The 144179-nt window shown below is 42.8% G+C and overlaps 2 protein-coding genes, 2 non-coding genes and 1 pseudogene across 5 annotated transcripts in view; 2 read left to right on the top strand and 3 right to left on the bottom strand.

Moving 5' to 3' along the window:
• The window catches only part of LOC115149800 (low-density lipoprotein receptor-related protein 1), a 170711-nt gene extending 162343 nt beyond the window's left edge, over positions 1-8368 (bottom strand). Inside the window, exon 1 of the mRNA XM_029692627.1 lies at positions 7806-8368. Coding sequence (XP_029548487.1) covers positions 7806-7902 — 97 coding nt within the window. The 5' untranslated portion in view covers positions 7903-8368. The remainder of the gene's footprint in view (positions 1-7805) is intronic.
• A 52961-nt stretch (positions 8369-61329) lies between these two features.
• Positions 61330-126380, top strand: LOC115150494 (RNA-binding motif, single-stranded-interacting protein 2). Of its 2 annotated transcripts, none has more exons than XM_029693856.1 (14): positions 61330-61532; positions 84420-84583; positions 91219-91277; positions 91675-91766; positions 98626-98783; positions 102025-102104; positions 108837-108946; positions 119370-119413; positions 119687-119780; positions 120036-120086; positions 120441-120551; positions 120790-120870; positions 121041-121128; positions 122246-126380. In XM_029693856.1, exons 1-13 carry the CDS (start codon positions 61461-61463, stop codon positions 121119-121121), a joined length of 1197 nt encoding a protein of 398 aa, XP_029549716.1. In that variant the 5' UTR covers positions 61330-61460; the 3' UTR covers positions 121122-121128; positions 122246-126380. The 2 variants fall into 2 exon arrangements, with proteins under 2 accessions (XP_029549716.1, XP_029549715.1); XM_029693855.1 differs by having other exon boundaries at positions 61331-61532; positions 84417-84583.
• trnal-cag (transfer RNA leucine (anticodon CAG)) lies at positions 86409-86491 on the top strand. Its single transcript has one exon. It is a non-coding gene; the product is annotated as a tRNA-Leu (tRNA).
• On the bottom strand, positions 92253-92307 carry LOC115151213 (U7 small nuclear RNA). The gene has a single exon (XR_003867231.1). It is a non-coding gene; the product is annotated as a U7 small nuclear RNA (small nuclear RNA).
• Positions 126381-129028: 2648 nt separating the features above from the next.
• LOC115150493 (protein lifeguard 2-like) lies at positions 129029-135968 on the bottom strand (annotated as a pseudogene).
• Positions 135969-144179: the final 8211 nt, after the last annotated feature.

Raw genomic sequence — 144179 nt, 5'->3', positions numbered from 1 at the left:
GGACCACATTTACTCCACACACAGATGCGTACAAAGCTCTCCCTCACCCTCAATTTGGCAAATCTGACCATAATTCTATCCTCCTGATTCCTGCTTACAAGCAAAAATTAAAGCAGGAAGCCCCAGTGACTAGATCAATAAAAAAAGTAGTCAGATGAAGCAGATGCTAACCTACAGCAGACTGGAATATGTTCCGGGATTCCTCCGATGGCATTGAGGAGTACATCACAGTCATTGGCTTCATCAATAAGTGCATTGGTGATGTCGTCCCCACAGTGACCATACGTACATACCCCAACCAGAAGCCATGGATTACAGGCAACATCGGCCCTGAGCTAAAGGCTAGAGCTGCGGCTTTCAAAGAGCGGGACTCTAACCTGGAAGCTTATAAGAAATCTCGCTACGCCCTCCAACGAACCATCAAACAGGCAAAGCATCAATACAGGACTAAGATCGAATTGTACTACACCGGCTCTCACTCTCGTCGGATGTGGCAGGGCTTGCAAACCATTACAGACTACAAAGGGAAGCACAGCCGAGAGTTGCACAGTGGCACAAGCCTACCAGACGAGCCAAACTACTTCATGCTCTCTTCGAGGCAAATAACATTGAAACATGCATGAGAGCATCAGCTGTTCTGGACGACTGTGTGATCACGCTCTCCACAGTCGATGTGAGTAAGACCTTTAAACAGGTCAACATTCACAAGGCCGCAGGGTCAGGCGGATTACCAGGACGTGTAATGTGAGCATGCGCTGACCAACTAGCAAGTGTCTTCACTGACATTTTCAACCTCTCTCTGCCCGAGTCTGTAATACCAACATGTTTTAAGCAGACCGCCATAGTGCCTGTGCACAAGAACACTAAGGTAACCTGCCTAAATGACTACCGACCCGTAGCACTCAAGCCTGTAGCCATGAAATGCTTTGAAAGGCTGGTCATAGCTCACATAAACACCATTATCCCAAAAACCCCAGACCCACTTCAATTTGCATACCCCCCAACAGATTCACAGATGATGCAATCTCTATTGCACTCCACACTGCCCTTTCTCACCTGGGCAAAAGGAACACCTATGTGAGAATGCTATTCATTGACTACAGCTCAGAGTTCAACACCATAGTGCCCACAGACCTCATCAATAAGCTAAGGACCCCGGGACTAAACACATCCCTCTCCAACTGGATCCTGGACTTCCTGACGGGCCGCCCCCAGGTGGTAAGGGTAGGTAACAACATCCTCCACACTGATCCTCAACACAGGGGACCCTCAGCGGTGCGTGCTCAGTCCCCTCTTGTACTCCTTGTTTACTCATGACTGCACGGCCAGGCACGACTCCAAAACCTTCATTAAGTTTGCCGATGACACAACAGTGGTAGGCCTGATCACCGACAACGACGTGACAGCCTATAGGGAGGTGGTCAGAGACCTGGCCATGTGGTGCCATGACAGCAACCTCTCCCTCAATGTGATCAAGATAAAGGAGATGATTGTGGACTACAGGAAAAGTAGGACAGAGCATGCCCCCATTCTCATCGACGGGGCTGCAGTGGAGCAGGTTGAGAGCTTCAAGTTCCTTAGTGTCCACATCACCAACAAACTAACATGGTCCAAGCACACCATGACAGTTGTGAAGAGGGCACGGCAAAAACCTATTCCCCCTCAGGAGACTGAAAAGATTTGCCGTGGGTCCTCAAAAGGTTCTACAGCTGCACCATCGAGAGCATCCTGACTGGTCACTTCACTGCCTGGTATGGGAACTGCTCAGCCTCCGTCCGCAAGACAATACAGAGGGTAGTGTGAATGGCCCAGTACATCACATTGCTACTCTCTGTTGTTATCATCTATGCATAGTCACTTGAATAACCCTACCTACATGTGCATAATACCTCAACTAACCGGTGCCCCCACACACTGACTCTGTACCGGTACCCCCCTGTATATAGTCTCGCTATTGTTATTTTACTGCTGCTCTTTAATTACTTGTTACTTTTATTTCTTATTCTTATCCGTATTTTTTAAAACTGCATTGTTGGTTAGGGGCTCGTAAGTAAGCATTTCACTTTAAGGTCGACACCTGTTGTATTCGGCGCATGTGACTAATAACATTTGATTTTGATCTGCCATACCGTGACGAGATCCTGAGACGCAATGTCGTGCACTTCATCCGCCGCCATCACCTCATGTTTCAGCATGATAATGCACGGTCCAATGTCGCAAGGATCTGTACACAATTCCTGGAAGCTGAAAATGTCCCAGTTTTTTTTCATGGCCTTCATACTCAGACATGTCACCCATTGAGCAAGTTTGGGATCGACGTTTACGACAGCGTGTTCCAGTTCCTGCCAATATCCAGCAACTTTGCACAGCTATTGAAGAGTGGGACAACATTCCACAGGCCACAATCAACAGCCTGATCAACTTTATGTGAAGGAGATGTGTCACGCTGCATGAGACAAATGGTCACACCAGATACTGACTGGTTCTGATCCACACCCACCTTTTTTTAATGGTATCTATGGCCAACATATGCTCATCTGTATTCCCAGTGATGTGAAATCCACATTAATTATTTTTCTTTTTTTCCCATATGAACTCTAACTCAGTAAAATTGTTGCATGTTGCGTTTATTTTTGTTCAGTGTAATAGGAGTGCTCATATGCTTTATACCGTAATCCTGATAGTTATTTCCATTATGGGGCGATGTCACCCATCCCTTGTAAGTGGTGCCACGTGTATGAAATTTTATTCAATAAAGTGAATATGTCCCACATCCCAGGCCCACATCCCAGACCCTATTCCAGTCCACCTAGGCGGGTGGCGGTGGCATGCAAGTCCTGAGCTAGTGTGCCTAACTTGGCTGACTTAGGTAAATAGCCAGGCAGCACCATGTTAACTGAGGGTTGAGTGCATTGAGTCAACTTGGACAAGAGCATGGTATTGGAGCAGAGAGGCAGGACTAGGGAGTGGAGAAAGAGAGTTGAGGCAAGAATGGGAGAAAGCGGAACTCTCCTTTAGCCAGTACAGTCAATGTTAAGTTTTAAGACTTTCACCCATTTTCCACGTTCATGGTTCCTCTCATCCGTCTATGCAAATAATTCCTCCTTCCTCATCTTGACTGTCAGCACCAAGAACAACTGAGAATTCCATCTGGAGTGAGTGAGGGGTAACCATCCCGCTCACCCCACACATCCCATCCCCACCACTCCACATACTTCCCAGATGAATGACCTTTCTCTATCCAGATGTTCCTTAGAGAGTCGGGGTTGGGTGGGGTGAGGGGGAAGGGCCCTCTGTTTCATATGGTCTCTCTTCCCCTTCAAACCCCTTTTGGCTCTGGGGATGTCAACAAGCTTGTGATGTCAATTTAACACCTCTGCAGTGAAGAAATGCCCCAAATTGGGGCTTCAATTGAGTGTCCATTTTCTTAACCTCTCTTGGGAAGGGGGCAGTATTTTCACGGCCGGATGAAAAACGTACCCAAATTAAACGGCCTACTACTCGGGCCCAGGAACTAGAATATGCATATTATTAGTAAACACTCAAGTTTCTAAAACTGTTTGAATGATGTCTGAGTATAACAGAACTCATATGGCAGGCAAAAACCTGAGAAAAATCCAACCAGGAAGTGGGAAATCTGGTGCTTGTAGGCAATAACTTGAAAAGACTATCTAACACACAGTGACTTAGGGTTCATTTTGCACTTCCTAAGGCTTCCACTAGATGTCAACAGTCTTTAGAACCTTGTTTCAGGCTTTTGCCGTGAACAGAGAGCAAACAAGAAGGCCAGGAAGTTGGTGACTCAGAAAAGGACATGGATTTTGTGGCGTGCGCTCACGTGATGAGGTAGCTGTGTTCCAAAACGTTTTTCAAGACATTGGAATCGTCCGGTTGGAATATTATTGAAGTTATGTTAAAAAGGTCCTAAAGATTGATGCTATACAACGTTTGACATGTTTCAACGAATGTAAATATAACTTTTTTTTAACTTTGTCGTGAAATTTTCAGCGTGCTTCCTACATTTGGAGTAGCTTACTGAACGCGCAAACAACAAGGAGGTATTTGGACATAAATTATGGACTTTATCTAACAAAACAACATTTATTGTGGACCTGGGATCCCTGGAAGTGCCTTCTGATGAAGATCAAAGGTAAGTGAATATTTATAATGCTATTTATGATTTTAGATGACTCCAAAATGGCGGATATCTGTATTGCCTGGTGTATGTTTCGGAGCGCCGTACTCAGATTGCAAAGTGTGCATTCCCCATTAAGTTTTAAAAAAATCTGTCACAGCGGTTGCATAAAGGAGATGGTAATCTATAATTCTTTGAATAACAGTTTAATATTTTATCAACGTTTATGATGAGTATTTTTGTAAATTGTATTGGAGGCAAAATATTTTCTGAACATCACGCGCCAATGTAAAATGCTGTTTTTGGATATAAATATGAACTTTATCGAACAAAACATACATGTATTGTCTAACATTGAGTCCTAGGAGTGTCATCTGATGAAGATCGTCAAAGGTTAGAGCTTAATTTTAGCTGAATTTCTGGTATTTGTGACCCCTCTCCTGCTTGGAAAATGGCTGTGTGGTTTTTCTTGTGTTGTACCTGTCCTAACATATAACTTTATGCTTTCGCCGTAAAGCCTTTTGAAATCGGACAATGTGGTTACATTAAGGAGAAATGTACCTTGAAAATGGTGTAAAATAGTCGTATGTTTGAGAACATTGAATTATGACATTTTGTTGTTTTGAATTTGGCGCTCTGATTTTTTCACTGGCTGTTGAATAGTGTGAACCGTGGGTGGGACGGTAGTCTTCATGAAGAGAAATGCATGATTTGAAGAGGCATGTAGACCTATATCCCCAGTATTGTCAATTTATAATCCATCACCAACTAAATTACTTAGATTGCAATTATGAGTCCCAGATGATAATTCCTAAATGTTTTCCAGACAAACCCAACATCTGTGATTAGCAGTTCTTTAGAATAGATAATGAGTACCTAAATTATGAAGGGGAGCTTTTAGGGCATACAGAACATTCTAGGGTACCAACAATGCATTACCCTGAACAAAAATAACTTATGTTTAGCAGTGCTGGGACAAAAAGTGCAACTGGCTAACTCAAGAATCATTCTTAAAGTCTGACACCTCGTTGAACACGCCCTTTCCTGTATTACCAAACACACGGAGGCGTGCACGGGTAATTGTTTCCAGAAGTTCCAGATTTAGGGCCACGGAAGTGTACGCTAGTAATTTGGGGTGTCCAATTCAAGGTTGGGAGACGCTTTAATGTATAAAACAAAGTTATGGGCAGCACAGAAGGCCTGTGCAACACTGGAGCCATCCCGACTTCGGGCAATTGCAAACTCCTTCAGCTTATACACTGCTCAAAAAATAAAGGGAACACTTAAACAACACAATGTAACTCCAAGTCAATCACACTTCTGTGAAATCAAACTGTCCACTTAGGAAGCAACACTGATTGACAATACATTTCACATGCTGTTGTGCTAATGGAATAGACAACAGGTGGAAATTATAGGCAATTAGCAAGACACCCCCAATAAAGGACTGGTTCTGCAGGTGGTGACCACAGACCACTTCTCAGTTCCTATGCTTCCTGGCTGATGTTTTGGTCACTTTTGAATGCTGGCGGTGCTTTCACTCTAGTGGTAGCATGAGACGGAGTCTACAACCCACACAAGTGGCTCAGGTAGTGCAGCTCATCTAGGATGGCACATCAATGCGAGCTGTGGCAAGAAGGTTTGCTGTGTCTGTCAGCGTAGTGTCCAGAGCATGGAGGCGCTACCAGGAGACAGGCCAGTACATCAGGAGATGTGGAGGAGGCCGTAGGAGGGCAACAACCCAGCAGCAGGACCGCTACCTCCGCCTTTGTACAAGGAGGAGCAGGAGGAGCACTGCCAGAGCCCTGCAAAATGACCTCCAGCAGGCCACAAATGTGCATGTGTCTGCTCAAACGGTCAGAAACAGACTCCATGAGGGTGGTATGAGGGCCCGACGTCCACAGGTGGGGGTTGTGCTTACAGCCCAACACCGTGCAGGACGTTTGGCATTTGCCAGAGAACACCAAGATTGGCAAATTCGCCACTGGCGCCCTGTGCTCTTCACAGATGAAAGCAGGTTCACACTGAGCACATGTGACAGACGTGACAGTCTGGAGACACCGTGGAGAACGTTCTGCTGCCTGCAACATCCTCCAGCATGACCGGTTTGGCAGTGGGTCAGTCATGGTGTGGGGTGGCATTTCTTTGGGGGGCCGCACAGCCCTCCATGTGCTCGCCAGAGGTAGCCTGACTGCCATTAGGTACCGAGATGAGATCCTCAGACCCTTTGTGAGACCATATGCTGGTGCGGTTGGCCCTGGGTTCCTCCTAATGCAAGACAATGCTAGACCTCATGTGGCTGGAGTGTGTCAGCAGTTCCTGCAAGACCTGAATCCAATTGAGCACATCTGGGACATCATGTCTCGCTCCATCCACCAACGCCACATTGCACCACAGACTGTCCAGGAGTTGGCAGATGCTTTAGTCCAGGTCTGGGAGGACATCCCTCAGGAGACCATCTGCCACCTCATCAGGAGCATGCCCAGGCGTTGTAGGGAGGTCATACAGGCACGTGGAGGCCACACACACTACTGAGCCTCATTTTGACTTGTTTTAAGGACATTACATCAAAGTTGGATCAGCCTGTAGTGTGGTTTTCCACTTTAATTTTGAGTGTGACTCCAAATCCAGACCTCCATGGGTTGATAAATTGGATTTCCATTGATTAGTTTTGTGTGATTTTGTTGTCAGCACATTCAACTATGTAAAGAAAAAAGTATTTAAGATTATTTCATTCATTCAGATCTAGGATGTGTTATTTTAGTGTTCCCTTTATTTTTTTTAGCAGTGTATATTGTTTTAAAGTTGGTTAGCCTTCCAGAAGGCCTCATGCTTATCACCCTCATCAGCATGTTGCATTGAATGAAGAGAGACCGGATGAGGAGTTGTGGCTTGGAATACAGAGGCTTTAAGCCTGTACGCTTTCTTTAGGAAAGCGGCTGCGTTGGTGTTTCTGGTGAAAATAAACTACTGAGCAGACTCATGAAATAAGCAGGCCTTGCAGTTTAAAGAATTACACAATACAGGCTACATGAAATTGAGTAAAGAAAACTGGTAGGCTACAGGTATTTCATGAGATGTAGCCTATTTAACGACAATCAATGCAGTACTAATTTGATATTGATAAGGAGTTGAAAGTGGACGCCAGTAAGCAGTTGCAACATAGTAGCCTCAACCCTCACCTTCATGTCGTATGGCAAAATTAACGGCTACTTAATGACTGATTACATTTTGTCTGTAACCAAAGACCAAGCTACATGAATGCAAATGTGGCAATGTATTGCATCGTTTTCTGTGAGGAATATCACAGAATGTAACATTCGCAACAAAATAACTCGATTATTCAACGGAGTTGTGGCAATTGATAACAGATGTTCATTCCAATGGCTGGTAGGCTACACAAATAAGTGACTTTCCTTGCTGCTCACCTCACACCTCCACAGCGTGTCTGTTGATTGAAAACTAAATTGCCACAGCCTAACCACTTGAGCGCAAATGTGCATTCCATGTAGCAATGCACCGGGCAAACATTCGGCTATTTGCAATAATAATAATGTCTGCCTAAGTGACTCAAACGGTCTTTTCTGAAAGTGGTTCAAGAAAAGGCAGTAAGGACAGGCGCGTAAAAGACAATTAGTTATGGTGATATTTGCAAATCAGTGCTGCTTACCGTCGATAGCTCTGGCTGGAACGATTACTTCCAAACTGTGCAAGAATCCCCAAAAAAACAACCCAAGCACCAGCGTGTTTGCTGTGGCGCGCAACATTGTTTTTTAAAAATATTCCAAACAAGATAAACGAAATTAAACTCATACACCACAGCTTTTAAGTCCTATCAAGCGGGAGTTCGCAGGCAGTCCACAAAATGTTGCCGTACTCTTGCGATGCTCTTCTGATATGCGCTTTCTGATGCGCAACGGAGCTGCAAGGAGAATAAAAACGGTGTATTCTCTCAGAACTAAAGCCAAGGCTTCTCAAGCACCTGGAATGCTACGGATTCATTTGATACATGGATACCATGTCACCTAGCTAGTTGGAATTATCTGTTAGTTTTGCTGCACATGAAGACAAGGGAGAGACGGCGCCTATGTGCCCAAACCATAAGAGGGTGTCATTTTCTTTGTTCTCCGTGACAGCCGGCGATACAGTTCTGACAGCCACTGCAGGGGGGAGAAAAAAAAAGTAATAACAATTTGTCGTTCCCCAACACCACCACCTCTGTTGCTGGTGGTAACACAGATTGAGTCGCAAGTGAGCCTCAACCCGTTAAACGGGCTGATGTTTGTGACGTCGGCACACCAATTGCTGGCCACATCTCTGTCCACGAGCATTCAGCGTGCTAATCGACCATTGGCCAAATACTTTTCGGTGACAATTTCCACGAATCAAACTAGAGGGCGATGAGTGTATGTTTATCATGGTGGCATCGATTTTCAGATGTCTCAAATGGATATAATATGTTTTCATTAAAATGCAAGTGGCATAATCAACTCTTCCAAAAGCTGTTCCCGATGCCAAGTTTTTCCACAGAATCCCCTGAAATATAGGGGAAATCATTCAATTGAAATACATTAATTAGGCCCTAATCTATGGATTTCACATGACTGGGTAGGGGTGCAGCCATGGGAGGGCCTTGGAGGGCATAGGCCCACCCACTTGGGAGCCAGGCCCAGCCATTCTCCCCACAAAAGGGCTTTATTACATACATAAATACTCGAGACATCTGTGGCATTGTGTTGTGTGACAGAACTGCAGTTTAAAGGGGCTTTTCATTGTCCCCAGCACAAGGTGCACCTGTGTAAAGATCATGCTGTTTAATCAGCTTCTTGATATACTACACCTGTCAGTTGGATTAACTATTTTTGCTAAGGAGAAATGCTCATTAACAGGGAAGTAAACAAATGTGTGCACAACATTTTGAAAAAATAAGCTTTTTGAGTGTATGGAACATTTCTGGGACTTTTTATTTAAGCTCATGAAACATGGGACCAACACTTTACATGTTGCATTTATATATTTTTTCAGTATAGATAGGCCTACAGTGGCACGGCAACCTTGATTTGTTTGTGTGATAGCAGAGAAACACATTTATGAAAACATTACATAATTTTGTTCTATTTATGTTTGGATAAAGGTGCATATTTCAGAAGTGTTAACATAGTCACATTTCCAGATGTATAATTTATTGGCACTGTTTTCAGGACTATCTAAAAAGTAGACAACTTTCATTCTGGGATGGGGGCTAAAGCATCCCACAATACATTGAAAATGAACTGTGAACAGTGTTGAGCAGTACATGCTCAAAATTGCATACCCTAGCACAATGTTTATGTATGTACACGGAGGAAGATTAATAGCCTAAGATGGCTACTCACCAGAGGTATATTTTAAAAGCTCAGTCCCATTTTCGGAGAAAAGCCTTCCCCCCTGGTCCTCTGCCCATCTCTAAGAGAGGGTTTTATAATCCACACAAGGCCCAGGTCCCAGCCCAAGACGCATAAATCACCAGAAAGCAACAGGAGAGTTCAGCTGTGTTCTACTTTCTGACATCTGTTGGCTTGAGCTAGTATACACTGACTGCCCAGATCAGCTTGGGGGAAGGAGATATTTCCACTCCAACTAGACTGCATTTAGGGAAAAGGCTGATTTTTAAAGGCATAAAACCAACAACAAAATGATTTTGCCTTGCTTTATGGTTTCACATTTTAGGAATACCAGAGTGAGGGGAGTTATATCTATACTGTATTCATTTTCCACATGAAAGGGCACTGTAGGCAGGCTATAATAATAATCATAATCATAATACAAATATATAATAAACATTATGGTCTGCATGAGGAAAATGTGTCAATTTAGGAGATACGACTGTACTTGGATTTCTATTGTTTTTAAGTAATGGTCAATTGCATTGGGGCCTGTCTGCATGGGATTGTGGTCTGACATGAGTGAACCCTCACAACATGTGCTGTTGCTCAGATTGAGAAATAATGGCACCCGAGACAAACAATCAGCAATTGAAAGTAGTCGGACTGCCAAGCAAAAGAGACCAATTACTGGCAACTTTTGGGGGTAATTATCACAACACCTTATAGACTGGAAATGCTTACACTGCCTGCATGGCACTCGAAACCCATCAGGGTGGTTGTGAAACAAGACAAAGGACCAAGAACAACAAAAGCCAAGCCATCTGAAATAGGTTCAAGTTACTATTGCATTAGATTTCTCAACAGAGTGGGAGAGACCTTGGAATAAGAGTTTCATTGTCAGCATCAATCAGTAAGAGATGTTATGCCATTTTAACAAGTGTTCATGTTATATTTGATGAGCCCTTTGACGAGTCACTGTAATATTCTGAGGATTTAGTTGATACCTGCAAAATGTGAAAGACCATGAGACTGGCTCAATTAAGGGCCTTACCCCCTAATTGGCTTTCACAACTACACAATTGAGTAAGAGGTGCTAAAACTGTCTGGCTTGCTCTAAAAACACATTGACATTGTTTACCAAGCTCATGTGAACTAGCTAAAATGTAGGAAGCGCCTTAGCTAACTACCCAACCGAAACCCCCTCAGCCGCTTGGGTCCCCCTGAGTCTAACCCTTGCACTTGTCTTTTCTTACTAGCAATGATTTTACTGATAGCTGCTTTATTTGAAGAACGTTTTACTTACTATGACTGTGATAAGATGGTTGTCCTACCTAGTTCATTTAAGATGAATACAATAACTGTAAGTCACTCTGGACAAAAATGTCTGCTACATGACAAGAATATTACAATATAAAATGTAAAACAAAAGTAGAATTAATTATAGTCTTTCAGCTCACTTTCCTACTGTGCAACCCCCTCTCTTTACATGTACTGTATGTGTGTATGTGTGTGTGTGTGTATGTGAGAGAATGTCTCTCTCTTTGTCCCTCTCCCTCTCCATGTCTGTCTCTCCCCCCTCTCTCCACCAGGCTGTAGCTGTCTCTCTATCTCAGTAGATGGATAAACCCTAATAAGCATGCGGAGGCAGCCAATGTCTCTCTCAAAAGCTTTTAGTCTTCTGACAACCTGTCACACACACACACACACACACACACACACACACACACACACACACACACACACACACACACACACACACACACACACACACACACACACACACACACACACACACACACACACACACAAAATTAAATTGCCAGGGCAGTGTGTCACTCTAATAGGTTAATTAAATGGACATCTTGCTTGACCCCTGTCGTCCTCCTCTGTTTGTCTGTTTTTCTCTCTCTTTTCGCTGTCTTCACATGAGTTGAATGACAATTTATTCTCTAGGGGAGGAAGCAGCAAGCTGGTGAGAGGGTTTATGGGATACTTTGAAAGGTACCTGTGTTGATCTTGAAAACCCATCTGCCGGTGTGGTTAAACAGTGGTTAACACGATGGTCTCCTTTAGTTGTCTAATTAGTAATCTAAATACTGATAAAAAAAAGCACAGGTAATGAAATAGTTCTGCTGATTTGATATGTGTTTATATTATTGCATTGTTATATTGTACATTCTAACTCCGGAAACAGAGAGAGGTAACGTATCAGAGTACAGTGGAGGCTCCTCAGGGGAGGAAGAATGAAATTCAGAAAAATGTAAATAAGTTACCCCTTTTAGATAAAACTATATTAAACATATTCACATGCCACAAAAAAAATTATTAAAACACACTGTTTTGCAATGAAGGTCTATAGTAGCATCAACAGCACTCTGTAGGGTAGCACCGTAGTGTAGCCGGAGAACAGTTAGTTTCCATCCTCATCTGGGTACATTCACTTCAATACAAAACCTAGGAGGCTGGTGGTTCTCACCCCCTTTCATAGACTTACACAGTAATTATGACAGCTTCCGGAGGACATCCTCCAATCTATCAGAGCTCTTGCAGCATGAACTGACACGTTGTTCACCCAATCAAAGGATCAGAGAATGAATCTAGTACTGAAAGCATAAGCTACAGCTTGCAGTGCAGTGCATAAAATATGGTGTATAGTTGACTTTCACTTTCACTTACTTAGCTATTGAATGCAGCTACCGTTAGCTAGTTAAGCCTAATCAAACACTCAGCTCAAACAAAGAGGGATACTATGTTAGCTAGCTGGCTATGGCTATCCAACACTGGAACTCTTCCAAGTCAAGGTAAGCTTTTGGTTTTATTAATTTATTGCCACAGGGGCTCGCCGGTGTAACTGCTAAATTCCTTGCTGACTGTACACTGTACTGCATGATTGTAGCAGGTTTTCTAAGGCGTTAGTTATAGTAGCAATGTTGACTATGATGTTATGATATGGTGACAATGATGTAGGCTGTTTGTAGCGGTTATGATATGAAAGTTTAACTTGGAAAGGTTTTTTCGACTGGTCACAGACAGCTGATGCACTGATGTCCACAAACAAAGAGAAAAGGTGAGAGGAGGAGAGCATGTAGGTGCGAGAATAAATTATCCATTGATCAAAGGGATCATGCTGTATGCACTGCATGTGGCTGCTATGAAAGTGAGCTGTGTTTGCGTGTGATCAGGGGTATATTCAATCCGCCGACTCTGTTGAAAAACATTTCTTAAACGGAAGCAAACGGATCTAAATGGGGATAAACATACCTATATTTGTCCAGTAGAATCTCTCGTTGGATAAATGATTACACCCTAGATCAGCTAGATCCAGGCAAGAGTGTGCAAGGTGGTATTGAATGTGTCAATGTCTGTCACCTTGACTCCTGAAATTTCTCTCGACCTGAGCACCTAGCGTATGTTGGAAACTTTAATTCATATGCTAGTTTGCAGCAACTTCATGCTGGGTATAGGGACAATTCTAGTATCATGTAGTAGCCTAAACCTATGATGTTACATTGAGCTGGGTGAATGGAATATGAATGATAGTCTTCCAATATGCTGTAATAGAAATAAGGCCACGCTCATAATTTTTTTTATCGTACTCCCTCATCTAAAACAGCACCGACCGCGATTGATAGGTTGAGCCCAAAGCTTCAGCCATGCATTAACAGTAACATGTGGCACAAGTCTGACCTCTAGTGGCTATGATGAAATGGCATACACTAACGAGCGGTAGAACAGTTGTCCTTTGTGATTTTGAGAAAGAAAATATTTTACAATGTAGCGCGGCTATTTACAGGAAATATGTCAGCACACTGTTGATAAATTGTTTGTATTCATGCATATCTATTTATAATGCTTCCAATGTTCTTGGTCAACAGCCACATGTCCGTACACGTATATTTTATTATTTCTTATTGTTGTTGCATAGTTGAGAAGGAACATGTGTATCATGTACATGCAATTAATAAACATGTGAAACTTGAAACATAACACACCGTTTTTTTCCCATTTATTTTCAAATGAGCAACATATCCAACCAGATGTTTATAGAACATTTCCATGAATGATGAACAACTTTCTATGACATTTTAGGATTCAGGAATAGGCTATGGTAGGATATGAAGCTTAGATCATTCATTTAAAGATGAAGATATCCTACACTATTGTAGCCCACAGATACAGTGCCTTCATAAAGTATTCATACCCCTTGACTTATTACACGTTTTGTTATTACAGTCTGAATTCAAAATGGATTAAACTGATTTTTTTTTCTCACCCATCTACACACAATATCGATAATTTTACATTTACATTTTAGTCATTTAGCAGACACTCTTATCCAGAGAGACTTACAGTAGTGGATGCATAAATTTTTTTCCCGTACTGGTCCCCCGTATGAACCATAATGACCATAATGACAAAATGGAAACATGTTCAGAAATATTAGCACATTTATTGAAAATTAAATACAGATATCTAATTTACATACAATACCAGTCAAAAGTTTGGACACAACTATTCATTCAAGTATTTATTTATTTATTTTTTTACATTTTTTACATTGTAAAATAATAGTGAAGACATCACAACTATGAAATAACACATATGGAATCATGTAGTAACCAAAAACATGTTAAACAAATCAAAATAGATTTTAGATTTTAGATTCTTCAAAGTAGCCACCCTTTGCCATGATGACAGCATTGCGTACTCTCGGCATTCTCTCAACCAGATTCACCTGAAATGCTGTTCCAACAGTCTTGAAGGAGTTCCCACATATGCTGAACACTTGTTGGCTGCTTTTCCTTCACTCTGCGGTCCAACTCACACCAAACCATCTCAATTGGATTGAGGTCGGATGATTGTGGAGGCCAGGTCATCTGATGCAGCCCTCCATCACTCTCCTTCTTGGTCAAATAGCCCTTACACAGCCTGGAGGTGTGTTGGGTCATTGTCCTGTTGAAAAACAAATGATACTCCCACTAAGCGCAAACCAGATGGGATGGTGTATCGCTGCAGAATGCTATGGTAGCCATGCTGGTCAAGTGTGCCTTGAATTCTAAATAAATCACGACAGTGTCACCAGCAAAACAACCCGACACCGTCACCTCTCCTCCTCCATGCTTCAAGGTGGGAACCACAAATGCAGAGATCATTTGTTCACCAACTCTGTGTCTCACAAAGACACGGTGGTTGGAACAAAAAAACTCACATTTGGACTGATCTCACCGGTCTAATCAAATCAAATCAAATGTTATTAGTCACAAGCACCGAATAGAACAGGTGTAGTCCTTACAGTGAAACGCTTACTTACGAGCCCCTTACCAACAATGCGGTTTTAAAAAATACGGATAAGAATAGGGAATAAAAGTAACAAGTAATTAAAGAGCAGCAGTAAAATAACAATAGCAAGACTATATACAGGGGGGTACGGGTACAGAGTCAATGTGCGGGGGCACCGGTTAGTTGAGGTAATATGTACATGTTAATGTCTAATGGGTACAAAGTCTAATGTCTAATATCCATTGCTCGTGTTTCTTGGCACAAGCAAGTCTCTTCTTCTTGTTGGTGTCCTTTATAGTTGTTTCTTTGCAGCAATTCGACCATGAAGGTCTGATTCACTCAGTCTCCTCTGAAAATTTGATGTTGAGATGTGTCTGTTACTTGAACTCTTTGAAGCATTTATTTGGGCTGCAAATTCTGAGGCTGGTAACTCTAATGAACTTATCCTGTGCAGCAGAGGTAACTCTGGGTCTTTCTTTCCTGTGGCGGCACTCCTGAAAGCCAGTTTCATCATAGAGCTTGATGGTTTTTATGACTGCACTTGATGAAACTTTCAAAGTTCTTGAAATTTTCCGAATTAACTGACCTTCATGTTTTAAAGTAATGATGGACCGTTGTTTCTCTTTGCTTATTTGAGCTGTTCTTGCTATAATATGGACTTGGTCTTTTACCAAATAGGGCTATCTTCTGTATACCACCTTGTCACAACACAACTGATTGGCTCAAACGCATTAAGAAGGAAAGAAATAGGCCTCCCGTGTGGCGCAGTGGTCTAAGGCACTGCATCGCAGTGCTAGCTGTGCCACCAGAGATTCTTGGTTCGAGCCCAGGCTCTGTTGCAGCCGGCTGCAACCTGGAGGCCCATGGGGTGGTGCACAATTGGCCCAGTGTTGTCTGGGTTAGGGAGGGTTTGGTCGGCAGGGATATCCTTGTCTCATGGTGCACTAGCGACTCCTGTGGTGGGCGCAGTGCACGCTGACCTGGTCACCAGCTGTACAGTGCCTCCTCTGACACATTGGTGCAGCTGGCTTCTGGGATGGATGTGCATTGTGTCAAGAAGCAGTGCGGCTTGGTTGGGTTGTGTTTTGGAGGACGCATGGCTCTCGACCTTCACCTCTCTCGAGTCCGTATGGGAGTTGCAGCGATGAGACTGTAACTACCAATTGGATCCCATGAAATTGGGGTGAAGGAAAGAAATTGCACAAATTAACTTTTAACAAGGCACACCTGCTAATTGAAATGCATTTCAGGTGACTACCTCACGAAGCTGGTTGAGAGAATACCAAGCTGTCATCAAGGCAAAATGAATTTCAAATACAAAATATATTTTGATTTGTTTAACACTTTTTTGGTCACTACATGATTCCATATGTGGTATTTCATAGATTTGATGTCTTCACTATTATTTTACAATGTAGAAAATGTAATTTTTTTTTGTAAAAATAAAGAAAAACTCTTGAATGAGTAGGTGTGTCCAAACCTTTGATTGGTACTGAGTCAATACTTTGTAAAAGCCCCCTTGGCAGCGATTACAGCTGTGAGTCTTTCTGGGTAAGTCTCTAACAGCTTTCCACACCTGGATTGTGCAACATTTGCCCATTATTCTTTTTGAAATTATTCAAGCTTTGTCAAATTGGTTGTTGATCATTGCTAGACAACCAAGTCTTGCCATAGAATTTCAAGAAGATTTACATCAAAACTGTAACTTGGCCACTCAGGAACATTCACTGTCTTCTTGGTAAGTAACTCCAGTGTAGATTTGGCCTTGTGCTTTAGGTTATTGTCCTGCTGAATGGTGAATTCCTCTCCCAGTGTCTGGTGGAAAGAAGACTGAACCAGGTTTTCCTCTAGGATTTTGCCTGCTCTTTTTTATGCTGAAAAACTCCCCAGTCTTTAATGATTACAGGCATACCCATAACATGATGCAGCGACCACTATACTTGAAAATATGGAGAGTGGTACTCAGTAATGTGTTGTATTGGATTTGCCCAAAACATACAGTGCCTTGCAAAAGTATTCACCCCCTTGGCGCTTTTCCTATTTTGTTGCATTACAACCTGTAATTTAAATAGATTTTTATTTGGATTTCATGTAATGGACACATACAAAATAGTCCAAATTGGTGAAGTGAAATGAAAAAAATTACTTGTTTCAAATATATATTTTTTTAAACGGAAAGGTAGTGAGTGCATGTGTATTCACCCCCTTTGCTATGAAGCCCCTGAACAAGATCTGGGGCAATCAATTACCTTCAGAAGTCACATAATTAGTTAAATAAAGTCCACCTGTGTGCAATCTAAGTGTCACATGTACATACATCTGTTTTGAAAGGCCCCAGAGTCTGCAACACCACTAAGCAAGGGGCACCACCAAGAAAGCGGCACTATGAAGACCAAGGAGCTCTCCAAACAGGTCAGGGACAAAGTTGTGGTGAAGTACAGATCAGGGTTGGGTTATAAAAAAATATCCATAACTTTGAACATCCCACGGAGCACCATTAAATCCATCAATTAAAAAATGGAAAGAATATGTCACCACAACAAACCTGCCAAGAGAGGGCCGCCCACCAAAACTCACGAACCAGGCAAGAAGGGCATTAATCAGAGAGGCAACAAAGAGACCAAAGATTACCTTGAAGGAGCTGCAAAGCTCCACAGTGGAGATTGGAGTATCTGTCCATAGGACCACTTTAAGCCGTACACTCCACAGGGCTGGGCTTTACGGAAGAGTTGCCATAAAAAAATAAGCAAACATGTTTGGTGTTCACAAAAAGGCATGTGGGAGACTCCCCAAACATATGGAAGAAGGTACTCCAGTCAGATAAGACTAAAATGTAGCTTTTTGGCCATCAAGGAAAACGCTATGTGTGGCGCAAACCCAAGATCTCTCATCACCCCGAGAACACCATCTCCACAGGGAAGTATGTTGGTGGCAGCATCATGCTGTGGGGATGTTTTTCATGGGCAGGGACTGGTAAACTGTTCAAGATGGAAGTAATGATCGATGGTGCTAAATACAGGGAAATTCTTGAGGGAAACCTGTTTCAGTAATCCAGAGATTTGAGACTGGGACGGAGGTTCCCCTTCCAGCAGGACAATGACCCTAAGCATACTGCTAAAGCAACACTTGAGTGGTTTAAGGGGAAACATTTAAATGTCTTGGAATGGCCTAGTCAAAGCCCAGACCTCAATCCAAATGAGAATCTGTGGTATGACTTAAAGATTACTGTACACCAGCGGAACCCATCCAACTTGAAGGAGCTGGAGCAGTTTTTCTTTGAAGAATGGGGTAAAATCCTAGTGGCTAGATGTGCCAAGCTTATAGAGACATACCCCAAGAGACTTGCAGCTGTAATTGCTGCAAAAGGTGACTCTACAAAGTACTGACTTTGGGGGGGTGAATAGTTATGCACGCTCAAGTTTTCTGTTTTTTGTCTTATTTCTTGTTTGTTTCACAATGGAAAATATTTTGCATCTTCAAAGTGGTAGGCATGTTGTGTAAATCAAATGATACAAACACCCCAAAAATCTATTTTAATTCCAGGGTATAAGGCAACAAAATAGGAAAAATGCCATGGGGGGTGAATACTTTTGCAAGCCACTGTAACACCTTGAATTGAGGCCAAAACGTTTACTGCTTTGCCACATTTTTTGCAGTATTACTTTAGTGCCTTGTTGCAAACAGGATGCATGTTTTGGAATATTTTTATTTTGTACAGGCTTCCTTCTTTTCACTCTGTCATTTAGGTTAGTATTGTGGAGTACCTACAATGTTGTTAATTCATCCTCGGTTTTCTCCTATCACAGCCATTAAACACAGCCATTAACAGCTATTAACTATTTTAAAGTCACCATTGGCCTCATGGTGAAATCCTTGAACGGTTTCCTTCCTCTACGTCAACTGAGTTAGCAAGGACGCCTGTATCTTTGTTTGTGACTAGGTGTATTGATAGACCATCCAAAGTGTAGTTATTAACTTCATCATGTTCAAATGGATATTCAATGACTGCTTTTAAAAAATGTGTACCCATCTACCAATAGGTGTCCTTCTTTGCGAGGCATTGGAAAACCTCCCTGGTCTTAGTGGTTGAATCTGTGTTTGAAATTCACTGCTCGTTAAGCACATTTTTACTCCTGAACTTATTTAGGCTTGCCATGACAAAGGGGTTGAATACTTATTGACTCAAGACATTTAATCTTTTCACATTAATTAATTTGTAAAAATTTTGAAAAACATAATTCCACTTTGTCATTATGGGGTAACTTCCTTGGTGATGCCTCAGCTTTGTTCAAAACACTTTTCTTCTTCTCATTCCAAACGATGAGAGCGATAGGGAGAGGAATAAAAAGAGGGAGGTCATGGAAAAACTGCAATTAAACCGAGCGGAGACGAAAACATCCTTGTCATTGAAGGCTAACACTGCATTCTATTCTCCCTTGAGGACATCGCTGGAGGAACACAAGGTCACCACGAAACCTCATAGAATGTCATCTGTCCTCCCTTTCCCTTTCCTCACCACCGTATTTATCCAGCTCACAGTTTCCTGGCGGTTCTGAGGGAACACGGGGTGTGTTTTTTTGTCCAGGTGCAGCACAATAGTCCTAGAAGCCAAAGTGACCTGGGCAATGTAACTCGGGCCGTAGCTGTGTTATCATTGTTGTGGTTGTTAATGTTATGACACTTTTGCTATCTTAATGTTGCTGTAGCTGTCTGTTACTGGCTTTATCCTATTTCATTTGTGTTCTTGGCTCTTTCTCAATTCATCTTTCCTTGATTCCTAGCATTCTCTCTCCACGCCTTCTGCTCAAAAGACATTGAAGAAGTACATCAGAGGGGAAGGACCTTGAAACTTCCAATACGTTTGAGAGGGAGGTGAGTAGACGTGGAGACCGGAGGCGAAGAATCCTGGACAAATACGGATTGAGACTGAATGGGAGTCCCATGCAGAATATGGTCACCCTGACCTTCCCTATACCCCTCTGGACTACCACTTCCTCCTCTTCCTGTCTCCGTCTGTGAAGGCTTCCTAGATTAAACCACTTCAAACACAGCCTTTGTTCAGAGTCACTTCCAAACAGAATATCACTCTGTTCTTCCTTCTGCTTTTCTGGGCCTGATACTTTGGGCACCATAGCTAGTTGCTACATTGGAGTGTTTTGGCAGGAACTTGAGGGCGTAATCTGCTGTTGTTACTTGGTTTCCAAGAGTTGAGTGTCTGATAGCCCACATAGCAGCAGTAACTGACGACATGTACGTGTTAATCTATCAAATGTAGCAGCCTGGTCCAAGCAGGCTCCCCCTACTAGGAACTTTGGATCAACTTCCTAAAATGAAATCAAAACAGACACAGAGACATCATTTGAGGGAGAATGACGAAAAGTAAGGAGTTACAAGAAAATACACTATGCGTATTAATGGGCACACTCGCACGTACACACCCGCCGCACGCGCTCCCCCCACCACACACACACACACACACACACACACACACACACACACACACACACACACACACACACACACACACACACACACACACACACACACACACACACACACACACACACACACACACACACAGTCCATCTACTGAACTGAACTTCCCCATCCAACAGTCTATTCTACTGACCTCAAGATGGCGCCATCTTCCCGGCATTTGTCACACTCGCTCCACAAACCAAGAGTCAACAGAAAAGTGATTCAAACTGGACGTTCTGTCCATTCAGAGAAACAATCAACAAATCAAGCAATTTTTTTCTCCACTCTGACAAGGCACCTTACAGTTGCTTTTCCCAACTTTTTCACAAAGAACTCAGTGAAAGGCACGTTCCATCCCTTCACTCTCATGGGAGCTGTGAGCTTGAAACGGTGCTTTACTCTAAACTCTGAATGCGCAAGTCTGGCAGGCATGTGGTGTAAGACACACACACACACACACACACACACACACACACACACACACACACACACACACACACACACACTGGGGTCATGTTGCAGCTGGTCATTATGTCCACTTACAATCATCCTTTTTTCTCTAGAGGAAAAATAATATTCCACCTCTGACATTCCCCCCTGAAGAAGACACAGGTCCTCTGACATTCCCCCCTGAAGAAGACACAGGTCCTCTGACATTCCCCCCTGAAGAAGACACAGGTCCTCTGACATTCCCCCCTGAAGAAGACACAGGTCTTCTGACATTCCCCCCTGAAGAAGACACAGGTCCTCTGACATTCCCCCCTGAAGAAGACACAGGTCCTCTGACATTCCCCCCTGAAGAAGACACAGGTCATCTGACATTCCCCCCTGAAGAAGACACAGGTCCTCTGACATTCCCCCCTGAAGAAGACACAGGTCCTCTGACATTCCCCCCTGAAGAAGACACAGGTCCTCTGACATTCCCCCCTGAAGAAGACACAGGTCCTCTGACATTCCCCCCTGAAGAAGACACAGGTCCTCTGAATTCCCCCCTGAAGAAGACACAGGTCCTCTGACATTCCCCTCTGAAGAAGACACAGGTCCTCTGACATTCCCCTCTGAAGAAGACACAGGTCCTCTGACATTCCCCTCTGAAGAAGACACAGGTCCTCTGACATTCCCCCCTGAAGAAGACACAGGTTGATTTTTGGGAAGACCAGGTGACTGTTGGTCTTATTTAGGTTTCAGAAGGGACCGTACTTACGGATACATGTTGTATTACAGGGCATCAAGCCCCTATTATTAACATCAAAGGAAGTGGCTCGACCCATTTCATCCTTCTGCCTGCTTAACACCTGATTCTAATGTCAGACAGTTGGAATGTTGGATGCTAAGTTTGTTTAAACACATCCTGTAGAACTGCATCCCAGACCAGCATACTGACCTGCACTGCATATATTGCTAGAATTCACATGACAATGAGAACCTTGTGTTGTTTTTGCAGCCATACTAGTTTGCACTGATATAAAGCAATGGACATCGTGGGACAAAGAAGTGGTAGTAGTGGTAGTAGTAGTGATAGTAGTGGTAGTGGTAGTAGTGTGTTGGTCATTACTGAGACGTGGTTAAGAAAGAGTGTTTTGAATACTGATGTTAACCTTTCTGGTTATAACCTTTTTCGGCAAGACAGATCTTCCAAAGGTGGGGGAGTGGCAATCTTTACCAAGGATCACCTTCAGTGCTCGGTTGTCTCTACCAAGTCTGTCCCCAAACAATTTGATTTGCTGGTTTTAAGCATTAAACTTTCAAATAGCTCTTTGTTGACTGTTCCTGGGTGCTATCGTCCTCCATCAGCACCGGCCTGTACCCTACCTGCCCTAAGCTCTCTCCTGGTCCCTTACACTAAGTCTGAATTTGTCCTGCTAGGTTACCTAGACTGGACCTACTTAAACCACCTGTCCAAGTCCTAAAGCAATGGGGCTAAATCTTTCTCAGATTATTACCAATCCCACAAGGTATGACTTCAAACACCAAGAAAAGGCTACTCTCCTCGATGTTATCCTCACAAATAATTCTGATAGGTATCAGTCTGGTGTTTTCTGTAATGACCTTAGTGATCACTGTATTACAGCCTGTGTTCGCAATGGCTGCTCAGTAAAATGACCTGTCCTGATTTGTCATAGATGCTTGCTAAAAAACTTTAAAGAGCAAGCATTCCTTCATGACCTGGCCTCTGTAAATTGGTAGAGAATCAGCTTGATCCCCTCTGTCGAAGACGCTTGGACCTTCTTTTTTGATATTTTCAGTGATATTGTTAACAAACATGCCCCCATAAAGAAAATTAGAATTAAAAACAGCCCTTGGTTCGACCGTGATCTTGCAGAGTTACTCCACCTCAAGAATTGCGTTTGGCGAAAGACTCGGCACACGCAAACTCAGGCTGACTAGCTCTCATTCAGGCAAATGAGAAATAAGTGCACTCAGGCTATCCGGAAGGCCAAAGTTAGTTACTTTAAGGAGCAGTTCTCTCTCTGTGGGTCTAACCTCAAGAAGTTTAGGAAAACGTTTAAAGACCTGGAGAATAAACCCTCCTACTCACAGCTGCCCATGTCCCTTAATGTTGATGATGCGGTTGTTACTGACAAGAAGCACATGGCAGAGCTTTTTAATCACCACTTCATTAAGTCAGGATTCCTATTTGACTCCTTGTCCAACATTTCCTCATCTCCCACCCCTTCTAAAGCGACTATCCCCGATGCTCCTCCCTCTTTTTCCCCTGCCCCGCTACAAAGTTTCTCCCTGCAGGTGGTCACTGAGTTCGAGGTGCTAAAGAAGCTCCTTAAACTTGACCTCAAAAAAACATCTGCCCCTATAATCGCCAAGCCTATATCTGACCATTTTAACCTGTCTCTCCTCTCTGGGGAGGTTCCCATTGCTTGGAAGGCAGCCACGGTTCATCCTTTATTTAAAGGGGGAGGTCAAGCTGATCGTAATTGTTATAGGCCTATTTCTATTTTGCCCTGTTTATCAAAAGTGTTGGAAAAACTTGTCAATAAATTAACTGACTGGCTTTCTTGATGTCTATAGAATTCTCTCTGGTATGAAATCTGGTTTCCGCTCAGGTTATGGACGAGTCACTGCAACCTTAAAGGTCCTCAATGATGTCACCATTACCCTTGATTCTAAGCAATGTTGTTCTGCTATTTTTATTGACTTGGCCAAAGCTTTTGATACGGTAGACCATTCCATTTTTGTGGGCCGGCTAAGGAGTATTGGTGTCTCTGAGGGGTCTTTGGCCTGGTTTGCTAACTACCTCTCTCAAAGAGTGCCATGTATAAAGTCAGAACATCTGCTGTCTCAGCCATTGCCTGTCACCAAGGGTGTACCCAAAGGCTCGATCCTAGGCCCCACGCTCTTCTCAACAACATAACACAGGCAGTAGGAAGCTCTCTCATCCATTTATATGCGGATTAAGCAGTCTTATACTCAGCTGGCCCCTCCTCGGATTGTGTGTTAAACACTCTACAACAAAGCTTTCTTGGTGTCCAACAAGCTGTCTCTGCCCTTAACCTTGTTCTGAACACCTCTAAAACAAAGAATGCCCTTCTCCCCACAGGTGTGATTAATACTTATGAGGGTTTAGAGCTTGAGGTAGTCACCTTACACAAGTACTTGGGAGTATGGCTAGACAGTACACTGTCCTTCTCTCAGCACATATCAAAGCTGCAGGCTAAAGTTAAATCTAGACTTGGATTCCTCTATTGTAATCGCTCCTCTTTCATCCCAGCTTCCAAACTAATCCTGATTCAGATGACCGTACTACCGATGCTAGATTGCGGAGACATAATTTAGAGATCAGCAGGTAAGGGTGATCTCGAACGACTAGATGTTCTTTACAATTCGGCCATTAGATTTGCCACCAATGTTCCTTATAGGACACATCACTGCACTCTATACTCTTCGGTAAACTGGCCATCTTTGTATACCCGTCGCAAGACCCAATGGTTGATGCTTATTTATAAAACCCTCTTAGGCTTCACTCCCCCCTATATGAGATATCTACTGCAGCCCTCATCCTCCACATACAAAACTCGTTCTGCCAGTCACATTCTGTTAAAGGTTCCCAAAGCACATACATCCCTTGGTCGCTCGTCTTTTCAGTTCGCTGTAGCTAGCGACTGGAACGAGCTGCAACAAACACTCAAACTAGACAGTTTTATCTCAATCTCTTCATTAAAAGACTCAATCATGGACACTCTTACTGACAGTTGTGGCTGCTTCGTGTGAAGTATTGTTGTCTCTGCCTTCTTGCCCTTTGTGCTGTTGTCTGTGTGCCCAATAATGTTTGTACTCTGTTTTGTGCTGCTGCCATGTTGTGTTGCTACCATGTTGTTGTCATGTTGTGTTGCTACCATGCTGTGTTGTCATGTGTTGCTGCCATGCTATGTTGTTGTCTTAGGTCTCTCTTTATGTAGTGTTGTGGTGTCTCTCTTGTTGTGATGTGTGTTTTGTCCTATAATTTTATTTAATGTATTTTTATTTTTAATCCCAGCCCCCGTCCTCGCAGGAGGCCTTTTGTCGTTTGTTAGGCCGTCATTGTAAATACGAATTTGTTCTTAACTGACTTGCCTAGTTAAATAAAAAAAATACTAAATAAAAAAGTGGTAGTAGTAGTTGTAGTGGTAGTAGTAGTAGTAGTGGTAGTATTAGTAGTAGTGGTAGTGATAGTAGTTGTATTAGTGGTGGTAGTGGTAGTAGTTGTAGTAGTAATAGCAGTGGTAGCAGTGGTAGTAGTGATGGTAGTAGTAATGTTAGTAGTGGTAGTAGTAGTAGTGGTAGCAGTGGTAGTAGAAGTGGTATTTGTAGTAGTATTGGTGGTATCTATTCTTTACTATCTACTGCATCTTAGCCGCTCTGTCACTGCTCATCCATATATTTTATACTTATATATTCTCATCCAGTTCCTTTACTCGATTGTGTGTATTAGTTTTGTTGTGGAATTTGTTAAACATTAGGTTTTGTTGTGGAATTGTTAGATATTACCTGTTTGATACTGCTTCACTGTCAGATCTAGAAGCATAAGCATTTCGCTACACTCGCAATAACATCTGCTATCCATGTGTATGTGACCAAAAAATGTAATTTTATTTTATTTGAGTGGTGGTAGTAGTGGTGGTGGTAGCAGTAGTAGTAGTGGTAGTAGTGGTAATAGTAGGGGTAGTAATGGTGGTAGTAGTAGGAGTGGTAGTAGTAATAATGGTAGTAGTAGTAGTAGAGGTAGTAGTAGTAGTGGTAGTAGTGGTAATAGTAGGGGTAGTAATGGTGGTAGTAGTAGGAGTGGTAGTAGTAATAATGGTAGTAGTAGTAGTAGTGGTAGTAGTAGTAGTGGTAGTAGTGGTAATAGTAGGGGTAGTAATGGTGGTAGTAGTAGGAGTGGTAGTAGTAATAATGGTAGTAGTAGTAGTAGTGGTAGTAGTGGTAATAGTAGGGGTAGTATTGGTAATTGTAGTAGTAGTGGTAGTAGTGGTAATAATAGGGGTAGTAATGGTAGTAGTAGTAGTGGTAGTAGTGGTAATAGTAGGGGTAGTAATGGTAGTAGTAGGAGTGGTAGTAGTAATAATGGTAGTAGTAGTAGTGGTAGTAGTGGTAATAGTAGGGGTAGTAATGGTAGTAGTAGGAGTGGTAGTAGTAATAATGGTAGTAGTGGTAGTAGTGGTAATAGTAGTAGTAGGAGTGGTAGTAGTAATAGTGGTAGTAGTGGTGGTAGTGGTAGTAGTGGTAATAGTAGTAGTAGGAGTGGTAGTAGTAATAGTGGTAGTAGTGGTGGTAGTGGTAGTAGTGGTAGTAGTGATAATAGAAGAGTGGTAGTAGTAGTAATAGTGGTGGTAGTGGTGGTAGTAGTAGGGGTAGTAATGGTAGTAGTAGGAGTGGTAGTAGTAATAATGGTAGTAGTAGTAATAGTGGTAGTAGTGGTAATAGTAGTAGTAGGAGTGGTAGTAGTAATAGTGGTAGTAGTGGTAGTAGTGATAATAGAAGAGTGGTAGTAGTAGTAATAGTGGTGGTAGTAGTGGTAGTAGTAGTAGTAGTAGTAGTAGTAGTGATAATAGTAGTAGTAGTAGTGATAATAGTAGTGGAAGTAGTAATAGTGGTAGTAGTGATAATAGTAGTGGTAGTAGTGATAATAGTAGTAGTGGTAGTAGTGATAATAGTAGTGGTAGTAGTAGTAGTAGTAGTAGTGGTAGTAGTGATAATTGTAGTGGTAGTAGTGATAATAGTAGTGGTAGTAGTAGCAGTAGTGGTAGTAGTGATAGTAGTAGTGGTAGTAGTAGTGGTAGTTGTGGTAGTAGTGATAATAGTAGTAGTAATAGTAGGAGTGGTAGTAGTAATAGTGGTAGTAGTGGTAGCCGTCTGCCATGGTGGGGATGTAGCTCATTGGGTGATTAGGCTACTATCTGGTGTTATACGGTACGGTTGGATCAGTGCTCGCTGCTTGCTCTGTTGTTTGTTGACACCATCTCCATGGGTACAGGGCTCAGCTGGAAATCTGGCGTGCGTCAGTGTGAGCCGCGAAGATTCAGTCCTGGGACGTAGGGCCATGTGGGTGGAACCGGGACAGGACATGCAGGTCTTCATTACACTCTTAGAAAAAAGGTGCTATCTAGAACCGAAAAAGTTTATTCGGCTGTCCCGATAGGAGAATCCTTTGAAGAACTCTTTTTGGTTCCAGAAAGAACCCCTTTTGGTTCCAGGTAGAACCCTTTCCCAAGAGGGTCCTTTATAAATGGAACCCAAAAGAGTTCTACCTGGAACTAAAAAGGGTTCTACTTGGAACTTAAAAGGGTTCTCCTATGGAACAGCCGAAGAAGCCTTTTGGAACACTTTGTTTTCTAAGAGTGCACTCAGCAACACCACCCCTTATTCTCTCCCACAGTGTGTGAGTTGGTGGGTGTGAGTGTGTGTTTGACATCCGTCTAGTCTAATGGCATCAGTTGACGCAGCAGCTAATGAGTGATGGTGTACCATAATGATGTTAAAAATGCCATGTCTATATTCATTGGTGGTTATTCAACCAAACACAACGGAAGAGAGTGTGTCATTGTTTAGTATTGTGATGTTCCTGAGCTGTTGCAGTCAGTGACAGGTGTAAGGACAGGCAGCCATGCAACATGGGAGGCAAACCATTTTATATTTGTGTTGGGGCTGAGAGGCTGGCCACCCTCAAGACTGAGACAGGCACATCTGTAGACAATCCAACTTCAGAGCAGAGCAGGCTTAGCAGGACCAGCTGTGGAACGCAGGGAGGTGAAGATAAGACTGAGGAGAGGAGAAGATGGGAGAAGAGGAGGGGAGAGGAGGGGAGTGAAGAGAAGTGGAGGGGAGAGGAGGGGAAGAGAACAGCATAGAATAGAACAGCATAGAACAGAACAGAACGTTCAAGGGAAAAAAACTGAACTAGAAAATAATTTGAGAGAATGTTGTAAGGGGAGACACATACAGTACGTCATCACATTTTCACTCCAAAACTATTCATTTGCTCTTCCACCTCTACAGAGCTGTTTCAAATTATAAGTTCTGACATTAAATGCCTCACACATAGCATTTTCGAGTTACAGTAAGGGTGTTGCAACTACAATGTGAGCAGGAATCCTCCCTCTCTCTCTCTCTCTCTCTCTCTCTCTCTCTCTCTCTCTCTCTCTCTCTCCCCCCCATGATGCAACAGAGAAAATATCCACTACCTCCTCCTCCTTCAAGCAATACAAATGACCTCAGGCTTTCATAGAGGAAAGGTAAACACAACAGCCACAGACAGGCCTGCACAACAGGACAGAGAAGCTTGGAGGGGATGTCAAAAACTACTCAAATACCAAGCAACACAGGCAAATGAATGACAGACAGGCCACATTATACACTGCAAATATATTCATATAAAATCAGTAATTCAATAATGTGAGTGTTCCCTGTTGAAGGTGGCAGGTAGACTAGCGGTTAAGTGTGTTGGACCAGTAACCAAAGGGTCGCTGGTTTGAATCACCAAGCCAGTAAGGTGGAGAAATCTGCCTTTCTGCCCTTGAGCAAGGCAGTATGAACATCTGCTCCTCGGGCGCTGATGATGTCGATTAAGGCAGCCCCCTTGCACTTCTCTGATTCAGAGAGGTTGGGTTAAATGGTCTGAACTGGTTGACACCCTTGATAAAGATGAGCAATAATTAAGATCATTTAAATACTCAGCTATATTGCATGCTTAAAAACATGAGGAAATTATATTATTTAATACTATTAGTATTAACGATCATACCCCCAAGGCATGCTAACCTCTCACCATTACTAATAACAAGGGATGTTAGCATGTAGAGAGGATAGCATGTCTTGGGGGTATGATCTTTGACCCTCTGTGACCCTCATTATTCACGATTCTGTCACGCCCTGACCAGGTGAACTCTTCTATTTTGGTCAGGGTGTGGCATTTCTATAGTTTATTTTCTATGTTTTTGGTATAGCCTTGCTTTGGGGCGTATTTCTATGTTGGGTTCTGTCGATTCCCAATCAGAGACAGCTGTCGCTAGTTGCCTCTGATTGGGGAATCATATTTAAGTTCCTTTTCCCCCCACGATGTTTGTGGGTTGTTGTCTCTTTGATTTTGAGCAGCTAACGTATCGGTATTTTCTTGATTTTGTGTACGTGTTTATTTCGGTGTAAAAGAATAAACATGTGTTCGCTCCCAGCTGCGTTTTGGTCCGCTTCCTCGTCACCAGGCGACGATCGTTACAGAACAACCCACCAAACCAGGACCAAGCAGCAGAGGAACGAGGAGTTGAGGAAACTCGAGAGGCCTCCCCAAGAATTTTTTTTGGGGGGGCACAAGGGGAGTTTTGCGGGGCAAGTTTGGAGCCCCAGGCCAAATCCCCGGACTGTTTCTCGGAGGCCAGTTAATGGACAGGGCTTATGCTTCGGGGTAATGGGTGTTATGGCGAGGCCAAGTGTTTTTAGGCCAGTACGCGCTATACCAGCGCCCCGCAGTTACCAGGGGGTAGTAGGCATTCAGCCAGAAAGGGCGATGCCAGGGTTAAGCTCGAGACCGCCAGTAAGCCTCCATGGTCCTATATATCCGGTACCAGGCACCACGCACCAGGCTTCAAGTGCGTGAACCCAGCCTCGCCAGTCAACAGTCGTCAGAGCTGCCCGCCAGTCAACAGTCGTCGGAGCTGCCCGCCAGTCAACAGTCGTCGGAGCTGCCCGCCAGTCAACAGTCGTCGGAGCTGCCCGCCAGTCAACAGTCGTCGGAGCTGCCCGCCAGTCAACAGTCGCCGGAGTGGCCAGACTGCGCTGAACTGCCGGAGTGGCCAGACTGCGCTGAACTGCCGGAGTGGCCAGACTGCGCTGAACTGCCGGAGTGGCAGACTGCGCTGAACTGCCGGAGGGGCCAGACTGCGCTGAACTGCCGGAGTGGCCAGACTGCCCAGACTGTCCCGAGCTGCCAGACGTCCCCAGTCCAGTCCGGCCCGTCCCTGCTCCCCGCACCAGGTTAGTGGTGCGTGTCCCCAGTCCTGTCCGGCCCATCCCTGCTCCCCGCACCAAGCCAGTGGTGCGTGTCCCCAGTCCAGTCCGGCCCGTCCCTGCTCCCCGCACCAAGCCAGTGGTGCGTGTCCCCAGTCCAGTCCGGCCCGTCCCTGCTCCCCGCACCAGGTTAGTGGTGCGTGTCCCCAGTCCTGTCCGGCCCATTCCTGCTCCCCGCACCAAGCCAGTGGTGCGTGTCCCCAGTCCAGTCCGGCCCGTCCCTGCTCCCCGCACCAAGCCAGTGGTGCGTGTCCCCAGTCCAGTCCGGCCCGTCCCTGCTCCCCGCACCAGGTTAGTGGTGCGTGTCCACAGTCCTGTCCGGCCCATCCCGGCTCCCCGCACCAAGCTGGTGGTGCGTGTCCCCAGTCCAGTCCGGCCCGTCCCTGCTCCCCGCACCAGGTTGGTGGTGCGTGTCCCCAGGCCAGTCCGGCCCGTCCCTGCTCCCCGCACCAGGTTGGTGGTGCGTGTCCCCGGTCCTGTCCGGCCCGTCCCTGTTCCCCGCACCAGGCCCACGGCGCGTGTCCACAGTCCGGCACGGCCTGTGTCCGGTCCACCGGTGACCAGTCCTGTTCCGGTCGGCGGCTCCGCTCCGGAGCCTGAGCATGCCGCTCCACCGTGGTCCAGTCCTGGCCAGAGGGGTAGGGCTAGGGTGGAGGCAGGGGGAGAAACACGCCCGGGGCCAGAGCCTCCACCGAGGGTGAGGCGCCCACCCGGGTCCCCCCCCTAATAGACTTTAGGTTGGTGCGCCGGGAGTACGCACCGTTGGAGGGGGGGTACTGTCACGCCCTGACCAGGTGAACTCTTCTATTTTGGTCAGGGTGTGGCATTTCTATAGTTTATTTTCTATGTTTTTGGTATAGCCTTGCTTTGGGGCGTATTTCTATGTTGGGTTCTGTCGATTCCCAATCAGAGACAGCTGTCGCTAGTTGCCTCTGATTGGGGAATCATATTTAAGTTCCTTTTCCCCCCACGATGTTTGTGGGTTGTTGTCTCTTTGATTTTGAGCAGCTAATGTATCGGTATTTTCTTGATTTTGTGTACGTGTTTATTTCGGTGTAAAAGAATAAACATGTGTTCGCTCCCAGCTGCGTTTTGGTCCGCTTCCTCGTCACCAGGCGACGATCGTTACAGATTCATTCAGGATTATCTGTAATCATGGTTGCATTTACATTAGCATTTACATTAATGTAGAAGTGTTTAGAAACATTCTATTCTTAATAAAAGTCACTCCAAAATTACACAATACATTATTTACCATTCATTTCTATTGGGAACAACATAATCTACATGCTGTTTCACTGGGGATCTTTCTCAGTGTACGCATTGAAGTGATATTCTAGTTAAACTTTTACTAGTAATAGTTCAGACCCAAATAGGTTTCTGGTATTTCAATACCTCTTGGTTGTGTGTGCAGATTTGTAGTTAGCCTTAGATGACAGTGAACTTGACTTTACGCTGATTTTGCTCACCATTAAAGGACTGTACGTTATTTATAACAAGGGATACCTGGAGAAAATCGGACCTCTGAAATGGAAATGTAAACCCGACCCTCCCTGAACCCCTGAATGCTTGTAAAAACAAGTGACCCTCCCCATACACAAAATAATAAAGCATAAAGTGGATAACAGAGATAACATGCCTACCGTTTACCCTCACTCCTAGGACAGACCAGAGCCTTATATATGCATTTTTATAAGTATTCGTTTTGTAAGTATTACATGGCAAAGTAGCCAGAACATTGTGGATTCGCAGACCACCACGGACAAGGGGGGCGGGTGAAACGATATCCATTAAAATAAAAGCACTGCATGAAACTATCTTATTTCCTTTTGAGAAAAAAATACCTTTTATAAACACATTTCATGCAATTCTACATCATTTTACATGACTGGAGACAAGCAGAATCTTTATTAATACCACGATGGAGCATGAAAACGAATGAGCGCATGCTGTAGCACCAGAGATGTTTTAATCTCTCGTCCTTGCCTCGGTGGATATCGCGCCTCATAGTATCGCCGCTCCGCTCTTGCTGCCTCGATCTCCTCCTTCGGACGGTGATACTCCCCAGCCTGCCTCCAGGGTCCTTTGCCATCCAGGATTTCCTCCCACGTCCACGACTCCCGCTGCTCCATACCACGCTGCTTGGTCCTTTGTTGGTGGGTGATTCTGTCAGGGCTTCCAGAAGGATCGGACCAATACGCAGCGTGAGCGTAGTTCCACATCTTTTATTCAGTCGTGAAACTAATGCAATAAACAATAAACTTGAAATACAAAAACAAGACAGCCGTGACGCAGAGCAGGCATAGACTACTCACAAAATTAATCACCCACAAAACACCAGTGGGACAAACATTAACTTAAATATGGCCTCCAATTAGAGACAACGACAACCGGCTGCCTCTAATTGGAGGGCATGCCAAACAAAAACTAATCTAGAAATACAAAACTAGAAACTAAACATAGAAATACAAAAACGGACAAACACCCCCTGTCACGCCCTGACCTACTCTACCATAGAAAATATCAACTTACTATGGTCAGGATGTGACACTATGCTTTTAGCCATTTTCTTTAACAAAAGCCACAGTACCCTCACATACCTTCTCAATTCGAGCCCTGGTTTTAACTTAACACACCAAGCTCTTCACTGACACTGAGATATTTAAGGAATGCATGGTGACTGAAGGAATTGGCTGACAAAATCTATGGATAGTAGACTATAATTTCATCTGTCAAACAGGTAGGTCTACCTCTTATTTCTTGAATAGGAAGAAATAGGCTCCAACAAAAAGCCCTCTTGTTGTTAGTTGCCTAAAGTCAAATTAAAATGAAGACTGTTAAAATGAACTAGGCCTTCTCGATTAGCCTTCTTTCAGCACCCATGCGTTGTCCATCTCCGCGGCTGCTCATAGTAATCTAAGTTATGTAAATGTCTCGAATATGGCTTATTTTGAGGTCAATAACTCTGATAAATAGCTTCATTGTAACGCCCTGGCCATAGAGAGGGGTTTTTTGTTCTTTATTTTGGTTAGGCCAGGGTGTTACATTGGGTGGGCGTTCTATGTTCTGTTTCTATGTGTTTGTATTTCTTTGTTTTGGGCCGTGTGTGTGTGGCTCCCAAATCAGGCACAGCTGAAGTTCGTTGTTGTTGATTGGGAGTCACACATAAGTGCATGTTTTTCCATTGGGGTTTTGTGGGTAATTGTTTTTGTCATTGTGTTTTACCTGACAGGACTGTTCGGCTGTCAGTTTCCTTGTTTTGTTTGAATAGTGTTACGGCAATAATGAAATATGTTGAACACTAACTCCGCTGCGTTTTGGTCCACTCTCTCTCACGGCAGTCGTCACATTCATTATGGGCATCAAAACATATTGCTTTGATTAAAATCAATTATAGAAGTAGCAAGCTTACCTCCGGTCCTCCTTATCTTCGCGCTCTCCCTCTCAAACTGAACAGGACATCATTAGGCCGAGTCTGTGCGCACAGATATTGATTTTTTTTAAACAAATAAAAAAGTATTTTCGGAAGAAGCCTTTAACTCACCTCCTGAAGTGTTACTGTACACAGCACAGTCATTGATTAGGCAGTACAAAAGGATTTACATCAGCCACTGTACACAGCACAGTCATTGATTAGGCAGTACAAAAGGATTTACATCAGCAAGAGCAGGGCAGGCCGGGGCTCATGATTGAGAACACCTATCCATTGCAGTGTATAATGCAGTGTAGCCTAGTTTTATATACACCATCCCAGCAGCGCAAAAACCTGGGCAGGAAGTACATTTTCTTAAAAATCTAACTTTGCCCTGTGCTTCTCCGAGCATGCTCTTCATATAGCCTAGGCCTATAGCCTATAGTATAGGCAATGGATAATATTATTGAGACCACACTAGGCACACTTGATAATGCCCTAGTGTGGGACATCATAGGGCACACATCGAGATACTATAATAAGCAACTCATTCTCAAACCCTGAGCAATATGACATTTAATCGATTACAAATTAACTACATGACCCTCCCTTGGACTAAATTAAAAATACTAAACCCTTCCCCTGACAAAAAATGTAAAAAGCATGACCCTCCCCCATTTTCCTCTGGGTAACAACATTTAACATTTACATTTAAGTCATTTAGCAGACGCTCTTATCCAGAGCGACTTACAAATTGGTGCATTCACCTTAAGATATCCAGTGGAACAACCACTTTACAATAGTGCATCTAAATCTTTCTAACATTCCCTAACTCCTAAATAAGATAATGAGTTGCATCATTATTTGGAATTATAATCAGCCCCTCCGTAGTTTGTGCTCCCCCTCCCATTCCTCCCTCATTCCCTCCCTCCCCTCCCTACCTCCACTAGCCTCAGAGCCAGATGGATTATCTCATCAGTCAAGTCTCCCAGACCTCTATGCCTGCTCTGTGTATCCCACCAATACTCTATCCCCAGCCAATGAGAAAGCAGTCAGAATTCTTCACTGAAAAAAGTTAATGACCTCATCAGCCCCACTCTCTATTTATCTACACTTTGTAAAGGACTCATACAGGAAACAGCAAATCTAGCCCAGGCACAAAAACCTCTTAAAACAGTGCTTCAAAGAAATACATTGCATAAGGGTTTGGCAGGAGTTTGGGAATGTAGTCCATAACAATAGAGATAGCTGGAGTCCTTTCCACAGAGAGAGAGAGAGAGGAGAGAGGAGAGAGAGAGAGAGAGGAGAGAGAGAGGAGAGAGAGAGAGAGGAGAGAGAGAGAGAGAGAGAGAGAGAGAGAGAGAGAGAGAGAGAGAGAGAGAGAGAGAGAGAGAGAGAGAGAGAGAGAGAGAGAGAGAGAGAGAGAGAGAGAGAGATGAGAGAGAGAGAGAGAGAGAGGCGACGGAGAGAGAGACGGAGAGGGGGCGACGGAGAGAGAGACGGAGAGGGGGCGACGGAGAGAGAGACGGAGAGAGAGACGGAGAGGGGGCGACGGAGAGAGAGACGGAGAGGGGGCGACGGAGAGAGAGACGGAGAGGGGGCGACGGAGAGAGAGTCGGAGAGGGGGGCGACGGAGAGAGAGACGGAGAGAGAGACGGAGAGGGGGCGACAGTGAGAGAGACGGAGGGGGGCGACGGAAAGAGAGACGGAGAGGGAGCGACGGAGAGAGAGACGGAGAGGGGCGACGGAGAGAGAGACGGAGGGGGGCGACGGAAAGAGAGACGGAGAGGGAGCGACGGAGAGAGAGACGGAGAGGGGGCGACAGTGAGAGATAGGTGGGCGACGGAGAGAGACTAGGGGGAGAGAGACTAAGGGGAGAGAGAGAGAGAAGTCCTTAAATTTAATTGAGAGAGAATCCAGAGACAGGAACAAGATCTTCTTATCAGTGCGTGGTTGTCACATCTCTCCCTCCCTCTCTTTCTCTCGCATTCTCAATTCAATTATGTTTACATTGCCAAAGCTAGTGAATTAAACAATAAACAAAAGTGAGAAGAAACTAATTTAACAACATAAACAAAAAATATTAGAAATTAACAGCAAACATTTGACTCAAAAAGGTTTCAAAAGATAAAGACATTGCAAGTGTTATATTATCAGCTATGTCCTGTGTTTTAGCAATGTGCAAATAGTTGTAGTAGGAATAGTAGGGAAGATAAATAAACAGATAAGTATTGGTGGTATTTACAATGTTGTTTCTGCTCCACTGGTTGCCCTTTTCTCATGGCTACGGGCCACACATCTTGATGCTATGATTGCACATTGTGGTATTTTGCTTTACAGATATGTGAGTTTATCAATGTTGGATTTGTTTTCAAATTCGTTGTGGGTTTGTGTGATCTGTGGGAAATATGTGTCTCTAATGTGGTCATACATTTGGCTGGAGGTTAGGAAGCGCAACTCAGTTTCCACCTCATTTTGTGGACAGTGGGCACATATCCTATCTTCCCTTGAGAGCCAGGTCTGCCTATGGTGACCTCTCTCAATAGCACGGCTATGCTGACCGATTCTGTACATTTTCTTAATTTTGGGTCAGTCACAGTGGCCAGGTATTCTGCCACTGTGTACTCTCTGTTGACGACCAGATAGCGTAACAATTTGCTCTGTTTCTTGGTTGATTTTTTCCAGTGTGTCGAATAGTTATCTTTTTGTTTTCTCATAATTTTCTTGGGTCTACTTGTGTTGCTAGCCTGGGGCTCTGTGGAGTCTTTTTGTCTTAGTGAACAGAGCCCCAGAACCAGCTGGCTGTTGTGGTGGAATGTGTGGGCATCACTTCCTTTTAGGTAGTTGTAGAATAGAACATCTCTTTTCTGGATGTTGATAACTACCAGGTATAGTCATAATTCTGCTCTGCATGCATTGTTTGGAGTTTTGTGTTGTACACAAAGTATATTTTTGCAGATTTCTGCATGCAGTCTCAATTGGGTGTTTGTCCCATTTTGTGAATTATTGGTGGTGAGTGGACCCCAGACCTCACAAACATAGAGGGCAATGGCTTCTATAATGGATTGAAGTATTTTTAGCCAGATCCTAATTGGGATGTGGAGTTTTATGTTCCTTTTGATGGCATAGAAGGCCCTTTTTGCCTTGTCTCTTAGATCGTTCACAGCCTTGTGGAAGTTACCTGTGGTGTTGATGTTTAGGCCGAGGTAGGTATTATTCTTTGTGTGCTCTAGGGCAACAGTGTCTAGGTAGAATTTGTATTTGTTTTCCTGGCAACTGGACCTTTTTTGGAACACCATTATTTTTGTCTTACTGAGATTCACTGTCAGGCCCCAAGTCTGACAGAATTCATGCGGAAGATCGAAGTGCTGCTATAGGCCCTCCTTGGTTGGGGACAGAAACACCAGATCATCAGTAAACAGTAGACATTTAATTTACGGGTCCAGTAGGGTGAGGCCAGGAGCTGCAGACTGTTCTAGTACCCTCACAATTCATTGATATACACTACCATTCAAAAGTTTGGGGTCACTTAGAAATGTCCTTGTTTTTTAAAGAAAAGCTATTTTTTTGTCCATTAAAATAACATCAAATTGATCAGAAATACAGTGTAGACATTGTTAATGTTGTAAATGACTATTGTAGCTGGAAACAACTGATTTTGAATGGAATATCTACATAGGTGTACAGAGGCCCATTATCAGAAACCATCACTCCTATATTCCAGTGGCACATTGTGTTAGCTAATCCAAGTTTATCATTTTAAAAGGCTAATTGATCATTAGAAAACCCTTTTGCAATTATGTTAGCACAGCTGAAAACTGCTGTGCTGATTAAAGCAGCAGTACAACTGGCCTTCTTTAGACTAGTTGAGTATCTGGAGCATCAGCATTTATGGGTTCGATTACAGGCTCAAAATGGCCAGAAAGAAAGAACTTTCCTCTGAAACTCGTCAGCCTATTCTTGTTCTGAGAAATGAAGGCTATTCCATGCGAGAAATTGCCAAGAAACTGAAGATCTCGTACAACGCTGTGTACTACTCCCTTCACAGAACAGTGCAAACTGTCTCTAACCAGAATAGAAAGAGGAGTGGGAGGCCCCGGTGCACAGCTGAGCAAGAAGACAAGTGCATTAGAGTGTCTAGTTTGAGAAACAGACACCTCACAAGTCCTCAACTGGCAGCTTCATTAAATAGTACCTGCAAAACACCAGTCTTAATGTCAACAGTGAAGCGGCAACTCCAGGATGCTGTCCTTCTAGGCAGAGTTGCAAAGAAAAAGCAATATCTCAGACTGGCCAATAAAAAGAAAAGATTAAGATGGGCAAAAGAACACAGACACTGGACAGAGGAACTCTGTCTAGAAGGCCAGTATCCCGGAATCGCCTCTTCACTGTTGACGTTGAGACTGGTGTTTTCAGACCCCTTGACTTTTCCCCCATATTGTTACGTTACAGCCTGCCATTGACTATGTACAGAACCAGCTTGCGACAGAGCTGCAGGAGTTGTGACCCGCCATTTTGTTGGTTGTTTTGACGCAGTTGTGTCTAGGGGTGGATATTGGGGAGGGAATGCTGTCACCTCCGTATATGTGTTTGCCCCCCTGTGTGCTGACAGTGTCAGGTTCTTGTCCAGTTCTGGCATTTAGGTCACCACAGACTAGTACATGTCCCTGGGCATGGAAATGGTTGATCTCCCCCTTTAGGGTGGAGAAACTGTCGTCATTAAAGTATGGGGTTCTATTGGGGGGATATAGGTAGCATACAAGAGGAAATTTTTCTCTGTTGAAATAATTTCCCTATTAATTTCTAACCACATGTAAAATGCTCCCGTTTTGATTAATTGAGAACAGTGGGTTAGGTCTGATCTAAACCAAATTCACATACCCCGTGAGTCCCTTCCCTGTTTAAATCCTGGTAGTTTGGTGGATAGGACTACCCGCTCTCTTTAACCTAGAGGGCAACCAGTGGCTCCATCTCTTCTATACCATGTTTCTTGTAGAATAGGAATGTCTGTATTTCTGATTTCTTTGGTGAAGTCTGGGTTCCTGTTCTTTAGGCCAAAGGCAGATTACCTCAGACTATTCTAGCATGCGATGCCTTTGTGTTCCATAGTGTTCAGTGTTATTTGTGTGGTTTAGTATTGGACAATTACTTGTGAGCAGAGCATGCTGAGCATCTGGTGAATGCCTTGTAGGTCATTGGATGGGGCTTGGTTAGGTCGTTGGATGGGGCTTTGTGTTACAAGGTGGGATTAAAATGGATTTAATTGTCATTTTTTGTTAACGATCTACACAAAGTACTCTGTGATTCTAACATTTGTAAAAAATGTATGATTAGATAAGTATTCAACCCCCTGAGTCAATACATGTTAGAATCACCTTGGACAGTGATTACTTCTGTGAGTCTTTCTGGGTAAGTCTCTAAAAGCTTTGTACACCTGGATTGTTCAACAAAATTCTTCAAGCTCTGTCAAGTTAGTTGTTGATCATTGCAAGACAGCCATTTTCAAGTCTTGCCATAGATTTTTAAGCTACTTTCAGTAAAAATTGTATCTAGACAACTCAGGAACATTCAATGTAATCTTGGTAAGCAACTCCAGTGTATTTTTGGCCTTGTGATTTAAGTTATTGTCCTGCTGAAAGGTGTATTTGTCTCCCAGTGTCTGTTGGAGGGCAGACTGAACCAGGTTTTCCTCTAGGATTTTACCTGTGCTTAGCTCTATTCCGTTTCTTTTTATCCCCCAAAAAACTCCCTTGCCAATGAAAAGCATACCCATAACATGATGCAGAAAACATGAAGAGTGGTACTCAGTGATGTGTTTTGTTGGATTTTCCCCAATGTAACACTTTGTATTCAGGACATACAATTCATTTCTTTGCTACATTTTTTTCAGTTTTACTTTAGTGCCTCATTGCGAACAGGATGCATGTTTTGGAATATTTGTATTCTGTACAGGCTTCCTTCTTTTCACTCTGTCAAATAGGTTAGAATTGTAGAGTAACTACAATGTTGTTGATCCAGGTCTTACAGGTCTGCTCATCGCTTGTTGCTCCTGTGTAAGGTGGAGGGGCTACGGTTGAGTGCGATGTCTCTCTCTCATTATTATCAAGACACTATTCACTTTATCTCAGGGGATATCTCAGAGGGTTGCATGTGTTCCTCCTGTGCGTTTCTCCTGTATGTTCTTCCTGTGTGTTCTTCCTGTGTGATCCTCCTGTGTGTTCTTCCTGTGTGATCCTCCTGTGTGTTCTTCCTGTGTGATCCTCCTGTGTGTTCTTCCTGTGTGATCCTCCTCTGTGTTCTTCCTGTGTGATTCTCCTGTGTGTTCTTCCTGTGTGTTCGTTCATGTAAACTGTGCTGGCAATGGATTATGCAATGACCATTGTTGAAATGGTACAAGATAAGGTGTCATGGCAGATAGGACATGGCAGATAGAAAGATGCAATACCGCAAAGGGCTTTTCAATTTAAGTGCTCCACCCTCCATAGTAGTGTGAGTTGTGAATTAGGGTGCCACCAACCTCGATTTGCATACTGTCATGTGATTGGACCTTGGGAGGTCAGGGCTTCCCTGTCAGAATTTAGCAGTAATATGGACAGCATAATCAACCTGGGTTACCGAGGGAACAGCATTCAAAAGACACTGTGGGGTTGCTGGATACTGTCACAAACATGAGATGAATTCATTCACAGGAAGATTGAGTTGAGATCAAGTCTGGGAGAGGCAGAGTTCCTAGGGAAATATAATTTTCAGAATCAAGATTACCTCAATTCAAGGGCGATGTCCACTAATCTGATTTTAACCAAGAACAGCTTAAACATAATCCATATTTCTTTAAACATAATCTGCCTTTGTATTAATCTTAATCTAAACTATTTCTGTTTTTTATTTTTAATAAATCAACAAAAATATCTAAAAACCTGTTTTCGCTTTGTCATTATGGGGTATTGCTGAGGATTTAACGTAACAAAATGTGGAAAAAGTCAAGGGTTCGGAATACTTCCCGAAGGTATCAGGTTTCAGGTATGACCTAGATGCGGACAGTATCAAAGAAACACAAGTTTATTTCTAGTACAGGGGCAGGCAAAAGACAGGTCAAATGCAGGTAGAGGCCAGTAATCCAGACAGGGTGCAAAAGGTCCAGAATGGCAGGCAGTCTCAGGGTCAGCGCAGGCGTCAATAATCCAGTGAGGAGGGGCAAGGTAAAGAGGCTCAGGGTCAGAGCAGGCAGAACGGTCAAAACTGGGAAGGACTGGAAAACAGGAGCAAGACCAGACAGGAGCAGGGAAACAAACACTGGTAGGTTTCACAAAACAAAATTAACTGGCAACAGACAAACAGAGAACACAGGTATAAACACACAGGGTATAATGGGGAAGATGGGCGACACGTGGAGGGGGGTGGAGACAAGCACAAAGACAGGTGAAACAGATCAGGGTGTGAGAGAAGGCACTGTATGGAATTGTTTTAAGATGGTCATACCTTGGATCATTTACCTAGTTGATTTTGAATTTTAGGACCTCCGTAGGCATAAATAAATCTCTCTATATACTACCGGTCAAAAGTTTTAGAACACCGACCAAAAAAGTGTTAAAAACAAATCAAAATACATTTTATATTTGAGATTCTTCAAATAGCCACCCTTTACCTTGATGACAGCTTTGCACACTCTTGGCATTCTCTCAACCAGCTTCACCTGGAAGGCTTTTCCAACAGTCTTGAAGGAGTTCCCACATATGCTGAGCACTTGTTGGCTGCTTTTCCTTCACTCTGCGGTCCGACTCATCCCAAATCATCTCAATTTGGTTGAGGTCGGAGGATTGTGGAGGCCAGGTCATCTGATGCAGCACTCCATCACTCTCCTTCTTGGTAAAATAGCCCTTACACAGCCTGGAGGTGTGTTGGGTCATTGTCCTGTTGAAAAAACAAATGATAGTCCCACTAAGCCCAAACCAGATGGGATGGTGTATCTCTGCAGAATGCTGTGGTTGCCATGCTGGTTCAGTGTGCCTTGAATTCTAAATAAATCACGACAGTGTCACCAGCAAAGCATCCCCACACCATAACACTTCCTCCTCCATGCTTCACGGTGGGAAATACACATGCAGAGATCATCCGTTCACCCACACTGCGTCTCACAAAGACACAGCGTTTGGAACCAAAAATCTCCAATTTGGACTCCAGACCAAAGGACAGATTTCCACTGGTCTAATGTCCATTGCTCGTATTTCTTGGCCCAAGCAAGTCTCTTCTTATTATTGGTGTCTTTTAGAAGTGGTTTCTTTCCAGCAATTTGACCATGAAGGCCTGACAGACAGATTCTCCACTGAACAGTTGATGTGAGATGTGTCTGTTACATGAACTCTGTGAAGCATTTATTTGGGCTGCAATTTCTGAGGCTGAACTTATCCTCTGCAGCAGAGGTAACTCTGGATCTTCCATTCCTGTGGCGTTCCTCATGAGAGCCAGTCTCATCATAGTGCTTGATGGTTTTTGCGACTGCACTTGAAGAAACTTTCAAAGTTCTTGAAATTTTCCATATTGACTGACCTTCATGTGTTAAAGTAATGATGAACTGTCATTTCTCTTTGCTTATTTGAGCTGTTCTTGCCATAATATGGACATGGTATTTTACCCCTACTTTGTCACAACACAACTGATTGGCTCAAACGCATTAAGAAGGACAAAAATTCCACACATTAACTTTTAGGAAGGCACACCTGTTATTTGAAATGCATTCCAGGTGTCTACCTCATAAAGCTGGTTGAGAGAATGCCAAGAGTGTGCAAAGCTGTCATCAAGGCAAAGGTTGGCTATTTGAAGAATCTCAAATATAAAATACTTATTTGGTTACTACATGATTCCATATGTGATATTTCATAGTTTTGATGTCTTCACTATTATTCTACAATGTAGAAAATAGTAAAAATAAAGAAAAACCCTTGAATGAGTAAGTGTTCTAAAACTTTTGACCGGTAGTGTATATATTTGATAAAATATAGAATTTGGGCTTTACTAATATAGCCTTTTTTTGTTGGCACAAAACGTCCTCCATATGCTTTTTAAACAGGTACCGGGCTACCTTCAGACATATTAGTTAGTAGGCCAAACCGTTCCTATGCCACAGATGTTTTCGTGAGAAAACCGATTTTAGGGATGTCTCCTGCTCATACAAACACCTGTAGTTCTTCCTCAGGCGGATGCTGTGGATTGAGATGCAGCCCATGTAAAGAAACTGATATCTCTAGCTTAAACTGACAGATTTTGATGGGAATGTTTTTATTATGTTCATTAGTGTGTCAATGGACTCTTAGGACTTAACCAACAAACTCTCTCGCTCTACTAAATTCGAGTTAGCAACAGCATTAGCATGTAGCAGAGTTTCTGTGTGTTTTACAGAGGTGGCTGTGCTGATAACACATAAGGAATGCCAAGCATGCACAAACAGCCCTTCCCCCATCTGCTCCACTCCATATCCCTCCTTCCCGCCCTTCCTTATCCTCCCTTCTCCTTCCTTCCCCCAGCCCTCATCCCCATGCCCTCCTCTCCCTTTTCCTCGCTTTCTCTTTCTCCCTCTCTTCAGTCTCAGAAATCTGTTCCTCAAATGACTTCCATCTGAAGAGTAGAGTAAATACTTAGCTCTGGTGATTCTGGACTCTAGTAAAGAAAAAAGAGAAAGAAAACAGTGTCCTAAGTCTAGAACACTGCGTATACAGTAAAGCGCTCCCAAATGCTGGGTGATTTTAACCCACCGGACTCTTCAGGAAAACCTTCTGCTGTCTGGGAAGTTGTGTGTAGAGGAGAGTAGACAGTCTGAATTAGATAGATACTGGTCCCCAAGATCACTAAGCTTGACTCTCATTAGGCTTGACTCTTAAAATCTATGGCAAGACTTGAAAATGGCTGTCTAGCAATGATCAACAACCAACTCGACAGAGCTTGAAGAATTTTTTAAATAATAATGTGCAAATATTGTACAATTCAAGTCTGCAAAGCTCTTAGAGACTTACCAAGAATACTCACAGCTGTAATCACTGCCAAAGGTGATTCTAAAATGTATTCACTTAGGGGTTTGAATACTTATGTAAATTAGGTATTTCTGTATTTCATTTTTATAAATTTGCTAAAATTGATAAAACTCTGTTTTCACTTTGTCATTATGGGGTATCGTGTGTAGATGGGTGAGAATTATTACTTTGTATTCCTTTTGAATTCAGGCTGTAGCACAACAACATGTGTAATAAATCAAGTGGTATTAATATTTTCTGAAGGCACTGTAATTGTCACATAATGACTTATCTAATTACTTAATTGAAGGAACAACAAACAACCTTCTTGGGTAACACTTCACTTAATGTGGCTTTTTATGAAGCCTTGCATTGCCTTAACAACATGTACAACACCTTACAGACAGTATTAATGCATCAACAAACTGTATAACAGTACATTAAGGCATGAAAGCTGTAATATTATTAGCTGTAATGTAATACATTCACAATATATCATGGCATCTCTCGCCTCTCTCACGTTACTTCATAAGAAGCTGTTTCAAGAAAGTGTTACCAAAAATGTAAACAGGGTGTTCATTTGACAGTAGGTGCATTCTAGACAGTGATGATTAACATTATGGGACCACAACAAGTCTATAGTCACACCCATTTTAACACGGAAAATCTCTTCAGCGTCAAGAAAAACCTAATATGGATGTCTACATTATTCCACAAACTAGTAATAGTCTATGAACCAGTAATTAACACTTTATTAACTACTTACAAGCCTTTTATAAACCCTTTATAAATGATATGTTCATTTAAATTGGTACTGAAATATAGTATGTGAATGTTGTGACTAGACGTTTCAAAACAAATGCACCTGCTCAGATGAAAACAACAACATTCCCACTGAGCATACATAAAGAGGTGTGGTTGGCTGTACCTACCTAAATGACAGGACAGGCTTTATACAACTGCTGCCTAAAAGATAGGGTGCATTTTTAATTCAGCCAATGGAAGCGGGAATCCAGAGGAGAGAAGGTTACCATGGTGCAAACTGCAACTTTTTGATGTATGCTCTCACTCTTTGCTTATGTTCCTCTCTTACATTTTCATTAGGATAATATAATACACGGGAGTGCATTTACAACACATTAATATGAACCATCTGAATGAACAGCTACAGGGTATATACAGTTGAAGTCAGAAGTTTACGTACACCTTAGCCAAATACATTTAAACTCAGTTTTTCACAATTCCTGACATTTAATCCTAGTGTCACGTCCTGACCAGTAAAAGGGGTTATTTGTTATTGTAGTTTGGTCAGGGCGTGGCAGGGGGTGTTTGTTTTGTGTGTTTCGGGGTTTTTGATTTATGTTCTATATTTTCTATTTCTATGTTTATTCTAGTTTTCTATTTCTATGTTGTGTTTTTCAATGACCTCCAATTAGAGTCAGCTGGTTGTTGTTGACTCTAATTGGAGGCCATATTTAAGTGTGTTCGTTTTTCACTTGTGTTTGTGGGTGGTTGTTCCTAGTATAGTCTGTGCACCTTACTGGACTGTTTTCGTCGTTTGTTTTGTTTAAGTGTCTTCTCTTTATTAAAATAAAGAAGATGATCAATATACCCGCTGCATTTTGGTCCACTCCTTACGACGCCTGTGACAGAACCACCCACCAAAAGAGGACCAAGCAGCAGAAGAAGGAGCAGCAGGATAAATATTTGGAGTCGTGGACATGGGAGGAAATATTAGATGGAAAGGTACCCTGGAGGCAGGCTGGGGAGGAATTGGAGGCAGCAAAGGCAGAACGACGGAGGTATGAGGCATTATATCCTCCATTTCAGGAGGTGAGGAGGCAGCCCCAAAATATATTTTTTTGGGGGGGCACACGGGGAGTTGGGGTAAGTCAGGCAATAGACCTTAGCCAACTCCTCGTGCTTATTATGGGGAGCGTTTGGCGTGGAGAACACCATGCTATGCGGCAGTGTGCACGGTCTCGCCCATCCGCACGCACAGTCCGGTGCGGTCCATACCAGCCCCCCACAAGTGCCGTGCTAGAGTGGGCATCCAGCCAGGAAGGAGTATGCCTGCTCAGCATATCTGGCCACCAGTGCGTCTCCTAGGCCCAGGCTACCCTGCGCCTGCTCTACGCATGGCAGCCATCATTCCTCAGCACAGCCCAGTTCGCCCTGTGCCAGCACTCCGCCCGTGCAGGGCTACAGTGACAACTCAGCCAGGACGGGTTGTGCAGGCTGTGCGCTCCAGACCTCCAGTGCGTCTTCAAGACCCAGTGTATCCTGTTCCTGCTCCTCGCACTAGCCCTGTGGTGCGTGTTACTGTTCTGGCGCCTCCAAAGCCAGTCCCACGCATCAGGCCTCTAGTGCGCCTGCCCAGTCCAGTACGTCCTGTTCCTGCTCCTCGCACTAGCCCTGTGGTGCGTGTTACTGTTCTGGCGCCTCCAAAGCCAGTCCCACGCATCAGGCCTCTAGTGCGCCTGCCCAGTCCAGTACGTCCTGTTCCTGCTCCTTGCACTAGCCCTGTGGTGCGTGTTACTGTTCTGGCGCCTCCAAAGCCAGCCCCACGCATCGGGCCTCTAGTGCGCCTGCCCAGTCCAGTACGTCCTGTTCCTGCTCCTCGCACTAGCCCTGAGGTGTGTGTCACTAGTCTGGCGCCCCCACTTGTTTTACTGTGGATATAGATACTTTGTACCGGTTTCCTCCACCATCTTCACAAGGTCCTTTGCTATTGCTCTGGGATTGATTTGCACTTTTCGCACCAAAGTATGTTCATCTCTAGGAGACAGAATGCGTTTCCTTCCTGAGTTGTATGACGACTGCGTGGTCCCATGGTGTTTATACTTGCATACTATTGTTTGTACAGATGAACGTGGTACCTTCGTGCGTTTGGAAATTACTCCCAAGGATGAACCAGACTTGTGGAGGTCTAGAATGTGTTTTCTGAGGTCTTGGCTGATTTCTTTTGATTTTCCCATGATGTCAAGCAAAGAGGCACTGAGTTTGAAGGTAGGCCTTGAAATACATCCACAGGAACACCTCCAATTGACTCAAATGATGTCATTAGCCTATCAGAAACTTCTAAAGCCATGACACAATTTTCTGGAATTTTCCAAGCTGTATAAAGGCACAGTCAACTTAGTGTATGTAAACTTTGTGATACAGTGAATTATAAGTGAAATAATCTGTCTGTAAACAATTGTTGGAAAAATGACTTGTGTCATGCACAAAGTAGATGTCGTAACCAACTTGCCAAAACTATAGTTTGTTAACAAGAAATTTGTGGAGCAGTTGAAAAATGAGTTTTAATTACTCCAACCTAAGTGTATGTAAACTTCCCACTTCAACTGTAGTTCCTTCTACACCATACACAACGCATTCTTAAAGCTGTAAAACACTGCTTGTGGAAGACTATGGTTGGTTGTGTTTAGAGTGATTTCCCAGTGCTGGTGCAGACATAATGCCATCTCTGTCTTCATTTGACATATAAATCACTATCATGTATTCTGAGAACAACCAGTCTTTTTTGGTCCTCTAAAACCTATCTTTGTGCCTAAATGAGCAGCAAGATACTGTGTTCTGTTATTGAGACACTACTCACAAACTCGCCTCCTATATTCAAACACACACACACACGCACACACACGCACGCACACACACGCACGCACACAACCATGCATATAATCAACAATGCCCATATGAGTGTTGTTTTTCCTCTGTTAATGACTAAGGGGGGCTTGTGCACCAATTACCCACCTTCCCTTTAACCCTCTACAAAGCCCCAATCCTCCTCTTTCACACACTCTGACAAACACATTCCAGCCCTCAGGAACAGAACTGACTGACTGATGTTGTCTGTGTTTGTGTGTGTGGTCTCTTCTGGAGACGATCACTTTCATCTGGAGTCCCCAATACACACGTTGTCTCAGTCTTTGAAATTCTCTCTGTGCATCTGTGTCTAGACTCAATTTCTGCTCAATTAAAATGTGCCTCATTTTTTCTGCTTCTCTACCAGTTTCTTCCCTCTCCACCTTTTCTCTATAATTTCCCCCGTTTTCTCTGTCCCTCTATCTTCTCTTTTGGCTTCCCTCTTTCTCTCACTCTGTAGGCAAGGTGCCTGTGTTATGACCGCTTCTCTGCTCTTTCTCCTGTTGCTCTGTCCACATTCTGATCTTGATGACAGTCTCAATGACTCAACCCCCTAACCCCTTCCCTCCCCCTCACATACAGACACACATGAACCCCCTGAACCCTGTACTACTGCCATTCACAGCGACGCCACATGCTCCTTCCCTCCCCTTCCTCCCACATCACATCCACCCACTTTAAGGTTGGTGCACACTGTTCATTCCTACAAAAGTGTTGCTTTGAGCTTGGCGTATAGATGTATGGGGGATATGGGGTTCTCCCTGCATGCAAGGAGGGGGTGGTGGAGGTTTTTATCCTGCTTGAGTTGAATTGTTGTCAGAAGCGATAAAGTGTAAATAGTTTAAAATAATCCCTTTCTATATAGTGAAGTCACATAATAAGTAAAGGAGGTTGATCAAAATCAATAAGTTTGAATAAATAAAGAGTTCATGGCTGTTAGCTGGCACATAAGATATCATCTTAGTTAGATGTATCACTGGTTTGACCCAGATCCTGACCTGGAAACAACTTTAAGTTCCCTGTCCTGACTGGTGAGACCCAGAGTTCACTCTTTCAAGTGATGAGGCTATTCTAAACTGTGTTTAGGAGGGTCACAAAACAGTAAGAATTAATGCCACACCCACACTCAAATGCATACACACATGCAAATAGTCTCAAACTACTCTGAAACACACTTAGATAATTCCTTTGATGATGCAGTAATAGCTATACATGGTTATAGCATATACAGGAAAGATAGAAATGCAAATTGTGGAGGTGTTGCTATATAAGTCTTGAGTAATATTCCTGTTAGACTAAGGGAGGATCTCATGTCAGATGATGTTGAAGTAATAAGGCTACAGTCGTGGCCAAAGGTTTTGAGAATGACACAAATATTAATTTCCACAAAGTTTGCAGCTTCATTGTCTTTAGATATTTTTGTCAGATGTTACTATGGAATACTGAAGTATAATTACAATCCTTTCATAAGTGTCAAAGGCTTTTATTCACAATTACATGAAGTTTAGGCAAAGAGTCAATATTTGCAGTGTTGACCCTTCTTTTTCAAGACCTCTGCAATTCGCCCTGGCATGCTGTCAATTAACTTCTGGGCCACATCCTGACTGATGGCAGCCCATTCTTGCATAATCAATGTTTGGAGTTTGTCAGAATTTGTAGGTTTTTGTTTGTCCACCTGCCTCTTGAGGATTGACCACACGTTCTCAATGGAAGGTCTGGGGAGTTTCCTGGCCATGGACCCAAAATATCAATGTTTTGTTCCCCGAGCCACTTAGTTATCACTTTTGCCTTATGGGAAGGTGCTCCATCATGCTGGAAAAGGCATTGTTCGTCACCAAACTGTTCCTGGATGGTTGGGAGAAGTTGCTCTTGGATTATGTGTTGGTACCATTCTTTATTCGTGGCTGTGTTCTTAGGCAAAATTATGAGTGAGCCCACTGCCTTGGCTGAGAAGCAACCCCACACATGAATGGTGTCAGGATGCTTTACTGTTTGCATGACACAGGACTGATGGTAGCGCTCACCTTGTCTTCTCCAGACAAGCTTTTTTCCGGATGCCCCAAACAATCGGAAAGGGGATTCATCAGAGAAAATGACTTTACCCCAGTCCTCAGCAGTCCAATCCCTGTACCTTTTGCAGAATATCAGTCTGTCCCTGATGTTTTTTCTGGAGAGAAGTGGCTTCTTTGCTGCCCTTCTTGAAACCAGGCCATCCTCCAAAAGTATTCGCCTCACTGTGCATGCAGATGCACTCACACCTGCCTGCTACCATTCCTGAGCAAGCTTTGTACTGGTGGTGCCCCGATCCCGCAGCTGAATCAACTTTAGGAGATGGTCCTGGCACTTGCTAGACTTTCTTGGGCGCCCTGAAGCCTTCTTCACAACAATTGAACCGCTCTCCTTGAAGTTCTTGATGATCCGATAAATGGTTGATTTTGGTGCAATCTTACTGGCAGCAATATCCTTGCCTGTGAAGCCCTTTTTGTGCAAAGCAATAATGACGGCACGTGTTTCCTTGAGGTAACCATGGTTGACAGAGGAAGAACAATGATTCCAAGCACCACCCTCCTTTTGAAGCTTCCAGTCTGTTATTCGAACTCAATCATCATGACAGAGTGATCTCCAGCCTTGTCCTCATCAACACTCACATCTGTGTTAACGAGAGAATCACTGACATGATGTCAGCTGGTCCTTTTGTGGCAGGGCTGAAATGCAGTGGAAATGTTTTTGGGGTATTCAGTTCATTTGCATGGCAAAGAGGGACTTTACAATTAATTGCAATTCATCTGATCACTCTTCATAACATTCTGGAGTATATGCAAACTGCCATCATACAAACTGAGGCAGCAGACTTTGTGAAAATTAATATTTGTGTCATTCTCAAAACTTTTGGCCACGACTGTACATGTTCCTCTGCCTCACCTAAAGCCTATTCACGTAGGAAGTGAATCTTGTTTCTCATGGTCTGAGAGTCTTTACGTGCCTTTTGTCAAACTCCAAGCAGGCTGTCATGTGCCTTTTACTCAGAAGTGGCGTCCGTCTGGCCACTCTACCATAAATACCTGATTGGTGGAGTGCTTGCAGAGATGGTTATCCTTCTAGAAGGTTCTCCTATCTCCACAGGGGAAGTCTGGAGCTCTATCAGTGACCGTCGGGTTCTTGGTCACCTCCCTGGCCAAGGCCCTTCTCCCACGATTGCTCAGTTTGGCAAGGAGGCCAGCTTTAGGAAGAGTCTTGGTGGTTACAAACTTCTTCCATTTAAGAATGATGGCGGCCACTGTGTTCTTGGGGACCTTCAATGCTGCAGAAATGTTTTAGTACCCTTCCCCAGATATGTGCCTCGACAAAATCCTGTCTCAGAGCTCTACAGACAATTCCTTCCACCTCATGGCTTGGTTTTTGCTCTGACATGCACTGTCAACTGTGGGAGCTTATATAGACAGGTGTGTGCTTTCCAAATCATGTCTAATCAATTGATTTTAACACAGGTGGACTCCAATCAAGTTGTTGGAACATCTCAAGGATGATCAGTGGAAACAGGATGCACCTGAGCTAAATTTCGAGTCTCATAGCACAGGGTCTGAATACTTATGTAAATAAGGTATTTCAGTGTTTTGTTTTAATAAATTAGCAAACATTTCTAAAAACCTGTTTTCATGTGAAAAAAGTCAAGGGGTCTGAATACATTCCAAAGACACTGTATGTGTGAAATGCTCAATAATGCATGTGATATCAACTGAGAGGTATATTTTCTTGGTGACCTAAATATTGCCTGGTTGTCATCAAGCTGTCCACTCAAAAAGAATGAATTAACTTCATGCTGTAACCAATGCCTGCAATCTGGTTCAGGTTATCAGTCAACTTCCAGGGTATTTACAAACAGAACAGAAACTAAATCAACCACATGTATTGATCAGCTTTAGTAATGCGTCGGAAATCTGCTCTACAGCAGTATCCACACCCATCGGATGTAGTGATCACAGGGGCGAAAATCTGATATCAACTTTGGAGGGGACAATTACATTACATTTTCTCAAGAGCAATTCCTGAGGGGGACACCAAAAGTAGTTCTGTAACACATAGCCTACATTGTAATATGGTAAATGTATATTGAGGAACCAAAGAAATAAGGTGTTTGCCGTACTCCTAACTACCGGTACCCAAAACTACTAAACTAATCACAACAGCAATACCATTGCCTTTAACAAATCTTAGTTCAGTCACCAGTTTAAGTTGAGAGTGGGGGTATCCATGGCATTTTCCAATTATGTTCCTATTTTACAAGTCAAAAAAATTGAGAACCTTTCATAATGTTGCCAAACAAAGACTCAACAAACTTACCTGAGACTCCCTGTCTCTGCCAGTCTGTCCCTGCATATCTGTCCGCAACTCTGCTGTCTGTGTGCCATCTGTTGCCTGCTCTGCCTAATGACATCATTGTGAAACATTTCCATTAGAATTTCATTTCTTTCTTATGAACATTTTATCAACTAGTCTTTGAGATATTAGGCTACTAGGGTTCTTACTTTGCGTTTTGGTGTACTGAGAAATACTCTGATGTCCGTCTTTTATTTTTCTGCCATTTTTCTACCTGGCTGGCTGGCTGGCTGGCTGGCTACACACACACACAGTGTGTAGGTTATTTACAGTAGGAGATGGGCTTCTATCAGCTTATCTTTTATCATTCTATTTGGGCTTCGATCTAAAAGGTAGCTAGCAAATGTGAAACAAATTAAAATGACAAGAGTTGACAGCTGTATGAGTTCACAATTTACACAACATATGCTGCAACCTTTTGTAATTTTAATAGTTTGTTTCATATTGGCTGGCTTCCAACAATAGCTGAATTTGCAAAGCTAGCGAGCACCAATTCCGTTTCAGTGGTGTTTGCTATAATCTTTGCTACCTGGTATAAAGGTGAAATAAAATAAATAAATAAAAGTTCCCTTGCGACAATTTAGCTTTTGCAACGAGACCATTAAATATACACTGCTCAAAAAAATAAAGGGAACACTTAAACAACACATCCTAGATCTGAATGAAAGAAATAATGTTATTAAATACTTTTTTCTTTACATAGTTGAATGTGCTGACATCAAAATCACACAAAAATAATCAATGGAAATCCAATTTATTAACCCATGGAGGTCTGGATTTGGAGTCACACTCAAAATTAAAGTGGAAAACCACACTACAGGCTGATCCAACTTTGATGTCATGTCCTTAAAACAAGTCAAAATGAGGCTCAGTAGTGTGTGTGGCCTCCACGTGCCTGTATGACCTCCCTACAACGCCTGGGCATGCTCCTGATGAGGTGGCGGATGGTCTCCTGAGGGATCTCCTCCCAGACCTGGACTAAAGCATCCGCCAACTCCTGGACAGTCTGTGGTACAACGTGGCGTTGGTGGATGGAGCGAGACATGATGTCCCAGATGTGCTCAATTGGATTCAGGTCTGGGGAACGGGCAGGCCAGTCCATAGCATCAATGCCTTCCTCTTGCAGGAACTGCTGACACACTCCAGCCACATGAGGTCTAGCATTGTCTTGCATTAGGAGGAACCCAGGGCCAACCGCACCAGCATATGGTCTCACAAGGGGTCTGAGGATCTCATCTCGGTACCTAATGGCAGTCAGGCTACCTCTGGTGAGCACATGGAGGGCTGTGCGGCCCCCCAAAGAAATGCCACCCCACACCATGACTGACCCACCGCCAAACCGGTCATGCTGGAGGATGTTGCAGGCAGCAGAACGTTCTCCACGGCGTCTCCAGACTGTCATGTCTGTCACATGTGCTCAGTGTGAACCTGCTTTCATCTGTGAAGAGCACAGGGCGCCAGTGGCGAATTTGCCAATCTTGGTGTTCTCTGGCAAATGCCAAACGTCTAGCACGGTGTTGGGCTGTAAGCACAACCCCCACCTGTGGACGTCGGGCCCTCATACCACACTCATGGAGTCTGTTTCTGACCGTTTGAGCAGACACATGCACATTTGTGGCCTGCTGGAGGTCATTTTGCAGGGCTTTGGCAGTGCTCCTCCTGCTCCTCCTTGCACAAAGGCAGAGGTAGCGGTCCTGCTGCTGGGTTGTTGCCCTCCTACGGCCTCCTCCACGTCTCCTGATGTACTGGCCTGTCTCCTGGTAGCGCCTCCATGCTCTGGACACTACGCTGACAGACACAGCAAACCTTCTTGCCACAGCTCGCATTGATGTGCCATCCTGGATGAGCTGCACTACCTGAGCCACTTGTGTGGGTTGTAGACTCCGTCTCATGCTACCACCAGAAAGGGTCCTGTCAGTTCCATCTCCTAGCCTACCTACGCCCATTCCTATGGAGCTAGGGGGAACTGCGTCAAGGGGAACCGGAGGAGGGCGCCTCTCCTGCACCAATTGTGGTCGCAGAGGACACACGGCCGACCGGTGCTGGGGGGGTTCCTCTGGGAGTCGACAAGGCAGGCAGAACACTCCTCATTCATCCCAGGTGAGTCAGCACCACACTCACCCAGAATCCTCTGTTGGTCACATGATTGTCTTAATTTTTTTTCTTGATTTTGCTCCCTTTTCCCAGCATAAGGCACTAGTCGATTCAGGCGCAGATGGGAACTTTATGGATAGCGGACTCGCCCTTAAGTTGGGAATTCCGCTGGTACCGTTAGATTCCCCTTTCCCCGTGCACTCCTTAGATAGCCGACCATTAGGGTCAGGGATGGTCAGGGAGGCCACGGTGCCACTGGACATGGTAACGCAGGGGAGTCATAAGGAACTAATTAGTTTTTTTCTTATTGATTCACCTGCGTTTCCAGTGGTGCTGGGGGTGCCCTGGCTAGCCATTCACAATCCCAAGATTTTGTGGAAACAGGGTATTCTCCAGGGATGGTCAAAGGAGTGTTCAGGTAGGTGTCTGGGTGTTTCCATCGGTGCCACGTCGGTGGAGAGTCCAGACCAGGTTTCCACTGTGCGCATTCCCCTGAGTATGCCGATTTGGCTCTCGCCTTCTGTAAAAAGAAGGCAACTAAATTACCACCTCATCGACAGGGGGATTGTGCGATAGACCTCCAGGTTAACGCTGCGCTTCCCAAGAGTCACATGTACCCATTGTCCCAGGAGGAGACGTTGGCTATGGAAACATATGTCACGGAATCTCTGGGGCAGGGGTACATTCGGTCCTCCGTTTCACCCGTCTCCTCGAGTTTATTTTTCGTGAAGAAAAAGGGGGGAGGTTTGCGCCCGTGCATTGATTATAGAGGTCTCAATTCCATTACAGTGGGGTTCAGTTACCCACTACCTCTCATTGCTACGGCGGTGGAATCATTTCACGGAGCGCGGTTTTTCACGAAACTGGATCTCAGGAGTGCGTATAATTTGGTGCGTATTCGGAAGGGAGACGAGTGGAAAACTGCATTTAGTACCACATCGGGCCACTATGAGTACCTCGTCATGCCGTATGGGTTGAAGAATGCTCCAGCCGTCTTTCAATCTTTTGTCGACGAGATTCTCAGGGACCTGCACAGGCAGGGAGTGATTGTGTATATCGACAACATCTTGATTTACTCCTCCACACGCACTGAGCATGTGTCTCTAGTACGGTTTTTGGGTTTTGCCAATTACTACCGGAGGTTTATCCGGGGTTTTGGCCAGGTGGCGGCTCCCATTACCTCACTATTGAAGGGGGGACCAGTGCGTTTACAGTGGTCAACAGAGACGGACAGAGCATTCAACCAGTTGAAGGCGCTGTTCACTGATACGCCCGTGTTGGCGCACCTGGACCCCCCTTTGCCATTCATAGTGGAGGTGGACGCATCTGAGGTTGGGGTGGGTGCCGTTCTATCACAGCGCTCGGGTGCGCCACCGAAACTCCGCCCCTGCGCTTTCTTCTCTTGGAAGCTCAGTCCGGCAGAGCGGAACTATGATGTGGGGGACCGGGAGTTGTTCGCTGTGGTCAAGGCTTTGACTGTGTGGAGACATTGGCTTGAGAGGGCTAGACACCCTTTTCTCATCTGGACTGACCACCGGAACCTGGAGTATATCCGGGCAGCCCGGAGACTGAATCCGCGTCAGGCACGGTGGGCCATGTTTTTCACCCAAATTCAGTTTAGGATTTCGTATAGACCAGGCTCCATGAACACCAAGGCTGACGCGCTGTCCTGCCTCTATGACACTGAGGATAGGCCCATCGATCCTACTCCCATCCTTCCAGCTTCTAAGCTGGTAGCACCAGTGGTATGGGAGGTGGACGCGGACATTGAGCGGGCGTTACAGATGGAGCCTGCGCCTTCTAATTGTCCTACAGGTCGTAAGTACCTTCCGCTTGGTGTCCATGATGAATTGATTCGATGGGCTCATACGCTACCCTCGTCGGGTCATCCTGGGGTGGCGAGGACAGTGCAAGGCCTTAGGGGGAGGTACTGGTGGCCCACCTTAGCCAAGGATGTGAGGTTTTATGTCTCTTCCTGTTTGGTATGCGCCCAGAGCAAGGCTCCTAGGCACCTTCCTAGAGGGAAGTTACAACCCCTCCCCGTTCCACAAAGGCCGTGGTCTCACCTGTCGGTGGACTTTCTTACCGATCTTCCCCCGTCTCAGGGGAATACCATGGTTCTGGTAGTTGTGGATCGGTTTTCTAAGTCCTGCCGTCTCCTCCCATTGCCCGGTCTCCCTACGGCCCTGCAGACTGCGGAGGCTCTATTCACCCATGTCTTCCGGCATTACCGGGTGCCGGAGGACATCGTTTCTGATCGGGGTCCCCAGTTCACGTCCTGTGTATGGAGGGCGTTTATGGAGCGTCTGGGGGTCTCGGTCAGCTTGACCTCCGGTTATCACCCCGAGAGCAATGGGCAGGTGGAGAGAGTGAACCAGGAGGTGGGTAGGTTTCTGCGGTCGTACTGCCAGGACCGGCCAGGTGAGTGGTCAAGGTACTTACCATGGGCTGAGTTGGCGCAAAACTCACTCCGCCACTCATCCACTAACATGTCGCCTTTCCAGTGTGTGTTAGGCTACCAGCTGGTCCTGGCACCATGGCATCAGAGTCAGACCGAGGCTCCTGCGGTGGAGGATTGGGTGCAGCGCTCCAAGGACACCTGGAGGGCTGTCGAGGAATCCCTGAAACAAGCTGGAGAACGACAGAAGAGGAGCGCTAACCGCCACCGCAGTGAGACCCCCATATTCGTACCAGGAGACAGGGTCTGGCTCTCGGCCCGAAACCTGCCCCTCCGCTTGCCCTGCCGGAAGCTGGGTCCGCAACGTGTAGGGCCCTTCAAAGTCCTGAGGAGAATAAACGAGGTGTGTTATAGATTACAACTCCCTTCTTATTATCGTATTAACCCCTTGTTTCGTGTGTCTCTCCTCAGGCCGGTGGTAGCTGGTCCCCTACAAGACGGTGAGGTGCCGGAGGTCCCTCCGCCCCCTCTAGACATCGAGGGGTCCCCGGCGTATACAGTACGCACCATTCTGGGTGGGGGGCCTGCAGTACCTCGTGGACTGGGAGGGGTACGGTCCGGAGGAGAGGTGCTGGGTGCCGGTGGGGGACATACTGGATCCATCACTGTTAGAGGATTTCCATTGCCTCCATCCGGATCGCCCTGCGCCTCGTCCTCCGACGATGCACTTGAAGTGTTTATGAAATTGCTTTATCCGGTTACTGATAGGCCTGCGCCCATCAAGAAACTGACTGTTAGAACTGCCAAATCCCCATGGATAGATGATGAATTGGAAAACTGTATGGCTGAGAGTGATGAGGCAAAGGGAATAGCAAATAAGTCTGAGAACACAGCAGATTGGCAAACATACAGTAAACTGAGAAATCATGTAACTTAACAAAAAGAAGAAGAAACTAAACCATGGAACAAAGATACATGATATAAAGAATGATAGTAAAAAGCTCTGGAGTACCTTAAATGAAATTCTAGGCAAAAAAGCTAAGCTCCATCCTTCATTGAGACAGAGGGGTTGTTCATTAGTGGGGGTGTGGGTCAGCTGTTTGTTCACCCACACCCACCCACAAATGCTAATAACCCATCCGCAACCACCCGACTATATGTGGTGAAGTGAAAATCTGAGGCCTGCACCTAACCCTATCCTGCAAATATAGAAAATGCAGTATAGGCTAAAGTAAAAGACAGCAGAACGATTTTTTGACAGGGGGTGCAGGATTTTTTGTTGCTGCCTGATTTAGATATGTCTCTCTTTTGTCATTATATGTTGCCCTAGAAGACTAAATAAACCCTTGCTCAACAGAATATGTCAAGGTTGTGTGGTACTGGTACGAAGTCAGTTGCAGGAGAGCAGTGAGTTGTGATCAGGCACACTTTATTTGGCAGAGGCATAAAAGACAGACGTAACTGCGTCCAAAAACCTCCAGCCACAGGTAAAAGTAAACAAGCGCGAAAACACTCACAAATATACAAATGTATGACAAATACATACAACGGGTCAAAATACGATACCTGGGGGAAAACCAGTCTAGCGCATCACACTAAACACGTAACACAACAATTCCACACAAAGACATGGGGGGAACAGAAGAATAAATACATGCAGTGTGATTAGGGAATGTAAGCCAGGTGTGCAGGGAACAAGACAAAACAAATAGAACGATGAAAAGGTGGAGTGGCGATGGCGAGAAAGCCGGTGACGTCGACCACCGAACGCCGCCTGAACAAGGAGAGGAGCCGACTTCGGCGGAAGTCGTGACAGAATAATGTTATAGATCGATAGAATGAGAGCTTTAATTTACTTGACATCTGTAAGTTTTCTCTGTCATCTTTTGCGGAGTGAAGACATTTAGGGACTGGGGAGAAAATACAATAAAGCAACAACAACAAAAAAATGAAAAGATTTTCTGTGCAAAATGTCTGTATGACATCAGTTTGACCGGTTGTAAGGAAAAAGAAAGCTGTGAAAACGACCCAATATGTTTCTGATGAGATTTCAGTTGGGCTTCCATGCATATTTTATGTGGTTGAAGTACTATCAGCTTTTATGATGAAGACAGCACCTCTACAGATGGCATCTAACTGAGCATTGCATTCTCTGAAGATGCAGAAAGAAATAAACCATATTTGTCCACTCCTTTTCTCAAGTCCAAATGTTGTGTATCATTTTACTGCAAGAAATGCTTAATTCTGCAGGCGTTATTATTATGGCTATGTGAGAGGTTATAGACCTTCAGTCAGTGTCCAGATTTCAGTTTCCACTTAACCCATCTAAACAGTAGGCTACAGTTCCCTTGACATGCCATGGGCCTATTTGAAGTCCCGTCTTGTGACTGTCGAATTTGTACAGCACCTCACAAGGCCTCCCGACTGGCGCAGTCGTCTAAGGCACTGTATCTCAGTGCTAGAGGCATCACTACAGACCCAGGTTTGATTCCAGGCTGTATCACAACCAGTTGTAATTGGGAGTCCCATTGGGTGGCACACAATTCGTCTGGGTTTGGCCGGTGTAGGCAGTCATAGTAAATAAGCATTTGTTCTTAATTAACTGACTTGCCTAGTTAAATAAAGGTAAAATACAAATCACACATAGCCAGCACTGCTTTTATCACTTCACCAAATATTTTCCAAACATTACTTTTCTGGGTATGTGTTCTCTTTATTGTCAACTCTGCTTTCGCAACTTTTGTATTATTTAATTAAACTTCGACAATGTCCATTTTGCCTCTGTGGCTTCCCAATGCCCATTCCCAGAAGCATTATTTGGCGATTGGCTGTGTTGGTTATTTGGCACACGTACAGTTAAGCCCTAAAGCTTAGGCTTATGCATCAATGTAGCCTATATGAATTGCACAAGAATGATACATTTATGGATTTTTAAAGTTATTGTTTCTCTTTATTTAATGACCCTAAACCCGTCCGGCCCGCGGATATAACCGTGGGAACTGTGGGTTATGAGTCAACCAGCACATCACTATTGTTCATAACAAAATCCTTCAATATTGCCAACCACATGAATCCCTTTTTTATTGACAAGATTAGCAAACTTAGGCATGACATCCAAACAACAAACCCTGAGCCTTCATGTCCATGTATAACTGTCACGTCCTGACCATAGTAAGGTGTTATTTTCTATGGTAGAGTAGGTCAGGGCATGACAGGGGGTGTGTTTTTCTATGTTTTGTATATCTATGTATAGGTTCTAGTTTTCTATTTCTATGTTGTTTTTTGGGAGGATGATCTCCAATTAGAGGCAGCTGGTCCTCGTTGTCTCTAATTGGAGATCATACTTAAGTAGGTTTTGTTTTCCATCTGTGTTTGTGGGTAGTTGTCTTCTGTTTAGTTTATGTACCTGACAGAACTGTGCGCTTTCGTTTTCTCTTTGTTATTTTTCCTTTAGTGTTCTGAGTTAAAATAAATATTCATCGTGAGCAATCAACACGCTGTGAGCAATCAACACGCTGTGCTTTGGTCCCCTCTCTACGACAGCCGTTACAATAATGGACCAAATAATGAAAGACATGCACTGTAATGCACTGTACGCTGATGAGACTCAACTGTATACAAAACAGCTATGACAGTAAAATAAATAACTGGCACCCTTAACATAGAGCTCCAGTCAGTTTTACAATGGGTAACTAGCAGTAGGCTGGTGCTAAAAATCTCAAACTAAAAACATTGTTTTTGGGACATATCACTCACTCAACCCTAAACGTCATCTAGATCTATTACTGAATAATGTGGCGATTGAGCAAGCTGAGGAGACTGCTGAGTGTAACCCTGGATAGCAAGCTGTCGTGGTCAAACCATATAGACTCAATGGTTGCTAAATGAGGAAGAAGTCAGTCTATGATAAGGTGTTGCTCAACTTTCTTCACATCTAAATCCACCAGGCAGGTTCTACAGGCCCTAGTTTTGTCGCACCTGGACTACTGCCTAGTTGTGTGGTCATGTGTGGCAAAGAAGGACATAGGAAAACTGCACATGGTCCAGAACAGAGCAGCAGGTATTGCACTTGGATGTACATGGAGAGCAAATGTCAGAGGTTTGCATGTCAGTCTCTCCTGGCTCAAAGTTGAGAAGAGATTGACTGCATCACTATTGGTCTTTGTGCGAGGTGTTGATGGATTAAAGGTACCAAACTGTCTGTTCAAGCAGTTAGCACACAGTTCGGATACTCATCAGTACCACACAAGACATTTAGCCAGAGGTCTCTTCACAGTCCCCAGTTCCAGAACAAAGTCTGGGAAACACAGTATTAAATAAAGCCATGACTAAATGGAACTCTTCCACCCCAGGAAACTCAAGCTAGCAATAAAAATAGATTAAAAACGAACAGATAAAAGAACACCTTATGGCACGACGAGGTCTGTGAAGAGACAGACATTTGTATATAGTTTGTATTTGTATTTTGCATTGTATTGTATTATGTAGTGTTATGTATATTATGCATTGTATGTATTTTATTTGTTGTGCTTTGTTTCCTGTTCGGACCCCAGAATCCTTATAAAATACTAAATAATACAAATGTATCTCTCACTTGTGCACACACTTTCATAAACACACACACATACACATATACACTATACAAACACACAGACAATACTTGGGCACCTTAGAGGTAATCAGTTTGGATTTACGAGCAAAACACTGGGATAGGAGGGGGTTTCTTAGCAACGGCCTGTTGCTGTCCAAACAATGTTAGCATCGTCAAAACGACTGGCTGTGCCAGACCGGGGTTTTGCTGAGTGCAACAATGTCACTTGTGTTGTGAGTCCCTGTCTGCAGCCAGTCAGTGGTATGCTCCAACCCAACAGCTGTCAGGCAGACAGACTTAGCCTACAACTCTGAGTCACAGACACAGTGACACACTCTCGCTCACACACACTAGGCTATGCATGCACTCATACACACATGCAAGCATATTTTTTTAAAGGGGTGTTATACTGAATTATGAGCCCTGAATTACATAAAGTACATAAAATACACACATGAAAATATAAATACAAAATGCAAGCAGGAAGAAGAACACGGTCATAAAAAAACATATTCATCAGTAATAAGGTCCTCAATCAGCTTTCTGCATTGCCCGAGATAATTGCCACGGCTACGGGAAGATGGTGCTGTCTTATTCTTCTCTGCTCTGCTGACCAGCATTTTGCACTATTTTGTTAGGATTTAAAAAATATATATTATACTTTTTTTCTCTGATTTAGCCACCCCCATTAGCACCCCTAAACTATATTTTCAGAGTTTTAATTTTACCTTTATTTAACTAGGCAAGTCGGTTAAGAACAAATTCTTATTTTCAATGAAAGCCTAGGAACAGTGGGTTAACTGCCTTGTTCGGGGTAGAACGACAGATTTTTACCTTGTCTGCTCGGGGATTCGATCTTGCAACCTTTCGGTTACTAGTCCAACGCTCTAACCACTAGGCTACCTACCGACCCAACATAGCAGTTGCTTCCCCAACATAGCCCTACAGACTTTATGTTTCGTTCATTCAGTAACCGTTCCATCTTATGTTTCGTTTATCAGTAACCGTTCCATAGACTGTTGGGTTTGGCGCGCTAGGACCCAGACGTGTGAAAAAGCACCGCTTGGCCGCGGCAGCAGCATTGGCGGCAGCGGGACTTGCATCGCTCCCAAGCTTCCCGAGCTGCTGACGTCAGCTGGCAGCCTGGGCTGTTCTCGCCGCACTGGACATAGCGCCGAGAAAATGCTGCTCTCCGTACCGCCAAGGGCAGATATCAATCCATACATCGGCTATAACAGCAGAAACAGCAAAAAGGTAAACCCTTTCAGGATTTTCTGTTTTTCTTGCGCTCTCGGTCACCCAGTAGGGCATTACGCCCCCGTATCAGTTGCGACAGAAACCTATGTAGAGCATGACAGTAGCTTATACAGTGTCCTTGAAAAACAAAGTCTACAAAATAAACTTAAGTCTTCGTAGAGAAAATTGCTGCTCACTATTTTGCACCCCCACAGTGGTATGTGTAAAAACGGCTATTCGATGGTCTGGGCATCTATGCATCCTTAATATGCATTTTTTATTTCCTATATGGGAGTTACACCGTAGAGAGAAAGGATGTCGATAGGATTATGTTCAGTCAGAAAAAGTCAATAGTGGATACAAACTTTTATGAGTAACTGTACGGTATTGGGACAGTGTTGAGCGAATGTGCATAAATGTGAATCCCGAATAGGTGGGGGCGGGGAGCAGAAGAAGGAGAAGGATAATGTGTTATTCAGTGTAGCCTTAAGTGATTTCAGTCTCATTTTCAGCATGGTTGTCAATGAACAGTGATATCAATAGTGTAAAATCAAGTATCTATTGTCTACGCAGCCGCGTTAGTTTGGCAAAGTATTTTTCATTTTTTTTAATGAAAGGCACAGTTGCCCCACCCCTTGAAAAACCCCACCATTGTGACGATGCTTACTTTTCCCATACTATGAATAGCCAAACAACACTTATATTACATTTATAATACTGAGTCGTTGTAGCCAACAATAATCAATCTGCAATTGAAACGCTACAAATCATGTCAGGGTTAGACATTATGAACCGTTGTAATATAAAATATATACATTGTACCACGAATGCAAGAGTGAAAATGTGTTTTATAGCCTAACTATTAACTAGATATTACAATGTTGTTACAACATACAGCACCAGTCAGAAGTTTGGACCCACCTACTTATTCAAGGGTTTTTCTTTATTTTTACTATTTTGTACATTGTAGAATAATAGTGAAGACATCAAAACTGTGAAATAGCACATATGGAATCATGTATTAACCAAAAAAGTGTTAAACAAATCAAAATATATTTGAGATTCTTCAAAGTAGCCACCCTTTTCCTTGATGACAGCTTTGCACGCTCTTGGCATTCTCTCAACCAGGTTCACCTGGAATGTTTTTCCAACTTGAAGGACTTCTCACATATGCTGAGCACTTGTTGGCTGCTTTTCCTTTACTCTGAGGTCCAACTCATCCCAAACCATCTCAATTGGGTTGAGTTCAAGTGATTGTGGAGGCCAGGTCATCTGATGCAGCACTTCATCACTCTCCTTCTTGGTCAAATAGCCCTACTAGCATAAATGTTGCATTCAAAAGAAACACAATACAAGATCAAAGCCAAAGCTATTGGGTTCTATTAATGCAACACCTAAAATATTTGATAAATGATGCTGTAGTCAGAATCGTTTCATTACAAATAGGCGAGAGATAAATGCAATCATGTGTTTTAATAGTTGTTCTGATGAAGTGACAGGTCACCATCATTTACAGCATTTTAGTCTCTCTCTGGAATATCAATGTAGCCTATGCCTACATTAGAGCTATGCAATTAATATTAATATTAATGTCTTGACATGATTTCAAATGGAACTTGATATTGTAAGGCGTTTTATTTAACTTAACTAAATTACGATTAAGATGTACAGTGGGGTCTGAAATGATTGACAACCTTGATAAAGATGAGCAATAATGACTTACTGAAATAAATAATTCAAGTACTGAGCTATATTGTATGCAAAACAAATTGGGAAATTATATTATTTTATATTAATACAATTGCACAGAGAACAAGATTTTGTTTAACAACTAATATTTTTCTTTCTAAAAAAGGTAGGGGTCAAAATTATTGACACCCCTCAAGATTCTTATAAATAAAATAGTCAAAAGTGTAGTGTTTAGTCCCATATTCCTAGCACACAATGACTACATCAAGCTTGTGACTCTACAAGCTTGTTGGATGCATTTGCAGTTTGTTTTGGTTGTGTTTCAGATTATTTTGTGCCCAATAGAAATTAATGGTAAATAATGTATTGTGTCATTTTGGAGTCACTTTTATTGTAAATAAGAATAGAATATGTTTCTAAACACTTCTACATTAATGTGGATGTTACCATGATTACGGATTATCCTGAATGAATAGTAAATAATTGAGAGTGAGAAAGTTACAGAGGGTCAAAGATCATACCCCCAAGACACGCTAATCTCCCTGTAATTGGTAATGGTGAGAGGTTAGCATGTCTTGGGGGTATGATCTTTGATACAAATTGTTTTATTGTATTATTTTGAGCATGCGATATAGCTGAGTATTTAAATTATTTTAGTTATTGCTCATCTTTATCAAGGGTGTCAAGCATTTCGGACCCCACTGTATCTCCTCAGCTTTTCAAATTCTGCACATTTCAGGGTTGGTTATGTGGCTCTTGGATGCTTTTACACATAGTCTTTTTACTGTAAAAACTAGTGATGCACCGATATGACATTTTTGGCCGATACTGATATCTGATATTTTCCTTGCCAACAAAAAAAAACGATACCGATAACCGATATAAAACATTTTTGCGGCCTTTTAAGCATTCTAGTACAGTTAAATAGTTAACACACACACATGGACTAAGGCACTGCATTTCACTACAGCCCCTGGTTCGAATCCAGGCTATATCACATCCGGCCGTGATTGGGAGTCCCATAGGGCGGCGCACAATTGGCCCAGCGTCGTCTGGATTTGGCCGTCATTGTAAATAAGAATTTGTTCTTAACTGACTTGTCTAGTTTAATAAAGGTTACACACATACACCACACTGACCAAAACGTTATTTTGTTGGCATTTACGTTTGTCCCCATTACCAGTAAAACATAATCAAAACCTTTTTCTTTCACTAACTTGCTGTGCCGTTTCATTGTTCATTTTTTCAGTCGTTTCATTCTCAACCAGGATTTCTTTGGAACGCCGTTTGGGTCTTTGCGTGTCAAAGAAAATACACGTAAAATAACACTATTTGATGTTTCAAATAACACTATTTGACGTGTCAACACTGTAAGACGTGCCAAATAAGCTTGTTGACCAATCAGGACCTGAATATGACTGCACGTCACATAATAAATTATGCGTTCATCCATTTTTTACGTAGTTATTACACATTGATTACACTATCACTCGTATTTCATATGTCACAACGATTCATCGATACGTATGCTATGATGCTGGTAAAGTTGTCTCGCGCACCAACTGTGCTGGTCATAAAAAAAGCCAGCTAGCTCATGGATGCAAACAATGTTCTTCCCCAAAAACATAGCAACACGACATAATCTGTTTCAGTAGCTATAGTTAGCTAGCTAACTATATAGCTGGGTGTCATCATCAAAATTAACCCTAATTTATAAGACAGTTCTTATTTGATTAATGGTGGTAGGACCCATCTATGTGAAGCTAGCCACAATAAGGATTAGCCACAAGAGTGGACTTTGCGGTTAGCCTTCAAAATAAAAGTATGTCATTGACAGTGAATCAAATAAATACAAATAGTAGAATTATGCCATAATTGAATAGATCATGCTAAACGAGGTTGGAATGTTGTTATATAAAATCAACAAAAGACAATAATTTGTTCATTTGACAAAAATCTGTTGAAATCTCACTGGATGTATTATACTTTAGAATTGAATTGGGGGCATACTTATTTCACTGGACAGACTTACCTATGGATTGTGGATCAATGACATGGGCTATCAGTCTACTCAGTGACACTCAGAGAGCGTTAGCATCGTAGCTCTTATTGCAAGACTCTGAAACAACTGTGAATTGAGCCACATTTATTGTCAACCTATGTGTATTGAACACTATTCCCGAGGAAAAACAATACTGCGTGAATGTTTTGGAGTCTGATAACTCTGAGGAAGACGTTGGGAAAAAATATATTTGGTATTGAGTAGACTGGTACCCCATTTCATTGATCCCCAATCCTTAGGTAAAGCTGTACAGTGAAATAGGAATGTCAATACAGACAACAGGCTGACTGGGGAGGTGATTTCACACAGTCACAGTCCCGCGATAAGCGCTACAACGCTAATATTTGTGTAAACTGTTCACAGTTATGTTTTGTGGGTGTCACCGAGTAGACTGATAGCCCATTTCATTGCTTCACATTCTAACCTTGTTTAACATTATCCAGTCTAAATATGGCATGATTCCACCAATTGTAACCTTCTGCATCATTTTCAAATAGTTACTTTTATTATGAAGGCAAACCGCAAATTCCACTATTGTGCCTAATCCTTATTGTGGCTAGCTTCACAACACATAACCCGGTCTGGTCGAGCATCAGTAGCCAGATGAAGCTAGCTGGCTGCTTATAACGTTAGCTTTGGGCAACAGGGTTAAGTAGCTGGCTAACTATTTATTTTCATGAACTGAAGTTCAATTTCAATAGGCAAACAACAAGTGGCTACCTAGCTAATACTTACTCACAAGGATTCCTAAATCATTGCTAAGAATAATGCAAATGACTGCAGTTTCTACTGGTCATTGTTTTCAGGCTGGTTATATTGGTGCTAGCTTATTATTATTATTTTAAGCGTCAAATATTGTTATTTGATGTCTATCTTTTTGGACACGCAAAGACTCAAACGGCGTTCCATAGTATGCATGTCGTGAAGCTAATAGCAGTCACGCTATTACTGTGTAACTCCGGTAGGGCAACATCTGAAAAATAGTGCACTTGGTAGTGTCTACCGGTGCTCGACAGGGTCGACGAAAGCCAACATCATCCACGACAGAGAACGGTTGATTGTCAAGGGCAATGAATTCCATTATCTTGGCATTAATGGATTTCGCCTTTGAGTTGTCTCGCTGAAATTTTCTTACTCTTTTTAAATGACTGCTCGACTTGTTGACTGCTCAAACCACACAGCAGACATTGTGTGGGCTAGTTTAGGCAGTGCTGTGTTGCACGTGTAGCGCAACATTTTACGTGGTGTGATTACGTCATGTACCTACGTTATATAGGTATGCACGTCAGCTTTGACATCGGTTTTGCACATTGGCGTTAAACTAGAAATCAAATCAAACTTTATTTGCCACATGCGCTGAATACAACAAGTGTAGACTTTACCGTGAAATGCTTACTTACAAGCCCTTAACCAACAGTGCAGTTCAAGAAGAAGAAATTGTTTACCAAGTAGGCTAAAATAAAAGTAGTAATAAAAAGTAGCACAATAAGAATAACAATAACGAGGCTATATACAGGGGCACTGGTACCGAGTCAGTGTGTAGGGGTACAGGCTAGTTGAGGTAATCTGTACATGTAGGTGGGGGCGAAGTGACTATGCACAGGTAACAAACAAACAGCGAGTAGCAGCAGTGTAAAAGGTGGGGGGGGGGGTCAATGTAAATTGGCCTGTGGCGATTTTTATGAATTGTTCAGCAGTCTTATGGCTTGGGGGTAGAAGCTGTTGAGGAGCCTTTTGGTCCTAGACTTGCTGCTCCAGTACCGCTTGCCGTGCGGTAGCAGAGAAAACAGTCTATAACTTGGGTGGCTGGAGTCTCTGACAATTTTATGGGCTTTCCTCTGACACCGCCTATTATATACAGTTGAAGTCGGAAGTTTACATACACCTTAGCCAAGTACAGTTAAACTCAGTTTTTCACAATTCTTGACATTTAATCCTAGTAAAAATTCCCTGTGTTAGGTCAGTTAGGATCACCACTTTATTTTAAGACTGAAATGTCAGAATAAATGTAGAGAGAATGATTTATTTCAGCTTTTATTTCTTTCATCACATTCCCAGTGGGTCAGAAGTTTACATACACTCAATTAGTATTTGGTAGCATTGCCTTTAAATTGTTTAACTTGGGTCAAACGTTTCAGGTAGCCTTCCCCAAAGCTTCCCACAATAAGTTGGGTGAATTTTGGCCCATTCCTCTTGACAGAGCTTGTGTAACTGAGTCAGGTTTGTAGGCCTCCTTGCTCACACACACTTTTTCAGTTCTGCCCACATATTTTCTATAGGATTGAGGTCAGGGCTTTGTGACGGCCACTCCAATACCTTTACTTTGTTGTCCTTAAGCCATTTTGCCACAACTTTGGAAGTATGCTTGGGGTCATTGCCAATTTGGAAGACCCATTTGCGACCAAGCTTTACTTTCCTGACTGATGTCTTCGAGATGTTGCTTCAATATATCCACATAATTTCCCTGCACCAGTCCCTCCTGCAGCAAAGCACCCCCACAACATGATGCTGCCACCCCCGTGCTTCACGGTTGGGATGTTGTTCTTCGGCTTGCAAGCCTCCCCCTTTTTCCTCCAAACATAACGATGGTCATTATGGCCAAACAGTACTATTTTTGTTTTATCAGACCAGAGGACATTTCTCCAAAAAGTACGATCTTTGTCCCAATGTGCAACTGCAGACTGTAGTCTGGCTTTTTTTATGGCGGTTCTTGGAGGAGAGGCTTCTTCCTATGCTTAGCGGCCTTTCAGGTTATCTCGATATAGGACTCGTTTTACTGTGGTTATAGATACTTTTGTACCTGTTTCCTCCAGCATCATCACAAGGTTCTTTGCTGTTGTTCTAGGATTGATTTGCACTTCTCGCACCAAAGTAAGTCATCTCTAGGAGACAGAACACGTCTCCTTCCTGAGCGGTATGACGGCTGCGTGGTCCCATGGTGTTTATGTTTATACTTGCGCACTATTGTTTGTACAGATGAACTTGGTACCTTCAGGCGTTTGGAAATTACTCCCAAGGATGAACCAGACTTGTGGAGGTGTACAATTTTTTTCTGAGGTCTTGGCTGATTTCTTTTGATTTTCCCATGATGTCAAGCAAAGAGGCACTGGGTTTGAAGGTTGGCCTTGAAATACATCCACAGGTACACCTCCAAATGACTCGAATGATGTCAATTAGCATGTTCATTTTCTGGAATTTTCCAAGCTGTTTAAAGGCACAACTTAGTGTATGTAAACTTCTGACCCACTGGAATTGTGATACAGTGAATTATAAGTGAAATAATCTTTCTGTAAACAATTTTTGGAAACATTACTTGTATCAGGCACAAAGTAGATATCGTAGCCGACTTGCCAAACTATAGTTTGTTAACAAGAGATTTGTGGAGGGGTTGAAAAGCGAGTTTTAATGACTCCAACCTAAGAGTATGTAAACTTCCGACTTCAATTGTAGGTCCTGGATGGCAGGAAGCTTGGCCCCAGTGATGTACTGCGCCGTTCGCACTACCCTCTGTAGCGACTTATGGTCAGATGCCGAGCAGTTTCTATACCAGGAGGTGATGCAACCGGTCAGGATGCTCTTGATGGTGCAGCTGTAGAACCGTTTGAGGATCTGAGGGCCAATGCCAAATCTTTTCAGTCTCCTGAGGTTTTGTTATGCCCTCTTCATGACTGTCTTGGTATGTTTGGACCATGATAGTTTGTTAGTGATGTGGAGACCAAGGAACTTGAAACTCTCGACCCACTCCACTACTGCCCTGTCCATGTTAATGGGGGCCTGTTCGGTCCGCCTTTTCCTGTAGTCCACGATCAGCTCCTTTGTCTTGCTCACATTGAGGGAGAGGTTGTTGTCCTGGCACCACACTGCCAGTTCTCTGACCTCCTCCCTATAGGCCATCTCATCGTTTTTGGTGATCAGGCCTACCACTGTTGTGTCGTCAGCAAACTTAATGATGGTGTTGGAGTCGTGTTTGGCCACATGGTCGTGAGTGAACAGGGAATACAGGAGGGGACTAAGTATACGCCCCTGAGGGGCCCCAATGTTAAGGATCAGCATGGGAGATGTGTTGTTGCCCACTCTTACCACCTGGGGGCGGCCCGTCAGCAAGTCCAGGATCCAGTTGCAAGGTTAGGTGTTTAGTCCCAGAGTCCTTAGCTTAGTGATGAGCTTCGTGGTCACTATGGTGTTGAACACTGAGCTGTAGTCAATGAACAGCATTCTCACATAGGTGTTCCTTTTGTCCAGGTGAGAGAGGGCAGTGTGGAGTGCGATTGAGATTGCGTCATCTGTGGATCTGTTGGGGCGATATGCGAATTGGAGTGGGTCTAGGGTGTCCGGGAGGATGCTGTTGATGTGAGCCATGACCAGCCTTTCAAAGCACTTCATTGCTACCACGTGGCGGTAACCATTTAGGCAGGTTACCTTTGCTTCCTTGGGCACAGGGACTATGGTGGTCTGCTTGAAACATGTGGGTATTACAGACTTGGTCAGGGAGAGGTTGAAAATGTCAGTGAAGACACTTGACAGTTAGTCCGCGCATGCTTTGAGTACACGTCCTGGTAATCCGTATGTCCCAGCGGCTTTGTGAATGTTGACCTGTTTAAATGTTTTGTTCACCGAGAACATTATCACACAGTCATCCAGAACAGCTGGTGCTCTCGTGCATGCTTCCGTAATAGTTTTCAAGCCCTGCCACATCGGGCCGATACCAATGTTGGCATTTTTAGCTAATATCTGCCGATTCTAATGTGTTCACTGATTTAAAGTGCATCCCTAGTAAAAGCACAACACAACAGGGAAAACTCACATTATTGAATTACTGATTTATGTATTTGCAGTGTATAATGTGGCCTGTCTGTCATTCATTTGCCTGTGTTGCTTGCTTGCCAATAGGTATTTGAGTAGTTTTTGACATCACCCCCAAGCTTCTCTGTCCTGTTGTGCAGGCCTGTCTGTGGCTGTTGTGCTTACCTTTCCTCTATGAGAGCCTGAGGTAATTTGTATAGCTTGATGGAGGAAGTTGTGGAGAGAGAGAGATGTTTACTGTTCATTTCAAATAATTTTTTGTTTATGTTGTTTTGTGTCTTCTCACTTTTGTTTATTGTTTATTTCACTTGCTTTGGCAATGCAAACACATTTCCCATGCCAATAAAGCCCCTTTGAATTGAACTGGAAAAGAGAGAGAGAGATGCAGGACAGAATGAATACCACAGACTGTGATGATGCTAATTTTAGCAGTGCGTTGTCATGTTTTGACAGTTTGTCTTTCATTTATAGACAATCATGTCTGCTGCATCATTGCACTAAAACTGAAAGAACTAACATGTTCAGTTATCATACAATTGGCATCATTTTGTTACTGGAGTAAGAGTATTGTGATTGAGAGATGAAGTGATTGAGTTTCCCCTTCTGGACATTCTTAATGGTTCTGTTTGTCAGGAACCCATAGCACAGTCGTGATACTGGAGAACCAATGGGCAGTGTTAGAAATGGGGGGGACCAAGGGAATTGAACCAGTGTGAACCATTATGTATGTCAAATATATTATGATACATTTATTGAGAGATGGAATATAATGATGAGAACAAGCCATGAGCACTTCAAGGGGAAGAAAAAATAGTATTTATTCAGTGACAGTTTAAGTTCATAGATCTTGAGATTTGAAAAATAATGAAGTAGAGAGAGAGAGAGGTGTTTCCCTTGTTCTTATCCCTATTGTTTATTGTCTATTGCGTTTGCTTTGACAATGTAAACATAAGTTTCCCATGCCAACAAAGCCCTTTGAATTGAATTGAATTGAAAATTGATAGTGAGAGAGAGAGAGAGAGAGAGAGAGAGAGAGAGAGAGAGAGAGAGAGAGAGAGAGAGAGAGAGAGAGAGAGAGAGAGAGAGAGAGAGAGAATGGGAAGTTGACACTTTGCATTACCTTTTTTACATATTCTCAGCACAGACAGATTTCTGTTCCCTGTACTTCATTAATACAGAGGTAGGAAGAATGCTGACACCCACACACACTGTGTCGTGGACCTGGAGTTCACTAAGATGTCAAGTTCTCATGTGGAGAGATTTCTTACATATCATCCTCCCTCTGTTCCTCTCTACTTTCCCATCCTTCTCCCTCACTCTCTCTCCGGCTCTCTCTTTTGCTTCTCTATCTCACCCTCTCTCTCCCTTCTCTCTTTCTTTCTCTCTCTCTCTCACTCCCTCTTTCTCTCTTTCTCTACCTCTCTACCTGTCTGACGTTCCTGTATACCTGAGCGTCCAGCAGGAGTATATAAAAGACAAAGACAAAATAAAGGGCGTGCTGAGCTGAGGGCTGAAAAAAGAGCCCGTTGTGTGTGTGTTGATTAGCCAACCAAATGGCACCAGGGGTTTGGTTACTGTGGTGCCTCCAGATTCATCCACCCCTCCTCCCCTGCCTGCACTCCTACCTAAATTATTCTCCCAAATAAATATAATTAATGGTCAGTTTGTTTTGGTCCTGTCCTGAATTTCCTGGTGGAAAATACAAAACGAGGATGCAGGTTAATCCAAAACCAAGGATCGAATGTGTTTATTCTGCTCTTTTGTATGTGCACATTTGCGTATTTCACAACCAAATTTCGTACTCAAATAATGTGACCGAATGATGATAGAATGGAAGTTGTCATTTTCAAGGCAAGTGTTAATACTGTGTATGCTGGTGTTAAGTGCTAAAACCTGCGATAAAATAAAGTATACAGAAGTCATGGTGCCTTGTCTTTGTAAGAAGACACCTTTCAGTATATACACATGGAGAAATTCTTAAGGTTATTTCTTTACGGTCTCATTTCAAGTGACTAAGTAAAAAAAAAAATATATATATATATATATGACTAAGTATTAGAACGCAACGTAAAAATAAACTTCAGCAGAAGTATTTTGAGGGAAAGATCTGTGTGTTTCATCCTAAGATCCCCTGAGGAGGCCTGGTGGATGTGAGGCCCTGCATGCCTTTCCTTTGAATTAATCTATTTCATACTTTCACTTTCAACCCACCTAAACCTTTGAAATATCATCAACATTAAAGGATACTAGCCCTAATGCAAACCAGGGCACTTATTTCCAGTTCTGTTTTGGCTTTCAAGTTTCTTTCTTTGATGCAGAGAGATCTGAGTTGGGTAGACATTTTGGAATCTAAAACAATATGCTCAACACAACAACAGGTGTTTGTTCGTATGTCTGAACTGCTCACTGTTGTGTCTCTTGTCCTGACCAGTTTGCCTTCATCCATAAAGTATTTGATTTTACTGCATGTGTAACTGGTGTGAAATGGCTACGTAGTAATGGTGCGCGCTAGTAGTGTTTCAATCGGTGACGTCACTCCCTCTGAGACCTTGAAGTAGTTGTTTCCCTTTCTCTCCCTTTCTCTGCTTTTGTGGAGTGATAGGTAATGATGCTTCGTGGGAGGCAGGTGTTGATGTATTCAGAGGGTCCCTGGTCCGAGCCCAGGTTGGGGCAAGGACAGGGATGGAAGACAAACTGTTACATTGATGCTGTTGACCTGGATCACTCAGTTGGGCTCTGCCCAGCTGCTGGGGTTGTTGCGGAGAAGGAAGTAGTGGTGGCTATTCAGCATGATAAATGTCCATCGGGGGCAGGGTAGATGTCTGTTGGGGGGTTCTAATGGGGGAGCAGCAGGGGTTATGGAAGCGGGGATAACTGGCCGTGGCTCGGGTGGCTGAGGTCCCTGATGATTTTCTTGGCCTTCCTGCGACACCTGGTGTTGTAGTAGGTGTCCTGGAGGGCAGGCAGTAGGCACCCAATGGTACTTTCGGCTGAGCGTACCACCCTCTGTAGTGCCTTGCAGTCAGAGGCGGTGGATATGCCGTACCAGGCTGTGATGCAGCTCGACAGTATGCTCTCGATGATGCTCCGGAGAACACTGTGAAGGCCCTCGGGGACAGGCCAAATTTCTTCAACATCCTGAAGTTGAAGAGTCGCTGTCGTGCCTTCTTCACCACGGATTCCGTCTGGTTTGACCATTTTAGCTCCTAGGAGATGTGTACGCCGAGGAACTTGACATTTTTGACCGTCTCCACAGCGGCTCCGTTGATGAAGATGGGGGCGTGCTCAACCTGGTTCCTCCTGATGTCTACAATCAGCTCCTTTGTTTTGCTGACGTTGAGGGAGTGATAGGTAACGATGCTTCTTGAGTGACTGTTGTCGATGTTGGCAGAGGGTCCCTGGTTTGAGCCCAGGTTGGGGCAAGGATAGGGACTGAAGTGATTCTGTTTCACATGCACATAGATTCTTAGCAAATGTAGCCAAACCAAATCATCAAAATAATATTTAAGCTTAGTTATATAGTGCATTCGGAAACTATTCAGACCCCTTCCCTTTTTCTACATTTTGTTTTACGTTACAGCCTTCGATCTACAGTCGTGGCCAAAAATGTTGAGAATGACACAAATATTAATTTCCACAAAGTTTGCTGCTTCAGTGTCTTTAGATATTTTTGTCAGATGTTACTATGGAATATAATTACAAGCATTTCATAAGTGTCAAAGGCATTTATTGACAATTACATGAAGTTGATGCAGAGTCAATATTTGCAGTGTTGACCCTTCTATTTCAAGACCTCTGTAATCCGCCCTGGCATGCTGTCAATTAACTTCTGGGCCACATCCTGACTGATGGCAGCCCATTCTTGCATAATCAATGCTTGGAGTTTGTCAGAATTTGTGGGTTTTTGTTTGTCCACCCGCCTCTTGAGGATTGACCACAAGTTCTCAATGGAATTAAGGTCTGGGGAGTTTCCTGGCCATGGACCCAAAATATCGATGTTTTGTTCCCCCGAGCCACTTAGTTATCACTTTTGCCTTATGGCAAGGTGCTCCATCATGCTGGAAAAGGCATTGTTCGTCACCAAACTGTTCCTGGATGGTTGGGAGAAGTTGTTCTCGTAGGATGTGTTGGTATCATTCTTTATTCGTGGGTGTGTTCTTAGGCAAAATTGTGAGTGAGCCCACTCCCTTGGCTGAGAAGCAACCCCACACATGAATGGTCTCAGGATGCTTTACAGTTTGCATGACACAGGACTGATGGTAGCGCTCACCTTGTCTTCTCCGGACAAGCTTTTTTCCGGATGCCCCAAACAATCGGAAATGGTATTCATCAGAGAAAATGACTTTACCCCAGTCCTCAGCAGTCCAATCCCTGTACCTTTTGCAGAATATCAGTCTGTCCCTGATGTTTTTTCTGGAGAGAAGTGGCTTCTTTGCTGCCCTTCTTGACACCAGGCCATCCTCCAAAAGTCTTCGCCTCACTGTGCGTGCAGATGCACTCACACCTGCCTGCTGCCATTCCTGAGCAAGCTCTGTACTGGTGGTGCCCTGATCCCGCAGCTGAATCAACTTTAGGAGACGGTCCTGGTGCTTGCTGGACTTTCTTGGGCGCCCTGAAGCCTTCTTCACAACAATTGAACCGCTCTCCTTGAAGTTCTTGATGATCCGATAAATGGTTGATTTAGTTGCAATCTTACTGGCAGCAATATCCTTGCCTGTGAAACCCTTTTTGTGCAAAGCAATGATGACGGCACGTGTTTCCTTGCAGGTAACCATGATTGACAGAGGAAGAATAATGATTCCAAGCACCACCCACCTTTTGAAGCTTCCAGTCTGTTATTCGAACTCAATCATCATGACAGAGTGATCTCCAGCCTTGTCCTCATCAACACTCACACCTGTGTTAACGAGAGAATCACTGACATGATGTCAGCTGGTCCTTTTGTGGCAGGGCTGAAATGCAGTGGAAATGTTTTTTGGGGATTCAGTTCATTTGCATGGCAAAGAGGGACTTTGCAATTAATTGCAATTCATCTGATCACTCTTCATAATATTCTGGAGTATATGCAAACTGCCATCATACAAACTGAGGCAGCAGACTTTGTGAAAATTAATATTTGTATCATTCTCAAAACTTTTGGCCACGACTGTACACACAAAACCCCATAATGACTAAGCGAAAACAGGGGTTTAGAAATGTGTGCAGATTTATTAAATATAAAAACAGAAATACCTTATTTACATAGGTATTCAGACCCTTTGTGATGAGACTAGAAATTGAGCTCAGGTGCATCCGTTTTCCATTGATCATCCTTGAGATGTTTCATCAACTTTATTGGAGTCCACCTATGGTACATTGACTTGATTGGACTTGATTTGGAAAGGCACACACCTGTCTATTTAAGGTTCCATAGTTGACAGTGCATGTCAGACAATAACCAAGCCATGAGTTCCAAGGAATTGTCCGTAGAGCTCTAAGATAGGATTGTGTCGAGGCACAGATCTGGGAAGGGTAACAAAAAACTTCTGCAGCATCGAAGGTCCCCAAGAACACAGTGGCCTCCATCATTCTTAAATGGAAGAAATTTGGAACCACCAAGACTCCTCCTAGAGCTGGCCGCACGGCCAAACTGAGCAATTGGGGGCTGAAGTGTCTTGGTCAGGGAGGTGACCAAGAACCAGGAGGTCACTCTGACAGAGCTCTAGAGTTCCTCTGTGGAGATGGGAGAACCTTCCAGAAGGACAACCATCTCTGCAGCACTCCACCAATCAGGCCTTTACGGTAGAGTGGCCAGACGGAAGCCACTACTAAGTAAATGGCACATGACACCTTGCTTGGAGTTTGCTGAAAGGCACCTAATGGACTCAGACCATGAGGAACAAGATGGAACTCTTTGGCCTGAATGCCAAGGCTGTAATCGCTGCCAAAGGTGCTTCAACAATGTACTGAGTATAGGGTTTGAATACTTATGTCAATGTGATATTTCTAAAAACCTGTTTTTGTTTTGTCATCATGAGGTTTTGTGTGTAGATTGATGAGGGAAAAAAACGATTTAATCCATTTTAGAATAAGGCTGTAACGTAACAAAATGTGGAAAAGTCAAGGGGTCTGAATACTTTCCATATGCACTGTACAGTACAATACCCCATAATGACAAAGCAAAAACAGGTTTTTAGACATTTTTGCCCCCCCCAAAAAACTGAAATATCACATTTACGTACGTATTCAGGTCCCTTTACTAAAAACCTGTTTTTGAATCGTCATTATGGGTTATTGTGTGTAGGTTGATGAGAATTGTATGTAGAAATGATGAGATAATACAAATAAACAAAAACATTTAGAATAAGGCTGTAACATAACAAAATGTGGAAAAAGTGAAGGGGTCTGAATACTTTCCGAATGCACTGTAATTCAAGTAAACATTCCCTCTTTGGATTTTCTCATAAATAGACCATTGCAGTATGTCATTTTAAGATAATGCATGATTTTTGTTTTGTTTTTGAGGTTAACATAAATACAATTACATTGTTATAAACATGCATTTACTGTCTTCGCCGTGATATCAAATACTTCTTATTTCAACATGCAGAAATGTAACATAGATGCCTGGTTCTATACTTTTCTGATACATTGTACTTTAGAAAGAAACATTTTCATTCTGTTTCAGCAGAAATGTATGCCTAAAATGACACCTTTCTATCTATTTCCTTCTGTTTTCCCCTCCAGTCCTGCTAACATCTATATTTAGTATCTCTGCCAGTAAATCTTCTGTTGGGTGTCTGTGCTTTGTTACAGACTTGGTATATCTGGGCTGTGTTAGATTGTCTCCTTTGTATGCCCTGTATAAAGTCACGTAAAGAAACATGTACAAACCTTTTGTCCCCCAGGGGCCTTCTCAAACATGGATACATTGCTATTTACAGCTACACCAACTACCAGGGGACATTATCAGACACTACACCTTTATGCATTGTAAGCTGGGCTGGTGTAGTAAATGGGTGGGATAGGTGCAGTAAGTTCTACTGGTGTAGTGGATGGGTGGGACAGGTGAAGTAAGTTCTACTGGTGTAGTGGATGGGTGGGATAGGTGCAGTAAGTTCTACTGGTGTAGTGGATGGGTGGGACAGGTGAAGTAAGTTCTACTGGTGTAGTAGATGGGTGGGATAGGTGCAGTAAGTTCTACTGGTGTAGTGGATGGGTGGGACAGGTGCAGTAAGTTCTACTGGTGTAGTGGATGGGTGGGATAGGTGCAGTAAGTTCTACTGGTGTAGTGGATGGGTGGGACAGGTCAAGTAAGTTCTACTGGTGTAGTGGATGGGTGGGACAGGTGCAGTAAGTTCTACTGGTGTAGTGGATGGGTGGGATAGGTGCAGTAAGTTCTACTGGTGTAGTGGTTGGGTGGGATAGGTGCAGTAAGTTCTACTGGTGTAGTGGATGGGTGGGATAGGTGCAGTAAGTTCTACTGGTGTAGTGGATGGGTGGGATAGGTGCAGTAAGTCAGTGAGTAAGATAAACTCTGCTGGTGTAGTGCCTTGACACTGGATCAACTTGGCCGGTGCAGTCTCCTTTGTCCTTTTGGCTCTGCTCCCACTGTATGTTTATCTAGCTCTGTCATTGTTTAATGCGACAGACTTTGAAAATGGTCTCTCCCTTCATTGCCAATCGCATGAGTAGTCCAAGGAAGAGAGAGAGAAAGAGAGAGAGAGTCCTTGGAGAAAGCACAACTATCTGAAATATGATGCCAAGCACTGCAGTGATGCCAGGCACTGACTGCCTCACATTTTGTTAGATCTCATAAGCTGCTATGGGCCACTGTTTTAAAGGCAGGATCTGGTTCCCCCAGCCTCTGCCACCTGCCACATGCAGCTAAAACTCTGCATGTGTATATTCTGACATCAGTATGCCTACATGAACATTACGCATGTATGTGGGACAGAAAGTCTAAGAAATGGAACAGAGAGAGACAGGAAGGAGCATGGGTGAGGGATGCAAGAGAGAGAGAGGAAAGAGAAAGAAGAAGGCGAGAACAGTAGGTGAGCGATAAAGAGGAAGTAAAGATAAAGAGATGGAGAGAGAGATAGAGAGAGGAATTAAACATAAAGAGATGGAGAGAGATATATAAAGCCCCTTTGAATTGAGAGAGAGAGAAAGACAGAGAAAGAGAGAGAGAGGTTTCATGGACGAGTCTGGACTGGAGCCTGGTGTCCTCCGTCACCTGGTAGAAATGTAGAGCGGCTGGCTGGCTGGCTGATGAAAATGACTGCATGATAAGATCAGGAGCAGACAGAAAAAGTATGTCCTGTCTGCCTCTGTACTCTGTACCAGCCTGCCGACAATAAACCACAGCACAGGAACGTTCAGCCAATGTTCAGAGTAACATTTGCCTGTCACCTGAGGCAAAAATACAGCCAGGTTGGCAATAATTACTTCCTTTTACTGTAATCAACCAAGCCTTTTGCTTTGTGGTTGTACCAGTGTGTTGGCTGGAGAACAGGAGAGGGAAAAACAAGTCTTTCATAAGGTGGATCGGAGAGAGCACAGTAGTAGAATAGATGGATTGTTATCAGATAAATTATATATTTAAATAGGTAGAATGGTTTAGTTTTAATATCAAATTGACTGATTGGGTTTAACATAGCAAAAGTGTTAAGCATTTGACTATAAGTATTTGGTCTAAATGTACTCAAATGTAGGCAATTTCATTGGATCTGAAAGAGTATTTCTAGTTTATCTAATCCCTCAACTAACCGAATTTCGTATTTTGAAGATAATTTAATCTGGACCCAACTGGAGGCTGCCTCAGTCAGACAGTTAACAAATCTGTGTGTCACTCAGTTGGTCAATCAGACAGACAGACGGTCAGTCAGTGGACTCTCCTTTTGGAGGTGGGAGCAAATGCTCCAGCTATAGGATACAGGAAACTAGCCATATCCCCTGATGACAAGCCCAACAGGAGACAGAGATAGAAACAGACAGACTAGAAGCAAGACATACAGACAGACAGTAAGTAGAGAGTTAGATTTAAGGGAGAATGGGCTTGTGTGCTAGGATTTCCTGAAACTAATTAACAACAGGGAGGTCCTGGCAAGCCAATTAAATGATCAGTGAAAAGCAGTGGCTTTTTTCACAGGCCCTTTTTCTGCCTATCATGGAGGAAGTGGGGAATATATGAATTTATTATAGGTTGTTTGATTTATGGATCGGGAAGCAGGAAGCATTTCAGTGTAGGCCTAATGCAGATTGGGTAGCCTAGTCTAAGTAGAAATTGTCAGGTTGGTAGCGGAGAAACTGTTGAAGGAAAAAATGTTGAGGCTTACTTATGGTGTTGTCCTGTGTGTGTGTGTGAATTAATGAATGAATTACATTTTATTTTTGTGTCAAATCGCCAGTTCTCAACCCATCCCATAATTAATACATACGCAAACATTACAATAATTCACTGCAATAATTCAGTGATAATTCTTCTGGTGTTCTGTGCAGTGTGCACCGCATATAGATTGTGTGTGTGTGTGTGTGTGTGTGTGTGTGTGTGTGCGTGCATGCGTGCGTGTGTGTGTGTGTGTGTGTTTTGTTTGTGTACAGTGAGGGAAAAAAGTATTTGATCCCCTGCTGATTTTGTACGTTTGCCCACTGACAAAGAAATGATCAGTCTATAATTTTAATGGTAGGTTTATTTGAACGGTGAGAGACAGAATAACAACAAAAATATCCAGAAAAACGCATGTCAAAAATGTTATAAATTCATTTGCATTTTAATGAGGGAAATAAGTATTTGACCCCTCTGCAAAACATGACTTAGTACTTGGTGGCAAAACCCTTGTTGGCAATCACAGAGGTCAGACGTTTCTTGTAGTTGGCCACCAGGTTTGCACACATCTCAGGAGGGATTTTGTCCCACTCTTCTTTGCAGATCTTCTCCAAGTCATTAAGGTTTCGAGGCTGACGTTTGGCAACTCGAACCTTCAGCTCCCTCCACAGATTTTCTATGGGATTAAGGTCTGGAGACTGGCTAGGCCACTCCAGGACCTTAATGTGCTTCTTCTTGAGCCACTCCTTTGTTGCCTTGGCCGTGTGTTTTGGGTCATTGTCATGCTGGAATACCTATCCACGACCCATTTTCAATGCCCTGGCTGAGGGAAGGAGGTTCTCACCCAAGATTTGACGGTACATGGCCCCGTCCATCGTCCCTTTGATGCGGTGAAGTTGTCCTGTCCCCTTAGCAGAAAAACACCCCAAAAGCATAATGTTTCCACCTCCATGTTTGACGGTGGGGATGGTGTTCTTGGGGTCATAGGCAGCATTCCTCCTCCTCCAAACATGGCGAGTTGAGTTGATGCGAAAGAGCTCCACTTTGGTCTCATCTGACCACAACACTTTCACCCAGTTGTCCTCTGAATCATTCAGATGTTCATTGGCAAACTTCAGACGGGCATGTATATTGGTAACACACAGCGTAGTGTGTTACCAATTGTTTTCTTGGTGACTATGGTCCCAGCTGCCTTGAGATCATTGACAAGATCCTCCCGTGTAGTTCTGGGCTGATTCCTCACCGTTCTCATGATCACTGCAACTCCACGAGGTGAGATCTTGCATGGAGCCCCAGGCCGAGGGAGATTGACAGTTCTTTTGTGTTTCTTCCATTTGCGAATAATCGCACCAAATGTTGTCACCTTCTCACCAAGCTGCTTGGCGATGGTCTTGTAGCCCATTCCAGCCTTGTGTAGGTCTACAATCTTGTCCCTGACATCCTTGGAGAGCTCTTTGGTCTTGGCCATGGTGGAGAGTTTGGAATCTGATTGATTGATTGCTTCTGTGGACAGGTGTCTTTTATACAGGTAACAAGCTGAGATTAGGAGCACTCCCTTTAAGAGTGTGCTCCTAATCTCAGCTCGTTACCTGTGTAAAAGACACCAGGGAGCCAGAAATCTTTCTGATTGAGAGGGGGTCAAATACTTATTTCCCTCATTAAAATGCAAATCAATGTATAACATTTTTGACATGTGTTTTTCTGAATTTTTTTGTTATTCTGTCTCTCACTGTTCAAATAAACCTACCATTAAAATTATAGACTGATCCTTTCTTTATCAGTGGGCAAACGTACAAAATCAGCAGGGGATCAAATGCTTTTTCCCCTCACTGTATGCTCTGAAAACTAGAGGGGTCACAGGATAAGGCAACTACTATGAGTTAGTCTGAGGGGGCTGCATGGTCAGAGAGACAGGTTTGGAATGCAGACCCACACTCTAGACTGTGTAAATGTAAGCAAGCACCTGTGTGGGTATTTACAGTATTCATGACAAGCAGAAAGTTACAGGCTGAGTAGCAACTAGGTTTGGTATATCGGAAGCTGCTCCAGTCCACCAAGCATCCCACATACCTGTCCTGCTGGACTCATAATCCCTCATTTTGGCAAACAGAGAGGAATGTGATTTCTCTGATCTTCCACAGCAGCTGTGTGTACAGCCCTAGTCTGCTGAATTAAAGGGTACTGTAGTAATCATGTGTTACTCTTACCCTGTGAGATTTCAAGTTCCTATAAAGATGTATAAATGGGCACATCATTCCTGCATTTTTTTCTTTCTCACATAGCATATACACACACACCCCAACATATTCAGTCATTTCTAGAGTACATACAAGCATGTAATGATCGGTATTCATGTATTCATTACAAAAAAAAGAGTGCAAAATGTATTTGCTGGAACATGATTGCACACCATTAACACCAACGTGGGTTTGCCAGTGTGTGCGTGTGTGTACCTGTGCATGTGTATGAGAGCGAGAGAGAGAGGAATACAACTCCCCCTTGTCTTATTGTGTATTAATTTGACCAGGGCATGCCTCCATGTCATCTAACATGAGCAAACAGAGAGAATCTTTTCATACTGAATCAGCATCGGAGAAAGAGGGGATTAAGCCTTGGAGAAATGAGCCTGGCAGTCTGTGCTGCAGGGGGGGGGTGTCTGTCGGGGTGCCAGTGGTGGCTCATATAGGGAGGGGTCAGGGGGGTGTTTGAGGGGACACAAAGGGGGACACTGTGCCTCCATGAATAGGGTTCAATTAGCGAGATTCATCCCTTGCTCTTGACTCGCCCATCTGCGTCTCAACCTCCCCTTTTGTCCCCTTGGTGCAGCTCATCCACTGGGCCTGGTTTAATTAGAACCCCTTCAGGAGAGACAGGCAGCTAACAGGAGAGGAGAGGGCCTCTATAAGAGAGCTATACTCTAGGCAGGATTCTACACAACACCCTGGAATAAGCTACTGGAGAGAGGATGGCAGGGTTGAGGAGCTTTGGGGAATGTTTCATAAGTCAGACGATGACACGTGGCTGGTAGATTTTGTAAAAATGGCATTAAAACACACAAAAAAATTCACACACACACACACACACACACACACACACACACACACACACACACACACACACACACAAACTCCTTCACAATGACAAACACTCTCAGCCTCTACGTCACTGGTGTTAATTTGCTGTTGTAGGAATGTTTATGCGAGACTGTTAAAAGCATTGTGTAATGTTATTGCATCAATATAGTTGTTTTGGAAATTACTATATTCCTGGGAAGAACACTCATTCCAAATGTACTCAAACCATTATTACTGACAGAAAAAAAACTATTTCAGTCAACAGTTGTGAAATAAAAATTACTGGATTCAAGTGAAGCAAAAACAGTCCAACTATTCCAGACTCATTCATGGGAAAATTCTGTTTTGCCTGTTGCACAATGCTCCATGTTTGTGTTTAGCGACTCACAGTGTGTTGAATAACTGATCCTCCCCATAGGCTATTGTAGCACCATCCAGAATGCTGAAGTGCTATAGGGAGAGTTTTCATAGGCTGTAGTAAAGCTGTTATAAATGCATTAAGCAGCTTGTTATAAACAGTTATAGCAGGTCAGAGAATGCTGCTGTTCTGTGCCAGGCTCAGCTGACGGGGAACTCTTCTCAAATAGTATTTTGTGAATCATCATTGGGAGCTCTCCTGTCTCCTCATTTCCCCTTTGCTGTGACATATATAACCGCGGTGCTTATGAACATACAGACCTTGGACCTAGTGTGGACTGAGCTGACCTCATTGTTTGAATTGTTTACTTTTTTCCCCCAGGGAGTCGAGCAACAGTTAGCTATGCTGTATTGTTGAGGAGACAATTGACTGAGAGAGAGAGGAGTGAGAGGGAAATGTCTGAACAACTGAGTTAAACCTGTGGTTGTGGACTAGAGATAAAAGACTGTAAGCCCGACCAGATGTTTGTATCGTGTTTTGAAGTGCTCTCTTTATACAGAGAGTGTGGTATGGGAGAAAGGACAGCTCATGACTTCTCACAAAGAACAAAAGGGAAAAATAAATGTTGGTGTATGTTGTTCTTTGAATCATTGGGTTTTGCTGTGGAAAGCAGAGGAATCTTCTGTGGTTTTCAAAGTTTTGATAGTGAAAAAAGGAGCAGTTGCCCAGTATGGAGTAAGCAGAAAAGAGGCCCATTTTACCAATATGACCTAGACAGCAAAGAGGCCCCATGTTCACTTCAGAATGCAGTATTGGTGAGTGTTGACATGAGGGCTGTGTGATATCGTTTTACGCTTCTCTCACACAATCGCCTGTCTCTTGAGCCACCATTTTGAAGCTATGTTCGCTAAAAACCGTGGTTTGAGTTTTAGTCCTTTTGAAAGGTAACAGCTGTAACAATTCAAAGCACGCTGTGAATAATTTATGAAAATGTAAGATACCTGAACTGAATATACTCCCACACATGTTCTTAACTGGCTAGAAAGAGAAGAATCTTCCAACTCACACTCCTACCATTTTATAAGATTCTTCCATTCCAAAATCATGACTAAATCCTTTATCATCTTCATGGTCTACCAGAAGACCCAAGGGAGCTTTAGTGCCTTCATGACATAGCCCTTGCCAATATATGATATGTAACAGGCAAATTCAAATCAGGACCTCGTAGCCAGTTCCAATGCTGATTTTCAATCTTCCCCTCTAATCAAGGACTGATTTAGACATAGGACACCAGTGGTGTAATCATTAGTTCTAATGTTTTGAAGCTAAAACAAGAGTTTCTATTGGACAAATTCAGGTAGGTCCCTCCCCGTTTCATACCATTTGCTGCTGTTTAACATTTTGCAACAGAATCGCCGCAATGAATACCCCCCAGGTGGGTGCAAATAATTATCAGGTTAAACAGAAAACCTGCACAAGTCTGGATTTCTAGGCTTGAATTTGAATACCCCTGATATATAACTATCTCTCTCTCTCTCGCTCTCTCTCTCTCTCTCTCTCTCTCTCTCTCTCTCTCTCTCTCTCTCTCTCTCTCTCTCTCTCTCTCCAGCAGTCATATGTGTCCTCCGGCCACCAGATGGCACCCCCCAGTCCCAACACCAACAGCAGCAGCAACAGCAGTGTCGGGGGAGTGGAACAGCTGAGTAAAACTAACCTGTACATCCGCGGTCTTCACCCCGGGACGACAGACCAGGACCTGGTCAAGCTATGCCAGCCGTAGGTCTTCTTCTCCTACTTGCCCACTTTCTTTTACACGGGTAGGGTGAAGTTGCCTCTAGATGCTAATTTAAGATCAGTTTAGTATTTTCATCCTGATGGTTAGGGTTAGGATGGGAGGGGGATAAACAAATCCTAGATCTGTGCCCACAGGTGAATTCTACCTGGAGCTCTTCAATAGGTGATACTTTGCCAGAAAGTGACTACAGTTATTACTGTCAGGTTACCTATATAAAAGTCTACCCTCAGATCAGAACTGGTTGGCTTTGCTGCATTATGGTTGGCTATACAACCTACACGTGTTGCGACAAGGGTTGTTGTGGCTGGATATTCTAAAGAGACTGGTGAGGGTCAGCAGGAGAAAACCCACACCCACCAAGTCACCATCTACAAACATCACACACTCTTACACTGGCCTCGCGCACACACACACACACACACACACACACACACACACACACACACACACACACACACACACACACAACACAACACAACACATACAGTCAAAAAAGGCGAGCTTGCATTCACTAACAAAAAACGTAACATCCAGCCCAGGCACCAGAAAAACCACACCAGGAGGGTAACAGGAGGTAGGGGCTTAGGTGCTGGGGAGTATGGGAGCGTGAAACAGAAACAACAATGTGAACACACACTGAGTGTTTTCCAATAATATCTCCTTTCTCCTGAAGTGTGCACTTGTTCACTACTTCCAACAAATCTTAAAGCATTAGATTGGTGGAGCCATGGGCTAGTTAGAGTTTCCACCATATTTCTTATCAAATCAGTGAAGGGAAGTGACAATTGCACACTTTGGGAAGAAGGAGAGAGAATTGGTATGCAGTCATAGCCTCTGTTAATAGCATACAGTTTGGATGCTTTCTAATTATTGTTTGGATAAGTGAAGGAGTGTAGAGTGAGTGATCTAGAGAGGACTAGGAATTTTTAATTGCTATTTAAAACAGAAAACTCAGACTTAACAGGGTAAAGCCTGGAGATTGACATCAAGTTGGAGAGGGAGGGGTGGGTTTGTGTAATATGTGTTGGAGGTGCGGGGGATTGGCGGAGAAACTAACCTTGGAGGGGAAACGCAATAGACTGGGAAAAGAATAGCATGGCATGCTGGGTAAAGAATGCCACAGGCCTGTAAGTGGGTTAGAGTTAAGACCTTCTACCCCATCCTCCCCTCCCTCCTACACACACACACACACACACACACACACACACACACACACACACACACACACACACACACACACACAACTGTTGTTGAAGTTGATGTAGGAGGAAGGTCAGAGAGTTACTGCCACACAACCTTTGAACTGTTCAACAGGATGCATGACTTTGTTAATGACAACACAAACTATTTCTCTCTCTCTCCATTATAAAAGAGGTCACATCCCCACCAAAACGTTAGTGGGCATTGAGTGTTTATGTATGGCTGTGGTCATATGGCTCAAGGTAGAAATGTCCTCCTATTCACAAATCTAAAATCTGATTACCTAGCTTCCAATTGTAACCTTAACCAACAGAGGAATGAAAGAAGATCTGACTCTGTGTCAGAGTTTAGGGGCAACTTCATGTGTGGCCGCTAATGCTAACGGCCAGGCTTTAGGACCCAGAGGTGGAAAGAGAGTGTGAGAGCAGAGAACAGTGGAGAGTGGAGAGAGAGAGGGGACAGGAAGGGGTGAAGGATCCAGTTACACTTTACACTCCACCCCAGCACTCTGTTAGGGCCAGCCAGTGGAACACCAGCCGTCCTCGCTGACTGCATTACACAGAGACAGTGGAGGGCAGGACCTCTCTCTCTCTCTGTCTAGCAGAAGTCAGGATAGCCGAGTGGTCTAAGGCGCTGCGTTCAGGCCGCAGTCTCCTCTGGAGGCGTAGGTTTGAATCCCACTTCTGATATCCATTTTATTTCACTATCTTATACCATTGTACTGTAAAGTTGCACTGCATACTACTAAGCAGTACTTTAACTTTCCTATTCTACTGCTCTTTGTTTATATTGTTGCAAATTTGGGGGGTAGCCCCGACCGGGATTCAAACCCGGGTCCAGCGACTGTCAAGCCAACACCTTAATTAACTCTATTATGTTTTGCTATATTCTTCTATACTGTCAATGATGGCTATACAGGACAGTCCGTGTCACATTAGACAGTCACTTCTCTAAAGTGCCACCATTTTGGTCGAATAGGCCTGTGTTCATAAATATTTGCTGTGTTCATAAATATTTGCTGTGTGACCTCAAATTTTTATTTGGTAGCACCAGTGGGCTTAGAAAAATATTCACCCAGATAATACATTGAACGGCAAAATTGAAGTTGTGCCTCTGGGTTTGGGAGCAAGAAAAGTTGTTACATTTGTTTGTTTCATGTCAGTGAGCCCTGGCTGTTGTTACATTTGTATCATCATCAGAGTGGAGTGCATCCTGAGCATGTTGATACGATACTTTGTATCATTTCACCTCTAACCTGTGAGAGTGAAGATGAAATTCAGCAACACTTGATGGACAGTGGAAGTTATTTGCTTCTGTATTGATAAAAGCAGGGGCGCAACTTTGGTTTTAGAAGTTTTTTAAATTTTTTATCCTGTCAGCCTACCCGACTGCTCGGAGGCATCCGCATGGTCCTAAAGCACACCGTTGCCTCGTTTTGTATCACATTCAATGATTAAACTGGGGGGGACAAAAATGCAATTTCAGAATGTGGACATGTCCCCCCCGTCCCCAGTGAAAGTTCCGATCCTGGATAAAAGTAAATACCAATTTGTTAGTCTTCACCTGGATTTTACTACGTGAAAAACGACGGAGGCTTTTATACGTTTCAAAATTACGTACTGCTTGCCTATTGGTCTGATTTGTGTGTGTGTGTGTGTGTGTGTGTGTGTGTGTGTGTGTGTGTGTGTGTGTGTGTGTGTGTGTGTGTATGTGTGAGTGTGTGTGCGCTAAAGGTCGACCGATTATGATTTTTTTTCAACGCCGATACCGATACCGATTATTGGAGGGCCAAAAAAGCCGATACAGATTAATCGGCCGATTATTATGATGTTTTTAAAAAAATATGTATATATATATACACTGCTCAAAAAAATAAAGGGAACACTTAAACAACACAATGTAACTCCAAGTCAATCACACTTCTGTGAAATCAAACTGTCCACTTAGGAAGCAACACTGATTGACAATAAATTTCACATGCTGTTGTGCAAATGGAATAGACAACAGGTGGAAATTATAGGCAATTAGCAAGACACCCCCAATAAAGGAGTGGTTCTGCAGGTGGGGACCACAGACCACTTCTCAGTTCCTATGCTTCCTGGCTGATGTTTTGGTCCCTTTTGAATGCTGGTGGTGCTTTCACTCTAGTGGTAGCATGAGACGGAGTCTACAACCCACACAAGTGGCTCAGGTAGTGCAGCTCATCCAGGATGGCACATCAATGCGAGCTGTGGCAAGAAGGTTTGCTGTGTCTGTCAGCGTAGTGTCCAGAGCATGGAGGCGCTACCAGGAGACAGGCCAGTACATCAGGAGACGTGGAGGAGGCCGTAGGAGGGCAACAACCCAGCAGCAGGACCGCTACCTCCGCCTTTGTGCAAGGAGGAGCAGGAGAAGCACTGCCAGAGCCCTGCAAAATGACCTCCAGCAGGCCACAAATGTGCATGTGTCTGCTGAAACGGTCAGAAACAGACTCCATGAGGGTGGTATGAGGGCCCGACGTCCACAGGTGGGGGTTGTGCTTACAGCCCAACACCGTGCAGGACGTTTGGCATTTGCCAGAGAACACCAAGATTGGCAAATTCGCCACTGGCGCCCTGTGCTCTTCACAGATGAAAGCAGGTTCACACTGAGCACGTGACAGACGTGACAGAGTCTGGAGACGCCGTGGAGAACGTTCTGCTGCCTGCAACATCCTCCAGCATGACCGGTTTGGCAGTGGGTCAGTCATGGTGTGGGGTGGCATTTCTTTGGGGGGCTGCACAGCCCTCCATGTGCTCGCCAGAGGTAGCCTGACTGCCATTAGGTACCGAGATGAGATCCTCAGACCCCTTGTGAGACCATATGCTGGTGCGGTTGGCCCTGGGTTCCTCCTAATGCAAGACAATGCTAGACCTCATGTGGCTGGAGTGTGTCAGCAGTTCCTGCAAGAGGAAGGCATTGATGCTATGGACTGGCCCGCCCGTTCCCCAGACCTGAATCCAATTGAGCACATCTGGGACATCATGTCTCGCTCCATCCACCAATGCCACGTTGCACCACAGACTGTCCAGGAGTTGGCGGATGCTTTAGTCCAGGTCTGGGAGGAGATCCCTCAGGAGACCATCCGCCACCTCATCAGGAGCATGCCCAGGCGTTGTAGGGAGGTCATACAGGCACGTGGAGGCCACACACACTACTGAGCCCCATTTTGACTTGTTTTAAGGACATGACATCAAAGTTGGATCAGCCTGTAGTGTGGTTTTCCACTTTAATTTTGAGTGTGACTCCAAATCCAAACCTCCATGGGTTGATAAATTTGATTTCCCTTGATTATTTTTGTGTGATTTTGTTGTCAGCACATTCAACTATGTAAAGAAAAAAGTATTTAATAAGATTATTTATTTCATTCAGATCTAGGATGTGTTGTTTAAGTGTTCCCTTTATTTTTTTGAGCAGTATATATACACACACACACACACACACAGCTCTGAAGTGACAACGATACTGAAGAGTCTGCTTAGGAGACAAATACTCTCAACTGTTTGAATAATAAAAATAGCGTTTAAGTTACCTGTGATGAATGCTGAAAACAAAAACTGTAATTTCTATATGCAGGAAATCCTATTTTAATAATGGGCATGGTAAGAATTGACTACCAAAGTGCGAGTTATAATTCCTATGACACCTTCTAGCAAAATCTGAAAAGCGGTTCCTTCATTTATTCCATAGGATATTTTTAGATTAACTTAAAATAAGGTCTGTGTTTGGTTTAGGCTTACACCACCTTGCCAATTTTATAACTGTGTAGATATCCATAGGATATAACTCTGATCAATATAAGCGAAGATCATTTTTTTTGTAGAGTGGATTTATGAAAATATGTTGACAAACGTTACCTAGTGAGATTTACACGGGTATCAAAACGCCGAGGCGGTTTAAGCACAAAACACAGACCTTACTTGAAGTAGATCAAGACATTCCCTATGGAAGACATGAACGGTAAAATAACGAAGGAACCCCTTTCAAGTTCAGCAGCAAGTTATTACAGGAATTATGACGCGTCGACTATTTCTCTCTAAACCATATACCTTTGACTATTACGAGCCTGCTGCTGCCTACCACCGCTCAGTCAGACTGCTCTATCAAATATCAAATCATAGACTTAACTATAATATAATAAACCTTAGGTCATTAATAGGGTCAAATCCGGAAACTATCATCTCGAAAACATTATTCTTTCAGTGACATACGGAACCGTTCCGTATTTTATCTAACGGGTGGCATCCATAAGTCTAAATATTCCTGTTACATCGCACAACCTACAATGTTATTTCATAGTTCCGTAAAATTCTCGCAAATTCGTTCGCAACGAGCCAGATTCTGTATACCCTGATTCTGCGTGCAACGAACGCAAGAGAACTGACACAATTTCACCTAGATAATATTGCCTGCTAACCTGGATTTATTTTAGCTAAATATGCAGGTTTAAAAATATATACTTCTGTGTATTGATTTTAAGAAAGGCATGGATGTTTATGGTTAGGTACAGTCGTGCAACGATTGTGCTTTTTTTTCGCAAATGCGCTTTTGTTAAATCATCCCCCGTTTGGCGAAGTCGGCTGTCTTTGTTATGAAGAAATAGTCTTCACAGTTCGCAACGAGCCAGGCGGCCCAAACTGCTGCATATACCCTGACTCTGTTTGCAAGAGAAGTGACACATTTTCCCTAGTTAAAAGAAATTCATGTTAGCAGGCAATATTAACTAAATATGCAGGTTTAAAAATATATACTTGTGTATTGATTTTAAGAAAGACATTGATGTTTATGGTTAGGTACACGTCAGAGCAAAGACAGTCCTTTTTTGCGAATGCGCACCGCATCGATTATATGCAAAGCAGGACAGGCTAGATAAACTAGTAATATCATCAACCATGTGTAGTTAACTAGTGTTTATGATTGATTGATTGTTTTTTTATAAGATAAGTTTAATGCTAGCTAGCAACTTACCTTGGCAACGTAAAGCAGGTGGTTAGAGCGTTGGGCTAGTTAACGTAAGGTTGCATCCCCAAGCTGACAAGGTAAAAATCTGTCGTTCTGCCCCTGAACAAGGCAGTTAACCCACCGTTCCTAGGCTGTCATTGAAAATAAGAATGTGTTCTTTAACTGACTTGCCTAGTTAAATAAAGTTTTTTTTTTTTTTTTATCGGCAAATCGGTCGCCAAAAATACCGATTACCGATTGTTATGAAAACTTGAAATCGGCCCTAATTAATCGGCCATACCGATTAATCGGTCGACCACTAGTGTGCGCATGCATAATTACCCAGCATTAGGAAGTGTTAGTGTCTAAATGTTAGGGAGGTTACACAAAATGTCCGATAGTCACCTCCTCCTCATATGGTCTGATGATGTCATGTTTATGTGTTTTTGTTTTGAAGGTATGGGAAGATTGTTTCCACCAAGGCCATCCTGGACAAAACCACCAACAAGTGCAAAGGTGAGAGTTCAGAGTTCAACAGGTTGTTTGGTTCATGGCACAGATGCCACTTACATTTAACCTGGAAAGATAGTGTTAGTGTCTAGTGTTGTGTTGTTAACTGTGTCTTCTTAAACAAGCTCATGGATTTATGGACTCAAACTCGATCACAACTGCATTCTACAATATTCGATGGTATTAGGCTATATAATATAATGTTAAAGTATTAGTCTGGTTACAGGTCTACTAATATACTGTATAAATCTATAAATCCACTAAACTTTAGTCATTTTACATAATGTCTTTAGACTTTAAACACCTGTAGTTAATCTAACAACCATTTTGAATTCCAATCTTACTTTTCAATCATGAACATTATGTACAAATGCAAAAATGTGTGTGTATATGTGTTGTGTAGGCTATGGCTTTGTGGACTTTGACAGTCCGACAGCGGCCCAGAAAGCAGTGACCGCCCTGAAGTCCAGTGGTGCCCAGGCTCAGATGGCCAAGGTAAGACACACACTCATTTACATCAACTCCACACACACACTTTATATATTCACAGTCACACATGATCGGTTATAAACTTTTCTGTTAGGAGTTCAATCATTACTTCAATGTGACTCCTTACATCCTCACTTTCTTTATTTCATTGCCAAACTCATATGAAAAAATGCTATTGTATACTATGGTATAAATACTATAGTATTCAATGTAGTGTTTTTGCAGACTTTACTGTAGTATTCATTGTAGTGTATTTACTGTAGTATACTGTAGTATTTACAGTTAGCTATAGTATAAATACTGTAGTATAAGAAAAGTGTAGTATATACTATAGTAATTAATGTACTGTTTTGTGGATTGTAGCATACTGTAGTATTTACTGTAGTGTTTTTGCAGACTGTAGCATACTTTAGTATTTACTGTAGTGTTTTTGCAGACATTACTGTAGTATTTACTATAGTGTTTTTGTTTTATTTTCTGTGACATAGAAGTGGAGGCTTTCTCCTTCAGGAAACCTACTGGAGAAATACTAAAAGAGCAGATTTTCCATAACCTGTATGTAGGTAGGACTGGGGTCTGAACGGATAGTTCAGCGCTTCTGCTCTTTTCTATAACTTGTAGGGAACACAATATATGATCTATACTTTGCATGTAGGTTTTTCACTTATTGGTGGCACAAATTGCAATATAGGGGAATGGGCAGGGTATATGCAAATTAAATACTTTAGTATTTACTAAAGTTTAAAAAGGGTTGTGTTTTTGCAGACATTACCGTAGTATTGACTACAGGGTTGTTTTGCGGATATTACTGTAGTATTTACTATAGTATCCTACAGTATACTACAACATTGTAGAGTAATTACTACACATGATCGAGGGATACTACAGTGTGTAGTATACTATTCTACAGTATACTACAGTTTACTATAGAATTCTGTAGTAAGTACTGTAGAATTCTATAATAAACTGTAGTATTTTTTTATGTGGGAATGTTCAGAGAACCTGAACTTTCAAATAATTTATTTGATTTGATGGTGAATTGACAGTTAGTTCTGCCAAGTTGGCATCTATATTGAACCACAAAAAGGAGAGACAGTGTTCATGCGAACACACTTCCTCCAATATTCCCAGTGGTTACAAAGGTGAGCTCTTATACTGTATGTTGTTATGGCCTGAATGGTGATAAGTGTTCTCTTGGCACCATCTCAAGATCTTCGTTAGCTGGCAGTTGGCTGGGTGGGAGAGAGGGAGGTTGAAGAGGTCCCAGCACCTGAGGAGAACAGGAAGGCTATCAGATGGAATGGAACTGGTTGTTTCTCCTCTTCCCTCTCTTGACTCTTCCTCTCCCCTTCACCTCTATTCTCACATCTCCCCTCGCCCCTTTTCACCCATCCCTCTCTCCCTCTTTCCCTCCTACTTTGTGTGGCTGGCAATATGTGTGTCCTGCTAAGCGGCTCCTGCTGTGGGTCTTGTCCTGAGCTCTTTGTATGGGTGTTTGCAGTCAAAGGGACTGTTGTGGGCCCATTAAGCTGATTCCTCTGTGCCTCTCAGGCCCCCCATTGAGAGGGCCCCGGGAAGGGTGCCACCGCACCCACCGTCAATGGGACGGGGACAATGAGCTGGCCTGTGCCTGCCTGGGTTTGTATCTGGGCCTGGGGCTGACACTATAGGGCTACAATCACTCCAACCCGGCCCTGCAACAGGGTCCAAGTCACTTCACTACTACAGAGCGAAGATGGACCAGCACAGGAATTTATACACTAACTTCAGAATTAAGATGAGCCTTGCAACTGAAAATCAGGGTCCACCTAATCACTCCTCCTGCTACCCAGATATTGTATCCCAACACTCACTGTAATAGAAGTTAGAACACAATAGCCTAACTTACATAAACAGTATACAGTGGCAAGAGAAAGTATGTGAACCCTTTGGAATTACCTGGACTTGCATAAATTGGTTATAAAATTTGATCTGATCTTCATCTATGTCACAACAATAGACAAACATAGTCTGCTTAAACTAATAACACACAAACAATTATATGTTTTCATGTCTTTATTGAACATACCGTGTAAACATTCACAGTGCAGGGTGTAAAAAGTATGTGAACCCTTGGATTTAATAACTGGTTGACCCTACTTTGGCAGCATTAACCTCAACCAAACCTTTTCTGTAGTTGCGGATCAGACCTGCACAGCGGTCAGGAGGAATTTTGGACCATTCCTCTTTACAAAACTGTTTCAGTTCAGCAATATTCTTGGGATGTCTGGTGTGAAATGCTCTCTTGAGGTCATGCCACAGCATCTCAATCGGGTTGAGGTCAAGACTCTGACTGGGCCACTCCAGAAGGCGTATTTTCTTCTGTTGAAGCCATTCTGTTGTTGATTTATTTCTGTGTTTTGGGTCATTGTCCTGTTGCATCACCCAACTTCTGTTGAGCTTCAATTGGCGGACAGATAGCTTTACATTCTCCTGCAAAATGTCTTGATAAACTTGGGAATTCATTTTTCTGTCGATGATAGCAAGCTGTCCAGGCCAAGATGCAGCAAAGCAGCTCCAAACCATGATGCTCCCTTCAACAAGCTTTACAGTTGGGATGAGGTTTTGATGTTGGTGTGCTATGCCTTTCTTTCTCCACACGTATGTTACCTTTCCTGCCTCGCCTCCAGACCGTAGTCGGGACGGCTCAGGGGAGCCTTCACTTGCTAGCTCCGGGGCCAGAGCAATTTACGGATGCTCTGGGGAAATTCCCACATTTGGGGATCTTATCCGCTGCTAATGACAAGTTAGTCTGAAATTCCCCTGAAATAGTTAACTTTTATTAAAACTTGTACATCATTTGAGGTAGTCCGTATGACAAAATAAAATAGTGGGCTAACGGAGCAAAAAGAGCGTTGCTCAAAGTACGGCTACATCCTCATTACACAATATTGCATTCTAAACCGAACGTTAACTTACTACATTACCCATAATGCACTTCAGTGTTTTAAAGCTCTTCCCATACTTTATCAACACATAGTGTTGTGTGTTCCTTCCAAACAACTCAACTTTAGTTTCTTCTGTCCACAGAATATTTTTCTAGTAGCGCTGTGGAACATCCAGATGCTCTTTTGCGAAGTTGAGACGTGCAGCAATGTTTTTTTAGGACAGCAGTGGCTTCTTCCATGGTGTCCTCCCATGAACACCATTCTTGTTTAGTGTTTTACGTATCGTAGACTCACAAACAGAGATGTTAGCATGTTCCAGAGATTTCTGTAAGTCTTTAGCTGACACTCTAAGATTCTTCTTAAACTCATTGAGCATTCTGCGCTGTGCTCTTGAAGTCATCTTTGAAGGACAGCCACTCCGAGAGAGAGTGGCAACAGTGCTGAACTTTCTCCATTTATAGACAATATCTTACCGTGAACTGATGAACATCAAGGCTTTTAGAGATACTTTTTTAACCCTTTCCAGCTTTATGCAAGTCAACAATTCTTAATCTTGCGTCTTCTGAGATCTCTTTTGTTCGAGGCAGTGCTTCTTGTGAATAGCAAACTCAAATTTTGTGAGTGTTTTTTATAGGGCAGGGCAGCTCTAACCAACATCTCCAATCTCGTCTCAATGATTGTACTCCAGGTTAGCTGACTCCTGACTCCAATTATCTTTTGGAGAAGTCATTATCCTAGGGGTTCACATACTTTTTCCAACCTACACTGTGAATGTTTAAATGATGTATTCAATATAGACAAGACAAATACAATAATTTGTGAGTTATTAGTTTAAGCAGACTGTGTTTGTCTGTTGTTGTGACTTAGATGAAGATTGTTATGACCAATTTAGGCAGAAATCCAGATAATTCCAAAGGATTGACATACTTTTTCTTGCTACTGTATCTGAGAAGTTGGTAGTGGCCAAAACAGTGGAGAGTGCCCTATTAGAAGTCATTTTGGGCCTGTGAGCTACAGTGAGCTACTCTGCATCATGGCCTGTCCTTCTGAACTTGGCTTATGGGTTGTTAGGTTACCTAAGTATAACTCAGTCTGTGATTAAAAGGCAAGGAGAAAACCACAGATACTGACAGTGATGACCACCCTTTTTTGTGCATCCCTGATTTAAACAGTATCTGTCTAAATCTGAAATCAGACACTAAAATATATTTGCATTAGTCAGGTTATTTCCTTGTACTGTCACTGAATGTGGGTCGTGTTGTTGTCATGTTTCCAGTGTGTTGGTTCTTTAACAGTGTGGGCCATGCTGAGCATTATCATAACTCCCAGCCAGTCAGTCGTCTCTACAGAGGAGTGTCTATGGGGCTAGCTTTGGGGCTGTCTATGGAGCTGGCTATGGGGCTGGCTATGGGGCTGGCTGTGGGGCTGTCTATGGAGCTGGCTATGGGGCTGGCTGTGGGGCTGTCTATGGGGTGGCTATGGGGCAGGATATTGGGCTGGCTATGGGCTTTCTATAGGGCTGCCTATGGGGATGGCTATGGGGCTGGCTGTGGGGCTGTCTATGGGGTGGCTATGGGGCAGGATATTGGGCTGGCTATGGGCTTTCTATAGGGCTGCCTATGGGGCTGACTATGGGGCTGTTTAGTCGCTGGCTTGTGGGCTGTCTGTGGGCTGTCTATGGGCTGGCTATGGGACTGTCTTTGGGGCTGGCTATGGGGCTGGCTATGGGGCTGTTTAGTGGCTGGCTTGTGGGCTGTCTATGGGCTGTCTATGGGACTGTCTTTGGGGCTGGCTATGGGGCTGGTTATGGGCTGTCTATGGTGCTGTCTATAGGCTGACTATGGGGCTGGCTGTGGGCTTTCTATGGGGCTGCCTATGGGGCTGTCTATGGGGCAGTTTATGGGGCTGTTTATGGGCTGTCTTTGGGCTTGGTGGGGAGGGACAGGGAAATAATGGAAAGTGATATAAATCAACAGCTCTTTACTTTCTAGAGAGCCTTCCTTTCTGCGTACAGACGTCAGCTCACACTCACCACCAGCTCGTCGCCATAGATGCATACTGAGCAAGACTAAGGGGATGTGTGTCACCAGGGGAGAGAGAAAATAGAGAGGGAGAGTTGGATAAAAAGAGAGTAAAAGCAATGAAGAGATTCCATTTCAGATGTGGTGTGCTTGGGTGTGGTCCAGACATAATTTGAATATCAGCATCAGAGGAACCGTTTAGGAGATGTTGTCCCCGCATGCAGAACAGGATTAGATAGATCAGTCAGTCTTATCTATATTATATGACTGGTCACAGTGCCACTGAGTTGTGTAACAAGGAAGTGTCTCCTTAACCACCAATGTGGTTTAAATCCCAGAAATGAGACTTTCCCTCACGTTGAATCCTGGTTAATTTAAGGAGATTTCTATTTAGTGTGAGGACAGGCCAACACAGCGTGACATTGAGAAGTGTTTCAGGATGCTGTGTGTTGACACGCTTCAGTACCATAAATCCACCCAGGAATTCCTCATTGTCAGATCAACAAAGTGACAAGCACGGTACAACACCCAGCTCAACTCCTGCTGAACTCCCGGTGCAAACTGAGGGTGTGTCCCAAATGCACCCTGTTCCCTTTGTAGCGCAATACTTTTGACCTCAAACTGAAGCTCCAGTAGGCAGCTACCTGTGTTCTTCGGCTCTCCTGTCTATTTGACTTAGGATCAAGCCGACTCTTTGCTTATGAATCAACAGAGATAAGTGTGGACTTACTGGTCTGTTGAATGAACCTATATTTTGGCTCAGTTTCTGTCCTAAAGGAGGGAGATGGAAATGGAGGGAACAGTGGGATGTAGTGTGGTCATATGGGGTGATGTCACTTGTGTGGATGGTGTTTTTGACTGGTGGTGACGAGGTGTATGTGGATCTGTAATTTAGACTTGACTGAAATGCTATCTTTAAACACTGTATCTAAACCTTAGCTCATATCCTTTCTATTACTCCCTGGGGCATGAACCTGGTAACCTGATATTCACTGTCACATTTCATAACAAGGTGTTGTTTCCTCATGCTCTCTGAAATGTTGCATAAAAACCTTTGTGAGAGGGAAAGAGAGACTGTGGGAAAGACTGTATCAGGAGAGAGAGAGAGACTATTGCATGAGACAGGGAGAAAGACTGTGTACAGTCAGACACTTTTGTAGTTCCTCCCTCTATCCGCTCTCCCACTGTACCCCCCTCTATTTTCTTTGCTTTTCAATGCTCCTCATTCCCCTAGTCTCTCCCACCCCCTCTAGTTTTCTCCTTTACCTCCTTCAGTTACAGCAGATTGTCAGATAGAAGCACAACTCCTATGAACAAACCCACTCCTCTCCCCATCATCCAATTCTCCCCCTTTTCACTCCCTTCCGCCTGAATATTACTTGCCTTTCTCCTCTCCCCTGTTTGTTGAAGCTCCCTCTTCCATCCCTCCTCCCCTCCTTTCCCTGCAATTGGCCCAGCCCCTACTCACCCGGTTGCCAAGCTGCTGTTGTTGTGCGAACTCTAAACTTCACCCCTGGTTTCCTGTATGTTTCTACATAGTCTCACAAGGTTTCACTTTTGAGCCCTGGAATCGTAATCGTCTCTCATTCCTCTTTTATTCATTCTTCAGGTCTGGGCTCTTTTTCAGTCCTTCCACATTTCCACATACTTTTCCTACATTATTATGCATACATTTCCTAGTAGCTGAATGTGTTTTTAAGAGGTGAAAAGTGCTCTTGTACTCACAAAAGCACTCACATACAACCCACATTCAGTCATAAACCACTGACAATACTAATTTGTTATATCGTATATCTTTCATGACCATGACGTCACAAATATATCTAACAGAATGTAAACAGTGAATGTAAAACCTCTTTGTTTGTGATTACACACTGTGAGTCTGATTTACCCTGTCTGTCTGTTTTCCTTATGCAGCAACAGGAGCAGGACCCCACCAACCTGTACATCTCCAACCTCCCTGTGTCCATGGACGAGCAGGAGCTGGAGAGCATGCTCAAGTCCTTCGGCCAGGTCATCTCCACACGCATCCTCCGCGATGCCAACGGGATCAGCCGTGGCGTTGGCTTCGCCAGGTACACACTACATGCTACACCAGTAGCATCTTTGGCAACATGTTACACCAGCAGCTAAAACTACATGTTACAATAGTAGCAGTGGTGTAGTGGAAGGTATACGCAGGAATATGGCATGTACCAACTTTTTTTTATTGGGCATTGCGTATACTCACTTCTTAATCCCCATGATGCATATCAAAGTAGTGTAGTGGAGGTATACGTTGTATCAATGAATAAGGCCTATTGAACAGATCAGAATGTTCTCATTTTAAGCACAGCAATGTGCACACGGCGTTAGGCCTACAGTACGCATGCATGTTCCAACACGTGAATATTCCAAAATGCAATCTGCGGGAAAACACTGTTCTAAAATGCACATGTAAACGGTTTCATGGACAGAGATGGAAATATTCAATCGAAAATTTGAAATAGGAGAGATCTAAAGATGCAACAACTATTATGGGTTGCTAATATGACTAGGATAATGCTTTTGGCTGCTAGACAATGAAAGAAAGTCAATTGACAACCAATAGAACAGGAGAGTGAAAATTATACTGATGCTAATGATAGGCCTAACCATCTTCTGATAGATAGAAAGGCTTTCCCAAAAAACTTCGCCATTAAATGTTAACTAGCTACAAAGTAGTCTACCTGGCAGAATGATATGATTATTTCCATCAATCCAGTGGCCATTTGTTCTACAAACTCCATCTCATGTGAGCTCTATGAAACACCGCCCACCAAACAACAGTGCTAGGTGCCTACACACTTTAATTAAAGGGTAACTACACTTAAAAATCTTTTTTTTTCTTTTTTTTCTCAGATCTCAAAAATGGTGTCCTGATGTGGTTTAAGCATTGTTGTGCAATTTTGTTGTTTTTCTATAAAACAAACTGTGAATTTATCTAGGTTTCAATCCAATTACCGAAAGATTTTAATGCGAATATTCTAAAATCAGTATAATATAAACAACATGCGCATTTTCCCACCAGAGATGTTCTTCCATCAAACTGACTTGTGGGTAAAAGGCTATGTGTGATGACGTAGTACACATTAACATTTATTTTGCGGTTAAATTCTGATCATGTACCAAATAATTAATCGTAACTTACTTCATCTGTAGCCTGATAAACTGCATACTTTCCTGAGTCTAAGTGGGAGGACCACACAACATATCATCGCGTGACTCCAAGTTTACTTCAATATGATAGTTGCTATATCTATATTTGCGCCTAAAAGTGTGTCCACCACCATTTCTCGCATAATTCATTTTACAGACACAAAACGACACACATTGTCTAGCGTATTTTGTTTTTGTCGACATTTGGTGAGTTTACAGATGAATTTGCGGTTTCAGTCAGGCCTGTTGTAAAAAGGTTGGATGGGAACCTGGTTTTAGAGAGCGCAATAAAATAATTAAGGACAAATCAGAAACCTGTGAATTTCTGACTCAGTTGACAGGCTCATTCATCTAGTTCAATAGTAGGCCTAATATTAACCTACTTGCACAGTACACATTTTTTTGCCAAATAAGAGTATACCCACTTCTCCAGGCACCACTACACCACTGATTAGCAGAGAGCTAAGTTGAACCTAAGGGGTAAGTTTAGCCACCCTTGTATCTAGGAAACCATAACCAAAATTAATCAAGTGACCAAATATTTTGGAAGAGGTCATTATTTCAAGGAGTCAGTGAAGGTAGAAAGCACATGGAAAAATGGTTAGTGTCAAGGTATGCGTGAAGGGCTGTAGGAAGTCAGGCGCAGGAGAGCAGATATTTGGTAGCAAAACGGAGCCTTTTATTTGGCGAAGCAAAAGCACACGGCACAAACGAACACGAAATACAAATACGGGTTGAACATAACCCAGCGCAACCAGCCTAACGTGCGCATACATGAAAACAGATACCACACAAAGACATGAGGGAAACAGAGGGTAAATACACAACACATGAGGGAAATGAGAACCAGGTGTATGGGAAAACGAGACAAAACAAATGGAAAATGAAAATTTGATCGGCGATGGCTAGAAGACCGTCGACGTCGACCGCCGAACACCGCCCGAACAAGGAGAGGCATCGACTTCGGCAAAAGTCGTGACAGTTAGGTCCAAAAAACAGATTTTCAACAAGTCAAATGAATGTATAGTGTTAGAGGTTTCATGATGCTTGTATCTAAACCAAAGAAAATCATTTTAAGATTGTTCTATAAATCAGTTGGGGTCTCGATAAGCTTCAATATGAGGTCCTAAACAGAATGAAAGTGCATCCTTGTAGCCAAGGCTTAAATAAGCATTTTTCATTGGTAACACTGTTCTTCCCAACTTTAAAAAGTTAGGAGCACCACATGACATTGAGATTTACATTTACATTTACATTTAAGTCATTTAGCAGACGCTCTTATCCAGAGCGACTTACAAATTGGTGCATTCACCTTATGATATCCAGTGGAACAACCACTTTACAATAGTGCATCTAAATCTTTTAAGGGGGGGGGGGGTTAGAAGGATTACTTTATCCTATCCCAGGTATTCCTTAAAGAGGTGGGGTTTGGTCCTACATGAATTCTAGCTACTTTTGAAGCACATGGTGTGCACTAGAAACTAATATCTGACACTGTAAAGACATTAATTTATTATAAAAGCTAAAATGTTGATACAAATACCTGTCATTGAAATTATTAAGTCATTTGTGGAATATTAGGTTTCTACATTGTGTAAAATAACAATTTTCCGAAGGAGATGCATTACATTGACAATTGTACACTGTCGCTTTAAAAATGTCATGCTTGTGATGATGACATGCAAGAGATCTCTCATTCATTCATTGCTATGATTATTGATCTCCTGAAGAAGCTAACCATCACACTACCATCGCCATGCTTGACCGTTGGTATGAGGTTGTTACCGTGGAATGTTGTGTTTGGTTTTCGCCAGGCATATGGGACCCATGTCGTCCAAAAAGTTATACTTTTGACTCATCTGTCCATAGAACATTCTTCCAAGAGTCTTGAAGATCATCCAGGTGCTTCCAGGTGCTTTTTGGCAAACTTTTTGGATGACATGGGTCCTAATGCTCCCAATGTTTTGTACACTCAGTGTATTTGTTAGAAAGAATACTACATTTCCCCTGGCGGAGTGATGCTGAATGTAAAAATGTGTTCAATTTACCCATCTCTTCCCTACATGCTATATCAGCAACAACAAGGGTCACACCGGGGTCTCTCTGAGTAATGGACTTGAATGTTTGACTTTGTTTCAGGATGGAGTCCACAGAGAAGTGTGAAGCCATTATTCAACATTTTAATGGCAAATTCATTAAGACTCCACCAGGAGTTCCAGGTGAGCAGATCTCTCTACCTGTCTCATCTATGTATTCTCCACAAAGCCCAGATGTTATGATACCACCTCAGTCATTCACTTCAGATGGCAAATCAAGAGCTGTGTCCAGAAACAATCGCTATCCCCTACCCCCTAGAAATGTGTGGAGATCTGAGAGGATTGGACAGATATAAGCAATATGGCAAAACTTCAATCTAGCCTACACTATAAAAAAATCTAGTTGTTTCAACTAAATATTATTAAGTAACTAGTTCCACTGTATTTTCTTTGTTTACTAAACTTTTCGGTCAAAATGTTACCTGAATTTAACATTTTTAGTTGGCCCAAACTTAGCTTCAACATATGAAAACATAGGCAAAAATTCGGTCAACTTAAAATGTGTTTATTCAATTTGTCTAGAAATTATTATTTTGGAATGTTACCCCAAAAATGACTGTGGACCTAGTTACACACAGACAGTGCTTATAACATACAATGTTTTCAATGTACATTTTTTTTATACACGTTGACACAGTCTTACCTTTAGGTAAGATGTCAAAAATTATAATTTCTAGTTTACTCCTTTCTCAATTGACAATCATTCCCCCCATCCTCAATCAATCAATCAATCAAATGTATTTATAAAGCCTTTTGTTTACATCAGCTGAGATCACAAAGTGCTATACAGAAACCCAGCCTAAAACTCCAAACAGCAAGCAATGCAGATGTAGAAGCACGGTGGCTAGGAAAAACTCCTTAGAAAGGCAGGAACCTAGGAAGAAACCTAGAGAGGAACCAGGCACTGAGGGGTGGCCAGTCCTCTTCTGGCTGTGCCGGGTAGAGATTATAACAGTACATGGCCAAGATGTACAAAAGTTCATAGATGACCAGCAGGGTCAAATAATAATAATCACAGTGGTTGTAGAGGGTGCAACAGGTCAGCACCTCAGGAGTACATATCAGTTGGCTTTTCATAGCCAATCATTCAGAGTTAGAGACAGCAGGTGCGATAGAGAGAGAGAGTTGAAAACAGCAGGTCCGGGACAAGGTAGCACGTCCGGTGAACAGGTCAGGGTTTCATAGCCACAGGCAGAACAGTTGAAACTGGAGCAGCAGCACGACCAGGTGGACTGGTGACAGCAAGGAGTCATCAGGCCAGGTAGTCTGAGGCATGGTCCTAGGGCTCAGGTCCTCCGAGAGAAGAGAAAGAGAGAGAGAGAGAAAGAAAGAGAGAACGAGAGAGAGAGAATTTGAGGGAGCATACTTAAATTCACACAGGATAAATTCTCCAGATATAACAGACTGACCCTAGCCCCCGACACATAAACTATTGCAGCATAATTACTGGAGGCTGAGACAGGAGGGGTCAGGAGACACGGTTGCCCCGTCCGACTACAGGGCCAACCAGGCAGGATATAACCCCACCCACTTTGCCAAAGCACAGCCCCCACACCACTAGAAGGATATCTTCAACCACCAACTTACTACCCTGAGACAAGGCCGAGTATAGCCCACAAAGATCTCCCCCACGGCACGAACCTGAGGGGGGCGCCAACCCGGACAGGAAGATCACGTCAGAGACTCACCCACTCAAGTGGGACGGCATGGAAGAGCACCAGTAAGCCAGTGACTCAGCCCCCGTAATAGGGTTAGAGCCAGAGAATCCCAGTAGAGAGAGGGGAACCGGCCAGGCAGAGACAGCAAGGATGGTTCGTCGCTCCAATGCCTTTCTGTTCACCTTCACACCCCTGGGCCAGACTACACTCAATCATAGGACATACTGAAGAGATGAGTCTTCAATAAAGACTTAAAGGTTGAGACATAGTCTGCATCTCACACATGAATAGGCAGACCATTCCATAAAAATTGAGCTCTATAGGAGAAAGCCCTCCCTCCAGCTGTTTGCTTAGAAATTCTAGGGACAATAAGGAGGCCTGCGTCTTGTGACCGTAGCGTACATGTAGGTATATACGGCAGGACCAAATCGGAAAGATAGGTAGGAGCAAGCCCATGTAATACTTCGTAGGTTAACAGTAAAACCTTGAAATCAGCCCTAGTCTTTACAGGAAGCCAGTGTTGAGAGGCTAGCACTGGAGTAATATGATACATTTTTGGGGTTCTAGTCAAGATTCTAGCAGCCGTGTTTAGCACTAACTGAAGTTTATTTAGTGCTTTTCCAGTTTGCCAGAAAGTAGAGCATTGCAATAGTCTAATCTAGAAGTGACAAAAGCATGGATAAATATTTCTAAATCATTTTTGGACAGAAAGTTTCTGATTTTTGCAATGTTACGTAGATGGAAAAAAGATGGCCTTGAAACAGTCTTGATATGTACGTCAATAGAGAGATCAGGGTCCAGAGTAACGCTCAGGTTCTTCACAGTTTTATTTGAGACAACTGTACAACTATCAAGATTAATTGTCAGATCCAACAGAAGATCTCTTTGTTTCTTGGGACCTAGAACTAGCATTTCTGTTTCGTCCGAGTTTAAAAGTAAAACATTTGCCGCCATCCACTTCCTTATGTCTGAAACACAGGCTTCCAAGGAGGGCAATTTGAGGCTTCACCATGTTTCATCGAAATGTACAGCTGTGTATCGTCCGCATAGCTAACATTATGTTTCCGAATGACATCACCAAGAGGCAGAGGTGGGACCAAGTCATTGTTTTACAAGTCACAAGTAATTCTCAACTCTTAGCACTCAAGTCCCAAGTCAAGTTCCAAGTCAAGACAGGCAAGTCCGAGTCAAGTCTCAAGTCAAGACTGTCAAGTATCAAGTCAAGTCTCAAGTCCTAAACTTTGAGTTTTGAATCCTAAACAAGTCATAATGTGCTCTTCACCAAATGTAATACATTTTCATATTTTGAACAAGAGTAATAGTATATTACATTTACGTAAATCATGAATGCTTTTAAAAATATCTATATATTTATTACTTTCCAAATAAACATATTTCCATGGAAATACATGGGTGGCCATGAGAAAGCCCCCCCCCTCAATAGTGATCGACTATCGGACGATGTAGGCTTGTACACAATCACCCAACCTTAATACACACACACACACACACACTCTCTGTGTGTGGTTACAGTAGGCTAACGTATGTCAATGGTTTTAGGAACAGCAGTAACATCAGGCAGGATTTAGGCTACCAACTGCCTAGCCAGTTGTAGCTCAATCTTGGGTGCAATGATCACGTTCCCGCACTGACTGACAGTGACTGACTGACTGCTCATTGATTTAACGTTACGTTAGCCTACATGATACACCAGTAAAGTAATAAAATATATAGCTGTCGGCTATATTAGCCACAACTTACCGTTCTTTGTGCAGCTTCAAATGTCAAACAAAGTTGGAAATTGTTGCGCCTCCATCTGTAATTTTCTTCCCGCATGTTTTGCAAGTTGCAATCCGTTTTTTGTTCATACAGCATTGTCTTTACATCCAAAAATAATAATTTTGGGTATCGTCTTTCCAAGGGCTCCATCTGAATTCACCTGCCGACGTTCCTCTGCACTGCCACACACAACTTTTTCTCAGCTGGCACAATTTGATTGGCTGCTGTCCTATTCAAACTGTAATCCGTTAAATGAATAGTTGATGCGCTGCACACTTTTTAAAATAGCATAATTTTTTATATTTGGGCTTGGGTAGGGTATCAAGTTAGGTCGAGTCATAAGGCTCAAGTCCAAGTCAAGTCATGAGTCATTGGTGTTAAAGTCAAAGTCGAGTTGCAAGTCATCATATTTGTGACTCGAGTCTGACTCGAGTACAAGTCATGTGACTCGAGTCCACACCTCTGCCAAGAGGTCAAATATATAATGAAAACAATAGACCTCCTAAAACCTTGAGGAACATTGAAATTTACAGTTGATTTGTTAGAGGACAAACCATCCACAGAGACAAACTGATGTCTTTCTGACAGATAAGATCTAAACCAGGCCGGGACTTGTCCGTGTAGACTAATTTCGGTTTCTAGTCTCTCCAAAATAATGTGGTGATCGATGGTATCAAAAGCAGCACTAAGGTCTAGGAGCACGAGGACAGATGCAGAGCCTTGGTCTGACGCCATTAAAGGTCATTTACCCCCTTCACGAGTGCAGTCTCAGTGCTATGATGGTGTCTAAAACCAGACTGATGCGTTTCGTATACATTGTTAGTCTTCAGGAAGGCAGTGAGTTGCTGTGCAACAGCTTTTTATCAAATTTTTTAGAGGAATGGGAGATTTGATATAAGCCGATAGTTTTTAATATTTTCTGGGTCAAGGTTTGGCTTTTTCAAGAGAGGCTTTATTACTGCCACTTTTATTGAGTTTGGTATACATCCGGTGGATAGGGAGCTGTTTATTATGTTCAACATAGGAGGGCCAAGCACAGCTCTTTCAGTAGTTTAGTTGGAATAGGGTCCAGTATGCAGCTTGAAGGTTTAGAGGCCATGACTATTTTCACCAATGTGTCAAGAGATAAAGTATTAAACAACTTGAGTGTCTCCCTTGATCCTAGGTCCTGGCAGTGTTGTGCAGACTCAGGACAACTGAGCTTTGGAGAAATATGCAGATTTAAAGAGGAGTCCATAATTTGCTTTCGTCAAAGAAGTTGATGAATTTATCACTGCTGAAGTGAAAACCATCCTCTCTTGGGGAATGCTGCTTTTTAGTTAGCTTTGCGACAGTATCAAAAAAATGTACGATTGTTCTTATTCTACTTAATTAAGTTGGAAAAATAGGATGATCGAGCAGCAGTGAGGGCTCTTCGAGACTGCTAATCGGAAGATTTCCACTTTGGTGTAGCACCATTTCCTTTCCAATTTTCTGGAAGCTTGAAGGGCATCTACAAAATCTTTGGGTTGTCCGAGAATTTATAGCATGCCTTTTGATGATCCTTGGTTGGGGTCTGAGCAGATTATTTGTTGCGATTGCTAACATAATAAATTGGTGGTCCGATAGTCCAGGATTATGAGGAAAAACATTAAGATCCACAATATTTATTCTGCGGGACTAAACTAGGTCCAGAGTATGACTGTGGCAGTGAGTAGGTCCGGAGACATGTTAGACAAAACCCACTGAGCCGTTGATGGTTCCAAAAGCCTTTTGGAGTGGGTCTGTGGACTTTTCCATGTGAATATTAAAGTCACCAAAAATGTTAATATTATCTGCCATGACTACAAGGTCCGATAGGAATTCAGGGAACTCAGCGAGGAACGCTGTATATGGCCCAGGAGGCCTGTAAACAGTAGCTATAAAAAGTGATTTAGTAGGCTGCATAGATTTCATGACTAGAAGCTCAAAAGAAGAAAACGCAGCCATTTTTTGGGGTAAATTTAAATTTGGTATTGTAAATGTTAGCAACACCTCCACCTTTGCGGGATGCGCGGGGGATATGGTCACTAGTGTAACCAGGAGGAGAGGCCTCATTTAACACAGTAAATTCCTCAGGCTTAAGCCATGTTTCAGTCAGGCCAAGATTAAGATCAGTGATTGGTTCATTGACTATAACTGCCTTGGAATTGAGGGATCTAACATTAAGTAGCCCTATTTTGAGATGTGAGATATCACAATCTCTTTCAATAATGACAGGAATGGAGGAGGTCTTTATTCCAGTGAGATTGCTAAGGTGAACACCGCCATGTTTAGTTTTGCCCAACCTAGATCGAGGCACAGACACGGCCTTAATGGGGATAGCTGAGCTGGCTACACTGACTGCTAGTGGCAGACTCAACTAAGCTGGCAGGCTGGCTAACAGCCCGCTGTTTGGCCTGCACCATATCTCATTGTGGAGCTAGAGAAGTTGGAGCCCTGTCTATGTTCATAGATAAGATGAGAGCATCCTAATTGAATGAACATACAGTACAAGACAAATTGAATGAACATACAAGTACAAGCAAACACATCATTTTAAATTGACAGAATTTTTGCCTACGTTTTCTCATATTTGGGCCAACTAAAAATGTTAAGTTCAGGTAACACAGAAAAGTTGAGTAAAGGAAAAAAGTCTGTGGAACCAGTTACTTAATAATAAGTAGTTGAAACTTCTAGATTTGTGGGTGTTATTTTTAAAGTGTATCAGAGTTAAAGATATTGCTTAAACCTATTAAATCCTCACAGATCTCCACACGTATCTAGAGGTTAGTAGTCTTGGAAACCTAGGAGCACTAGGTCTGGGGAGGATGTCTAAATCTCTTGGACATTTCGAAAGAGGAAAAGCATTTGTTCCAGTGAACGTCCTCTTCAGACAGACAACTCTCCCAACAAATCGTAGGTGGGGCTTAAAATGCGGGCAGGAATTTTGCTCATATTTAGCTAGGGAAAGTATAAGTGGGATTGTGACATCACCCCATTGAAGTTTAAATTTTAAACGGTTAAAGGGTTAGGTTATGGTTGTGGTTAAGGTTAGGGTTAGTGTGAGGGTTGGGGTTAAGGTTAGGGTATGGACGTACCCAGGTATTCCACTTAGAATCTACCGTTTAGCTAGAGCAAAAAGCAAATACGGTGACGCACGTCCCATTTCCAACACCTCTCTGTCCCAACTGATGCTGGAACTTCTAAAGATATGTAAACTGGAGCATTGTTACATTGTTGGAGGCACTCCATCTGTCTAGAGAGACTAAGAGGTTAGGGGCTAGGATTTTTGTCTGAACAAGTCCTTGGTCTCTGATCCCAGGCTCCTTGCTTTACCTCTCAACTCTTCCAGTGGATTGTTATTCCTAGCCTCCCATTGAATTCACCCTCTGATTTCATCTGTTTCTCTCTTCCACAGTGCCCCCTGAACCATTATTGTGCAAGTTTGCAGACGGGGGACAGAAAAAGAGGCAGAACCAGGGGAAGTACCTTCAGAATGGCAGGCCCTGGGCCAGGGATGGAGAGATGGTGAGTGGCTTGATTACACGGGTGGAGGATTTCTTTATTTATTTTTTGGAGTTAGAGACTGCATGTTAGTTCCAAAAAAACTTTAAACAAGAGGTCATTGTCAAAGCAAAATAGAGCTGGAATCTGATCTCACATGGATTGTGTGTCTTACCCTAAACATTCATAAAGGGGCAGTGCAGTTACACTCTGAAGTTGTGAAAATGATAATGCCCTTTTTGTGTAAGAGCTGTTTTAAAAAAATGCCTGGAATTTCAACCTGTTCAGGTGGGATGGAACTTTTGGCCCACATCATGACTTCGCAATGTGATCTGATTATAATATACCAATGACTGTTCATCTGGGTAAGGGGATGGGTTCTAGACCATCCTATCAGCAGATCAGTGCTGACCAGCTGGCAAGCATCTTTACTGGCATTTTCAACCTATCCCTGACCCGGTCTGTAATACCAACTGGTTTCAAGCAGACCACCATAGTCCCTGTGCCCAAGAATGCCAAGGTAACCTTCCTTAAATGACTCTCGCCCCGTAGCACTCACATCTATAGCCACGAAATGCTTTGAAAGGCCATCATCCCAGACACCCTGGACCCACTCCAATTTTCCCAACAGATCCACAGATGACTCAATCTCTATTGCACTCCACACTGCGCACACCCACCTGGACGTAAGGAATACATATGTAAGAATGCTGTTTATTGACTACAGCTCAGCATTCAACACCATAGACCCCTCCAAGCTCAGCACCAAGCTCAGGACCAAGCTCAGCACTGAACACCTCCTTTTGCAACTGGATCCTGGACTTCCTGACGGACCGTCCCCAGGCGGTGAGGGTAGGTAACAACACATCCGCCACGCTGACCATCAACACTGGGCCCCTCAGGGGTGTGTGCTTAGTCCCCTCCTGTACTCCCTGTTCAACCACAACTGCGTGGCCACGCATGACTCCAACACCATCATCAAGTTTGCTGACGACACAACGGTGGTAGGTCTGATCACCGACGATGATGAGGCAGCCTATAGGGAGGTCAGAGACCTGGCAGTTTGGTGCCAGGACAACAATCTCTCTCTCAATGTCAGCAAGACAAAGGAGCTGATCGTGGACTACAGGGAACGGAAGGGAGAGCACGCCCCCATCCACATCGATGGGGCTGTAGTGGAGTTGGTCGAGAGCTTCAAGTTCTTTGGTGTCCACATCACTAAGGAATTAACATGGTCCCCACACACCCACACAGTTGTGAACAGGGAACGACCGCAAGCACTACAGAGGGTGCTGAGTACGGCCCAGTACATCACTGGGGCTGAGCTCCCTGCCATCCAGGACTTCTATATCAGGCGCTGTCAGAGGAAAGCTAAAAAAAATTGTTAAAGACTTCAGCCACCCAAGCCATAGACTGTTCTCTCTGCGGTAACACTTTATGTGGCTAGTTCATCTGTATATGCTCCATAAACAATCTACAGATTATCAGTAACATTTAAATTAACTACATTGCCTTCAGAAAGAATTCACACCCCATATTTTGTTATGTTAAGCCTGAATTTAAAACTGATTACGTTGAGAGTTGGTGTCACTGGCCTACACAGAATACCCCATAATGTCAAAGTGAAATTATGTTTGTGAAAAAATTATTATTATTATAATTTTTTTTAAACAAATTAATACAAAAATGAAAAGCTGAAATGTCTTGAGTCAATAAGTATTCAGCCCCTTTGTTATGGCAAGCCTAAATATATAACATTGCCAAAAGTATGTGCACACCCCTTCAAATTAGTGGATTTGTATATTTTAGCCCATCTGTTGCTGACAGGTATATACAATCGAGCACACAGCCATGCAATCTCCATAGACACACATTGGCAGTAGAATGGCCCATATTGAAGAGCTCAGTGACTTTCAATGTGGCACCGTCATAGGATGCCACCTTTCCAACAAATTTCTGCCCTGCTAGAACTGCTCCGGTCAACTGTAAGTGCTGTTATTGTGAAGTGGAAACATCTAGGAGCAACAACGGCTTAGCCACGAAGTGGTAGGCCACACAAGCACACAGAACGCGATCGCAGAGTGCTGAAGTGCGTAGTGCGTAAAAATCTTATGTCCTCGGTTGCAACACTCACTATCGAGTTCCAAACTGCCTTTGGAAGCAACGTCAACACAATAACTGTTCGTCGGGAGCTTCATGAAATGGGTTTACATGGCCGAGCAGCTGCACCCAAGCCTAAGATCACCATGCACGATGCCAAGCATTTGGGTTTGGCAGATTCCAGGAGAACGCTACCTATCCCAATGTATTGTGCCAACTGTAAAGTTTGGTGGAGGAGGAATAATGGTCTGGGGTTGTTTTTCATGGTTCGGGCTAGGCCCCTTAGTTCCAATGAAGGGAAATCTTAATGCTACAGCATACAATGACATTCTAGATGATTCTGTGCTTCCAACTTTGTGGCAACATTTTGGGGAAGCCCTTTAGTGTTTCAGCATGACAATGCCCTGGTGCGCAAAGCGAGGTCCATAAAGAAATGGTTTGTTGAGATCGGTGTGAAAGAATATGACTGGCCTGCACAGAGCCCTGACCTCAACCCCATCAAACACCTTTGGGATGATTTGGAACACCGACTGCAAGCCAGGCCTAATCGCCCAACATCAGTGCCTGACCTCACTGATGCTCTTGTGGCTGAATGGAAGAAAGTCCCCTCAGCAATATTCCAACATTTAGTGGAAAGTATTTCCAGAAGAGTGGAGGCTGTTATAGCAGCAAAGGGGGGACCAACTCCATATTAATGCCCATGATTTTGTAATGAGATGTTCTATGAGCAGGTGTCCAAATACCTAAGTTCAGTAGTAAAAATGTGCTTAACAAGTCACAAAATAAGTTGCATGGACTCACTCTATAATGGTGTTTAACATGATTTTTTAATGACTACATCATCTCTGTAAGGTCCCTCAGTCGAGCAGGGAATTTCAAACACAGATTCGACCACTAAGACCTATTGGTAGATGAGTAAAAAAAACTAAATCAGACACTGAATATCCCTTTAAGCATGGTGAAGTTATTAATTACACTTTGGATGGTGTATCAATACACCCTGTCACTACAAAGATACAGGCGTCCTTCCGAACTTAGTTGCCGGAGAGGAAGAAAACTGCTCAGGGATTTCACCGAGGCCAATTGTGACTTTAAAACAGTTACAGAGTTAAACGGCTGTGATAGGAGAAAAGTGAGGATGGATCAACAACATTGTAGTTACTCCACAATACCAACCTAATTAAAAGAGTGAAAAGAAGGAAGCCTGTACAGAATAAAACATATTCCAAAACATGCATCCTGTTTGCAACAACGCACTAAAGTAATACTGCAAAAAATGTGGCAAATCAATTACCTTTTTTCCTCAATACAAAGTGTTATGTTTGGGCAAAATCCAATACAACACATTACTGAGTACCATTCTCCATATTTTCAATTATAATGGTTGCTGCATCATGTTATGGATATTCTCATAATTGTTAAGGACTGGGGAGTTTTTTTAGGACAAATAAAGAAACTGAATAGAGCTAAGCACATACAAAATTCTAGAGGAAAAGCTGGTTAAGTCTGCTTTCCACCAGAAAATGGGAGATGAATTCACCTTTCAGCAGCATAATAACCGAAAACACAGGGTCAAATCTACATTGGAGAGGCTTACCAAGAAGACAGTGAATGTTCCTGAGTGGCCGAGTTAAAGTTTTTACTTAAATCTACTTGAAAATCTATGGCAAGACCTGAAAATGGTTGTTGAGCAATGATCAACAATCCATTTGACAGAGCTCGAAGAATTTTGAAAAGAATAATGGGGAAATGTTACACAATCCAGGTTTGGAAAGGTCTTAGACACTTACCCAGAAAGACTCACAGCTGTACTTGATGCCAAAGGTGCTTCTACAAAGTATTGACTCAGGTGTGTGAATACTTATAGTAGGTAAATTAGATATTTCTTCATTTCATTTTCAATACATTTGGAAAAAATGTCTAAAAACATGTTTTCACATTGTCATTATGGGGTATTGTGTGTAGATGAGTGTTATTCAGGCTGTAACACAACAAAATGTGGAATAAGTCAAGAGGTCTGAATACTTTCTGAAGGCACTGAAACTACGAACCATAGCCCTAAAATTAACCCATATCCTAACCCTAGTCTTAATCCTAATCCTTACCCTAGCCCTAACCCTTACTCTAACCCTTCTTCTAAACCTAACCCTATCCCTAATCGTAACCTTAGCAAGCAGCTGCTTATCAACAGACTATCCAAATTAAGTGTGACCCTCTCTGCTACCGCACGGCAAGTGGTACCAGTGCACAGTCTGGAACCATCAGGGTCCCTGAACAGCTTCTACTTTGACTCTATTTTGCACTAACTCTCTTGCACTGATTCTATGCACACACACTGGTCTCTGCCCACGCACACACACGACATACGCCCACACACACATAACATGCACACGCATGCATACTGACGCCACAGACACATTCACACCACACACACACTCACACACACACACACACACACACACACACACACACACACACACTCACTCACCACATACACTGCTGCTACTGTCTTGTCTATTCTGTTGCCTAGTCACTTTACCCCTACCTATATGTACAGTACATACAGTGCATTCTGAAAGTATTCAGACACATTTTCCACATGTTGTTATGTTACAGCCTTATTCTAAAATGGATTAAATATTGGGGATTTGACATTATGGGCTATTGTGTATAGATTGATGAGGGAAAAAAACAATTTAATCAATTTTAGAATAAGGCTGTAACGTAACAAAATGTGGAAAAAGTCAAGGGGGCTGAATACTTTCCGAATGCACTGTAACTATCTCAATTACCTGCACATCGACTCGGTACTGGTACTCCCTGTATATAGCCATATTATTTTTACTCGTTATTGGTATTCATTATTCACTGGGTATTTATTCCTCGTGTCACTTTCTATCTGCATTGTTGGAAAATGACACGTTAGTAAGCATTTCACTGTTAGTATACACCTGTTGTTTACGAAGCATGTGACAAATAAACATTTATTTGATTTGGTGTGTGTATTGGTAAGGAGGTGTACTTTAGACCATTTTCTCAGCCAATCAGGGCTGTGTATGTACAGTACCAGTCAAAAGTTTGGACACATCTACTCATTCTAGGTTTTATTAAAAATGTTATTATTTTCTACATTGTAGAATAATAGGGAAGACATCAAAACTTTTAAATAACACATATGGTATCATGTAGTAAACAAAAAAGTGTTAAACAAATCAAAATATATTTTGTATTTGAGATTCTTCAAAGTATCCACCCTTTGCCTTGATGACAGCTTTGCACACTCTTGGCATTCTCTCAACCAGCTTCACCTGGAATGCTTTTCCAACAGTCTTGAAGGAGTTCCCACATATGCTGAGCACTTGTTGGCTGCTTTTCCTTCACTCTGCGGTCCAACTCATCCCAAACCATCTCAATTGGATTGAGGTCAGGTGATTGTGGAGGACAGGTCATCTGATGCAGCACTCCATCACTGTCATTCTTGGTCAAATAGCCATTACACAGCCTGAGGTGTGTTTTGGGTCATTGTCCTGTTGAAAAACAAATGATAGTCCCACTAAGTGCAAACCAGATGGGATGACGTATCGCTGCAGAATGCTGTGGTAGCCATGCTGGTTAAGTGTGCCTTGAATTCTAAATAAATCACTGACAGTGTCAACAGCAACGCACCCCCACACCATCACACCTCCTTCTCCATGCTTCATGGTGGGAACCACACGTGTAGAGATCATCTGTTCACCTACTCTACTTCTCACAAAGACGGTTGGAACCAAAAATCGCAAATTTGGACTGATCAGACCGAAGGACAGATTTCCACCGGTCTAATGTCCCTTGCTCGTGTTTCTTGGCCAAAGCAAGTATCTTCTTCTTATTAGTGTCCTTTAGTAGTGGTTTCTTTGCAGCCATTCGACCATGAAGGCCTGATTCATGCAGTCTCCTCTGAACAGTTGATGTTGAGATGTGTCTGTGACTTGAAATCTGTGAGGCCTTTATTTGGGCTGCAATCTGAGGTGCAGTTAACTCTAATGTAGCAGAGGTAACTCTGGGTCTTCCTTTCCTGTGGCGGTCCTGATGAGAGACAGTTTCATCATAGCACTTGATGGTTTTTGCGACTGCACTTGATGAAACTTTCAAAGATCTTCAAATTTGTCTTAAAGTAATGATGGACTGTCATTTCTCTTTGTTTATTTGAGTTGTTTTTGCCATAATATGGACTTGGTCTTTTACCAAATAGGGCTATCTTCTGTATACCCTCCCTACCTTGTCACAACACAACTGATTAGCTCAAATGCAATAAGAAGGAAATAAATTATTGGCCAACGTGCATTCATTGGAAAACAAACTGGACGATCTACAATTAAGACATTTACATTTTAGTCATTTAGCCGACGCTCTTATCCAGAGCGACTTACAGTAGAGTGCATACATTTTTACATACTGGCTCCCCGTGGGAATCGAACCCGCAACCCTGGCATTGCAAGCACCATGCTCAACCAACTGAGCTACAGTGGGACTATCCTACCAACGGGACACTAAAAGCTGTAATAAATTATGTTTCATCGAGATGTGGCTGAACGACGACACTGATAATATAGAGCTGGATGGCTTCTCTGAGCATTGGCAGGACAGAGCAGCTATGTCTAGTAAGACGAGGGGCGGGATTGTGTGTCTTTTTGTCAAGAACTGCTGGTGCGCGATGTCTAATATTAACGAAGTCTCAAGGTATTGCTCGCCTGAGGTAGAATTCTTCATGATAAGCTGTAGACCACACTATCTACCAAGAGAGTTCGCATCTATATTATTCGTAGCCATCTATTTACCACCACAAACCGATGCTGGCACTAAGATCGCACTCAACGAGCTGTATAAGGCCATTAGCAAATAAGAAAATGCTCATCCAGAAACGGCGCTCCTAGTGGCTGGGGACTTTAATGCAGGCAAACTTAAATCTGTTCTACCTCATTTCTACCAGCATGTCACATGTGCAACCAGAGGAAAAAAACTCTAGACCACCTTTACTCCACACACAGAGACGCATACAAAGCTCTCCCTCGCCCTTCATTTGGCATATCTGACCATAATTCTATCCTCCTGATTCCTGCTTACAAGCAAAAACTAAAGCAGGAAGTACCAGTGACTCGCTCAATACGGAAGTGGTCAGATGACATGGATCCTATGCTACAGGAGTGTTTTGCTAGCACAGATTGGAATATGTTCCGGGATTCATCCAATGGCATTGAGGAGCATACTGTACCACCTCAGTCACCGGCTTCATCAATAAGTGCATTGATGACGTCGTCCCCACAGTGACCATACGTACATTTCCCAACCAGAAGCCATGGATTACAGGCAACATCCGCACCGAGCTAAAGGTTAGAGCTGCTGCTTTCAAGGAGTAAGACGCTAATCCAAACGTTTATAAGAAATCTTGCTATGCCCTAAGACGAACCATAAAACAGGCAACGCATCAATACAGGACTAAGATTGAATCCTACTGCACCGGCTCTGATGCTTGTCGGATGTGGCAGGGCTTGAAAAATATTACGGACTACAAAGGGAAACCCAGCTGCGAGCGGCCCAGTGACATGAGCCTACCAGACGAGCTAAATGCCTTTTATGCTTGCTTCGAGGCAAGCAACACAGAAGCATGCATGAGAGCACCAGCTGTTCCAGACGACTGTGTGATCACGCTCACTGTTGCCGATGTGAGCAAGACCTTTAAACAGGTCAACATTCACAAAGCCGCGGGTCCAGACAGATTACCAGGACGTATACTCCAAGCATGCGTAGACCAACTGGGAAGTGTCTTCACTGACATTTTCAACCTTTCCTTGATCGAGTCTGTAATACCTACTGTACATGTTTCAAACAGACCACCGTAGTCCCTGTGCCAAAGAAAGTGAAGGTAACCTGCCTAAATGATTGCCGCCCCGTAGCACTCACTTCGGGAGCCATGAAGTGCTTTGAAAGGCTGGTCATCGCTCACATCAATACCATCATGCCGGAAACCCTAGACCCACTCCAATTCGGATACCGCCCCAACAGATCCACAGATGACGCAATCTCAATCGCACTCCACACCGCCCTTTCCCACCTGGACAAAAGGAGCAGCTATGTGAGAATGCTATTCATTGATTAGAGCTCAGCGTTCAACACCATAGTGCCCACAAAGCTCATCACTAAGCTATGGACCTAAACTAAACACCTCCCTCTGGAACTGGATCCTGGACTTCCTGAAGGGCCGCCCCCAGGTGGTAAGGGTAGGCAACAACACATCTGCCCCGCTGATCCTCAACACTGGGGCCCCTTAGGGGTGCATGCTTAGAACCCCTCATGTACTCCCTGTGCACACATGGCTGCACGGACAAGAACGACTCCAACACCATCATTAAGTTTGCTTACGACACAACAGTGGTAGGCCTCACCGACAACGATGAGTTAGCCTATAGGGAGGAGGTCAGAGACCTGGAAGTGTGGTGCCAGGACAACAACCTCTCCCTCAATGTGAGCAAGACAAAGGAGCTGATCGTGGACTATAGGAAAAGGAGGGCCGAACAGCCCCCATTAACATTGACGGGGCTGAAGTGGAACGGGTCGAGAGTTTCAAGTTCCTTAGTGTCCACATCACCAACAAACTATCATGGTCCAAACACACCAAGACAGTTGTGAAGAGGGCACGACAACACCTGTCCCCCCTCAGGAGACTAAAAAGATTTGGCATGGGTCCCCAGATCCTCAAAAAGAGAGCATCGACCGGTTGCATCACCGCCTGGTATGGCAACTGCTCGGGCATCTGACCATAAGGCACTACAGAGGGCAGTGCGTAACACGGAACCCAAACCGGCTGCACGCGTGCGCCATCGTGCATAAATGTATTTTGTCCCCCCACACCAAACACGATCACGACACGCAGGTTAAAATATCAAAACAAATTCTGAACCAATTACATTAATTTGGGGACAAGTCGAAAAGCATTAAACATTTATGGCAATTTAGCTAGCTAGCTTGCACTTGCTAGCTAATTTGTCCTGTTTAGCTAGCTTGCTGTTGCTAGCTAATTTGTCCTGGGATATAAACATTGAGTTGTTATTTTACCTGAAATGCACAAGGTCCTCTACTCCGACAATTAATCCACACAAAAAACGGTCAACCTAATCGTTTCTAGTCATCTCTCCTCCTTCCAGGCTTTTTCTTCTCTTGACTTTATATTGCGATTGGCAACTTTCATAAATTACCGCCACTGACCTCGTTTGTCTTTCAGTCACCCACGTGGGTATAACCAATGAGGAGATGGCACGTGGGTACCTGCTTCTGTAAACAAATGAGGAGATGGGAGAGGCAGGACTTGCAGCGCGATCTGCGTCAGAAATAGAACTGACTTCTATTTTAGCCCTTGGCAACACAGACGCTCGTTGGCGCGTGCGAGCAGTGTGGGTGCAATAATTGATAATATAGATTTTAAAATGTATTTTGCAACGCTCGCGCACGTGACTCGAGCGGTGTAGTCAGCCTGTAAGGCCCAGTACATCACTGGGGCCAAGCTTCCTGACATCCAGCACTTGTATACTAGGCGGTGTCAGAGGAAGGCCCAAAAAATTGTCAAAGACTCCAGTCACCCAAGCATTACCGGAGCGCCAAGTCTAGGATCAAAAGGCTCCTTAACAGCTTCTACCCCAAGCCATAAGACTGCTGAACAATTAATCAAATGGCCACCCGGACTATTTATATTGACCCCCCTATGCATAGTCACTTTACAAATTACCTCAACTAAGCTGTACCCCCGCACATTGACTCGGTACCAGTACCCCCTGTATATAGCCTCGTTATTGTTGTATAATTTTCTTGTGTTACTTTTGCTTATTTTTTTAATATATTTTTTTCACTTTAGTTTATTTAGTAAATATTTTCTTAGCTCTATTTCTTGAACTGCCTTCAATTGAGAGTCCAACACCCAATTACCTAACATAGAAAATACTAAACTAGAAAGAGCATAGAAATACAAAAACATACAACATAACCCAAAACCCGGAAATAATAAATCAAACACCCTTCTAAACAAACCACCACCCCGAACCACATAAAACAAATACTCTCTGCCACGTCCTGACCAAACTAAAATCACAAATAACCCCTATACTGGTCAGGACGTGACAATTTCACGGTAAGGTCTACACTTGTTGTATTCGGCGCATGTGACAAATAACATTTGATTTGCTTTGATTTATTAGACATACAGTGATGATTTAAAAATAAATTTACAAAGACTGCATGGGGGCTTTAACATAATTGATTTTATATGTGATTGTGTCCTTTACGTCTTTATTCTGAATGATTTGTGTGGTTTTCCCAGGGAGGGATGACGCTAGCATATGACCCCACAGCCTTACAGAATGGGTGAGTATAGAGAGACAAAAACAGAAAGTCAGCCCACCAACAAAAACAAGTCATGTGTTTGTGGTGAACTATTGACTCCTGGTAGATGCAGAAGACATTGCAACACTACTTTATTTTATTGCAGTCATCTACTTCAATGTTACATTTTGTAGTTCAATCATCTGGCATCACTTAATAATTACTTTCATGCACATGTGATTATAAATGCTTATTAATGTAAATGCTATAAAATAATCTGACATGCATACATCTTGATTTGTGTGTGTTGTGCAGGTTCTATTCGTCACCCTACGGTCTGACCCCAAACCGGATGATCGCCCAGACATCCCTCTCTCCCTACATGCATTCACCCATCTCATCCTTCCAGGTCAAACACTGAACACACACACACACACACACACACACACACACACACACACACACACACACACACACACACACACACACACACACACACACACCACCACCACCAAACCACCATTCACAAACGCATGGAGGATATCTCTGTAGACGTTGGAGCTATGTCATTGTTATTTTTCTACCCATATTCAGATTTCATCTCCACTCATTCTCCCCTGTGTGCTTGTGTGTAAAGATCCTGTATCCTCATCTCTCTTTCCAGCTACATAGTCCCTCCTGGATGCACCACCAGTCGTACCTCATGCAGCCGGCAGTGAGTATTAAATAGTATTATCTACCTCTGCTGCTTCAGCTTCCTCCTTACTATTCTCTTTACATCTAGTTAGCTTACAGTTCTGCTCATCTATTTCTCTATCTCTCCTTATTTCTTTGTCATTCTGTCTCTTTTTATATTCCTGTCTCTTTCTCTCTCTCTCTCTCTCTCTCTCTCTCTCTCTCTATCTCTCTGTCACTCTCTATAACCATGTCTCTGATTTATTGGCTATTTGTCCTTCTCTTTGTTGGACCCCCCCCCCCCTCTTTATCCACCTCTCTCCCTCCACTTCTCTCTGTGTCTCACACAACCACTCTCTCTCCTTTCCTCTCTCTCCCTCCACCTCCCTCTCAGGGCACAGTCCTGACTCCGACCATGGACCATGCCATGTCCATCCAGCCCACCTCCATGATGGGCACCATGACCCAGCAGCTCAGCCACCTATCCCTGGGCAGCACGGGCACGGTTAGTACCCTACAGATACTCACTCCACCTCCCACTGCACCCCCTTCAAATACCCACTCTATCCCCCCCCTCCTTTGGTCCCCTAGTCTCATCTCAAGACTAAAACACATTGAACTGAATCAAGTTGTACTGAATTCAAGTTGAAAGTGAAGAGAAAAGAAGCAGTTGCCTGTGTCTCAGTTGGATCTCTACACAGAAATAATGACTGATGATTTCTTCTCCTCTCGTCCTGTCACAGTTTATGCCTGCCAACACAACTATGCAGGGGACATACATCCCCCAGTACCAACCAGTGCCTCCCTCCAGTGTCCCTGTAGAGGTGAGACCCCAACCAACACCATAAGCATTAACTATGCAGAAGAAGTTAAGGGGATGACAAAAGGGGGTTTATTTTACAAACGAGTTCAAAACCAAGCATTTACTTAAAGCAGTTTTTAACTCAGGGACCTGTTATTACTGTTCCACTCCATTTCCTTCCTTTTCTTGCAGGAGAACGGAGGACAACAGCAACAGGTTGCTATGGAGACACCTGCAGAACACACAAACTACTCATACCAGCACACCAAGTGAAGCTAAGGTAGGGTTATTAACCCCTCCCTGTGCATATATCTGATAACTTAGTTCAATCAATCAATCAAATGTATTTATAAAGCCCTTCTTACATCAGCTGATGTCACAAAGTGCTCTATAGAAACTCGGCCTAAAACCCCAAGCAGCAAGCAATGCAGGTGTAGAAGCACGGTGGCTAGGAATAACTCCCTAGAAAGGCAGGAACCTAGGAAGAAACCTAGAGAGGAACCAGGCTCTGAGGGGTGGCCAGTCCTCTTCTGGCTGTGCTGGGTGGAGATTATAACAGTACATGGCCAAGATGTTCAAACGTTCATAGATGACCAGCAGGGTCAGATAATAATAATCATAATAATAAGTTGTAGAGGGTGCAACAGGTCAGCACCTCAGGAGTACATGTCAGTTGGCTTTTCATAGCCGATCATTCAGAGTTAGAGACAGCAGGTGCGGTAGAGAGAGAGTGTCGAAAACAGCAGGTCCAGGACAAGGTAGAACGTCTGGTGAGCAGGTCAGGGTTCCATAGCCTCAGGCAGAACAGTTGAAACTGGAGCAGCAGCACGACCAGGTGGACTGGGGTCAGCAAGGAGTCATCAGGCCAGGTAGTCCTGAGGCATGGTCCTAGGGCTCAGGTCCTCGAGAGAAGAGAAAGAGAGAGAGAGAGAGAGAGAAAGAGAGAGAGAGAGAATTAGAGGGAGCATACTTAAATTCACATAGGACACCGGATAAGACAGGATAAATACTCCAGATATAACAGACTCACCCTAGCCCCCCGACACATAAACTATTGCAGCATAGTTACTGGAGGCTGAGACAGGAGGGGTCGGGAGACACTGTACAGTACTACAGTGTACAGTACTAGTTATATGTTGTCCTTGCCTACTAGGTCCATGTCAGAACATTACATGTTGGAGCCAATTAATGTTATCATGGTTCACTAAAAACAAAACTTGTCAGATATTGACCACCTTCAAAAAAACATGTATTTATTTATTATTGATCAGCATTCTGTAAATATTATGATTTACACAAATACATTATGATATGGAGAGTATGTAGAATTTTGGATGTTACATCTACAGTAGTATGTAAAGGGAGTAGTGTGACAGAGGTAGGTGTGTGTTTTGCAGCTGGTGGTCAGGAGGCCATGTTGCAGACTGAACCCCAGAGAGTTGCTTCGCTACAGGAGGATAGCAGAGCTCCGCACAACACCACCAAGCCTCGGACTTGATCACGGATAACAAAAGCAACACGTGTGTGCTTTGAAAAAGAAGATATTTCGTTGGGACTTTTCCTCTCTCTTCTTCAAGGGTCGATCAACCAAAGGTGGGAGCCTTCTACAATGGAAGCTTTGATCTCTTTTAATAACTGAAGAAAAAAAATTGAACAAAGAAACAAATTAGGAAAGGATAAAGACAGAGTGTTATTTTTGTGCATGTAATATAGCAAATTCGTATTTTTTAAAAAGCATTCTGGAGTTTCAGAGTGATACAAGGAAAAGAGTAACAACACAATGTGTCTTTAATTTTTGGGTAAAATATGCAAAAATTTATTTTAATTGTTTTATGTCTGTTTTTTGACATTCTATTCACAGCAGTTGGACAATGTTTTGTACAGATTTTAAAAAGTAAAAAAACACATTTAGTTGGTATAATATTTCTAGTGTAGGCTACTTTTAAGAATGGAAAATGCAAAACACACCGTTTAAAGCTACTTCTCCCTTAAACTGATCCAGTAAGGCTAAGTTCAGTTAACTCACTGGCAGATGGTAACATGAATTATTTATCAATTATTTCAAATAACCTCAAACTTAAACCTTATAAAGCATTCCCTTCATAAACATTCAGAATGTGTTATGAGCAGAGGACAATCATGATCATTCTTATTTATGTGTACATCATAGTTCTATTTTTGATATTTGGAAATATTCAAACATGTCACTTGCGTATTGTGTAGATTTTATTTAATTAAATTCTTTATTTAACAAGTCCGGTAAAAGCCAAACACTGGCAATAAACATATTATCACTTGTAAAATAATTCATAGGAGCTAAATGAAATAAAAAAGTAAGAAACTCTGATATTATTGTAAAACTTTGTTATGAGAAGAAAATGAACTATTGTTTTTTGTTTATAATGCAATATGACACATCCAAATTTCACCTTCTATTTAAAAAAACTTGAGACAAATTGGATTGTCTGAAAGTTACAATATTATTTTCAACATTGAATAAATTATTACCATTACTATACTATACAATAACATGGTCCTCTCTCTATATTCAAAGGAAAAATAAGACAGCACATAAAATGCAAACTCTTTTGACATTATTACACTGCAATTATGCTTGAATTCACAGATAATATAATAAATATTCTACAAAATAGTTGACCTGGTTTGTGTGTTGGGTGCTAGAGTTCATGTCACAACAATGTCCATAAGAAGTGGTTTTAAGCGGTTTTGTTCTGGTAGCTGTTCAGATGTCCATAGTGAATTTGATCTTTTGTACAAAGTAGACAGACAAATAATTGGACATGCCTTAGAATTGAGCAGTTGGATTAATATGAAATATGTGTACAAAAGAGTGCAATTCTTTAAATTAAAAAGCAAAACAATGAGGGGAGTTAAAAGTAGATCTAAAAAGAGTCCTTAATAACAGTCCTTTGTTGTTGAGAAAGGGAGCTGCAAGTCTTTATCAATGCTGCTGTTGTCTCCTGAGTTTTAATTCCTGACAATGATTTGTATTTTACAATTTTTGTAGAAAAAAGTAAAGTATGTGTTTTCTTTTTGGGCTTTCACTTGAACCCTTCTGAGCTATCATACGTTTTGTTGTTGTTCTAAAACATTTGTAAAATTAATTTCTTTACAGTAATCTAGATTTTATAAGTAGGGAAAGATCTGTCCAAGAGTTTAGATGTAAGCTTTTTTTCTTTTGTAAGAGATTCATAGGATTTTTTTTATTGTGTTCGTGCATTTCCACATGGTCCATACAAACAAAGAGATGATTTTATGTTTCTTGAAGTTGATTTCCGTTCCAGAGCACTGTGTTGTTCACTATGATATTGTTTTTCAGGCCCGTGTGAAATAGTTTTTAACTAAAACGCGTCCACATCTATCCTAGAGACACTAAATGAAACTCAATGACAACCATGCCACCTTGCCCACCTTCCCAGATCAGTCCAGTGGAGATGTACATGTCTAGTGTAAACACATTGTATTCTATCTGTCAGAGAAAATGATGATGCTACCCAGAAAACACATAACATAAAATGAAAGTGCCATTAGAAACAAACTGTCCCATAACAAACTGTTCCACAGAAGTTAACTTAACATTGGATGAATTCATTCTAGTTTCAACAAAGACAAACATTTGTGAAATTGGCAGGTTTTGTTAGGAATTCGAACCACTGTTTCTAAGCCTTAACTGTAACCTATTTTAGAATGGGAACCCTGTTTCTCCTCGTTGATGGCAATTCCTTTCAATCATGGTTGAGGGTATGGCCAAGAAAAGATCATACAGATGCAATCAATATCAGATGTTATGTTGCCATAATATTATAACGGGCTGAGTTTACCATACCTTGTTAAAACCTGGTGTTACCCTAGTAAACATCCCCCATCACACTTGATCTCGGGTTTTCGTCATTGTTCAGGATGGATGACGTCAAAGTTACTGTTTCTTCTTCATTGTGCATCTCTGAACCTCTCTCCACCTTCCAAATGTTTTTTTTTGTGATTATTTATGTCTGCAACACCAAAGATGATGAAGCCATCCAACTGTCAGGAAAGCTGTCTGTCAGACTATCTATCTTGGAGACAAATGCTGCTCTCATCTCTATTGGCATACGTAGCTAGAATGATGCTGTAGTAACATCCTGTCAAAGTGGCAGGACCCTGGTAGATGGTAAACAAGCAATATGTTTCGTTTAAGTTCTGAATGTGTTGAGTGTTGAATAGAGATTCATAGATATGTCTGTTTCGTTTTATCGACATATGCTCGTTTCGGTTTGGTACACCCAAAGAAAGACCAGTATATGGTGTCGTTAATACTGAGAACAGGGGCATGGGCCTACTTTTTTAGTGTCAATGATGAGAGCTCAGCATTTATCTCTTTCTGTAAGTACTAGGACTATTTTATGTGCTATTTTTGGTTGAGCTGTTGTGAAAACCATAGTTATTTCCTGTTTCCACTTCTGTTGAGTGTTTTGTGTGTCTTGTGATCTGTCCAGAAAATACAAATGCGATCACTTGCAGGTTTTAAGCTACAGTGCACCTCATGAAGGAACATTTGAGAATGTTGTGAGAATGTAGTACTAGTCAGGTAATCCATTATGTCATTATGATGAATGCTGTTAAAGTAATCCAAAATATATATTTGTTAGTCATCTTCAGACCTAAAAGCAGTCTAATGTCAAGATGACTCTTTCTGTTCTGTAGATTCAAATATAGATTTTAGAGTGAATGATCACTTTAAGTTACACTCTCCACAATGAACTGTAAATCCTTGTCTGAGCGAGCACGCTTTAGGCTATTGTATTTTCCTTGCTGCGTATCTTTGACAGGTATCTTATAATACTATGGAAAAATACAAAAAACAGGATGTGCAACAAATGTTGAACTTGCACTTATTTTCAATCCATGTTTATGTACATGAAAACCCTAATGCCTAGCATTCTCCTGTCTTCGCTTGTTGTCTAGATCATGTAGCTTCAATGGCTTATGTCATAGTTTCAAAATGTTTTGCTGCTAAAATGGGATGTCCAAGCAGTGGATAGATGGGAGCCAAATTGGATGTTCAAAAATGTCTTACTTAAACCTAGTAAATCGGATTCAAGTATAGTTAACATGAACACATTTTTTATTCTATTTTAGACACATTTTGTGAAAGTTGTACTCAGAGATAACACGCTATTTGATAGTTGTTTTTGAATCTCTTCGGTAATTCGCCAACTTTGTGTGAAAATCTGACATTTAGAACATCTCTCTCACTGCTTGTAAACATTTTCCTTATTTATACTAGAACACATTTTGTACAGATTGTTAGAGGAGAGAGGTTTTGTTATTTGGTTAGTTTGCTAGTAAGCTGGTTAGTCACTTGTCTACTTTCGTCTTCCTGTGACAGAGATGCTCAAGTAACTCTTGTTTTTTATTCATTGGAAATATATTTTTTGTTTCCTTTCTTTCTTGGTTTTACTCTTAGAATTTGAATATGTCAATTTTCTTTTTTAATAAAAAAATCTTGTTTTTAATGGTTATATTCCAAAACAGTTGTAAGAATACAATGGGGGAAAAAGACACAGAAGTCAATTACATAAATACCAAGTTTATTTTAGTGTTGAGCAAATTGTATTATGTTTGTTCAATATAAATGTTTCATGTGGTAAGCAAAGTGTTTGATACCCATGAAAAAGGTGCAAGCTCCTTTCTCTTTAGGTTATCATAGTAATACCCAAACATAATTGTATTGACAAAGCCTTGACATTGTAATAATGCTACTGCATTCAAAATGCCATACATTGACCTCTCAGTTAAGTCACAATAGAACTTGTAACTGATAAACCAATTTTCTGATCTAATATGATCAGTCATTACACTTCTGATTTAAAGTGATTCTGTATGTATCTGGGTATGTATCTGTGTAGCTAAAAGCTACTCCTACAAGATACAGAGCCTTCACGTCCATATAGAAACCACTCTAACCACATTGTAGTCTCAAACTTTATCTTGCCATACCTGGAAACTTAGGAATATATATATATATAGCATCATCTATAAAGATTGACAAAATAACTGACAATAAATTAAACTCTAGCAAACATATATGAAGATACTCTGTCGTATCAAAACTACAATTAAGAAAATTAAACTCAACCCTGCTGAGTTCCAAAGACTTCCTGAATCCACTTGATACATGTAGTTTAGGAAAACAGGAAAGAGATATATTTACAGAAAGATTGCATGCTTTGAAAGAGACCGTGTCAGTGGTAACTTGTTTTATTTTCTTTGGGCTGAGTTGACAACAGACAAGAACTGTAAATCTGTTTTCCTGAAGACTAGAGAGATCAATAAGTTAAAGTACCATACTGTCTTAGGCATCGATTCAATCAGGTCGAGTGTTAACCCGCGTTGGAAGAGATCCACGTGGCAGATGTTCTGGCGGTGTTGGAGGTGTATATCTGTCTTATGAGCGGACAAATAAGTGAGCAGCTGCTCTTGTGTGTCACAAACCACCATTCCCTTATTATCCCTATTCTGTTAGAAGTTAGGAAGTGTAGGCTAATGCATGTTTTCATGTTCATTTGGATGGGGGGGATTTATAGCCTATCAGTTTAATCGAGGTGCAGACAATAGAACATCACACGTTCGAGTGCTTGAACTTGTAAGGTGGTTTCGTTGCGTCCAATGGCAGTGTCCGCGGTAAGGTAACTCTAGAAGCCGCTTGTGGATTTGACAGCTTAACGCAGTTCTACCTCCGACACGCCAAAACAACCACTATACCGGTGACGGCTAGTGCGAATCGGAGATAATCTAACCCCTAGGGGACCAGAACATAATTACAAGTCATTTGTAGACTGCAAATTGACCGCAAGAAGCCCAAACAGCTATATTTGACTAAACATAATCATTTCAAACCTTGCTTCAGTAAAATTAGTATATTATCACATATACATTGAGTGTAGAAAACATTAAGAACACCTGTACTTTCCCTGATATAGACTGACCAGGTGAATCCAGGTGAAAGCTATGATCCCTTATTGATGTCACTTGTTAAATCCACTTCAATCATTGTAGATAAAGGGGAGGAGACGGGTTAAAGAAGGATTTTTTTGCCTTGAGACAATTGAGGCATTGATTGTGTATGTGTGCCATTCAGAGGGTTAATGGGCAAGACAAAATATTTAAGTACGGAAAAGAAAAAAAATATATGAAATGTATGTATTCACCACAGTAAGTCGCTCTGGATAAGAGCGTCTGCTAAATGACTAAAATGTAAATGTAATTGCCTTTGAACGGGGTATGGTAGCAGGTGCCAGGCACACCAGTTTGTGTCAAGAACTGCAGTGCTGCTGGGTTTTTTACACTCAACAGTTTCCTGTGTGTATCAAGAATGGTCCACCACCCAAAGGATATCCAGCCAACTTGACACAACTGTGGGAAGCATTGGAGTCAGCATGGGCCAGCATCCCTTTTGGAATGCTTTTGACACCTTGTAGAGTCCATGCCGTGACAAATCGAGGCTGTTCTGAAGGTGTTGTTAATGTTTTATATACTCAGTGTATCGCTCTATTATGTGTGAGAATACTTTGGAAAAGTTTTCCAAAATTAAAATGTTGGTGTTTTTACAGCCTATGCCAAAAAATAAATAAAAATAACATTTGCTCAGTAAACTTGGGGGGCCAAATAAAATCCCCAGCGGACCGTCAGTTTGGGAACCCTGCCCTAGTCAGTATTAGCCTAGGGCTCTATTCAATCCGTATTGCGGAAGTTCAGCTTTGGCGTAGACTGCATTCACAATAAATGTTGCATATGTCAGCTCAATCGAAAATTACTTAAACATTTATATTGCGCAATCTGTTACGCTTCAGCGATACAGATTGAAAAGAGCGCCTTAATGCGGTTTATCTTTATTTGCTTTTGTAAACAAAATGAGAACCTAGAACCGAATCTTGTGTGCTCGCTCCCCAGCTACTCAATGGAATGGTAAACAGTCTGTCACGACATGAGACTCTTTTATTGATCACAGAAGAGCCAGGGTCGTTTGAGAAGAAGACGAAAATGAAATAAGCTCTTAAATTCTAAGGTTGAGGGAGATTGGGCTGAGTGTAAATGAGAAACAGACAGATTGAGAGACAGATGGGTAGACAAATAGAAGAATTAGTCGCGGCTCCCTCCAAAACACGAAAGTAGGAAGCTGAACAGGTATATAATGTCCAGGTAGAGGTTCAGGGTGGCAAAGACATACTCCTCTGGACTCATAGTGTAGCGCTTGTTGCCTATCAGCAGCTGGGTGTCAAACGCCAGGAACTAAGAGAAAGAGAGAGAGCGATGGAGGACACAGAGAGAGAGAAAGAGAAAAAGGTTTTATTGTCACATACACCATTTTGCTACAGACTGTAACCCAATGATTAGGGCCAGGAGTTTGTCCTGACCACGTAACCTTGACCAGAAGAAACTCTGGGCCTTCCCAAGGATGAATGTGTGTTGAATATCTGCCACTCACCAGAGTGAAGAGGATAGCTCCTATCACAGCGTAGATGGCTTGTAACCAGGGAACCTGGGCGGGGGGTAAGAATGTTATCGAACAGCGCTAAGAAGATACAGGCCACTAATTTAGGAAAGACACTGGGGCTCTTCCAGATCATCTATGAGATTAAGTGAAAACCTTTCAGCTAATCCTTCTTATTCATGCTAGTATGCTACCCACCCGAATAGGGTGAGCGAGGGCCAAAAGCCTAACCGTCACTCTATATATAAACTCACTGTCAGAGTCACAACTATTCTTATTGCGGTCTGGAAAGGTACGCACAGCCATTACACCATCAATATCTAGTTATGCTTATCTACAGTGTCAACTCTAATGGAAGCTAAGCAGACAAGACAGGCTACTTACATATCCAAAAGGGATGACGATGGAGAGTATGATGCAACAGTACAGCATGACCATGGTCAGGACAAACAGGACTCCCTGGTAAGAGGTGAAGTCAATCTACAGTAGGAAACAAGGGAGAGAGAATAAGGGTGTGTTGTTAAAATGCACTCATGATCAATCAATTGGATTGTGCCATGGTTTAATTTCTTCAAAAGAAAACAATGTTATTAAGATGGGGTCATTTTTCTCACCTTGGTCTGGAAGCTGAAGATGGTGACAGACATACACACCACAGCAGTGATGCCCAGACACAGGACCACAGACTTGGTGTTGTAGAAGCTGGAGAGAGAGAGAGAGAAAGAGTAGAGAGACAGACATTGATTAATCCATCAATTAGTTAAAGAAATAAAGCAATAACACTTGCTTGTCTTTTCCTACTTGCACTGACTTTGCTGATAACTACTTTCATGAGGAAAAATGTAACTACTATGACTGTGATCTGTGGTTGTCTCACCTAGATGTAGCTATCTAAAGATAAATACACTAAGTTAGTCTGGATAAAAGTTTCTGCTAAATGACTAAAATGTCAAATGTAGTCATCCTACCCATCCATGTAGATGTTGATAGATGTGTTAATTCATTCTTATCTTCATACATCATTTGTTTCAACATATGTATCTAATTGTTCCAGGAGTTTGGCCGGTTCATGTGACCTGGCCAGGAAAAACTCCTAGCCCCACCTATGTCAACATCTGAGTCCCCCAACCAACCCTACCCACACATGAAACACATGAGTTAGTCATTTACCTGGACACAAAGCCCATCATGCAGGCCAGGCTGAGAGTCTGAGAGAAGGAGAGAGGAAGGCATGCAGACAGAACCAAGATAGGTATAGAGCAGAGTCAATGAGGAACACAGACAGACGGAGGGGCAGGGAGAGTGTTGGGTACATGCTATTCTCTTGAATTGCTCTAATATTTGTTCCTCATTATACTCACAAAGAGAGACAGCAGAATGAGGTTCCAGGGAAACTGCCTCCTGTTACAGAGATAAAGAGTATTCAGGTTGGTAAATTCACTCTATAATATTGCATGTTATCATTCTACCATCATTGTATGACTACCATTTACCATGGATGATCACAACCATAATCTATGAAGGATGTTAGAAATACCATATTAACGTGTTATATCTGCTTAATACATGTGTAAAGTGTTGGTGTGCATGCATATTAAAACTAAATTTAACTATTTGATTTATTGAATATCCCATCTGTTTTTTGACGTGACAGTCAAGATGTGACGTAAGAGCTGTGTTCTACCCAGATTGTAATTTTCATAGGAGGGAAACTATTACCTGATTTGTTCACCACAGCAGTTCAGTGCAATGTAGGTGGCCAAGAACATCATGCTGTCGAAAAGCAAAAAGAAACCAGTTCATTATTAACACAATTACATGACTGAATCCCAAATCACCCCCTTCCCCTCACCCCTTCATTTGTACGTTCACGTACGCCTCCGCCGTATGCACAAGTGTCCCAAAACTGAGGGAGTGAAAATTATGGAGGGTGTAGGGGCTAATTGGGTCGTTCCACAAAATGAGAGTCTTTTGCATCCCTTTGATATTTTAACCAGACATTGTGTACTAATATTCAATTTGAATTTTGAAAGCCTATTATATTAAATGAAGTGTCCTCTAATATAAACAACATGGGGAATTAAATCAGACTTTTATATGAATAAAAACGTGCTGAAATGCCAAAATACAGCATTTTGACATGTACCTCTGTGACTTCAAGGAAAATGTTTACCCGCTTCATTTAACTCCAACATTTCTCCTAAGTTTTCACCACAATTGTAAAGCTCTAGTTATTTTGCTTATTTGACAAAGTCATTTCTGAAGATTATTATTTAATGTGGTTAGTGATTCATTTACGTCTATCCCTCATTTTAAGGTCCACCCTGTTACTTGAGCTGAACTCTCGTTTTAATTGTGAAGACCCTCCCACTCTGTCTGCCGGATTCTCTCTCTTTGCTTTGGTTTCCTTATTAGGATGCCGGTGGGCGGAGTTGGGAGGGTCGTCAGCTACATGGGAAACACCTGGGCCCGGGTGTGTCCCAGGATGAATAGACCTCTCCCACATTCATTGTAGAGACTCTCTCCATGCCGACACACTATGTTTATTTGTATAGGTTACCTTAGTTAATAAATATATATTTTGTTATTCCTTGTCTCCATGTTGTCTCCCTTTTGTTACAAATGTTGAGCCGGTTCATGACATAATATGGTGAAACTATTCCCTTTTTTTTTATTCAAAAGAAACATCTAATAGTCAAATCATAGTGTAAAAGCATGTGAGATGGTTCATCTCTTTTTACCCATTTGGTGGTGTTTTGTGGTGAAAAACTAAGCGGGTCGAGATTAACATGTCAACCCTGTTACGCATAGATAGACGGGCTAGAAATGTTTTAACAAAAACAAAATGGTGAAGCTTGCATTCAATTGCCACTGCCTGTTCCACACAACAAACTTCCATTCCCTGTCACAAGGGGATTAATGGCTGATTTATGACATCATCAACCCTGTTATTTTATTTGACACTTAATAGGCACTTATTATAGTCATTTTTTTATTTAACCCCTTGTGAGATGGGAAAACTTAGTTTTTTTGTTAAGTTAAACATGCTTTTTATCACAGAATGTTACAATTAGTTAAAGAAATGTTGTTGACCAAGTTACACTTCTCAGAAGACACTGAATTAGTGGAACAACCCAATTAGATCATCCTTCGACCGAGTCAGCTATGCTGCCAGTTTCAGAGCAAAGTGGTATCACATAACGCATCGCATTATTTTGGAGTTTGCGCAATTTCACACAAAATAATGGAGAGGCGTGCCTAATTCGGAGTCACCTGTATTTGTTTGTCAGATTTTGAGGCTTGGTACATGTAACATATGAAATACCACCCAAATTAAATGTTTAACTGCTACTGAGGTGTATATCTTGTAAAACGACAGGGGGAACTTTCTCATTTTATTTTGTGCTTGTTTTATTGATGTGGATCATGAATTGCATAATTAAAGTCTCGAGTGTGTTCTGAAGTGAATGGGTTTATTTGATCCCCTTGCCGCTCTTGAAGTCACCCTACGAGATCCGCCAGCAACACGTGACAACAGAGGGCCCTGCGAGCGAGTTGATAGGGGCAAGGGGCTGGTTTGGGATTCACCGTCTGATGGAAAGTGAGGGCATGTCAATTAAGATGTTTGTTGTCACTTACTATGAGCACATGTACAGGTGGGGGTGGGCCTGAATGTAAAACCTCACTGGTGCACTGTGGAGAGATGAGAGAGTGTTACACTATGTAGAGTACACACACACACACACACACACATTTTGGATATATTTACAATGTAATGGATATGATACATACCAGAATGTGAAGAGAGCAACAATGGCCACAGTCACAAAGAGTTGGATCATCAGGATGGCATAGACCTATAACAATACAGAGAGGAGGAATAAGAGGGGATGGCCCAGATATACCCTCAGTATACTATACTGCATGCTGGATCATGCATGGGTGACATGCTTAAAGAAGTCAGTGTAGCTCAGTTACAGTAATATTATTATCTGGATCGTATTTATTTGGGCACACAGTGGAAAAACGTTTTGCAACGGAAAACGAAAACGAGTGTTTCTAATTAGACTAGTATTTCTTATAAGTTCAGGTTGTCTCTCCCTGTTTCAGTACCTTTCTGATGAAGATCCTCCTGACAGCCTGGTCGTCCCAGGAGAACTGGGTTTGCATCTCCTCATAGTCTGACAGGGAGGGAAGACAGAGGGTTAAACATCTTGTTAAAACAGCAGATGTGTGTAAGGATTCACCTCTAACCTCCGGTTACATCACACGCTGCAATGTTCGTTACTGCCCATCTGTCTTTGTTCTATAGTAAGGTGTGTGTGTGTGTGTGTGTGTGTGTGTGTGTGTGTGTGTGTGTGTGTGTGTGTGTGTGTGTGTGTGTGTGTGTGTGTGTGTGTGTGTGTGTGTGTGTGTGTGTGTGTGTGTGTGTGTGTGTGTGTGTGTGTGTGTGTGTGTGTGCGTCCGTGCAACTGGATGTAGAAGAAGAGCACTACATAATGTAGCCATAAAGGTGCCCATTGTTAAAGGGGATGAGATATTACTGTGTAACTGACTAGTTGAGATACAAAGACGTTTTGATATTACCTGCAGTAGCCTCTTCATAGCTGGGTGGGTACTCTTTGCCTGTCTTTGGAGACACCTGAATATATGGTGAGAGACACAAATGGTCAGAGATACCAGTCTTTAGAAGTAGTATCAAACTGAAAGACACTTTTAATAAACACTTTAAGAAAACTTCAGAAAACGCTTCACGCTTACAGGGCCGGCTCGTCCTTAACACGGATCACGTTGTGCATGTAGAGCCCCCGATTGCTAGGGGCCCCACAATTTAATAACATTTATGGAAAACACTTAGGCTATGGATGAAAGTTTGAATAGTAAAATACACTAAGTGTACATTTTATATTTAGTAGTGCATAAGCAGGTTTCCTCTTGTTATGTCAGTCACTGAGTGACATAGCCATGAAGCATGGCTTGAAATGGACCAATGTTCTCTTGAGTCATGTTTTGTGTCCATATAAAAAAGAACTGTTCGCAAGAGGTGGGGTGACACCCAACCAAATCTCAATGGGGCCCGCAAAAGGCTAGAGCCGGCCCTGCACTCTTATAGCATAAAACTCACTTCATCCAACTCAACTTCTTTCAACTCAACTTCCTTTTGCTGCTATAAGACAAAATGGCCAGGTGAAGGATAACAGTTGAAGTTTATCAAACAATTTATGAACTTGCTATATTGTATTCTATTCATGTATTCAACTCCTCATGATCCACTGAAAATCCAGATAGGCTACATGTAGAGGCCTTTATCAGTGTAAACAAGCCTCCATGTTTCATCAGTGTTTAGGATAGGATAAGGATTAGGATACTCTTAGTAGGCAGCCATCTTAGTTTTGCCGACTTATGCTGCATTCATAACCTAGTGGGAGGTGGGAATTTACCCATTTTGATGTCACAAATACAAGTTGGATGCATTCATATGCTTTAAACTCGTTCACAAATGTTGATTGGCTACAAGCTGCGTAAACCATAAACTAAAAGTACAGTTGTCATGCTTGTAAAAAAATATATAGTTTTCAAAAACCATATTAATAGATTGCTTTTTATAAATAATGTTTTGTCGTTGCATTTATTAACTGCTGAAAATGCTGTTATCGCAGTAATTTCCTTAGTTGGGGATGTCAGAGGTCAGTATGTGGGAGAAGTGAGAGCTCAAGATGATAGACGAGTTTCCCACGAGTAATTACCAGTTGGAGGGTCATTCAAGTGGATTTTTCCCAGTCGTATGTGGTAAATTCCCAGGTGGTTATGAACGCAGCAATAGATGGTTCGTTCCTCTGCCCAGGCGTTGCTGACGCATGCCAGATCTTACAATGACTGGATAGGTATTTAACATATAACCTAACCACATATTGTGTTATAACAATCTGGTGCCTGGCGGCACAGTCAATGACGTGGCACGCAACCATTGGTTGATCCATGTAACGTCTGAGCAGGGGAACGCGTGTACAGTGAATGAGTATAACATTATAGAAAGATAAATATTTGTCAGTCTCTCTTTCTCAGTTTTTTAGATTATAGTTTATGATGATATTCACAGTATACCACAAAGAGGAAACCACAAATAAGGTCTGGAATTGGAAATTCAGAACAGCAACCAATTTCTGTTCACCTCAGCTTTGAAGCACTAATTTGGTGAGAAAGAAATCTTTACCTTTCCCTTGGTCATGTTTGTGTCTTTTTTTGAATCCCTTTAGCGTTGACTTTCTGTTGTTTATGGTGTTGTTGTTGTTGTTGTCCTTTTTCTTAAGATGTCATTCAAAGGCTTGTCAACATCAGTAGTAGATTTCCTTTTATATGATAAAGCTCCCTTTTTGTCCTTTTCTTTGTGTCCCTTACGTCTTTTTCCTGTTATTTTCTTTTAGGTTTCCCTCAGTTGTGGTACAGTAGAAGAGAGAGTTGTTCTTACAGTGGCTGTGGTGAATCTGTCTCCACTGTGCAGATTACAACCAACCAAGCCCTATATAGAGCACTATTAGGAGGTTAATCCCTTTCCAACCCTGATCCCATTTCCCCCCATATCTCTTCTCTAATGAGGCCGTTCGAGCAACATCCAGGTAAGGTTCCAGCACTGGGACGTGCAGGAATGTACCACTGCCTTAATCCAAAAAGGGGTGGTTGATATCTTTGAAGTAACGGGGGGCTAACATATCTGAATTACATGTGTGTTATGTAGCATACTGACCCCCATAGTAGAATTGCCAGTCAAACCCATCCCACACATCATCCAAATCTATTTTAATAATACACTTTAGAAACCTTTTATAAAACCATCAATAATATCCACCTCTTTGTCTCTCTGTCTGCCTGGCCCTCTCCTCCCCCTGATTCTCTCTTCCTCTATCTAGACCAGCGGCCCCCAACCAATTCCACAATTCTGTCAATGATGGTCCTCAAGAGCCATTAGAAACATTATTTCATATAACTTATTTTATAATCAAGCATGTATTTTTCTGAATGAATTTCAAATAATACGATAAATAGATAGGAAAAACACAGCTGTTGTGAAACAGTGACATCATGTCTTTGTGTAAGACTAGTTTAGTAACAGCCAGGTAGGATTAATGAGATAGAGGTTAAGAACATTATGTTTCTGAGACGACCCACACATAGAATCATAATGGGATGTACCTGAAACAGTCATACCACAACAACCTTTGATCTTGAGCTGTAATATTCATTAAGATCCTTTTTTAGAACCTATTGTCTTATCTAACCTCTAGTGTCTCTATTCCACTGCCATCGCACAGTATCTACATGGAAAGCATAAGTCAACAACAGTATGGTTATTGTGAGAAACTCCTATCTGCTTTCCTTGTGGCTCAGGTATGACATAGCTTGACTGAAACTAGGAAATCAGACAAGGCTTTCGTTTCTCACAGTTATGCCTGTCTCTGGTTATCTATCCTAGTCCTCGGTTGCCATCACTGTGCTTTATTTCTTGAGCAATCATAAGAGCCATACCACCAGCTTATTTACAAATGCTGAAGTATTCAAACATGTCCATGACACACACAACATAACAATTGTTTATGAAGTCAAATATGTTGACACACACACACACACATTATCATAATAAGATTTAACAGAGCGAGAGGGAGTGGTTTGAAAGAATAGATACTCTACTGTAATCTACTGTAATCTACTCTAATCTACTCTTGTAGCACTGTCTGGAACAGGACTGCCAGCACAACCTGGATATCCCTGATGGAAAACAGTGATTGGATTCCTGATTGGACTGTCCTGTTAGTAAGTGTGAAGGGCACAGCCTAGAGTTTAGACAGTACATTTCCACTTCCACATCCCATGCCTATAGAGGGCAGCAGAAACCGGGTCATGTGCTGAGAGTGCCAGTAGGCTTGAGAATGATCAGCAGGTGATTGCAGATTGAGAGGGGGCTTGAGTAGTTTATGTTATGTTATGGCCTTTTAGTTTATAATTGTTTATTATTTTGATCACCAACAATTGAACATCTATGAACTGCTTAGGATTGCTGACTACAGAGCCTGGAAGGAGCTCACCCTGGACACATGTAGCCAAAACCCTGTTCACTTTTGTGTAATAAATCAAACTGTGATACCAATTCTTGGTATACAGTCTGAAACAAAGCACTGCAAAAACTTGGAAAGTTTTCTTACAAGTCAGAATGTTGGATTATATTACATTTGAACTTACCAGTTGTTTGTGTGGTTGGTCCTTCAGCTGGTCAAAATTTGAAAAAAAATATCCACAGGAAAAACATTTTTACCCAACTTTTTTGAGTGCTGGTACTGGCGTTGGGATTTCCTGGCACATGCCCAAAACCATGTAAACACCTGCAAGACCTCCGTTAGTACAGTGTCTTTGGAATGTATTCAGACCCCTTCCCTTTTTCCACATTTTGCTACGTTACAGCCTTATTCTAAAATGTATTAAATCATTTTTTTTCTCATCAATCTACACACAATACAACATAACAACAAAGCGTAAACAGGCTTTTTAATTTTTTTGAATCAACAGATACCTTATAGCTATGAGACTCGAAATTGTGCTCAGGTGCATCCTGTTTCCATTGGTCATCCTTGAGATGTTTCTACAACTTAATTGGAGTCCACCTGTGGTAAATTCAATTGATTGGACATGATTTTGAAAGGCACACACCTGTCTATATAAGGTCCCACAATTGACAGTGCATGTCAGAGCAAAAACCAAGCCATGAGGTCGAAGGAATTGTCCGTAGAGCTCCGAGACAGGATTGTGTCAAGGCACAGATCTGGGGAAGGGTACCAAAAAATGTCTGCAGCATTGAAGGTCCCCAAGAACACAGCGGACTCCATCATTCTCAAATGGAAGAAGTTTGGAACCTCCAAGACTAGAGCTGGCCCCCCGGCCAAACTGAGCAGGGCCTTGGTCAGGGATGTGACCAAGAACCCGATGGTCATTCTGAAAGAGCTTCATTGTTCCTCTATGGAGGTCGGAGAACCTTCCAGATGGACAACCATCTCTGCAGCACTCCACCAATCAGGCCTTTATGGTTGAGTGGCTAGACGGAAGCCAATAAAAGGTACATGACAGCCCGCTTGGAGTTTGCCGAAAGGCACATAAAGGACTCTCAGACCATGAGAAGCAAAGATTCTCTGGTCTGAAGAAACCAAGATTCAACTCTTTGGCCTGAATGCCAAGCATCACGTCTGGACAAAACCTGGTACCATCCCTGCGGTGAAGCATGGTGGTGGCAGCATCATGCTGTGGGGATGTTTTTCAGCGACAGGGACTGGGAGTCTAGTCCAGATTGAGTAAAAGATGAAGGGAGCCAAGTACAGAGAAATCCTGGGGCAAAGGTTCACCTTCCAACAGGACAACAAACCCAAGCACACAGCCAAGACAACACAAGAGTAGCTTCGGGACAGATCTCTGAATGTCCTTGAGTGGCCCAGACTTGAACGCGATTGAACATCTCTGGAGAGACCTGAAAATAGCTGTACAACGACGCTCCCCATCCAACCTGACAGAGCTTGAGAGGATCTGCAGAGAACAATGGAAGAAACTCTTCAAATACAGGTGTTGTCACGCTCGTGTGGAGTGATGGACCAAAGCGCAGCGTGATCTGGGTTCCACATCTTTATTCGTGAAACGCACAAAACAATAAACAGCAAACGAAATGTGAAGCAAATGCAGTGCTCACAGGCAACTACACACAAACAAGATCCCACAAACACAGGTGGGGGGAAAAAATAGTTAAATATGATCCCCAATTAGAGACAACGATTACCAGCTGCCTCTAATTGGGAATCATACAAAACCCCAACGTAGAAAAAGAAACTAGAACACAACATAGACATAGATATACTAGATCACCCCCTAGTCACACCCTGACCTACTACACCATAGAGAAACAATGGTTCTCTATGGTCAGGGCGTGACAGGTGTGCCAAGCTTGTGGTGTCATACCCAAGAAGACTCAAGGCTGTAATCACTGCCAAAGGTGCTTCAACAAAGTACTGAGTAAAAGGTCTGAATACTTATGTAAATGTGATTTTTCCATTTTTTTTTTTTTATAAGTTTGTAAACATTTCTGAAAACCTGTTTTTGCTTTGTCATTATGGGATATTGTGTGCAGATTGATGAGGGGAAAAAAACATTTAATCCATTTTAGAATAAGGCTGTAACGTAACAAAATATGGAAAAAGTCTAGGGGTCTGAATACTTTCCGAAAGCACTGTATGCATGTATCGCGTGCATGTACTTCCGTCTTGTGCACTGCCTTAGCTGATGAGCGAACAAGTACTGATTGCCACACACAGAGACCCACATTTTGAAGTCAATTTAATAATACTTTCCTGTGGATATTTTGTCTGAAATGTTGACCCGACTAAAAACCAACCCCTTGGACAAATGGCAGAGAAGATTTAGCATCTGCGGATTGCCCCTTTAATCATTAAGGGGGAAAACTCACTAAACGGACTTTAGATCAGCACCCAGCAGCAATCCTACTCCAATCGAGTCAGCAGCTTGCTGTGTCATGCTCATTATGGCCGCTAGATGGTGACAGTGTACTATCTGTAAAGTTATGATCATAGATAAAAACGTTCTACATCTATGGTTATGGTGTCATACTCTGCAGTATGGTTCTTTATCCACTCATTACTGTAAGAATACACAAAACCCTGATGGGAAATGGTATTATCTGTTAAAGAGGTCAATTTGATCATTGCAATATCTAGAGACTTTTGCAAGATGGATACCTATAGTTATATTCTGTTGAGGTCGAAACATTTTTAAAATGTTCTTTATTAGATTTATATCACCTTTATTTAACTAGGTATGCCAGTTGAGAACAAGTTCTCATTTACAACTGTGACCTGGCCAAGATAAAGCAAAGCAGTGCGACAAAAACAACAACACAGAGTTACACATAAACAAACGTACAGCCAATAACACAAAATAAAATAAAAATAGAAATCTATATACAGTGTGTGCAAATGTAGAAGAGTAGGGAGGTAGGCAATAAATAGGCCATAGAGGCGAAAATAATTACAATTTAGCATTAATACTGGAGTGATAGATGTGCAGATGATGATGTGCAAGTAGAGATACTGGGGTGCAATCAGAGCAAGAGGGTAAGTGATAATATGGGGATGAGGTAGTTGGGTGTGCTATTTACAGATTGGCTGTGTACAGGTACAGTGGAGGCAAGCTGCTCTGACAGCTGATGCTGAAAGTTAGAGGGAGATATAAGACTCCAGCTTCAGAGATTTTTGCAATTTGAGACCATGACCATGATATTGCCGGGCCATATTTAGTGTAGTTGTCCAACTCTGTCTGTCTGTCTGTCTGTCTGTCTGTCTGTCTGTCTGTCTGTCTGTCTGTCTGTCTGTCTGTCTGAGTCCCTCTGTTGTTATGTCAACTGCTTGTTTCTCATTTACTGTGCAAAGAGCAGATAAAGGGGATTCATAAAATATGAATAGCTACTACAGGGGATATTTACCATGGAGTGGGATCGACTATATTGGTTCATAATTGATGCACAATTGACTTTTCGTAGTTTAGTCATTCACAGAATTGTTTTTTTTACTTGATAAACTTCAGTTCTAGAATTACATCATTCATATGTTATGTAGTCTGTGACGCACTTGCTATCGCTTCAGCTGTAATCATCCACTAGGTGGCGCATGAAGACCTGTTTTCGTGCCGTGTGTTCTCGACAGTGCAGTGTTCTACACTGTACATTCTGTTCCCAAAGCTTGGTGCTATTTATACCTTTCAAATCTGCTCTCTCTAGCTGAAAAACATTTCGGAGGTTTTGGCTTCCTTCCTTGACAAACTGCAGTATTTTAGGGTAAAATCAGGTAAAGAAGCCATCAATCTGCTGCCAGACTGAATATGTACCTTCACTGACAGCAAGCTGGCTGGTAATTTTATGCAAACATTTTCAAAAATAAAACCGCTATAAAGTACTTTAATTCATATCTGTCTGATTTGAAAGCACTACATTCTTTTTAAGGGACGGGATCAATGACTTACATTAACCCTGGAATTCGGATGCTATGTATTGGCCAATGAGAGGTTTGAGCCACTGTTGTGTTGGCCACATTGGCACTCCCCAGAAGAAGCAGTCCTCCACAGGAATTAATCAAATTTCAATTGAAACAAAATTACATATATATTTAAGTATTTTTGTAGTTGTAGTGAAGACAGTAACATTAGTACTTTCTAAATAATTATACTTGAAGGAAAATGCTTTTATATATATTATTATTTTTTATGTTTAGCTCACATAATATCAATTAAAATTATCCATTAAGGTATCTGTAATAGAATAATAGAATAAATGTGTCAAACACAAATGTAGACATTAATAAATGCATTTTTTATAGCTTCCAAAATATGTTTTACAATGGTGGGTGAGTGCCAAGATCGAGGCGCGTATATATACAGTACCGTTCAAAAGTTTAGAACACCTACTCATTCAAGGGTTTATCTTTATTTTTACTATTTTCTACATTGTAGAATGATAGTGAAGACATCAAAATCCTGTAGTAACCAAAAAAGTGTTAACCAAATCAAAACATATTTGATATTTGATATTCTTCAATGTAGCCACCCTTTGCCTTGACAGCTTTGCACACTCTTGGCATGCTGTCAACCAGCTTCATGTGGTAGTCACCTGGAATGCATTTCATTTAGGTGTGCCTTGTTAAAAGTTAATTTGTGCAATTTCTTTCCTTCTTAATGCGTTTGAGCCAATCAGTTGTGTTGTGACAAGGTATACGGAAGATAGCCCTATTTGGTAAAAGACCAAGTCCATATTATGGCAAGAACAGCTCAAATAAGCAAAGCAAAATGACAGTCCATCATTACTTTAAGACATGAAGGTCAGTCAATCTGGACCATTTTAAGGACTTTTAAAGTTTCTTCAAGTGCAGTCGCAAAACAATCAAGTACTATGATGAAACTGGCTCTCATGAGTACCGCCACAGGAAAGGAAGACCCAGAGTTACCTCTGCTGCAGAGGATAAGTTCAGTAGAGTTAACTACACCACAGATTGCAGCCCAAATAAATGCTTCACAGAGTTCAAATAACAGACACATCTCAACATCAACTGTTCAGAGGAGACTGAGTGTATCAGGCCTTCATGGTCAAATTGCTGCAAAGAAACCACTACTAAAAGACACCAATAAGAAGAGACTTGCTTAGGCCAAGAAACACGAGCAACGGACATTAGACCAGTGGAAATCTGTCCTTTGGTCTGATGAGTCCAAATTTGAGATTTTTGGTTCCAACTGCCGTGTCTTCGTGAGACGCAGAGTAGGTGAATGAATGATCTCCGCATGTTTGGTTCCCACCGTGAAGCATGGAGGAGGAGGTGTGATGGTGTTGGAGTGTTTTGCTGGTGACACTGTCTGTGATTTATTTAGAATTCAAGGTACACTTAACCAGCATGGCTACCACAGCATTCTCAAGCGATACGCCATCCCATCTGGTTTGCGCTTAGTTGGACTATCATTTTATTTTTCAACAGGACAATAACCTCTAGGCTGTGTAAGGGCTAGGAGAGCGATGGAGTGCTGCATTAGATGACCTGGCCTCCACAATCACCTGATCTCTCCTTCTCCGTGGCCGGCGTGAGTAAGACATTTAAACGTGTTAAACCTCGCAAGGCTGCCGGCCCAGATGGCATCCCTAGCCGCATCCTCAGAGCATGCGCAGACCAGCTGGCTGGTGTGTTTGCGGACATATTAAATCTCTCCCTATCCCAGTCTGCTGTCCCCACATGCTACAATATGGCCACCGTTGTTCCTGTACCCAAGAAGGCAAAGGTAAATTAAGTAAATTATTATCGCCCCGTAGCACTCACTTCTGTCATCATGTGCTTTGAGAGACTAGTCCAGGATCAAATCACCTCCACCTTACCTGTCACCCTAGACCCACTTCAATTTTCTTACCGCCCCAATTGGTCCACAGACGATGCATTCGCCACCACACTGCACACTGCCCTATCCCATCTGGACAAGAGGAATACATATGTAAGAATGCTCATTGAGAATGTTCATTGACTATAGCTCAGCATTCAACACCATAGTACCCTCCAAGCTCAGTTTAAGCTTCAGGCCCTGGTTCTCAACCCCGCTCTGTGCAATTGGGTCCTGGACTTCCTGACCAGGTGGTGAAGGTAGGAAACAACACCTCTACTTCGCTGATCCTCAACACTGGGGCCCCACAAGGGTGCGTGCTCAGCCCCCTCCTGTACTCCCTGTTCACCCATGACTGCGAGGCCATGCACGCCTCCAACTCAATCATCAAGTTAGCAGACGACACAACAGTAGTGGGCTTGATTACCAACAACGACCGGACAGCCTAGAGGGAGGAGGTGAGGGCACTCTGAGTGTGGTGTAAGGAAATCAACCTCTCACTCAACGTTAACAAAACAAAGGAAATGATTGTGGACTTCAGGAAACAGCAGAGGGAGCACCCCCCTATCCACATCGACGGGACAGCAGTAGAGAAGGTGGAAAGTTTAAAGTTCCTTGGCGTACTCATCACAGACAAACTGAAATGGTCCACCCACACAGACAGTGTGGTGAAATTTGGCTTGTCACCTAAAACCTTCACAAACTTTTACAGATGCACAATTGAGAGCATCCTGTCGGGCTGTATCACTGCCTGGTATGGCAAAAGCTCTCCAGAGGGTGGTGCGGTCTGCACAACGCATCACCGGGCAAACTACCTGCTCTCCAGGACACCTACAGCACCCGATGTCACAGGAAGGCCAAAAAGATCATCAAGGACAACAACT

Source organism: Salmo trutta, chromosome 16, assembly GCF_901001165.1.
Source record: "Salmo trutta chromosome 16, fSalTru1.1, whole genome shotgun sequence".
Taxonomy (NCBI): domain Eukaryota; kingdom Metazoa; phylum Chordata; class Actinopteri; order Salmoniformes; family Salmonidae; genus Salmo; species Salmo trutta.
Note: the sequence above shows the minus strand (reverse complement) of the source record. Positions and strands in the feature narration are given on the sequence as shown.

What these genes read in the sequence shown, in the direction of transcription:
- LOC115150494 (XM_029693855.1), top strand. Translation starts at nt 61,461, where the DNA reads ATGCTGCTCTCCGTACCGCCAAGGGCAGATATCAATCCATACATCGGC. An exon ending in ACAGCAGAAACAGCAAAAAG is followed by an intron (nt 61,533 to 84,416) that starts GTAAACCCTTTC and finishes CTCTCTCTCCAG; the next exon opens with CAGTCATATGTGTCCTCCGG. An exon ending in CGTACCTCATGCAGCCGGCA is followed by an intron (nt 120,087 to 120,440) that starts GTGAGTATTAAA and finishes CCTCCCTCTCAG; the next exon opens with GGCACAGTCCTGACTCCGAC.